The sequence below is a fragment of the Rhinatrema bivittatum genome, chromosome 11, assembly GCF_901001135.1.
Source record: "Rhinatrema bivittatum chromosome 11, aRhiBiv1.1, whole genome shotgun sequence".
Taxonomy (NCBI): domain Eukaryota; kingdom Metazoa; phylum Chordata; class Amphibia; order Gymnophiona; family Rhinatrematidae; genus Rhinatrema; species Rhinatrema bivittatum.
The window spans coordinates 90,614,910-90,742,679 of NC_042625.1; the positions used below are offsets into that span (position 1 = coordinate 90,614,910).

At 46.6% G+C, this 127,770-nt stretch overlaps 1 protein-coding gene across 1 annotated transcript; it reads left to right on the forward strand.

The window, feature by feature from the left end:
• Positions 1–41,899: 41,899 nt before the first annotated feature.
• Positions 41,900–95,943, forward strand: RUNX3 (RUNX family transcription factor 3). The gene is made up of 5 exons (XM_029571118.1): positions 41,900–42,968; positions 44,437–44,593; positions 52,971–53,075; positions 75,877–76,038; positions 95,380–95,943. Exons 1-5 carry the CDS (start codon positions 42,681–42,683, stop codon positions 95,892–95,894), a joined length of 1,227 nt encoding a protein of 408 aa, XP_029426978.1. The 5' UTR covers positions 41,900–42,680; the 3' UTR covers positions 95,895–95,943.
• Positions 95,944–127,770: the final 31,827 nt, after the last annotated feature.

A 127,770-nucleotide genomic window follows, 5' to 3' on the forward strand; every position in this document is an offset into this window, starting at 1 on the left:
TCTGACTGTTTGGCATTTCAAAGCAGGTATTTTCCTATCCTTAGAGGGCCTACATTCAAGTTTGTACCTGAGGTAACTGAGGGAAAAGTGACTTGCCTGAGGTCACAAGGAGTGGCAGTGGGATTTGAACGCTGGTTTCCACTGGCTCGTAGCCCCCTGCTCTAACCACTAGGCTGCTCCTCCGCTCCGTCTGTAGGGAGAGTATCCAGCTTCTTTATTGGCACTCGGAAGAGAACCGCACAGTAAGACGGTAACTTTCAAAGCGGTGCGCAGATTCATGGGTGCACGTGTTCCTCGGCCCGCACCCAGGGACATGGCCATTTCATGACCTATGCGTGTATGTGCACGCGTGTTATAAAATAGCCTGGCCTTGCGCACGTGTGCGCTCAAGTTGAAGTGGGCGTGCATGGCCTTTCCTTTCCTACTCCACCATTGTTCCCATTCTGTGGGTGAGAGGGTGACTGTGCTTCTGTCCATTAGCCTTCTGTGTCAGGAAAAAGCAGAGAGATAGGATGTGGTTGGAGCATGGAATGTGCTGAGTGCACATGGAAAGCGGGTGAGAGGGGATAGTGTAGTAGTGGGCAGGAGAGGAAGAGAGGTGGATATGCAGGAGGAGAAGGAGGCCTACTATAGTGCAGGGAGAGGTGGTAGGGCTACGGATCTAGGCACAGCAGTCAGGCCAGATGGGTAGAAGAGAGACCCTACATAGCCCAGGACAGGCCCACTAGAAAATAGCAAGAGGAACGCAGTACAGCAGACCAGGGAGACAACAAGAGACGGAAGAAATGTAAACAAGGCCGGGACGCCACAAAGAACAAGCCTCCTTTGATTGTGGAGAAGGAGCTAGGAGTGGAAGAAGGAAGGAGATGTTGGCAGAGGAGGAGTTAGACCACGAACTTCAGCAGCAAAGTCAAAACACAGCAACAAATGTGCAAGAAGAAAACGATTGTGTTCTGGAGCTGATTCTGGAGAACTACAGAGTGCTCTTTGGGAGAAATCCTTGACAGCAAAGGAGAATATTTGGAAAGAGGCCTGATGTTTCTGGACAGCTGATTAGCATTTGGTTGAGAAGGAAGAGCCATCAAGTCGAACAAAACCCAGCATGTGTAGAACTTGAAGGCACCCCCCATTTTTAACTGATCGCACAATGAAGCTAATGTAATGTGCTGCATCCAGTTTGTGACCTGATGGTTCTGCAGAGCTGTGTCGATGCAAATGAAACCTTGTGTTTTGTTACCAAATTTGCAAAGTTTTATTAAAACCAAAAAGCTGTGTATCACATGGGTTGGAGAAGCCTTGCTGATCGGGCCACATGGCCTCCTACTGATCTCCCCGTGTGATCAACGGTGCTCCTACCACAGATCAGAGAAAAGGAAGTTATTTGGGGAAAAGAAATTCAAATGTGTTCCAAAGTTAGCTGAACTCTGCTTTTTCTTTTCCATCATCTGACTTCATTTGAAAAGATATGCCTGAAGTAGTCTCTGCTTTTGACTCCTTGTAATTAAACACATCAAATGTGGTTCCCTTAGTTATATTGCATTAACTACCTACAGTACCTGAATGTAATCCACTTCCAAGCGCTGAAAAAAAAGTGCAAAAAGCGGAATATAAATCTTAAAAAAAACCCTCAGGGAACCTTAGGAGTCAGTGCTTGATACATTTGACTACTGGATGCCCTCTGACCTCCATATAAAGTGTGGACTATGTTATTTATTTATTTATTTATTTATTTATTTTTATTGAAAGGGATTTCCAACCCGCGCGTTACAAAGTATCACAATCCATAAAAGCACAAATAAAACCAATAATGATTCAGGGAGGGGGAAAAAACCCCGAGCCAGGTGGCAGTTGGCTTGTCTGTGTTGCAGTGACTCATTCTTTGAAAGCAAGGGCAAAAAAAAAACACAACAACTTTTTAAAGCTTTCTTGAAGGACTGGGTCTCCAGAAGTCCTGGACCATTGCTCACCATCATGGGCTGAGTGCGGTCTTTGGTGGTTCACAAGCCTCAGCCCAGTTTCATGTTTGTACAATAAGATACCTCATGGGATTCTTAGACAGTACGGTTTTTATTTCATTCATGGCTGTTGCAAAATGTAGATAATACCCAATTACAGCTTTAATTTCACACTAAAAAGATCCGATTGTCTAAATCAGAGACTGACATGAGGGGGAGCTGCCTGAAGCATAATCCAGGGAGAAGAGAAGAGACGGGAATGTGATGAGCGCAAGTGACCAGGCAATGTTCTAGTGAGCAGACAAGAGAGAAAGGTTGGGGCATCCGAAAACAATTATTATCTTCTTGGCTGATGAGAATTGTTACCCCCTTGGGAGTGAGAAGAGGAAGGTAAAGTCGCCGTTTGTCCCCAATTTCTCCTTGCAAGACATATTTGTGGAATACCCCCGGGGAATGCATCAGTCAGTGAGTTATATAATATCTGCATGCATCGGATTTTATTTTTTTCCTGAAATATCAATGACTGAGAGCGAAGTCACAGATCAGTAGTTTAGCCAGCCAACGCCTGGGCAATAAAACATGTACAGAGCTCCACTTGCCTTTTTATTTTCTCTCTCTTTTTTATGAATATGGAGTCTTTTTAATTTGGAAGGAATCTTCTGTGGTGATGGTTTTTATTGGATTAGATTCAAAAATGTGCCATGTTCCCCCTGAATGTGTTATTTTAATTACAATTTTTATGCTTATTTGGTGCCCTTCCAAAATATACAAAACTACGGTGACTGTAAGCGAGAAGCAACCTACATCTCACCTCATGCCATAGAAACGGTTCTTATACAAGCATGGGTGCAGTGCCACAGAATTTCTGATTGGGTCAGAGCAAATCACATGGCTGAAAGCATGCAACTTCAAGAAGGCAATACATTATATATTATTACTATGCAAAATCTGACAAAATGTCCAACATTTTCTGGTGTTTTCAGAACACAGTGATGTAGTAAATGACAGCAGATAAAGACCAATCACTTCATTCAGTCTGCCCAGTAATCTTTCTCTCTAGTTTGCAACCACTCTGGGTAGCTGAGCACCTGTTAAATTCCCCTGCTTAAACCAACTCAAGCTACCCCCCTAATCCTCAGTCCATATCTATTACCCAACCTCTAACCACTACTGCCCTGTCCAAGCTTGCTCATCAATGTGCAGGTTACCCCACAACCACACATCAAGGGAATATAGACTGACACTGAGCCCAAAATCAGTCCTCAGACTCAAAAATGCAATCTCCTCTGAATGTGCTTTCCCATTTTCAAATGATAATATACCACAGAGCATCAAAGGGTGTGTACATGTGTGTGTGTGTGCGTGAGTGAGTGTACGCGTGTGAGTGTTCTCGTTTGCACTTTGATGCTCTATGACTAGCATTTAATTACCAAATTCTCTTGAATTGGTTTAAATTTCTGGTTCTGTGTATGAATAGCATATGGAATACCCATCAATTTCCAGACCACATAATGGTCACTTGCAGTTAATTGTGCAAGAAGAGTTGGAATATTTAGAATATAAAAGACACACCCATGGAAAAAATGTGGAAATTAGACATGTTTATCATAAAGTACACAGAAGAGGACCTCTTTTGGGACAGTATTTAATGAAAGAAACTGGAAAAAAAAAGAATTAATTTAAAATATGCAAAAAAAAAACAAAAACAAAATCCCAACCCATCCTGGAGTAGAGCTCATAATGTAACCAGATTGTTGATGGCAAGCTGGTAAGAAGGCTTTCGTCGTAGGATACAGAGCTAAGGGCCTGATTTATGAAAGTTTTTCTTTCCTTCATTCTCTGTCTGTGGGGGGGGGGCCTGTAAGTGGGTTGTTTATGTAAAGGGGTTTTGTCTGTGAGTGCTCATTCAGTCTAATAATTTCCAAAAAGAAGAGAAAAAAACCTGATTCTTTGTAATCAGTTTGTCCTGCCCCAGAAAACTGCACTCAAATTATCAGGATAAGGTTCAGGATCCCTAGGAACAAGCCAGTCCAGAGCTCCTGGTGCAGTCCTGGAAACACGGAAGGCCAAAATCACAATGTACCATGGCCAACTGACATCACAATATGGAAAAAGAGGACTTGGAAAAATGATATGTTTTTTATACTGTGGTAGAAAGAGAGAGAGCTGAGCAAACTGAGACAAAATAGCTGAAAACAGGATCCTTTTTTTTTTTTACTTCTTGTGGCAACGAATCCAAAGAATTCTTCCTTCAATCCCACCTCTTTAATATAGCAATCATTATATTCTCTCAATATCCTGCATTCATTCATGATCTGGACAAGAGAGCAACATGTGAAGGGATCAAGTTTGCAAACGATCAAAAATGTTAGAAACATAGAAATACAGAAATATGATGGCAGAAAAAGACCATCATGGCCTGCCTAGTCTGCCTGTCTACACCAACTATTCATCTTTACAATCCCTACCACTCCCTCAGAGATCCTCTGGGGCGGATTTTCAGAGCCCTGCTCGCCTAAATCTGGGCGGATTTAGGCGAGCAGGGCCCTGCGCGCCGGTGCGCCTATGTTCAATAGGCCTACTGGCGCGCAGTAAGTCCCGGGGTTTTCCGAGGGGGGCGTGTTGGGGGCGTGTCGAGGGGGCGGGCCCGATCCGCGCGGCATTTTCGGGGCGGGCCGTAGCATTTCGGGGGCGGGCCCGGGGGCGTGGTTACAGCCCAGGGCGGGCCCGGGGGCATGGCCGCGCCCTCCGGACCCGCCCCCAGGTCGCTTCCCGGCGTGCTAGCGGCCCGCTGGCGCGCGGAGATTTACGTCTCCCTCCGGGAGGCGTAAATCCCCCGACAAAGGTAAGGGGAGGGGTTTAGACAGGGCCGGGCGGGTGGGTTAGGTAGGGGAAGGGAGGGGAAGGTGAGGGGAGGGCAAAAGAAAGTTCCCTCCGAGGCCGTTCCGATTTCGGAGCGGCCTCGGAGGGAACGGAGGTAGGCTGCGCGGCTCGGCGCGCGCCAGCTATACGGAATCGATAGCCTTGCTCGCGCCGATCCCGGATTTTAGCGGATACACGCGGCTACGCGCGTATCTGCTAAAATCCAGCGTACTTTTGTTTGCGCCTGATGCGCCAACAAAAGTACGCCAAATCGCGCTTTGAAAATCTACCCCTTAGTGCGTGTCCCACGTTTTCTTGAATTCTGATTCAATCCACCACTTCCAAGCTCAAAAATGAAATTTCTGATCTATTAGTAAAAATTTGTAACCTATCATTATTATCATCCATTGTACCTGAAGACTGGAGGGTGGCTAATGTAATCCCAATATTTAAAAAGGGCTCCAGGACAATCCGGGAAACTACAGACCAGTTAACCTGACTTCAGTGCCGGGAAAAATAGTGGAAAATGTTCTAAATATCAAAATCACAGAACATACAGAAAGACATGGTTTAATGGAACAAAGTCAGCATGGCTTTACCCAAGGCAAGTCTTGCCTCACAAATCTGCTTCACTTTTTTGAAGGAGTTAATAAACATGTGGATAAAGGTGAACCGGTAGATGTAGTGAATTTGGATTTTCAGAAGGTGTTTGACAAAGTTCCTCATGAGAGGCTTCTAGGAAAAGTAAAAAGTCATGGGATAGGTGGCGATGTCCTTTCGTGGATTACAAACTGGCTAAAAGACAGGAAACAGAGAGTAGGATTAAATGGACAATTTTTTCAGTGGAAGGGAGTGGGCAGTGGAGTGCCTCAGGGATCTGTATTGGGGACCTTACTTTTCAATATATTTATAAATTATCTGGAAAGAATTACGATGAGTGAGGTAATCAAATTTGCAGATGATACAAAATTATTCAGAGTAGTTAAATCATAAGCGGTTTGTGATAAATTGCAGGAAGACCTTGTGAGACTGGAAAATTGGGCATCTAAATGGCAGATGAAATTTAATGTGGACAAGTGCAAGGTGATGCATATAGGGAAAAATAACCCATGCTATAGTTACACAATGTTAGGTTCCATATTAGGTGCTAGTGCTACTACCCAAGAAAGAGATCTAGGCGTCATAGTGGATAACACACTGAAATCGTCGGCTCAGTGTGCTGCGGCAGTCAAAAAAGCAAACAGAATGTTGGGAATTATTAGAAAGGGAATGGCGAATAAAACGGAAAATGTCATAATGCCTCAGAATTGCTCCATGGTTAGCCCACACCTTGAATACTGTGTACAATTCTGGTCACCGCATCCAAAAAAAATATAGTTGCGATGGAGAAGTTACAGAGAAGGGTAATGATAAAGGGGATGGAACAGCTTCCCTATGAGGAAAGACTAAAGGGGTTAGGACTGTTCAGCTTGGAGAAGAGACGACTGAGGGGGGATATGATAGAGGAGTTTAAAATCATGAGAGGTCTAGAACAGGTAAATGTGAATCGGTTATTTACTCTTTCGGATAGTAGAAAGACTAGGGGACACTCCATGAAGTTAGCATGGGGCACATTTAAAACTAATCGGAGAAAAGTTCTTTTTTACTCAACGCACAATTAACTCTGGAATTTGTTGCCAGAGGATGTGGTTAGTGCAGTTAGTATAGCTGTGTTTAAAAAAGGATTGGATAAGTTCCTGGAGGAGAAGTCCATTACCTGCTATTAAGTTCACTTAGAGAATAGCCACTGCCATTAGCAATGGTTACATGGAATAGACTTAGTTTTTGGGTACTTGCCAGGTTCTTATGGCCTGGATTGGCCACTGTTGGAAACAGGATGCTGGGCTTGATGGACCCTTGGTCTGACCCAGTATGGCATGTTCTTATGTTCCACAGGGAAATTGTTCCATGCATCAACCAACCTTTCTGTAAATAAATATTTAATTAGATTACTCCTAGTCTACCCACTTTAATCCTCATTCCAGAGCCATCTGTATATTTATTTCTAGGAGGGATTTATCTCTATTATATCTCCCATTTTCCCTCTTTCATCCAGGCTAAACATGTTAGATCTTTAAGACCGTCCCTATATGTTTTATGATGAAAACTGCTGACCTTTTTAGTAGACGCACTCTGGATGATTCTGTCTGATTTATATCCTTTGAAGGTGTAGTCTCTAGAATTGTACACAGTACTCCAAATGAGCTCTCACCAGAGATTTATAAAGAGGCATTAACACATCCATTGTCCTGCTGTCTATTCCTTTCCCTATGCACCCAGACATCTTATTGGATATTGCCATCACTTTGTCTACCTGTTTGGCCACCTTAAGATCATTCGAAATGATTATCCCCAGATCCCACTCTTGTTTTGTGCACAGAACTTCACCCGTTATACTGTACAGCTCCTTGGGCCTTTGGAACTCAAATGCATGCCCCTGCATTGTTTATAATTTAAAGTTTAGCTGCCAAGTTCTAGGCCATTCCTCAAGCTTCACTAGACCCTTCCTCATGTTTTCCACACCTTCCTGATTGTCTACCCTATTGTAGACTTGGTATCATCCACAGAAAGGCACATCTTTCCTGATAGCCCTTCTGAAGTATCACTTATGAAAATGTTGAACAGAACCAGACCAAGGACTGATCCCTGTGGCACACCACTGGTAACTTCCCCTTTCCTCAGGATGATCTCCATTTATCACTACGGTTTATTGCCTCCCACTCAACCAGTTTCTAACCAGTCAGTCACTTTAGTGCCCATACTAAGGGCACAAAGTTTGTTCTTAAGTGGAACTGTGTCAAAGGGCTTGCTGAAATTCAAGTACACTAAATCTAGTGCTCTCCCCTGATCCAAGTCTCTGGTCACCCAGTCAAAGATTTTAATGATATTCATCTGTCAAGGCTTGCCTCTGGTAAAACCATGCTGCCTCAGATCCTGTAATCCATTAAATTCCAGAAACTGCACTATCCTCTGCATCAGCAGTAATTCCATTAATTAATAATGACAGATAAAGACTAAAATGACCAATCCGGTCTGCCCAGTTAAGATTTGTATACTTTGGGTAGAGGCGCTTGCATGCAAACCAATACCAGCTTCCTCTCCTTAAATCTTTTACTTGACCTCGCAACCCTTTTCCTGCCCAAAATCTATTACAGTGATGGCCACTATCACCTCTTCTGGTAGACCATTTGAGGTCTTGCCATCTTAAGCTGTGCTTCTTACAGAATCAATGCTTAAGCCAACACACAGGTCCTTTCCATGTTACAATTCAGTCTCTCCATGCTCATTGACGTTTGGGCCATTTATGGCTGTATCTGCTACTCCATGCAAGATTACCCCAGTTATCTGCAGAGATTATATTAGTGTTCAATGAGAACAAAGCCATGGTTGAGTTGATGACTTTATGAGTGGGTGTGAAGGTTCCATATTTGCTGTGCATTCTGCAGTGATGTAGTCTATTTTTCCAGCTAGGGATCTCAGGATTTGAGTCTGTAATCTTCTGGCTCCCAAGCAGGAACTCTACTGCTGAGTTAAAGGAGCAGTTCCCTTAGCTGAGCTGGTAGAAGAACCCTGTCTACTTCAGACAATTTGCTCATGTCCATCCTTTTATTACTCCATTCTGTCATATTTCAGAACACAGTAAAATGATTGACCATAACCTGATATAATTTTCATGATTTAATGACACAACAAATACATTATCAGCTATTACTAATGTCACTTGACCTTGGTCCAGTTATTTAATGGGCAGTTAAAGGTGTTGTCACTATTGGTCATAAGTAATGATTAACAATGTTTAACAATTAGAACACTGGGAGTTAACTTGCATAATTATAAGGATGTGGCATTTGATTTGAGCTGTTCATTGGATGACATGGAAAGTTGTTTAGAATTTTATTATATGATCATCACATTTGTAGCTTTTTGCATCAAACATGGTAGATATGGTCAAAACCAACGAAGGAGGGACTTGCTGACCATGGCTAGCTATGGTGTCATTTGTGATGTATCATCAACCATGCTCAACTACAGTCAAAAACATATCCAACCTTGGGAGGGTGGCGTGTTCTGGATAATAGTTAGAGATAAGTAATGTAATATCAGAAATGTTTGGATACCATTCTATTATAAGGGATTGTAGAGATTCCAGCCTGGAGATGAAGAAAGTTTTCCTCAGTAGGACACTAGGACAAGAGAAAGGGATATTGCTTGTTGGGCGAGAAGAACCAGATATACAAGAAAATACTAGTGGTGACATGTATCTGAGTCTCAAATTTATAATGACATTTAGGGACTTATGTAATAAGCATTTTTTCTATAGACATGAAATGGGAGAAGACCTTTAGTAGGTCAGTTCCATGACTAGCAAACAACTTGATAATTATTTTGGCTTCTTCTGCACTGAGATTTGTTGCAAGATACATGTGTATCTTGTAAATGATGTCGCAATAAAAATTCACATCAATAAAAACAAAAAGCACATCAACCAACAGTTAACACCCACAGCTAGCCACAGCAGCACAGAGATATAATTGGCTAGGATTTAAATGTGCTAATGTCACTCGTGCACCTCAATAGGTCATGGCAAGGTTACAACACCAATGGTAAGAGTCCAGATTCAGGAAATCTTAACAATGGCTATCAAGAAAGGTCTATGTGTGCCAGGTTTTGTTCTAATGTTTTGTTTTTGGTTTTTTTTAATCTATTGCCCTTAGGTTGTGCTGAGTGCATACTTTTTCAGTGCTGAAGAAACTGCAACCAGTTACCGTTACCAGCTACTGTTCCCTCAGAAGTAAATCTGTGTATCTTTAGGAAAAACAGAAGGTTGCAACTTCAGATCTGCTGCTAGTACCCTTTAGACACTGGCATATGATTCATATTTTCATTTAACACAAATTCCATGAAAGTCCTGTAAAACGCCACCCGAAGACACATATGGAAATAGTCTTAGTATTAGTAAAGGTCATAACAGGGGGCTGCTGCTTGTAATCCTAATGCTGCTAAAACGTATGGATACAGTCAAGTGATAGATGCAAGAGACCAGGCATTGAAAGAATTAAAACCACAAAATGCAAATTAGCTTCGACTTCAACCGACCAATTGGAAATCAACATTGGTTTGGGGCTGGTCTTGTCTAGAGCAATGGCAGGAATTAATTTAAAAGACAAATAAAGAGTTTGTGCAAACGATGCATAAGCTGAATGGGGCCCGTGAGTGAGACTCTTCCAGATTCCTTATAGGAAGAGGCAGTAGACCAGGAGGAACGTTGTCTCTACCTTTCTTTAATGGAGCACTAGAAGTTTTAGGTGCCTCTGGCCTGGATTTATCAAAATGCACTAAATACCGCATGTGATAGAAAAAGGAGCGTGTTTTATGGTAATAGGCAGTTTATCGCAATTTGCGCATGCGATAAGCCCTTAACGCATGCGAAAATGCCTTATAGCATTTTGATAAATGACCCCCATTGTTTGAAAACTCTTAGACACTGTAGTCATTTTTTGAATCTATCATGTTACAAAATCATTTGGTCCAAATTGGAAGCTCTCCTCCTTAATATTTCTTGTACAAAGACTATTTCAGATCCTTACCCGTATTCTTGAAAAAAAAAGAGGGGAGTAAGTATGTGGGAGCGATACACCATAATGATTACGTTCATGGAACTATTTAGAAACGACAATTTTGATTGAGTGAAAAATTGAAGGTTTCCTTTAAGAAGACATTACTTTAAAGCAGTTATCATTGCACTTATTGTGGTGAGAAGACCTGAAGCTATGAAAATGTCTATTATGACACAGATAAATTATGTACCCAAAGGTTAACTTTAAAAGTCCGGCCCGCGCATTAATTATGGGATGTGCAAATTTGTTGGATTTGCGCACACCGCGCGGATTTTAAAAGCTGCCGACATATGCATGTATCTCCTGAACGCTTTCAGACAGAGGTGGAGCAAGGATGGGGGCTGGGCGGGGCACGAACATGAGATGTGCACGTAAATATTTATGCGATCTGACCCCCTGCCATGTAACTTTAATGTATAAGTAATAAAATAAAGAAAACAAGGCAGATCTGAGGGGCTTTAAGGGCCGGGGCTATCTGGAGAGAGTGAACACTAGGGGGGTCTGGAAGAACCATCTCTTAACTGGGTGAACTGGGAATGAACTGGTAAAACTGGAAATGGTGTCCCCTTTTAAAATCTCCTGATGTATGCGGCATCTGCACGCAGTTGCTCACGCCCACTTAAAATCTGGTGCACAGGTGTGCGCAGCCAGGCTGTTTTATAACTCGTGCACAAATACGCACGCAAGTTCTACAATAGCTGCACCCCTGGGCACAGGCCGAGGATCGTGTGCCCGCTCGCCGGTTTGAAAGTTACCTTCTAAGGACTGAATATGTTGCAGCAACTAAAAAAAAACCCCGAATGAGGTATAGAATGTAGTGAAAACGGAATGTAAGACTGCGCCCTCGCCTTCCCCAGATCTGTAGCTGAAAGCGTCGTCTCTTCATGCTTTCTCTGATTGTTTGTTGAATAAAATAGGTTGTTGAACCTGGCAGCGGCATCCTCACAGACAAGTCAATGTTTTGTTCGCTAAGTGGAAATTGTGTAAACCAAGCGTTCTGGTGAATTCAATCAAAATATACAAACATACACAACAAAAGAAAGGAACAAAAAAAAATCCAAAGCACGGTTATGTTTCAATTTTGCTTTGGCATATTGTTTTAGAAAGGGAACCAATGAGTCAACCAGGGCTCCCTTGAACCAAACAATATACAACCATTAAAAAAATGAACCAGAAAAAAAAAAAAGAAGAAGCCACAAAGACAGTGCAGGCCCGTTGACATCATTGGTCAGGTGACTTTCATCTTCCAGTCAGCAGAAGACTGGAAGGAGCCTTTTTTCTGGGTTGGTGCTAGGGTTGAGTTAACACTCTTTCAGGCCTCCCTATACAACCACAGAACCACAAGCTACACACTGCAGTTTGCAGTGCCTGAACCACCAACGCACAAAACTTTGCTGCCTTTCTTAATACCAGCTGTGGGATTTGGGTCTTTCTTGGGGTAAGTGTCATTCATTCATTCTTGCTCGTTGCAGATGGGGCTGTCTTCAATTTTGTCTCCTTCTCTAAGATACTTTTTTTTTTTTTCCACTCTTATAATACAGCATTGCATATGCTTCGGTTGCAGGCTTGTGGCTCCGCATTCCTGTGGCAGCACAAACCCAAATTCTTGGTTACAGACAGGCACTCCGCTTCCTTTGGGATTTTGCTCTCTCTCTTTTTTTCCTGGGTTTTTGTGTGTGTGTTTCAGTAAAAGTTTTCTAAAGAGCAGAGAAACCACAAGGACTAAAAAGTATCTTTTCACAACAGGTCATGGCATCCAACAGCATGTTTGAGTTTACAACCTTCACGCAAACCTTCCTGCTTGGTGAGTACCAACCTTTTGTCTTCCGGGCAAGGAAAGCCGATAGTCAATGAGCAAAAAGAAGAGAAACTGCAGAATATTCTAGAAAGGTCACTGGCACATCTTCTATAGCTGAGCAGAAAGATAGAAGATAAGTAGATTGGATCCCATCTAAAGAGATGCACAGGAGCCAGGCTTATGACGCCTCTAACCTAGCAAGTGACATAGCTGTGGCTTCACACCAGGGTCCGATTAGAGGCAGTCAAGCAACTTTACTTCTCTTCATGTAGTGTTGACACACCAGACATAATACGAAGTAAGTTCTGACCACAAACATTAATCAGCTTATTACAAGCGGAGCTTTTTTGATTTTTTTTTTGGAGGGGGGGCAAAAGGGGAGGGCAATCATATATGAATTGCTCAGTCTTGGCTCTTTGAGCTGGGTATGGGGTATCCTCCCACAAAAAATAAGAGAAAAACAAAATAAGGTTCTAAATCTTAATCTAGCAGAGCCTGCAGCATCAAGGCATGGATGTTAGGAGTAACTGAGAATGCAGGCTTCCCTTTCCATTGTGTCTTACACATGAGCAAGATGTTTGTAAGAGACGGTTGATTTCTGGAAGTATTTCAAAATGTCAGACAGTTTTACTTTTCCAGGCTGCCTGCTATGGCTGTTGAAATGCCTTCTCTCTCCACTGCAGCAGCTGTAGTTTAGTATCAGTGTAATGGTGCTTAGAACAGTAAGTCACAAGTGCGTTTTGCCAAATGGTGCAGGGGTAGATTGAGGCATCACCGATTTAATTGGCAAAGCCAGTCCAAGATCCAGATGTTAACCAGACAAGAACCACCTGTGTTCACCCAATAACTTATTTGCATGGCTGAGACTCTGCGTATTGATGCATTTGGTTTGCAGGACACTAGCTGAGAGCCCAGGAAACCATCAGAATGCTCTGTTTGTGTAATCATGCAAATTGTATTTTTTGTATGCCAATTTCAGATCACCTGCGGTTTGCATATCGACTTATCTAATCTATGCCTGTTTGAGGCTGCAGAACATTGGTGGGGCATGATAAATGCATGGTCAACCAAACAAGAACCTTGAGAGGACATTTGGCCTAGTGGTTATAGCAATGAATTATGAGCCATAAGATATCCTTGTCCACAAACTCCAGCCTCCCTCTGCCAGTGACTCCCTGTGCAACCTTCGGGCAACTTGGCTTATCTCTCAGTGCCTCTGAAACCCAGTTGAGAACAAAGCATTTACCATAATCCAACTTTCTCAGTGAACAAAACACTCTCAGGCAACACAAGTTATTTTAAAGGCAAGCTCATTTTAAATAAAATCTATTCATCTATCCCACAGTAATTCTAAATGCAAAAACAGTAAAGAAAGACAAACACAATTCAACATAAAATAGTGACATGGAAAGAATGTAAACATATGTATGATCTTTATAAATGTTTCTTCATAACTGAATTTTGTGCTGAATGTGATTATACATTCCAGAAGTTATAATCTGCCTCTGAGGATCGTCCTAACCAGTGTGTAAAGGCATTAGTGAGGCCAAAAAACTAAATAATAATCAGTAACTTGCCAATCTCTTGACTCCCTTTTTGAAAAAGGTGGTAAAGTATTCTAAAATGTGTTTTGTGCATTCACTGAGGCTCATTAAAGGCAGATCTATGGCAAGGGGAGGAGGAAAGGGTAGAGAAAATATCTGGACATTTTTTCAGTCCTTATTCTTGCCTTACGATCCAGATGACTAAGTTTTGCAATTTCTCTGCACTCATTTTTTTAGCTCCTAATAAAAAGACAAAATGATCACACTTAGGAATCATTTGTTTTGTACCCATGGCAGCTCATACCCACAATTAGCAGGTTAATGTCATGATTACCACCTTAGATCTTAGATTTAACCTCTTAAAGACTACCTACGGTGTTTTCATCAACCTTTTTTTTTTTAATCTGTTTAAACGCTTAAATGCTGAACTTTGGTACCTGTGCAGCCCAAGGAAAAAAATCTATGTTTAATGTTTTTATACCAAGATTACAGCCGTGCAACGCTGTAAACCTATATAAAGGTTTTTGTAATTAACAGTATTCAGTGTCAGGGGGGCAGCTAATTAGTGATATGCATGTGAGAAGAGGCAAAATGGAGTGTTATAATATTTAATTGTATGCTACTGTCAGCTTTTTTATGTGTATGAAAGATTTTACCTGCTTTTATCCCCAGCTCAGTTATATATATGTAGTCCTTGTGGCACAGATAGAAGCTATGGTCTAAGTTTCCCGTGTGGTACAAATGACTCCTAACAGTGTCTTCTGTCACTGTTGATGTCCGCATGGCTGGCTTTGTACAGGTGACTGAAAAGGACCTGTCATCCCTGCATTTGTCAGTGTACGTTCAGGGACACAGGGACTTTTTCATCATCCTATAATGTGGATGAAGAACCCATGAGCCAGTTGCTTGATGACCTGGAGTAAGATCTTAGCGGCAAAAGGTTGTCTTCTTATCTTATCATCAGTGGGTTGGAGGGTGGGAACACAGGAAGGGGTGGGGGTGGGGTTTTATGCTTTATTTTTAGGTTTTAGAAGGCAAGTCTAGGGCAAGGCAATCATTTCCGGTGGATATTGTCACCTCAGCAGGATCAGATGGTCCCACATATTTTGCTACTTAGGAGGAAGGTAATCACAGTAGCTCCTGACTTTCTCGGGGAGGGGTAGTTTTGGGGACGGGGGGGGGCAGTTTTACCTATAGAGTAGGAGATATGACCCGCAAAATTTACATCACTGAAGATTTTCTGCTGTTTGAATCGATGAAAGGTACAAGAGGAGTTGATTTGAACAATGTACTCTCTACCTAGCTTGATACACTTGAAGCTAGGTAGAACGTGCTTTGTACAAATCAACTCTTTGTGTACCTTTCATGGATTCAAACTGCAGGAAATCTTCAGTGATGTCAACTTTGCTGTTCGTACCTCCCACTCTGTAGGTAAAACTGCCCCCCCAACCTCCCTTTCCCCCCAAACCCCACACCGAGTTAAAGTGCCCCCACTTACAGTGGTATAAATAGTACTCTCTCTCTAGTCCGATGCAATGGCAGGGAAATTAGACTAATTTTTATCGCGGGTGCTATTTCTGCCATAAATATAGCATTTTGTTTGGTCCCGAAACAACTAAAGTTGCTCTACAGCCACTACTGGTTGACCTTATCTTTCACCTTCGGCCTGTTATATTCCCTGAACTTCTCTGGGGGCTGCCAGCCACACCCGCCATACTGCCTGCAAGCTCATTTTCAAAGGGAAACTCCCCACTTAAAAACTTTGGAAGATTGCTCCCAAAATGAGAAAATGTAAATAATAAAAAAAATCTAAATAATTGAAAAGAATCTAGAGGTGGCCATGTTCCATCAAAATGCCTTGGAGAGGTTCCTCTTTAGGATGGTCATTTTGTAAATGTGCGTGGTCAGATAAACTCTGGGCGTACTTTTTATGTGCAGATTTTACCCTAAATTTCTGAATAAAAACAAAGCTATACCTCCTCTTTCTGAATAAAAACAAAGCTATACCTCCTCTTTGTAGCGCAAAACAAAGCTCTACCTCCTCTTTGTAGCGCAAAACTTGTGTGAGTTAACATTACGTGTCAACGTTTTAAAGTCAAAAACCATGTGCATAAGTTCCAGCTCTGCGCCCCCAGAATGCCTCCCCCCAGTTTGCATTAAAGTGCGTGAGGAACTGTGTGCGGCCTCAGCCCCGGGTTATTTTCTAAAAGTCTTTTACACGTGTAAATGACTGAAAATTCAGCCTATTGTGTTCTGATTCCCCATTTTTTAAAAAATTCTAAATCAGTAAATTGTAATTAAACCTGCTGTTTTTGTATTCAGATGATCTTGCTGTGCAGATTTCAATGTCTAAATTATTTGTGATCTGGCAAACAAGTTGGTATGCATATAATTGGGAAAAGTATGTAGTAACACAGTAGATGATGGGGGGAAAAAATTAATTGGCCCCTCCAGTCTACCCAGCTATGCCCATCAACACTGCAAGGATATATCAGTTTGTCATCATCTTCCTTATTGGTACTCAACCATCAGGTACAGGCAAGCATACAAGATCCTCCACTTAGTTTGCATCGAGCACCTCTTCCTTTCCATGTCTATCCACAAAACTTTGTAACAATCTAAATAGCTACTATTACCAGCATGGATCAATTAGTGCCACATCCACCACAGAATAAAAGAATGTAGAAATAAGGGCCAAGAAACAAGTTATAGATGCTTACGTTTTTTATTGAACTAAATGAATATTCATCGGTGACGAACGTTTGAGATCTAGGTTCCCTGTATCAGTGAGTGAAGAAACAGTGCAGCAGCTTTCAGAAGCTCGTCTTCATTGTTCATCATGAGATAATTAAAATCACCCCCAACAGGGCAAATTATGTGCAGATTCCCAAGTAGCAGGTGGGCAATGTTTCCAAAGTCAACGACTGGACTTACTATTTGGGTTTACGGGTCTTTAGCAGAAATTGCAAATTTTGCTTTCAGGAACTATTGCCTCTTTTGATGCAAGACAAAATCTTATATGGCCAGGTGTATTCAGCAGGATAGGCTTTAACCTGGCAAAGCTACCAACACTTGCAACTGTTTTGGAGGTCTTGTAGAGACAGGCAGAAGGTAATCTGGAGAAGGTTATTCTCGACGTAACTCTGATCATCTTTCAGTCGATGTTATAACTTTGCTGAAAGAAGATGTAGCCCTCCATGGGTAATTGTTTATCAGACACATTGTCAGTTTATGCCCATCGCTTCCAGCCTTGCACACCTGTGCTTTACAGTTTAGCATTGGGGCTTGGTAAACAGACAAAAGAGGTGGTTTTCTCCCTTTCTCGCCTTTGATGCACCCTGTACCGTGGCGACAGTGCACAAGCCAGCTGGGGTTCACGCAAAGCGCCAGTGATATCTCTTTATAACAAATAAGCAGGGAGCCCCACTGGGTATTTCTCTTATAAGGCGGGCTTGTTGTAGTGTAATGGCTGTAAAATGTACTTAGATGTCTTTTTTCCTAACTAAATATTTGTCCTCATTGAGTAAGGTGCCATTTAAAGAGGAACCACTCTTCCAGGGCTGTAACTTGTAAACTTGGTTTCTTTTTTTTTTTTTTTTTTTTAATCTCCGTTTTAATTCCTCCTTCCGCCTGTGGCCAGGCCTGACTGGCCGAACAGATGGGGAATCCAATCTCTGGTCCCTCGGTGCCACAAGGTTACCGTTAAGATACACCGTAAATGACCGGAGGAATGCATTTCCTGGAAAGTAAGCTAAGCAAGCTTTCAGACTATTTTATGGGGCAGATGGAGGGAAGCGTCACTTTTCCTCCACTTCCGTTGCAGCTTTTCCACTGCAGCTCAGCACCTTCATCCACTTGTGAAGTTTCCCAGGGGGGAGCGTATTAGAAAAAATGTACATGAAACCCAAAACATCCACGACTGTCTGTGAGAAACCAGCACTGAGCTGACATTTCATGACTTAGCAGACAGGTTAGTCATAGGAGCCTCTTTCACAATGACTCTTTTCTGGTCGCTGCGACCTGCCTACAATAAGAACCTGAACAGTTTAATAATGAATAAACATGAAACAACAAAATCCTGTGCTTGCCGAGCCCTGCTACAAGTGAAATCCTGGCTTTAGTTAACCTGTTCATGTCTCAGCTCCCCCCAGTCTAATTTCAATGACAAAAATAAAACATATTAAAAAAAAAAAACAACAAGAATGGCTACCCTTGGAGGCCTTCCCACAATGCATTGCCAATGCACGGTAAAGGAAGCCACTTATGGCTGCCTCTTCATTGAATGGAGGAAGATGTGGCCCATTGAGCAGTCAAGATGCTGAGCATCTGGCTAGGAGAAACTGGCTCAGCATAGAAGGGGAACAAGCTACCCTTCTGGCCCATAGCAAGCCCCAAATTCCTTTCTAATAGAAAGTTATTTGGCCAGTCAAGGCTTTGTGGCCCTGCAGGTCAGCACTGTCCATCTTTCTGGGGCATTATAGCCTGGCTGACTATTGTGTCAGCCAAGCTAAAGCATTTCTTTAAATTGCACAGGTTGTGGCTCCTTTTGTTGAAACACCACAAGAATTAATCAAAGAAAATGATGCATTTGTGCTTTCTACGGCAGGCAGACATCTTCTTCCGAAGTAGCATACTGTATGTGGGCTGTCCCAGTGCTGTGCACTGCTATGTGGATATAGGTTTGACTCCTGGCTAAGGTCTTCCACTGCCAAGGTTGGCCAAGGTTGGGGAGGCTGTGGAGGCAGCACTCACAGCCTCTGGAGGTGAGGGAGTCATAGTCATTGTGCAATTGCAACACCTAGTGGTCGGAGTCAGATCCCATGATTTCAGGGTTCAGTTACAGAATGCACTTAATGGAGTCACATACTGGCCATGAGCCAAGACTTTGGCTTGGACAGAACCATCATGTTATTTTATTTCAGTGGCTGTTTTTTTCTCTTTTGTTTGCTTATGCTAGTGTGGCTGGGAGCAGCTCCCTGCTATTACACCACACCACCATCCTTTGCCTGAAAATAAAAATGCATTCATAGGTCTATAAAAGGTGCTGTGTTCCACAATTTTGAACATACCCCATGCAAAACAGCTTTATGTATGCCACGCAGGTCAGATACTTTACAGACAGCAAATACCTACTGGGAAGGCTCCAGGAAAGGCAGCAAATGAGGCAAAGGAAGTGGTGGTCCTAACTGTTGAAAACTCTGCAAAAGTTCTTAGAATAGATTTCATCTGCAGGTCAAGTTGCTTTTTTATGTCGTAATTCACACGTACAGAGATGTACAAAGAACAGCAGACCCAGGACGCTGCATTCTTCAATCGTGCCAGAGCACTGAGAATGCCACCAAGTTACCCAGCTGCAAGTGAAGTAATGGTGAGACTGCTTTGATGGGCTCTTTCTAGATTTAGCAAAAAGCCATCACTCTGCAAATTGTTTGTAAAAAGAGGTATCTGATGGTCACAAACTGATCTGGTTTTCAGGAAAACCAGTTATGAAAATGAATCATTAACTAAAGCCACTGGCTGCCAATAAACTTCACCAATAATCACTGCTTATACCCTAAAAACCAGAAGAGCCGAGTTTGACACCTCTACCTAACAAAATCTTTGACCTGGAAGCCACCCTGGTACAAGGGGTCATTGATGTGGTTGCAGTTATTGAATCATAGGTCAGTCATAATCAGGACAGGGAAGCGAATGCACCAGGATAAACTCTTTTCAGAAAGGACAGGATTGGTAAATAAATAAAAAGCGGGGGAGTAGCTTTATATATGTTAGAGCGAAAGAGGCATTGAGATACCAAATGAGCAAGGAACAGCTAAGATGGGATCGGTTGTTGGGAAGATACCTATCAGGTCTTCCATCTATGTAGATGCAATCTACAGAAGAGGTAGATATAGACTTGATAAAAGGCATCCAAAGGATAGTATGCCAAGAAGAGGCGCTGTTAATATGGGACCTAAATCTACCAGATGGAGACTGGAGAGTGCCAACTTCAGAATCAACTAGAAGCATTAGGGTTGCGCTTTCATGTGAAACAATATTGGAAATGTCGTTTCATGTAGTTTTTAAAATGAAACGAAGGGAGAAAAATGAACTTTCATTTCTTTCATTTCTGTTATCATTAGCGCACACTATTAAGATGTAAACCGTGGATTAAAATAAAATGGTCAATGGAAGGAGCAAACCTCTTGCTTCCTCATCCGCAGGAGGTGCGCTGCCCTGTTTATCTTATTTCATTGCATTGTTTCTATTTGAAAACTTTTGTATGTTATTGAGAAAAAGGGGTTGAATGGGAAGAGGAGGGAAAGCCGTGGAATCTGCCAATCTCGTGTTGGCTTTTTATTTCTAATCTGAGATCCGGAGAATACGTAAAGGAGCTCTGGCTCTTTGGTTCAGAGATGAGAGTTGTTAATAGATTGTGCTTTGATAAAATGAGATAGTGAGAGAAAATTAATCACTGAATTTAGGTCACAGTCACTCTTTGGCAGTCAGTGCCATTGCTGACACAACAGGGGTACTAATCAACAGGACAGTTTCTCTGTGGTTAGCTTCAGTGTGTCATATGCTGTGACTGCCTGTGCATATCAGTGCACGCTGGCCAGTCCACTTAGTGTCTGCTGAGCAGAACCACCAAGCATAAGAACATAAGAACATGCCATACTGGGTCAGACCAAGGGTCCATCAAGCCAGCATCCTGTCTCCAACAGTGGCCAATCCAGGCCATAAGAACCTGGCAAGTACCCAAACACTAAGAAGATCCCATGCTACTGATGCTAGTAATATCAGTGGCTATTCCCTAAGTCAACTTGATTAATAGCAGTTAATTGACTTCTCCTCCAAGAACTTATCCAAACCTTTTTTAAACCCAGCTACACTAACTGCACTAACCACATCCTCTGGCAACAAATTCCAAAGCTTAGTTGCGTTAAGTGAAAAAGAATTTTCTCTGATTAGTTTTAAATGTGCTAAGCAGTAGGAAAGAGACAGACCACTAGTGCTATCAGAGTACCTGATGCGTTCTGTCTAGGACAGAATATGTGTTCATTCTGGCACGCTCAGTGACTGACGGAGCACGTCATGTCGTGTCTTGCATGACATTCATTCTTGGCTAGGAATGTCACTGCTGTAGCTGCTGTGTATCAGTGGGGTGCAGGAATATGTGTACTAGTTTGGGAGCTCACTTGTGGCAAGTGACACTAGTAGACCTGGTATTGACAAATGAAGACAGTATCACGAAGGTTATGATAGGGGACAGCCTGGGGTCCAGTGATCACTATACTGTAAATCAATGTAAACGTTGGCTCAGAAGCGAACTATCCTGGAAGAGAAGTCCTAGATTTCAGAAGGGCCGACTTTAAGAAAATAAATATTTACAGTAAGAAAGCTTTGTCAGGAATAAAGGATCTAAGAGATACAAGGAAGCTAGGGATAGCAATAAAACGGAGTAGGGGTGTGCGTCATTTTAAACTACAGGAAAACATCAGCAATATTTTTTGTTTTCTTTTGTGTTATTTTCTATATGAAATGGCACAGAAAACCCTAACAAAATATTTTTTCTATTGTTTCTATTGTTTTGCATATGCTGTTTTCAAAATGTGTTAAATATTGGGGGTGACTTTCAAAGTCATTTATGCGCATAAATGGTGCTTCTAAAATTAACCCATGCTGATGGTGTGTAAAAGTACACACAGAACCTGGTTTTGCATGCACTGAACAAGCATTCCAGGGGCAGAGCTGGAGCAGAGTCAGCACTTACATGCACACTTTTGATTTTTAAAAGTATGTGCATAAGTGCACACATGTAAATCAGGCCCTCCAAAGAGAAGGTGTAAGCTTAGGCATGTACTCAGTCAAATACCTGAGTATTTTCAAAGTGAACACACGCACCTAAGTTTGTTTTGAAAGTACTCAGCAAAGTCTGCATGTCCAGACTTTACCACTTTGTGGACTGTTTGAAAGTTATCGAATGTACTTTATTTACAAATGAGATCTTCAAAAATAGTGAATGTGAAAAAGGAGATGGCTGAAACGAATGGAAAACGAAAGAAAAAACATTTTCAATGCACACCACTAAAAAGGAACACAGAAATGACAACAAATCATTATGTAGTAAATATGGCCTTTTCGGATTTAGAAAAGCCTTCAACACTGTTCCACAGACAAGATGGGTGAGCAAGCTGGCCAGTCTGGGAGTTGGAAAAAAATTATAAATTGGGTGAACAGGACTCTGAGAGTGGTAGTCAGTGGACTCCATTCTGGAGAAGGGAAAGCAACCTGTGGGGTTCTGGTAAGATGAGTGCTAGGCCCAGTCCCCTTTATACGTGACACTACAGAAAGGTTAGAAGGGAAAGTGTTCCTGTTTGCAGATAGTATAAAACTTTTCAACAGAGTAGACATGCCAGAGAGAGTAAATAAGATTAAAGATGACTTTAAAAAAATTGGAAATGTGGTCAAAAGATATGCTCATGCATTTAGGATGCAAAACCTTAAAACCAAAATATGTCAATGGAGGTAAAGAACCAGCTGTCACTGAACAACAAAGAGACCTGAGGGAGTGGTCATCATTTCCAATGACCTCAAGGTCATTCTGACAATGCAGTTGTGACACTTAATAGTACACTTGGGCGCATAAGAGAGGCATCACTAGTAGAAAGAAGTGCATAATATTACCTCATAATGCAGCCCTGAATTTAAATAGAGGCAACATAGGAAATTGCCTTGGACACAAAGTTTTGAAGGGAAATATCAGGACTTAAGAGTAGGGATGGGCATTCAGTTTGAAACGAAATGAAAAACACAAAAGAACATAAGAACATAAGAAAATGCCATACTGGTCAGACCAAGGGTCCATCAAGCCCAGCATCCTGTTTCCAACAGTGGCCAATCCAGGCCATAAGAACCTGGCAAGTACCCAAAAACTAAGTCTATTCCATGTTACCGTTGCTAATGGCAGTGGCTATTCTCTAAGTGAACTTAATAGCAGGTAATGGACTTCTCCTCCAAGAACTTATCCAATCCTTTTTTAAACACCGCTATACTAACTGCACTAACCACGTCCTCTGGCAACAAATTCCAGAGTTTAATTGTGCGTTGAGTGAAAAAGAACTTTCTCTGATTAGTTTTAAATGTGCCACATGCTAACTTCATGGAGTGCCCCCTAGTCTTTCTATTATCCGAAAGAGTAAATAACCGATTCACATCTACCCGTTCTAGACCACAACGAAAAAGGCTGTTGTTTCATTTCATGTTCTTTCAAATGGAAAGAAAAAAATTGCAAACCAATAGCGCATACTATTTGCATTTAACATGCACAATTTGAAAACAATGCATACTAAAATGGAAAATGAAATGAAAAAATTAAAATGCAATAAAAAAAATGGAACCCCACCAAAAATGGAATGGAAAATATTCAGTCTGCACCCCCCTACCAACAAGAAGCCTGCTCCTGTTTGCATTAAGTGCCCTGCTCTCTAGTCCTAAATTTGACCTTGGCCTCTACAGATCTTTGGTGAGACTCCACCTTGAGAACTGTATTCAGTTCTGGAGACCACATCTACTAAAGGACATTGACAAAGTAATGGTGATTCAGAAGAAGGCTTAGCCTGCAACCCTACAATCTTGGGCCCTGAATCCGGCCACCAGGTGAAACCCTTTAACAATGACCTTCACTCCTTCCCTCCCAGGGGTCTGAATGCTGCCTGAGCAGCATCTCCCAGTCCCAACCAACCTGGGAAATGGAAGCCTTAGACCTGACTTGGGGCTGAAACCAGAAACTTTCTGCACTGCCATACAGACACCAAAAAAAATGCTCTTTTTTTTGACAAAATTGCTGGACGAGAAATGTTATAAAATTGGATCCTTAGTTGTAAGATTCAGAACAGCGGCAGAATTAAAGCCTGCATGGGATGGGACACAAGGGGACCTCAGTGGGGGAGGGAGAAGGATGAGCACAGATTGCAGCATAGTAGCCAGGAAGAAACAGGCCAATCAGGTGATCCTTTTGCACCAACATCATCAATGTTTCTAGGTAATTTTGAAGTCATATGAATGAAAGCCAACATCCCCTTCCCCAAGGCCTTGTTTGCTCTTATGACGTATAGTGCAATACATGTCAAAGTATAACGCTATAGGTCCCTAGGATATAACATTCACATTGTTGGAATTCTAAAAATGACACAGGGGTATTTCCTAGTCTTCTTTACTGGGGCTGTCTCCTCCCATCGGCGTCATTTCATCGCTTCCATCGTGATATTTGGTTGTGACAATATGCCACAAAAATCACATGCCAAGATGGCTTTTCTTTCACATGGGAGGGCCAGAGTTCCAGGTACAGGAGGTGCAGTTGTTTGTCTCTGTAATAATAACGTAGTAGTTGATGAGAGAATAAGACCAATTGATCCATTCAGTCTGCCCAGTCCACATCTGCTGTGACGCGCCACAGAGCGCACTGCAGTGGTTTCACTGAATAAGCAAGGGTGGCCCGTGGTGAACTGTGTCACAGCAAAGTCTTTTCAGCCACCTGTAATAAGATCCCTGAAATTAGGAGATGCTGAATTACTGTGGATTGATTCCTCCCCCTGGCTTCTGCTAGATTAACCTGCACCAGACGGCGTGCATTCAATTGCTTCACTCCTAAACGCTGACCCAAAACCCTGCTATCCGTATGCCAAGAGCCTTCCTACCTCTCCTTCAGAAAAAGAGCCAAGGACTGGTTATTCAGCCAGGTCGTTCTCTAGTTTCATCTCCAGAACTGTGACAAATTTCATTATAAAATCTGTAAAGAAAACTCTCTTTACGCCTTACTACCAGAACTTAATGATCTGTCCATAATATTACCCACTGTCAGTCTTTCTGACCCACATCTCTCTCCTGCACTCCTGATACAATTGCATTACATCTGTTTCGTTTAACCTGCCTCCTTATTCATTCTATCCCCCTAAATTACCTATTTAACGCCCTCCCCTCCATTATTCTAGCATCTCTTAAGTGCTACAATATATGCTATTGAAATATCAATAGGTTTGACACACGGGGATGGTAATTTTGAAACAGCCACACGGGCACACATGTACACACGTATTCCAGCTCACGCCAAAGGACGCGGCCATTTTATAACATACGTGCGTATATGCATGCATGGTATAAAACAGGCTGAACGCGCATACACGTGCGCACAATTTTATAGAGACACACGTGCGTGCCAATTCCGCCTCTGCTGCATCAGTGGAGGGAATTTTATAATGGATGGGCACTGACGCAATTACCAGTTTCCCCAGTTCATTCCCAGTTCATCCAGGTAATGGATAGGACTTCCTAACCCCCCTAGTTAAATAGCCCCCCTTTTACTCTGGTAGCCCCTGCTCTTGAAACCCCGCTGACTGGCCTGCCTTTTTATTTTATTACTCACACGCCATGCATGGCGGTAGTAAGGTTACGAGGCAGGGACCCCGGCGCGCACTTCTGCGTGTAGATACCTGCGTGCGCATTTCATGTTAAAGTCTTGGAACGCCCATGACCCATCCGTGCCCCACCCAGACTACGCCCTCGCTCCACCCCCTATTTTTCAGCTTCTTATTTGTGCGCGTACCGGGAGATACATGAATACTTGGGTGCCTTTGAAAGTCCACGCAGCGCGTGCCAGCCTGACTTCTGTGCGTATCTCCTGGCTTTGGTGAGCGCCGGGCTTTTAAAATTCACCTCAAGAGCATAAACGCAGCTAAGAGGGCTTTTGAAAATTGCCGCAATAGGACGTCACATTTCCATTTCCCTTTGAAAATCCTCCTGTTTGTGCATCGTTGCCGCTTCTGACCTAACCCCATCCCGGGAAATGCCTTAGCAGGGTGTGGGTTAGAGGAGAAGCATTGGGGAATGCCACGCATACCTTTGCCGTGCATACAGGTTGAACAATTTCCGAAAAAGCTCATTTCCATGGTTAAGACATTGCTTCCCCAAAGAAGTGGCTTTGACTGTTGCCTTCCCCATGCTTATACCTCAGACCCTAATGCCATGGTATTTACAGCCTGGCACTACAAATGCCTTCTGATACCTCCTCCTAGAGACACAGGCTCAAAAGTGAGCTTTTCCAAGTGCTGTTGGCAGCCTTCTGCCCACTTCTAAATGTCCATCCACCCAGTCCATGACTATTACGCTGGAGGTTGCGGAATATAAGATCTTAAATAAATAAAATAAACTATTAGCAGGATATAGAGCAGCAGTAAGAAAAGGCGTCTTCAGAGCTGAGCGACTGAGCCCATCAAAGCCTTTAAAAGATGCCGGCCGAGCCTGCTTTCCACAGCTAGGGCTACCAGATTTCCCTGTGCTAGCAATGCGCTGTGGTTTATTCATGACGGGGACACAGCAACAATAGTTCTGATTTCCCTTTGTGTCGTTTCCCATCTGAAATGACAAAAAAAAAAAAAAAAAAAGCTAAGAAAATTTCATTTCATATCATTTATGTTACTTTAGTTTGCCCACTGTTTGCAAAATTCACAAAAGTGCGTGCATTGTAAAACTGAAGAGGATGAAAAACATTATGTAGAATGAAAAACGAAGTAATATATGCACGAGATAAAATTAAAGAGAAAACAGATAAGGAAACAAAACCATTTATTTTTTTTTGGGCTTTGAAAAGCCCTAATTCCTGGGATGAGCCAGGTCAGCCCTGATAATGCTGCCCTGCTCTCCGTGTCGCATGCATGGATCTGGGGCCCTGAATGTCCCTATGAGAAGCAGAACTGCATCTGCATGCAGGCGCCGGGCGGGGAGGGGGGTGGAGGGGTTTAAAGCAGGACCGACTTGGGCCTGCCACAAGGAGCCCCATCTGCCAACGCTGTCCACGGACCCCCGGAACAGGGCCGCACGGCAAGTCCATTCTTCACAGGCTGGCGAACATTAAAAACTGCAGAGATTGCCTTACCCCTTTTAAATTCAAAACACATGCCCACGGATAATTTTAGGAACCCAACCCAGTTTTATAATCTCGCTGATTATAAGTTAGGAGCAAACCGCTCAGCTTGCATTCCTTAAATGTGGTGCCACAGTATTTAATTAGAAGAAAGTCTTAACAGCGCTAAAACAGGTCCTGGCAAAAAAACAGAAATGAGAGGGGAGACTCACTTCCAGTATGAAAAGAAAGCCCAGCTTGTAAGAGCCTTTCCATGCATTTTCTGCACACATCGCAGCGGGCTCTCTGTCTGAAACCTGCTTCAGGGAAGGCTTGCAAGTCCACTCTCAGGGGAATGAGTCTTTCAGAGCCTTCAGGGAGAGGAAGCTGAGGTGTAATACCCAAAGCCTGGCCAGTTGGACAAGGCGTAGACATTTTTGGACGTACAGGGCCCAAACCACAGAAACCCACTGCATTTTGACTTGAATTTGGAAATGATTCTTCCTGCTGCCTCGCATTTTTTTCTCTAAACTGCTGAGAGTGGTTGCCCTGTGGGAAGCCTGGAAGCCACTTATAATGTGTGGAGTAACTTTTGCTTCAGAGATAAAAGCTCGGGGGTGGGGGGGGGGGGGGGGGAAGGGCCGGATGAGACAATTGGGCACCAGCTCTACCAATGCCAAGTGGGCACGGAACCCATCGGAGGCAGGAGGCTGGGTTAGACGGACCATCAATCTGCCCAAGATGGCAGGGCTCGTGTTAGTTTCATCTGGTGGTTTCCGCCTGCTCAAGACAGAACCAGGCCTGGGATCTGGCACCTCCCAAACTCCCAGCTCCCTCCCTTCCCGGCGTGCTGTATTCCAGTCATTGCTCACGCCCGGGGCCCCTTCCAGGACAGTGACGGCAACGTCACCTGCTTCATTTTTCCCTGCTCTGCTCTACATTGCAGGGAAGGGTCAGGGTTATTATCAGTCTATGGAAGGAGCTACCTAAGGCTACAGGAGCTGTGATAGAGGCTTTAGGATGACAAAGCTGACGCCATGAAGTGAGTTAATGATGGTTCGGGAAAGAATTTTATATACAAGACCTACTTGGAGCTAAATAGAGAGGTACAAATTAGTGATCAGATTATTGCATTGAGTGTTGTGATTTCTCTGTGGATGCTCAATATGCAAATATGATTGATTGCCAGACTGGTGGCATTGCCGGGTATGGAGGGCCCCTCTCTCCTCTATTTCTGAAGTGGGCGCTTTACTGTGATCAGGGTCTTGTTTTGTTTGGTGGTTGGTTTGTTTGTTTTTCTTCATCAGAAAGGGTTCTTATCTGCCGGCCTGATCAGAGCAAGTTCCACTGTAGCCCTAGCCGACTGGGAGAGGTGCAAGATAATGGAGGCACCCCCCCCCCCCCCCCCCCCTGTGACCACAGGGGGCCTCTGCAGTCCAAAGAGGAAGGTGGGCACCCGAAAGACATCAAAAGAAGCAGAAATGGCAGCAGGGCTTGGTTTTGACAATAACATACATTCGGCTCTTCAAACCACACCGTGAAAGCCAAGTCCTCCATCCAGGTCGAGGGGAAGTGAGAGTGCATCGGATTTTCAGAGACTACAGGGAGGGACAGTAGGAGCGCCAGAGGGTGCTCAGGGACTCAGGGCTGGGTGCACGTTGACGGGCATTTTGTGTGGGCAGGTGCCACCTGTAAGGCGGGTCTCTTCCTGTTTCCGTCCGCTTAGTTCGCTGGTGCCGGTAAACCTGCTGGAAAGGCGAGTGGGTACCTGCAAGGGTTCTTAGTTTCTGGCACTTCCACAAATGCCGGAAAAGTAAGGGCCGGATTTTAAAAGCGTTTCTCGCGCTGAAAGGCCCATAATCGCGAGTATGTGGGCCGCAGGTGAGCGATGTGGATTTTAAAAAACTGCTAATTACATGCGTATACGCGCAATTCATGAGCTAAAAAAGAAAGGAGCTGGAAGGGGGCGGAGCATGAGTGGGGCGTGGGCCTCCCGGGGCAGAGCTCGCAGTTACCTGCGTAAACCTGTATTCTAAAACCGGAGGCCGCAGCGCGCAGTGGCTTCTTCGTCGCGTATATTTGCTGCTGCTCCTGATAGGATGTAAATCTGCAGAAATCATGTTTTAGGCCTAACACATCAGGGTGAGGGGTCTGGGTAATCTGAGGGGGTGGGGGGCATGCAGGCTGAAGAACCAGAAGGGTCTGGATGATCTCGAGATAGACTGGGCAAACTGGTGAACTCCTTGGTAAAACTGGGAATGTACTTTGTGCTTATCTGTGCACGTGGAAGCCGCCACTTCTCTCCAGCCTGATCGACTTTTTTTCTCTCTCTCTTTTACCTTCCACCCTTGCACCCTGTTCCCTAGGCTTCGTTCCCTCTTCCAGAGTGGGGCACACGAGTGTGAGTGGAGGCGGGCAGGAAGTGCTTTGCTCCTGCCTCCTTGCGTGGCCTATTGATCCTGTCCGTGTGAGCTGCGAAGCAATAGGGCCACGCACATAAACCACAATGCATGCATGTAAAAGGCCTTTTGGAAATTGTACCTGTAAAAGGACATGAAACGCCATTTCATGTGCACTTTTATGCTCACTACAAATAACAGCCCTGGATTTGTCAATAGGCAGCCACTGTGCCCCTGCCTAGGGCAGCAAACATTTTAGGAGCAGCAAAGTGGCTAAGATTTGCTGCCTTCCAGTTTTGCTGAATCTCAATCAGCAGAGAAGAGCCCCCTGCTGCCCTGTAACAGCCCCTTGCAGGAGGTGGGAGGAGGGGGAGTGAAAACACCAAAAGTGCCTAGGGGGGGGGGGAGGGTAACATCCTAAATCCATCCCATCTAGTAAGTGTGGTTTAGATGTAGATGGATGGCAGCAGGAAGAGGAACTTGGTTGGCGAAAGCGAGTGGCAGCGTCTGCCCTGCACGCGGGATCTGGGGGGGGGGGGGGGGGGGGCGGGGGGCACAGGCATGTGTGGGAAGGAGCAGGGGAACCCTGGCTGCCGGTTCATTTTCAGAAACTGCTGCGCTGACTGAGACCCAGACAGCGAAATCCAGACAGATGATACCGCGCCTGAGGAGGAAAAAAAGAGGAACTGGTTGACAGTGCAGCACGCAGGCCTCTGCGGCACTGCTTCTCGTGCTGGAGCAGGACCCCCACTCCCATTCATCCGGGCAGGTTCTCCTTTTCCGTCGGCTCCAGTAACCAGATCCCTTTCTCTCAATGGCATTTTCTTCTTCTTGTTGCTCTGTCCAGGCCGAAGGAAAGCCTGACGGGAGGAGAATGTTGGTTTGGGTTGGGTTTTTTTGCCATGTCCTCAGCAGCCCGCTCACAAAAGCAAGCGAAGCATCTCGTGTCTGCCCACAAAGTGTCTCCTGAGAAACGTCAGCAAAGGATCCGTGAAAGCGTGGTCCAGTGAGATGACAGCGTGCAGATGGGCCTGGCATTCCTTATCCGATGTCCCACAGGAGCCCCTCAGCAGAGGACCAGAGATTCGCTCACAAATGCTTGCCCTGCTCGGGCGGGTGTGTGTGTGCGATGCGGTCGCCTTCGCTTTTATTACTCTTGATTTTTGGATTTAGGCAGGTCAACCTTTACCTTGCTCTGCTTGGATCACCCCTCACAGCTCCTGAAAGCCCAAAGTCCCAGCCTATCGTGTGCCTGGAAATGCCACTGCCTTTATTTATTTATTTCTAAATTCCTATATCCACAAATAATGTTCAGTTCTCGACTCCCGCCAAAAAGCCACCTCTCCTGTCCTTGGAGACGTGTGCTGGCTTCCACATCTCTTAAAGCACAGCATAAAATGAACCAGGGAGAGTTTTATTTCTGGTACTGGATCCAAGCCTGGGATCTTGTGCCCTGAGCCTTCATGTGCAGCTGCCCTGGCAGGGAGGGGGCGCTGTTTCTCCAACCTTTCTCTCTCTCTTGCAGCAGCAGCAGCAGCCTTACCCCAGCCATTGGAGTAGCAGAAACCGGGGCTCTTCCTGTGGGACTCGGGTCTGGCCACTCGGTAGCCCTGCTGGGTGACCTTGAGATCTGCCTTCCCTCCCCTTCACTTTCTTTTGTTTTAGTGCAGCTAAAATGAAGCAAAGGAATTCTAATCCCCCAACTTTTACAGAACTCCAGTCCTGGGCTTGCTTCGCCCTCTTCAAGATGGCGCTGGCTTTGGAGCAGCCGGCGGTGCTGGCAGCGCCATTTTTGATGTATGGCACCAGCGGGGTAGGGGAGTTTGCCCCTGCCCCCTTTAGATCGGGTAAACGAGGTGGGGGAGTTTGAAGGAGGTGGAAGGTGGCTCTGTGAGGGTGGGGGAGTTTGAAGGAGGTGGAAGGTGGCTCTGTGAGGGTGGGGAGCATGATGCAACCCCAGGTCGGGGGGGATTTTGTAAAAGTTACACTCAAATGAAGCAAAATTGAAAAATAACAACATGAAAGGAACAAAAACATTTTAAAAATGAAGCAAAGTGATTTTTTTTTTTTTTTGCCTGCACAGCCCAAAAAGTGCCGACTTGCATGGGAGCAGCTGCAAACTACTCACTGAAAAGTGAACATACAATGGGTTAAAGCATGCAGGCTGTGAATAGCACATGTACCTTTAATCTGAAGTGGGGGCAGGGGGGAGAGGCACCCGCCCAGCTGAGAGGGAAATGCGCCCCCCCCCCCACCCTGCTTCTGGCACCACCAGCCTTTACCAGCATCCTTAGTGTTAACCGCTGTGACGGCTTGTAGCTTAACCACGGTATGGAAAAGCATTTAATTAAATAAATAAATAAATACATTTCCCGGAGCTCCTGGGGTGTCTGGGGCTGGGGCTGCTGTGCAGGGGAGGGAGTCAGTTATTGGGGTAACTAGTGGCTGGATTTAGGCCTCGGGGTTGCAGGGCTCTGGGTGGAGCCCTGGTGCATGACCCCCTCCGGCCGAGGACAGACACTGCAATGGCTCAGCTAAACATGTGGGGAGGGGCTATGAAGAGCCCCTAGTTAGTTGCGGTTGAAGGACCATGAGTGGTGGCAGATCCCAGCACTGACCTGAAGAGGAAACTGCCAGATTAAAAACGAATACTGGGCTATTTTCATTCCTCAATGTGGCCAGTACAAAAGTGGACCTAAATCCTCCTCCTGCCCCCCCCCGGGGTAACTTGTCAATGGTATAAGCAATTTCTGGCGGCGGACGCCTGAATAATGTTGAAACTCCCAGAAAAGGAAATGTCAAGATGACTGTTCTCTCGAGCAGGTTTTCATGCTTAGCGGCAGATAGGATCATCCCCCTGTGGTTTTCGGTTCCATCTCTAAAGCTGCATCCTCGCACGTCAGGGCAGCCTCGGCAGCGTCCGTCATGAAACAGGTGCCCAGGCGGGGAAAGGAAACGCGAGTGCGGCGGTTCCCTCCGCTCACACCCCCCACACCTGGTGGGCACAGGGAGGGAGAATCCCCAACTGCGAGCAGGCACCACCCTGAGGCCTCTGCTCACCCCCCCACACCTGGTGGGCACAGGGAGGGAGAATCCCCAACTGCGAACAGGCACCACCCTGAGGCCTCTGCTCATCCCCCCCCCCCCCCACCCCCCCCACACCTGGTGGGCACAGGGAGGGAGAATCCCCAACTGCGAGCAGGCACCACCCTGAGGCCTCTGCTCACCCCCCCCCCCCCCCACACCTGGTGGGCACAGGGAGGGAGAATCCCCAACTGCAAACAGGCACCACCCTGAGGCCTCTGCTCACTCCCCCCCCCCCCACACCTGGTGGGCACAGGGAGGGAGAATCCCCAACTGCGAACAGGCACCACCCTGAGGCCTCTGCTCACCCCCCCACCCCCCCCCCCCACACACCTGGTGGGCACAGGTACCACCCACATCATAGGCAGAGAATACAGAGCCTGACCCAGGAAAGGGGGGGGGGGAGATCGAGGGGCAGAAGATAGGTGGAGAGAAGGGAGGGAGGGAGAGGGAGGTCGCTGCTGGGTGGAGGGTGAGAGAGAGGAGAAAGAAAGAGAGCAGAATACTGGATGGAAAGAAAGAGGGGGCTTCTATTGGGTAGTGGGTTGGTGGAGAGGGTAGGAGGGAGAGGACCTAGGAATAAGCCATTGGGGGGGTGGGGTGAGGAATGGACCATGAGGAGGAGGAGGGAATATATACCCAGAAAGGTATAGAAATTCATCGTATATTGATTATCTGCTTATTTACTCACTTAAGACCCGATGTACTAAAGGTTTTTTTCTTATTTTGCGTCATGGGGAAAATTTGTAGAACATTAGGCCCCTACAATGTGTATGGGGCTGCCCTTATCTACTATTTACCATTTCTATAACCTGACTAAGCATAGGCAGAGCTGCACAGGTACATATAAGTCAGAGTCTGTGCTCCGTGGATCTTACCAGGGGGCCAGTATTGAGCAGGACCCTATCCTCTTAGGTGCCTATTCACAAATATCATTGATAGCCACATATGGTATGGAACTGGCCCCAGAGCCATCCCTATCAAAGGAGAGGAGGAAAGGGGACCCCTCCCCCATGCCCCCTACTCCTGGATCATCAGAAGGGAACCCCTCCCAGCTCAGAGGTGGATACCACTCATCTGGTGCAGGGGTCCTCTGTGAAATGTTTGCTTGGGGACCCACAATTTGAACTTGTGCCAATGAACTAAACGACTTATTTTGTATGGGTGCCGTGCACTAAAGTACTCTTACTAATATGATTCATGCCCTGCTAGGTACACGTGGTTTGCTTGGCCATAGCAGTAACAAAGAAAATGAATTTCCAAAATAAGTCCGGGATTGTGGTGAGTGCAAGAGGAGATCTGATCTTTCCGGCAATAAGGCTGTCCAGTCAGTGGTCAGCCAGCTCAGGCCATAGCCCTAAGGGTTAAAGCAAGCAGGAGCTTATGGTGCTATGCACTGACTGAGGCAGGTCCATTGGCATCGTCTCTGGAGGATGCCACAGGCAGGTGCAGAGAATATGGGTGAAAAGAAAACCACCAATAGCACATCAGCTTTGAATGGACGGCGACCATGCTTTACACATGCCGCGTCCTCAGCATCAGGTGATGGCCTAGGCCACCAAACGTGGGCGTGGCCACAGAGCAGCCGGGAAGGGCGGCAGCTTTGAAAAGACGGAGGAGATGAGAAGTGGCGCCCATGAGGCATGGAGCTGGAGGGTGTTTGGCACGTTAGCCCACTTGAGTGTGTAAAAAGAAAGATCCTCAAATGTTTAAAAACGACATGTTTGGTTCTTATTGTGAATATTAGTATTTGTGCACCGCTCAGGGCTGTGTATATGTGGCTTATATAAAATTTTAAACAACTACCTTTTTATTGGACAAACAATACAAGCCTTAGCTAGCTTTTGGGAGCAAGAAATGTAATAAGTTAGTCCAATAAAAAGATATCACATTATCCAATTTATTTCTGTAATATTTGTGTATTAGCTTTTTCCTAATTATTTGAATACTTTGCCAGTATTCTCATGCAAGATAAACCAAGTGCAGAGAAAATTAACTATTATTCTCATTATGGTTCTTATAATTTCTTTTGTTTTTTAAATCCCCACTGGGCATACAAAACAAACATATTGAAATCCTTTCCTAAAAGATTTTTCAAGTGTAAAGAGGGGTTTTTTTTGTGTGTGTTGTTTTTAAATAAATACATGTGGCTTTTATTGCAGGCAGGAATGAATAACAGCATTCCCGAGGTGACCACATTAAATAGGACTGTCATATTTCTAGGCATCGGGGCAAGCTGTCTTGTTTTGCAAAAAGGCTGAAACGAATCAAATGTGGTGAAGGTCTATCAGCCCTCAGAAACCCTCTGCATGGGGACTGGCTGACAGGATTCATACATCCGACTGATTCAGCAGCCTCGCCGCCTGCTGAGGCCAAACACTGCTCAGGACTGGTGCCGATTGGTCATAGGGAGGGCGTTTAACAATTGGGAACCGAAAAGAAAGAGGCTAGATTAGAAGGTAATGATGAGCATTCTGGGATCTGTAGTTCTCCTTTTTTAGGGCAATGCCAAAAAAAAAAAAAAGATAAAAACCAGATCTTTGCATCAGGGAGAATGGAGCACTTAAATATGCCAAGTTTAATCCTATTTAAATATCTGCAGGGAAGGCTCAAAATGTCCTCTGGTGACTTTCCATGCTTACAAAGGCAAACTCCTGATTCTGTACTTGTACGGCTATGATTTTGTGCTTTCGTGGGCTTTGCCTGCCTCCCTTAAGTGGACCTACATAAAATCTAGGTTTCACCGCAGCCCAGGTAACAACCGGGCAGGCTTTATGCAGGATGAAAGGTGGAGCAATCCACGCTTCAGTTTCCTCATAGAAGAAATTATTATTATTATTATTAATCGTTTGATAGCGCTATTAGTTCCTGCTTCTTGGAGCTTAAAATGTAATCAAGCCACAGACAAATGCAAGAGGCTTTGCGTTAGAAGAAAGGAAAGCAGGACTGGGACCTTCTGGTGCCCCAGTGGGGAAGGGGCGAAGGGGCTGCCTGGCTCGAAGCCTCTGCAGACGGAGTCCCGACCCCCACTGCCCTGGGAGAGCACTAAACCGGCTCCTGCTAGGCAGTCCCAGGGGGGCAGATCCAGGGGGTGAGACACAAGGGGGTTTACCCCAAAGGAACAACCAAGAGACAAAGGAGCGGGAGGGAGCCGGCCCCTGGCCGCCATGGAAGTGCGCGCGCGCGCACCGAACGTGCCCGGGGATTTTCCGGTCTGACGAGGCCTTCTCCTTCCTTCCTGCTGCGCTCAGCAGCCCCGGGATTGCGTGCCAAGCAGAGGCGCCCGGGACCGAGCCCTGCACCGCTCTCTTTGGGTTTTCCTGTCAACCTGCAGCTCTGCAGAGTGAGGCATCCGGTGGCCCAGTGACTTCCCCAGAGTGGCCAAACCACCAAACCCACCGCAAAGATCAAAGGAGGCCGCCGCGCTTCTCCGACTGCAGGAGACCCAGCCGCTGCTTTTGCCCCCGCTTTAACGCTCTCACGTCCTGCCGCTGCGGTATAGCCAAGCTGGGTTTTTTTTCCAGGGGCTTCTCCTGTCTTTCCCCACGCAAAGCTCTTGATTTTTTAAGTGGCAGGAATAACGCACAAGAGACTGCGCAAGCACAACGCGTCCCAGGGCGCTCCTTCTTTAAATATTCATTTTCTTCCATAATGCGACTTCTTAAAATGGTTAACAAAATGTAAGGCGGGGAAGAGAAAGCCAGACCAGACCTGAGATTTGCCTTTTTTTTTCTAAAGACAGCTCTCGTTTAACCTATTTCACCATCTTTGGGTGCTTGAAACACCGAACATGAAGGACGATTAGCGACGTCTCTTCATTTTGTATTTATGCAAATCTTACACCCCGGGAGTAAGTTTATGAGGGGAGGCTGGGAAGGTGAGGAGCGATTTATTTATAGCCGGTGACTGCCAGGGGAAAGTGAGACTCCGGATCTAGGAAGCGTCCGCAGAACTAATTCATATATTTCCAGACACCCAATCAGATTACCTTTCGCAGGTAGTAATTTGCTAATTATATCTTCCTCTCTCCACTTCACCCCGTGCAAATCCCAGCATTGTTCCTCCAGTTACAAGGAAGGACAAAACGGATGATGAAATGGTGTTGCCAGCCCCGGGTCCTGCTAGGTCCGGGCACGTGGCAGAGAATTGCGCGGGTAATTAGGATTATTGAATCCTTGCGCGGCTGCCAGCGCCGACTTAGATCCTCACCGCTGCTGGAATGTAAAACTCGCAGACGCCAAATCAAACCTGGGAGCTGGCAATATTTGTTCTTAAGATGATTTTCTCTCCATGTTTTAATTCTTTATAAATATATATATATATATATATATATATGAGTATATATATATATCAGAATATATATCAGAATATATAAGAATATCAGAATATATAAGAGTTTAGTTTTCAGCTCAGTCCTGTCACAAATAACGAAAGAGCGGCCACCTAGGCAAACAGGTTACATCCGAAAAAAATCCATCAGAAAAAAATAAACTCTCTCCAGCAAAGTCATACTGGGAAAGAAGCTGCACAAAACAGTTCCCCAAGTGATGGGGAAAAGCTGACCCCCCATCCCGGGTAAAGGCGCAGACTGATTGCGCCCCTTCCTTTCCGTTTCTGGTACCCTTTTTTGGTTTTGCGCGGGGGATGGCAAGCACAGATCAGATTCTCTCGGTCGTTTGTCTTAAAAATAAAGAGGCAGCCTGGCTCAAACGGGCTCCGCAGCCTCCAGCGTTTCCCGCGCTACCGACGGGCTCTTCCGCGCTCTGCAGGTCCCGCACCTTAGAGGAAAGCGGGGGTTTTACTTGTTCGCCCTCGGTAAAGGCTCTTTCGGTTTTACAAAACCAAAACCGCGGGCTTATTTGGCGACTGAACTGGAGTGCGGTCCCCGTGCTTTCATCTCACTTTCCCTACTGCCTGCAGGTCTCTCCCTGCTCTGTAACGGGATCCGCACGGTGCTGCAGGGAAATATAATCTGCTTTCGACTCCACGCCACCAATATTATCAGCAGACAGCACATCATCGAAAGCATGCGGGGAGAAGGCATCTTTATTTGCATCCCCTCTTTCTGATAAGGACCAGGGCGGCTTATAAATGTTGCATACTAAGTAACTATATTCTAATCAATGTAGTTATAAGGTAAAATAAGAATTCATTAACCGCGAAAAATGAACTTCACCGCTCCTTCAGTGCTGAGCGTGCAATGCGCACCTTTAATGCGGGGTGCGCTAAGTTTGAACGCTGATTTAAGAAAGCTTCGGCTATGAAGCTAATTGAATTGCTAGGAAATAGAAGCCCAGAGTCCTTATTTATTTAAATAATTTATATTCACCTGCGGTTCTGATCTCTATTTATATATCTAAATATAGAAACAAATCTCTGTGCTTTCATTATCCCTTCTATACCTTTACAGGAAAAAAAAAGAGAGTTTTAAAGCGCTGAATAGCTCTAAGGCCAAACGAATAGAGAGAAGGTGACAGGTTTCTGCCAGTTTGTCGCTTTCTTTTGCACAGTGTGGCTAAAAAACAAAAAAAACCCAACCCTATAGCAGGAAATTGGTAACAAGCCGCGGTATATTTAAATGACCTACTCGCCTTTAACACAAAATCTTATTCAGATTCAATCTCTCGCCCAAAGCAATATCTCTCGAGTTTTCCTTATGTGGGAGGGAGGAAGGAACCGAGCATTGAAAGATATAATTTCCTCCGAGCATGATTCCGTACTGTATGTAGGATCATTTATTTCAAGAGGGTAGACAGAGTATAATTTACATTTTTATTATTTAAAGGAGAAAGGGTCACATTTAGGGACGTGTTAGGAATGGCAAAGTTCATTTAGTGCAGTGGGAGCAATATTTTAGATACTTTGACCATTTTAAGGAAATCATTGCAGATTCCTCTTTTTTTCGTTCAAGTGATTTTCATTTAATGTCTGAGTTTTTAAAAGTTACCCTCCCCCACCACACACACAAAATATTGTGAATCAAACGCATTTGTGCTGCGACTTAACAGCTTTGCAGAAAGCGCGAAAGTATTTCTTCGGCCTAGCAAAGTTTCCACGGGGTCTACGCTATTCGGTTATTTGGATGTTGCTGCATTATTTAGTCGATCGTTTTGTTTTTAGCATTTTATGAGAACTGTGTAGGGAATTTTTTTTGTAAGCCGCTGTCAGCTCCCACACGGAACGTGCGGGAGGAAATAATTGTTTTTAAGCAAATAACTAATGCAATCGGAGTTCCGTGCAGCATCGTTCATGCAAAGAGAAGGGCTGAATGCAGTTTGAAAGAAAAGGGAAAACCTAGAGAATGGCTGGTTTTCGCTTTTTTTTTTATGCTCCTTATGGTTTCTGTTGGCTCTGGGAATAAAGCTTCGGCCGACCCGTCCCCTTCCTCCCGGGCACCTGCTTGCCCTGCGGTTTCTCCAGGCTCTGGGTCCAGAGGCCTCCAAAACGCACGCTTCCCCCCTTCAGAGAGCGACCCGGAAAGGTCCCATAGAGAGACAGCAGCGGTCTCCTCCCCACAGAGCCAGGGGGTCCCATAGAGAGACAGCAGCGGTCTCCTCCCCACAGAGCCAGGGGGTCCCATAGAGAGACAGCAGCGGTCTCCTCCCCACAGAGCCAGGGGGTCCCATAGAGAGACAGCAGCGGTCTCCTCCCCACAGAGCCTGCCATGTTTAGTTGGTTTGCAATCAGTCAAGCATTTACCGTACAACTGGGATTGTATAAAGCACTGAGCTTTGATAAGTAAATTGCCTGGCTTCATGCACCCAGCTGATGGAGAAGAGAGAACCACATAGGGAAACAATATTTATATCTCTAATATAGCAAATGCTGCCTATTTTCAATCAATTTTTTTTCCTAAGTTCTCTTCTTCTGTTTTAAGTTTTGGCAAGGGGAAATCTAGTGGAGCGGCTTTCACTTCGCTGCTTTATGCATGAAAAACCGAGCACGGTAGCAAGAGTTCAAGTTGTGTGTCCCTTAACCCTAAATGTAATTTGTTTTCCGGTTTAATGTATGTTCTACAACCGTATCAAATGTCTCTGGCTTTCTTCCGGAATTTCCAATTTTCTGGACAAATGAAACAATGTGGGGAAACGATATAAATCAGAACTGAGCCTTACAGCCAACACACAAAACACATCTGCAGCTTAATTTCAGGGAACTCTTGTGAGCCAGAGGAGCAGAAAGCGCCTCAGACAGCATGAGAGCCACAGATAAGGAGCATGATGCTCAGGGGAAAAAAGAAAAAGTCTGCTGTTTTTTATGGATTCGCTTTTCTCCTCAAATATATAGTCAGAAAAAAATATGATTTATTCACGTAGAATAGGAATCATAAGGCAGGCTAAAGTATATTTTTTAAATCAAGTAGGTATGAGCATTAACAAAGCACGAGTGCGATTCAGCATCACTTGACAATGCAACAGGTAAAAGTGCTAAGGCTTGTAAAACTGGCAATGTGGACAGTTCTGTTGCAGTGACCAGGGATTGCTGGGGGCCGAGTCGGGCTGCAGATCGACTGAGGCTGCCAGCTTCGGTCTCCTCCTGTGCTGGATGGACTCTTGGTCCCCTGGAATAAATCGGAAGTGCGCGGTAAAAGCGTGACTACAGCGACAACTAGCGGTCGGGCGCCGGGAGTGCAGGCGCTGCTGGGAGCACGGGGGAGAGCCCGGAAAAGTGCACGCGCGAAGCCCCGGGAAGGGACCAAGGTATTTCCTCCTCCTCCTTGCCAAACCTCTCCCTGTAAACCTGTGCAGTTGGTAGGTAGAAAACCCAGATGGGCATCCATCAGAGGGGACCCCCAGTACTGCTGCATGACACAAACCCACACATACTCGCTAAAAAAAATAATAATAATCTGGTGGAAAGGGTTTTTAAAAAATGGTATTACTTGCTTCCCCAGAAACATGCAGTACTAATTTTGAGCCTAGTCGAATTGTTTTTTTTGAGTTTGAATTGAATTGCAGTAAACAGAATTTGATTTATAAATCAATTGTAGCCCCTAACAGTGCTCTGTTAGAAAGACTAGAACGTATCTGTTTTCCATTCCTGAGCAGGTACTGAATGCAAATGGGAGCATCTTCCTACCGTCTTATCTCCCAAATGCATATCGAACTTCCTAATCCAACTGGACCATGGTGAGGCATAACCTCTCCCGAGAAAGTTTAGGTTCATATATGGTCAGCTATACCCTATATGTCGGTAATGTGCCCATCTACCCCAGGACAGAATACTGGGTCCTGGATGAAGAAACACTGCAGCCTGATAAAATACTGCAGGTCCTACATACCCCGTCCTGTGCTAGGGAGAGACGCTGACAGTTTGGGTCCATGTTTTGCGAGCGGGCTATGGATGGAGCACGCACGCGTTCAGGGGGCTGCAAGAGAGCAATATTTTGTGAACAATCAAATCCAGTCTAACCCAAAGCGACGTGAGGACAACAAAGCTTGTTAAAGGGTAACAATTCCTAGCGGTTTTTGTTTGGTTTTTTTTAAGAATAGTTCGTTCTGCACTTGTCTGGAATATATCGTATTATTGGCCGATTTATGCTTTTATTCGTTGCGCCTTTCACAGACCGGCCATCATGTTGCAGTGAGGGAAAAACAACCACACTTTAACAACGCAGCTCCTTAAAAGTAGGAGACAAGAGGATTGCACGTCAAATCCTACAAACAAAGTAAAAATAAAAAAAAGTGAGACTGTTTTTTAAATTATGCTTTGCACTGTCTTACAAAGGCACAGTAACGATCAGTAAACAAGCAAACAAATTTGAATAAATACTACTTCTAGAAGCAGAAATATCTCCATCCGCCACATGTGTTTCAGTTTTACATTAAAAAAAAAAAACGTCCAAGGATTGTGGCATTCAAGCTACTTTCATGCTTTGTATTTAACTCAGAACATTGTGGCTTTCGATAGCATCCGCTCCCCAACAACACGATTTCATCCGAAATATAGCTAATTTACATTTATTAGAAAGGTACAATAACCTGACTGCCAAACGTCTTCAAAGAGTAAAATAAAAACTCTTATATTTAAATCCGGTTATTTACAGCCCAGGTTCATTAATCGTTTTATCAGCTTCAGAAATGGAGTTGGCAGGTGTGTTTTCTTATTTGTATAAAATGAAAGGATTTCTTTCATTACAGGCCAGGAGTAATGACCGTAACAGAGATTTCTGGCTGAAACAAGGCTAGAGCCGGCAGATTTCAACCTGAAGCGCTAAGTAGCGGTGCCACTCCGGAAAACGCAGCCCCGCTAGCAATTGTTGACTACTAGTTGGCTTCTAGGGAGAGACAGAAATCGGCCGCATGGCTTGGTGTTGTGAAAAAGTCTTGGGTTACTGCAGAATTACAACTTAACTTATTAATTTGCTTTTTTTTCCCGACTATTCAGTCATAAATAATAGCAAAAAAAAAAAAAAAAAGGTGGAGTATTGCTTTCCTGCTTCCCGTTCTTTAACGCGTTAAAATGCTGTTGCTGCCGCCATAGCGCGCTCCCGGATCGCTAACTTCAGTCCGCAGTTATAGGCTCCTCTGGGCGCTGACGTCCGGCGGAGTCCCCCCAACTCCTCCCCCCCCCCCCCGCTCCTCCGGCAGGCTCCGCCCCCCCGCCTCATTTCTGTGCTCCTATTGGCCAGAGCGCCTGCCGGTCCTGCTGGCCCCGCCCAGCCCTTTGGCTGCCCCGGGTAAAATAGTCTATGACAGCTGCGGGCTGCGGCCAGTGCTGCTGCTGCTGTCAGAGCGCCCCAGAGGTTTCGGACGGGCACAAACGCTCTCCAGCTCCTTCTGGCATAAGAACAGCCAAAAGCCAAAACAAACAAACAAACCAACAAACAAAAAGTTTTCTGCAGCCACTGGATGAGAACAAGCGACCGAAAAAGGAGAACCTGGAGGGGGAATAAGAGCAGGAAGAGATGCCTGGACTTCGGTTCCCCGGGGTCACTTCGGAGGACCTTTGATCTTGGGGGGAAGGGGGGGGGGCCTGGATCTCTGCAGCTTTTCGTTTGAGGGATGAAGAGGCTGAATTGCAGAATAAAGGAGCGGTTGAGCCTGGCGTGTGAGAGAGTTTGCAGCGCCCCAGGAAGGAAGCCTTAAGATAGCGCCCGCGCTGTAACTTCTCCTTTTGCCTGGCCTGCTGAGCTCTGACAAGTATCTTTTCCTTACGAGTAGGAAGCGATCGGCGATAAAAGGAAGTCTGTGCTCTGCTTACGAAAGTAACTGCCAGAGGGGGGGACGGAGCTAAGGGAAGGAGAGCAAAATAGTAAGAAACATTAAAAAAAACAAACAAACAACCCAGCAGCCCCAAATCCAGTTCCCTGCTTGGTTTGCACCCTGAGACGAGTTAGGTGCGGGCACAGACAGACAGACAGCCGGGAAAATGTTGTAAAGGAGGAGCCGGGCTCCCTGCACCCCCCCCCCCCCCAGGACTCCAGGCTCCGGCGGGGTAATGGGCTTCGCGCCTCCCGCGGGAATCCGCCCCGCGTGCACCTGGGAGCCAGCCCCGATCCATGCGAGCCCCGCTTCCGGCCGTCTCTAACCCCGCTGTTGTGATGCGTATTCCCGTAGACCCGAGCACCAGCCGGCGCTTCACCCCTCCGTCCACCTCCTTCCCCTGCGGCAAGATGGGAGAGAACAGCGGGGCCGCCCCGGGCAGGGCTCGGGCCGAGGTGCGCTCCGTGGTCGACGTGCTGGCCGATCACGCCGGGGAGCTGGTCCGCACCGACAGCCCCAACTTCCTCTGCTCCGTGCTGCCTTCGCACTGGAGGTGCAACAAGACGCTGCCGGTGGCCTTCAAGGTAAGCGGGGAGGGGAGAGGGGGGGCAAGGCAGGGCTCCGCTCCCTGCCCAGTCTTCCGCAGTGAGGCTCCGCGGGGGTGGGGAGGGGCCCCGAGAAGTCTCCCAAAAGTCGGCTCCCTTTCTTTGGCGGGAGCGCAGCTTACCAAAATGTGCATAACTGGCTTTCTGTTTGGTGCAGTGGTAATTTAACTCTTGAAGAGAAAGCAGAACATGTGCGTGCTCAGTAAGAGGGGGGATTTAGAAAGCTGCCCCGTGTACATGAAACTCCCGAGAAAAGTTCATTTCTCTGCCAAGGTGAAAAGAGCTTTCTCTCATTCCGCGGCATGCACGGCCGACCGGTAATTACCGCGACTCAAGTTCCTGCGATGTCTCTTTACACGAGACATCCTCCCCAGCCCGGATGATTTCCAGAATGAGTGGGTATTAAAATCCAGAATAAAACTGATTGCGAAAGGAAAAAAAAAAGTTAGATTCAGCTTTTAGACCTTGCTTTCCGCTGGCCTGGCTGCGCAGGATTCAGGGTTCAAAAGCAAAAAAACCCAGACTTCATATTTCTAAAATAACTTTTAAAGAATTTGGGGAAAATAAGGGGAGATTATAAAGGATTTGTGGATGCACGCTACAGTAATATGCCCCGTACTTTATAGGAATTGGGGTTTTGTTTTTCTCACAAAGAAACGTAAAACCGATCGAGAAATCATTTTATGCTGCTTCTGCCAAACAGAAAAGACGCCTAAAAAAATGCAAACCTCCTTTTCTCCCACTAAGTCCACCTATGCCTGGTTTAGGGGACCCGTTTGATCTGAGAATAAAGGCGAGCTTCCTTGTTAATAATCCCATACAAAGTTTAGGGCCAGTGAAAGAGCGATTAAAAAGTATAAAAAAGGGAGGAGGGAAATAGCAGACGAGAACCGGCTGAGACTCTACTAAAAGGGGTCCAGGGTCCTTTGCATTAATACTTCTGTAAGTCACTTAGTTCCTTTGGTTTAATGGAATATTTCCGAATAGAAATCTGTTTATTCACCTGTACTGTCCGGGTACATAAAAGAAGGCGTTTCAATAGCTTCACATCACTCAGCCCCTCCGGTACATTTATTTTCTAACACTTTTGGGCTGTAGCTTGTATAGTTTGCTTAAATGCCTGGGATCCGATGCTGGAGAACATTTGGGGGACTTTGCCAGTTGATGCAAACCTGTTTTTTCCTGGCACTTTTCGGAATCTGCCTGGAGCTTTTAGGGTGCCTTGTCCAGAGGCACAAAACGTAGCAGGCGCTATCAGAGTTTTGCCCCCTCATCTTCACCGGTGAATGTTAAGGGTTGGTGCCTTCTTGTTCAAATCAACTGGAAGCGCTCAGCTGCAACTCTCTGTTCCTTTTCAAACTGGAAAAAAATATGCTTTTAGTCTAGCTGTATAATTATGTCTGTAATAGTTCTCCAAACTGATGTCTATACTCGCCTGATTTTCCAGGTTGTGGCGCTGGGTGATGTTCCTGATGGCACTGTTGTCACAGTAATGGCTGGGAACGATGAGAATTATTCGGCAGAGCTCAGGAACGCTTCCGCCGTCATGAAAAACCAAGTGGCCAGGTTCAACGACCTCCGGTTTGTTGGGCGAAGTGGAAGAGGTAGGTAACGGTTAAATGAAGATACGGTTGGTTATTCCAGCACTGCCCAAATGAATCGCAACACTATAACCTGTCTTTGTCCAAATGTAGTTAGATTTATCCCCCTGGATAGTATCATTAGAGGATCTGGCCAAGGTTCTGATGAGGGACAGCACAGCAGCACCCTCACGGATTTAGATCCATCGTGGTGGGAGCGGCTGGCTTCTTGGGCAGCAAGGCTGAGCCAGAGGCAGTGGAGGCAACCATCACAGTCCTGGGGGAGGAGGCCTGGGAGGAGATGGGGAGTCCAACTCGTTGCACGGAATCAGAGAACATGATGGCAGAATTTAAGGCCCGATAGGCTCGTCTAGTCTTCCCGGCCAAGATCAGGGTGCATGCTTGCCAAGTTCTGGGAGAAGTCATCGTTTGTGGCCCTGTGACTGAGGAGTGCAGCTGCGACAGGAGGAGGAATCAAAATGAGGAGAACCCAAGGAGCTCCCCAGATAGCTATGAAGGAAGTCTGGAGGCTTAGACAAGCAGGAGGAATCTGCTGGTTGAACAAATCTTGAATCAACAAGATCTCTCAAGAATCAAGAAGCGGCAAGGAATTGGATGATTTTAATGATTTATTGTCTTTGTTGTAATTTCCAAATGCATTATTTTTGCCAGCCCCTATTAACATACTTTGGACGCTTGTAGTTTTTAAACTGCATGTGACCTTTGACCCTTTTAGGAATCTAATTTTTAAGATCAGGTTTTCATAAAGTGGTTGATCTGCCTTTCTTAAAAAGCAGATGTGGATGGAGAATGAAGAAGAACCTGATGCCGCCCATCTTCTGACGATAAAAGAGTAAACATGAGCCCGAAAGGAAAGCAGTGGAGCAGCCGCTGACATTAGGCTGCCCTTTCCAGGCACTTCCAGTCAGAAACCTTTTTCAAATTCTATTTCTGTTTGGGTTTGCACACCATGTTCTTCCCCCAAAGGGAACCACAAAATAGGGAGGGCCTCAATTGGAAGTTTTCCACGGCTTTAAGATGGCTGCATGCCAACTTCCAATCATTTCCCCCGTGTTCTTCGGCTTTGTACCTTGGGGCTCCTGCTTTCATCTCATGACCCAACTTTGCAAGTCTTCTGGGACCCGAGCCATGCCACTGATGTGCAGCCATAAGCCAAACCTTAAAAAGGAAAGTGACTTCTTAAAATAATTTTATATCATCAGAAGCCGCCTTGTGTCCAAGCACAGCCAAAGGGAAAATAGGCAACTGATGATGCGAGCAAGGCTGTTGCTGCTGGACGAGAGCACAGTGTTAATATCTCCTCTCCTCTCCGCATCCCATCTACAATCTTTCATGCCACCTGAGCACCAGGTACGTGCTGCTAGGTCAATCTACCCCAGAGCTGGCAGTAGGGTTTCCAATGCATGGTTAATATTTACAGTAAATTGAGATTCACCCTATGAGTCTTGACCATACCACCCTGTTCTTCAACAGTTACAGTGGCTCCCCATTCTACAAAGAATACGTTTACGAGTCTCGATTTGACTTGTCATGCTTTGTGTAGGCGTCTCCCAAAGTTTTTTTCCCCCAAAGCCTTGTTCTTCCTTATAATCCTAGCAGAGCTTTACGCTTATCACAGCAGGCATCACTGGTGGCCCCTCCACCCTTTATTACAGCAAACCTGACTGCACCACGTTTAGCTTTCAAGCCCTCTATTTTTAAGCACAATTATCTTTAGGAAAGCTTTGAAGAACCAACCCGTCAGCAGCTGGATGTTTAACAGAATCTGGCTCTTAATTCCTATTATTTTGAGCCTCTTTCTGTATGCAGGGTCTAGGTCTGAGGCTATGGTTGGCAGGAGAATTCAGCTATATTTTATTTGTTTGTTCTATTTGTGAACTTTTTGGATTATGTATGTTTCTGAAATGTAAACCGTTTGGTTATGCTCTCTGAGTGGTATATCAAATGCAATAAATAATAATTCTAATCTGACTAGGTCCTAGAATAAAAAGTATTTGAATGGTTTATACTAGATATTTACATTTAAAGCACCACAGTCGATAACATATATATATATATATATATATATATATATATATATATATATATATATATACATACTGTGGGGTCGATTTTCAAACCCGTTCACGTGCGTCCATGTGCGCACAGTTCCCGGCGCGCACACATGGATGCAGCTATTTTATAACATGCGCAAGTCGGCACACACATGTTATAAAATATGATTTCCCCACGCACATGCATGCTGGATTTTAATATCTGCACACGCATGTGTGGGCGGGTGACCAGTCATGTGTGCAGGGGGGGGGGATTTTAGAAAAATACATATGGTGAGGCGATCGGCACATTCCTAGTTCCCTCCCAGTCCGCTCCAATTAAGGAGCAGACTGGGAAGGAATTTCCCTGTACCCCTACCTTTTCCCCTCTCCTCTCCTCCCCGACCCCTAACCCCTAGCTACCTACCCTAGAATTTTTTGGTTTTTAACCTATCCCCCTCCTCTGCGTGCGTGCTTCCCCGGGACAGGGCCTAATAGCTGCTGGCCCCCTCCCTGCCCAGCTGGCCCCCTGGCCCCCCCTTTTGAAAATGCGCTCGGAGGACACAGGTCCCAGCCTGCGTGAAATCCCCGGAGTTTACGCGTGCGGGCCATTGAAAATTTGGGCTTGTGTGTATACACTCTCTCTCTCTCTCTTTCTTTCTCTCTCTCATTCCTTTGTTTCTCTCCGTTGGATACAAATTCAAGATTCATTACTTCCTTCACAAAAACGGGAATATAAAAGTAGTTGTCACACTCTTTCCAAGAGAGATGTTATCTTGTTTCCAGCCTTATGAGTGATTTTTTTCCTTTCTTTGGTGTAGCGAGAGGTGGTGTGGTGGCAGTGGTCACGGGCTGGAAAATAAGGGAGAATTAAAACAAAAACTTTCAATCAACTTAGCTTTACATTTTAACCCTGTTGTAGATAACCCTGTAGTGATGCTTTTTTGAAGTACCCTTAGTTTTTGGAAAACAAAAAAATTCTGGTTTCAGATTCAGAATCATCATCTTTCAAAACACCCCCTGATCTTCAGTTTCATTCAAAACAGCTGAAAACATTTTGGGAAACATTGGGGGCTCATTTTCTCACCCTTTGAAATTAAACATGTTAAGGGTTTTGGACTTTTCTTAACAGTTTAAACATTTTGTCTATTACTACTGTGCAAAGCTTTAACTTATGACCTGATCTAGAAGTTGGTTAGAACATACACACACACACACACACACACACACACACAAACAAACATAAATCCATACATATATACACAATGGCACTAGTTCAATAGAAATAAACCAAGCTGGCTTTACATTTGGTCCATATTAGAGATGAATATTTTTATTTTCCCATAGAAGATCTTGTATTTTTAAATATTGTCTGCTATTTTTATTGTTCCACAATCCAGATTCGTCCAGGCCGACTTCTCACTCTGTTGCCAACATTAATTAAAAACAGCAATGGAAGGGCTTATTTGCATGTAATAAGTGTTTACTTGTTACTTTTTATGAAACACGAATAGCTTACATTCTTTCAAACATTTCCTTTTTCCTGTTGGCTGCCTTTCCAAGTTGCAGATTTCTTGAAAATGCTCCTGCTTAACTCGATACAGGTTGATGAATGGAAAATGTTTTCTTTTATGAATTAAGCTTTTATTTCTGTACTCAATTATCCTGTTAGGGATCTTTTTTCATCCTCCTTACACGAATTTCCAAAACGAATGCAACCTAATCTTATGCCAGCTCTTGAACTGATTATTGACTTCTCTTTAGTTTATTCCAATGTTCATGTCCTGAAATAACAGTTTTGCCCCTTTAAAGCACTGAGTGTTCTTGTATTTAATAAGAACCTTTTAAGCATTTATTAGTAAAATCAGACACATGCACTTATTTAAAACTGAACATCTTATTCATATTGCTTATTGAAACCCATTTTCTGTATACACATGCATACATAAATACTTCATTATGCATCACTGACTCTACGTACATATATGCAGTGATAGCATTGACTCTCTTAAAAATAAGCACCGATGGAAAGGAGTAGGACAATTATTCAAATCTCATTCCTTGCTGAGACCAACAGTCATTTCACCAATAAGTGACAATTAGATGAGGCAGGCAGCTGTCCTGTGGAAACTGGATGGTGTCTGGTGTCTGCCTCCTCATATCACAGAACCTGCGAAACAGGCAAGGTCATACTCTGAAGACCAGCAGGAAAAGGATCATCCCACTCTCTGACAAAGTCCCAGAGATTTTATAACATATCATTTTAGGTAGGCTTTTATAATTTGAATACAATTTGGGGAACTGGTCCAGAGAAAAGCAGCTAAAATGGTGTGGGGTCTGCACCGGAAGACTTATTAAAGGAGACTGAAGGACCCTAATATGTAAACTCTGGAAAAGAGTTCTAAAATTTATTTATCTGTTACATGTTATTGTATTTTTACCTCATTTAAGTAGTTAATTTAAGAAGTTAATTTATAGATAAAATTTATTTATCTGTTACATGTTATTGTATTTTTACCTCATTTAAGTAGTTAATTTCAATTCCAATTTTTACTTTATTTTTATATTGTATTTATTGTGTACACTTCAGGGAAATCTAACCAAGTTAAAAATTTAACCAGACTTAGTTCATCTTTATCTAAAACCATCCAGTTTGTCCCTAACCCAGAGAAGTTACCTTATGAAGTTTCCTTGAATCGTTACTATTCATTATGTTATGTAAAGCTTTGTTTAATATGTTTCTTGTAAAGCCAGGGGCACTGTTTCCCGTCCCGCGGCATTATTGTTGTTACCTGTAAACCGGACTGATTTGTTTCCCAACAAGAATTTCGGTATATAAAAATCCTAAATAAATAAATAAATAAATAAAATACCCACAAGGATTTAATGATGCACAAGATTCGCATCTTTTCCGGTAGAAAGAAAGCTGTAGAACCCAGGGGTCATAATATGAAAATCCGAAGGGGCAGACTCAGGAATATTGTCAGGAAATATTTCTTCATGGAAAGGGTGACACCCACAGGGCCTGCCCTCCCAGAAGAGGTGACGATGACGGGAACAGTAATGCAATTCAAAAGGGTGTGGGAAAGACAGAGGATCCTTAATGGCTGGAAATGGGGTAACCTGTGTTAACTGGGGTCCTGCACCCGCTTCATTCACTAAGTTACTATGACAGAGTCTATCTCTCCTGGGGCCCAGAGTTCAAGTCCGCTTACACTGGGCATTCATAGCCACAGGTAGGTTTACAGGCAGAGGCCAGCTAGAGGGAACGAGATGAACTGTACACTCGATGCTGCTCGGTTTTAAGTACCATGCTGTAATCATTAATACCATCCCTGTGTTCTTTCGCTCTCCCTTCTTTCCTTCCTCCCTGACAACATTCACACTCCTCCCCGACAACCCCCCTGTCAACCCTCACTTTATATCTTCTCCTGATACCATTGTCCTCTAGCTGTGTATCCCTCCTCCCCCAGGTACCCTTTCCCTAGTACCCCAGCCCTGGTTTCCTTCTCCCAGTCTCTTTTTCCCTGCTTAACTTGTTTTATCCCTTGTTTCTATTAATTTTATTTATTCTATAAATAATTTTATTTATTCTAATTATTTATTGTATATATTGTATATATTGTATATAGGTTATATGCTACAAATTTATATTCACATGTACTTGTATTCAACTATTACAAAGTTTTTTATTTCAATTGTTTAATTAATTGTTATATTGTTACACTGTAAAATAGGGCAGATCTCGCCCTATTCAACCTGTTACCTGGAAACCGATGTGATATCTCGATCGAATGTCGGTATACAAAAGAAATAAATAATAATAATAATAATAATTTTGCTCATGTTTTACCCATGTTATACCCTTGTTATTACCTGCTCAAGGTATCCCTCCCTGATCATTTCCCATTTTATTGGCCATGTTTTTTCTTACCCCTTGTTCGATGTATTTCCCCCATGTTAGATGTAAACCGATGTGATATGACTTGTCATGAACGTCGGTAGAGAAAAGAATTAAATAAAAATAAATATTATAACCCTGTAAGTCACCAGAGAGCCATCAGCCAATCGGATTGCTGGATTTCATTTTGTGCATTAATTTTTATAAGAACATAAGAAATTGCCATACTGGGTCAGACCAAGGGTCCATCAAGCCCAGCATCCTGGTTCCAACAGTGGCCAATCCAGGCTACAAGTACCTAGCAAGTACCTAAACATTAAGTAGATTCCATGCTACTGATGCCAGTAATAGCAGTGGCTATTCCCTAAAAGGAAGATTTTAAAAGCCTTGCGTACACAAAAACAGCCACGTATGTGTGACAGTGGGCTGCACAGGAGCTAGGCAAATTATTAAATTAGCCAGGAAGGGCGCACGTACCTCAGTGTATGTGCGCTGAGAAAAAGGGGCAAGGCATTCCAGGCACTGACACACCTACCTCCAAATGTTCCTCAGCTGGCATGCGTACATCACACACACCACTTTCTGTAGCTCCCTGTTAGGCACAGGAGCCCGGTGAACATCAGGGAGAGAGAGAGAGAGCGCGCGAGAGAGAGCCTCCACAGAACCTAGTGTCAGGATAATAATAAGGAGGTAAGGAATGGAGAAGGACACTTTTGGGAGCATTTGATTGCTAAAAAAAAAAAAAGGGGGATTATTCCTGGTCCCACTCCTCTCTTCACATTTTGAATTAGGGATATAAAATATTAAATGGTTAAATGATTAACCAGTAAAAAAAAACTTACGAGTTTGTTCATTTAACCATTTCATATTAGCTGCTAGGACAGGTGGGAGGGAGTCTGGCCACTGCTGACCTTGGTGCTTCCTCTCGGCTGGTTGTGCAGCCCCCACCATGGCCAACCCTATGTTGGGGCAGGTTGGGTTGCTACTGGCCAGCTTGGGGAGTACTTGACTATTCCCCTTAGCATTTAAATTGTCAGCCATTTAAATTTCAGTAAATGAAAGGATTAGCTTTTGAAACGATATTTACATCCTTATTTTGAATATTGTAATGGACGCTAGGTAGGTCCTCCTATTGTTGTGGAGAGGAAGAGGTGTGGGCCTGTAGTCAGGGAGCAGTTTCAATTTCTACCGACTCTTTGAAGGCCCCTGGGAAAGCTGCTTTAGTTGCCTATCCCTCAGGGTGCCCAGCTGCCATCGGGGATTACTTGACACAGGGCGCCTTCTTCTCTCACCTTTTTAAAAGGTTTTATGCAATTCAAATCCAAGAACCAGGTACAATTATTATCATAACAATAATTAGCACAATTGCTTCATTAAAAAAGCTGCTTTATAGGTCTCATAATGTTAGAAAATGTAGGAGATCCCGCTTCTAAATGGCATGGCTATCTCACTAGGAGCCATTGCCAACGATGTGTAAACTACAAACCCTCAGGGGGAATGTACTGCAAGAAAAACAGGAGAGGCTGAATTGGAATAGGTGCAAAATCAATCAACCCATCAGATGTATGGGATTGCTGGCATCCATGCCAACATATACATGCAATCCACACGTAGCACCATATGAATATCAAGATGGCAAAGCATCCGTCTAACCATCTGCTTGTAAGATCTCCAGTCTGAGGAATACAAATAGTGACAAACCCCACTCATTGTCTGGGTATTCCCCTCTGGCAGGGGTTTGGTGGCACGCTGTCATTCATTGCTCTTTTTCCTGACCTGTTGCCACGTTTTCTAACCATGCAGGAGAATTATGGGCACTCTGTACAAATCTTTGGCTCATCTGTGATCCTATTACACATACATCTCAGAACAGTTAAACATGCCCCCTTTTCACCTAGGTTTGGAAACAGGCTCTAGATTTGCCAACTGGATCTAGATTTTCAGGACAAACTGATCCATTGCCTGCATGGACTTGTATTCTTGCTTTTCTTAGGGAAATCAGTAGTAACATCAGAACTACATGTCCATGCATCTAGTGGGATAAAACCAGCACTGGGTCAACCTGTCTCTAGTTTGGAGCTGTTGGCAACCCAGTTTGGGAGGCCATGAGAGATGCCTTTGTAGTGTCATGGGGAAGATGTCAAATAATGACCTTACTAAATTTATTTTTAAAATGTGCTGTTCTGTGGACCCTCACTGTGTCCCAAAATCATTTGCAAGAGATTATAGATGGCTTACAGTGTGGAGGGAATTTTTTTTTTTCATACTGTAGATACTAATTGATTAGGTAGATAGCAATGATAGTTTTACTCTCCAAGGGAAAAAAATGGAATGAAAACTGCTGGAAGTTAAACGCAGTTAAGTCTGATTCTTTCCTTATTTTATCTGCATTTTGACAAATAAAGAAGGAAATAATTCTCCCATTCTCATTTTTTTTTCTTTTCAGGAAAGAGCTTCACTTTGACAATCACGGTTTTTACAAATCCCACGCAGGTTGCCACGTATCACAGGGCCATTAAAGTAACGGTGGATGGACCCCGCGAGCCAAGGAGTAAGTTTAACCCTGTAATTTCCAGTTAATAGCTAAATGCATTCCATGTGTTGTGTGCCGCAAAGATCACCGTTAAAGCATAATGTGTGCGTGTGCGTGTGTGTGTGTGTGTGTGTGCAGAAAGAGCTGAGGCAAGGCGCTCACGATTTAGCAGTGAATGCAAGGATCTGTCTCTACAAACGGGTCTCATTTACCACACTATAATAATAACATTTACATTGTAACAATATAAGCAGAAAGCTTTTAAAGCAGGACTGTCCTCGTGATAGGGCATGCAGCTGTGGCTGGAATGATTATAGCACTGCTGGTAAAGTTTTGTAATTCATAAAAACGTTACTGCATGTGGAAGATGCTGTTTCAGCCACCTACCCTCTTTCATCCTGTTTTAGTCAATTTGTGCATTATAATTTGGGCAGTAAATGTAATTAAAAGAAAAGTAAATTTGTTTAAAGACTGCAGCTAGCCCCCCTCTCCCTCTCTCAGATTGTTGCTTTCAGGGACCTGGTGGGCACTGGACGTCTTTGGCTGGGTGCACCAGAGGTGGGTACTCGGCTCATAAGCGGGGAGCCGGTAATATAGGCCAATGTTGATCTTCAAAGGCTTTCAGGCTAAGGGAAGAAAGAGGACCGGTGGGTCAGAGCCGTTTAACTTTGGTGAAAGAAACCCATCAGATGTTACGTGACAGGTTAGGAGCGCGTCAGCATGTGAAAGAGAAACGTGGAGGCAGCTTATGAATGAAGGCGAGGCCTAACTACATTTTAGGAGTATGGGAAAGAGACAGAGCGCCAGGGTTCAGTGTACAAAAGTGAATCTTCTTTGAGCTGTCTGGATCACAGAAGTGTATTTCAGGAGCTATTTATGTAGAATCTTGGCTATTGAAAAAATAAAAACAGAAAATCATCTTTGTGCAGACTTGTCGGAGGGAAAAGGGGGTCCCGGTCGCTAGAGAACTTTCTCTGGGCCACGATCGTGCAGAATTCCTGAGCTCTGTAAATGACGATGTTCAGCCTGTGGCATTTGTTTCTCGGGCTGTAAAATGAGACCTCTTTGGGCCGTCCCCAGGATGTTCCCTTCTCTCCGGTACCTGCTGCAAACCATTGGGGGTCACCTCCAGATTTTGCCTAACAGCTGAGGGCGGATTTGGGATTCTTCCGCTGCTCGGCACTTTGGGTGCTTCCACCGCCTCACCTCCCACCTCCTGTAAGCAGGACAGCAGAGGGCTGTTCTGTGCTGAATGAGAGGCAGCACTAGCCCGCTGCCTCTGAATGTTTGCCGCCCCAGGCACGGGCAGAATGGGTGCCCACTGACAAATCCAAGCCTGACAACAGGAGCCCGTTCGTCGCTGAGGCTGGGTAGACTGCTGCACCCTAAATCAGGATTCTCTTTCCTGCCTTCCTCCCTGAAGGATCAAAGCAACATTTCTTCTCTGCTTTAGCTCTTCTTTACAGCTTCCAAGGATTTTTGGTCTCGTGGAATGGCAGACAAATAGTCATTGGCAGTTCTGCTTACCCAGGGAGAGCCCCTTGGATTAAATGTTTTAATGCAAAATAAATCTATAAGGAAGTAATGAGAAGAATATTTGGAGTTTAATCAGCCTTACTGTAGTTCTCCTGCAGCACCGCGGGTCTCATTTACCACAGGCGTGCTAGAGATGCACACTAGTTTTGCACAACTGAGCACCACCACAATCAGCCGTCCTGTGTTTTGTTAATTTCCCCTCATCTGTCACACATAATCTATGGTAGATAGCTAGACTTTTTTACCATTGCAGCTTTCATCGTCCTGATCCTCTTAATGAGTATTAGAAATGCATGATCGGCCTATTGTGGAAGACAGAGACCCAGTCCTTGCAGTGGCGACACCTAGTGGTGACACTCAGGGCGCACAAGCACTGGTTTCTGAAGGGAGTCGCGGTCTGCGCCCCTGGCAGAGGATGGCCACCGGGTTTACCAGAGTTGCCAAAGGGAAGCAATTTAAGAGGGAGGTTGTCAGCTCACGGCATTGCACGTCCCCATCCCCCATTTTATCTTTCCAGTAGAATACCTAATGAGGCTAGAGGAGAAGGGCTGGTCTTTAGGGGGTATGAGGGGTATCAGAGGCACTAGGGAGGCCCTGGGAGGCAGTGACAGAGGCCTGGGGGTCAGTCTAAGTGGCGGTGTACCTTCAGATCAATAGGCTGCAGGGAGAAGCAGGAGCAGTGGCAGAGAAGATGCCCTCAGCTCCTCCACCAGCAAGAGTTTGCTTTCTGCTGCAGGAGTGCAGGAGTGGGAGTCTCCCAGCCAACAGGGGAAACTTGGCAGGTAGATCTGAATGACTGGGTTAGACAGGAGAGAGAAGAGGGTTAATGTGTGTGTGTGTGGGGCGGGGGGAGGGGAGACGGGAATCTCCAGGTACTTGCAAAAGAAATCTTAGGGCACTATGTAAAAGGAACAGAAGGAAGCTGCCCCGAGAAACATCCCCCAACCCCCTGCTCCCTAAAATCAAATTAAATAAAAGATCTGTTGTAGAATAAATACCCCACACATTATTCTCAAGCTGACATTCAAAGTTTTAGGTCTGCATTATGGGTAGCACTTTCAGTGCAAACTGTTGACATTTCTCTGCGCACAGGAAGTAATAAAATAGTTGAGTTTCCTGTGTAGTTCCTTAGCAGTTCTGCATTTCAAGACAGACTTGCAACAATTGTAGCCTCGTTACAGAGCTTTGAATAGTACAGCAGTGCCCAGCATAATAACCCACAGGAAGGCAACACTATACAATAAAAATAAATACTGATCAAAAATATAAGTGTGCATTTCATGCAACAGGCAATTCAGTTTCATTTATATATAAAAAAAAAAAAGAGTAAACCTCACAGAAAAAAATGGAAGCAGATACCTCTGTCTTATGTTGTAAATAAAATTTAAAAAAAAAAAAAGCTTAGGTGTGCATAATGAGATAAAAGTAATTGTCTTGATCTTCAATGGAGTTTTCTGGGATAACTGGGAACTGACTTGATTGTTCCTTTAAAAGTGACCGAACAGTGTCGCCATCTCACCCCAGGACAGTGGAACAGGCTGATTCCCTCCCCACTGCATTCTCTGAGCCGTAGCTCTGATTTTCCCCATAGATTGCCTAGAGAAAATCTGAACTACAGATCCCTGCATGCAGTGGGGCAAAAGCAGGACTGGATCAGCCTGTTCCATTGACCCGGGGTGAGGTGGCAACCCTAGATACAAGTACCCCACCAACACAATTCAAAAGCTAAAGTGGCCTCTGGCCAGTTAAAAAACGCCCCAGGTCACCTCTTGGGTTACTGAAAATGTTTTCGAGAAGCTGAGTGGCTGCAATATCATCCTACAGTGGTTGGCCATGCAGTTGGACATGAGAGCCGCCCCGTGCCTGCTAATATCTATTGGAGAGTGAGAGCTGAAACCAAGCTGGGGGGAAGTTGTGCTTAGACCAGAGACCAAACACGTTTTTTTCCTTCTGAGACAGATGGGAGGGTTGTCATCTGCAGCTGAACAAAAATACAAGTCCCACCCAGAACTAAGAGAGCCCACCTTCCGGGCTGCATGTGTGCACCTGCCCGTAGATATGCAAACCCCCCCCCTGTCGGAGGAGTCCTCATGTCCCTCTGACAAGTCCTGAAGTCCTGGCATGGCTAGGATACCAAACACAAAAGTTAGTAGGGTCGGACACAGACAAAACTAAATGTAGCAGTCATTTTACATGCAAACATTTAAAACTCAAAGTTAGCCCTCAAATGAACTCGTGCAGCCCTCAGAAAGCAAAAACCGCGCTATGTTTGTGGCCATGATTCTCTCTGCACACTTCCTGCGAGCCAGCCGGAGCCTTTCTGTTCTCCTCAGGCTGCTAAAGAGATATTTGGGCCGCAGCTCGTGGCCTGATGTGGCTGGGTCCCATGGAGATTTACTGCAGTGGCGTCCATTTTCTGTTTTGCACACCTCAGACCTGTGCGGGGAACACGGGGCTGTGAGCCTTCAGCCTGAGCATGCTGCAGAGCCAAACTCGTGCCTTGCCAGTCACAGGAGGGTGAAGTGTAGTGCAGAGTTTCAGAAGCCACGGTGGCCCTAGAGAAAGCTGGAGGCTTCTGTACGCTCCTCGCCCTCTGTCACTGCAGCAATCTAGAAAGATTTTATTCTGTAGGGCCCTCTCTTCTTTGGATGATACTTTTTACTGGAAACAGCAAAGAGTGCAGTGAGTCAGTGGGGAAAGCACAAAGTCAGCTGCTTCGCAATGCCAAGCGTGTAATTTGCACTCCTAGCTGAAGGTGCCCGCCCGGCAACGTGGAACGGGAATGGAGGAGTCTTATCGAGGGGGGTGGGGGTGTTTCAAGCTGCACAGTCGGGCTTGAATAACTCTTTTAAAAAGCCTCTACCTCGGTATATGGTGGGATCTTGCTAGCTTCAGAACCCGCAGCCCGTTAGCAATGCTTTACAGTTACACGGAAATCCTGATCAGTTTTTTCCCCTCGAGATACAATGATAGTGGGCAAACAGGCGTGTGCTGCAGTTCTGAGAAATTCAGAAAACAAGAAGCTGATATTTTGTCATCTGTGAAAGTAACGGGGGTGGAGCAGAGGGTGCGAGTGCCTTCTCTCACGCTGAGGGTGCCAGAATGTGGTTTTAAAATCTAGCTTACTCCATGTGAAAAGTTTTAAATGCCCTTTAGTCTGTTAGCTGAGGCGCGGTGACCGATTTGTCAGGTTATACCTGAAGCTGGGTCGTGCCATGCGTGCAGCGCATGACCTCCCCCCTGTATAGAAGGGGATGGCTTAGGCACCACTGCGGTACTTTCCAGGCTTGGTGCCCACACTCGGGATTGTGCTTGAATGCGTTAGCGGCTTGATGGAGGGAGCCCTGTGGCCGCGTCCCCCACCCTGACCGGTTGACGTAGTGGACACAAAACAGAAAGCAACTGTTGTAGTCACATGTAAGACACAGAAACCTGATGGCAGATAAGGACAGTAAGGCCCATCCCAGCCTGCCCTGGTTTCCCCGTCGCGTCTTCATAACCGTGTTTGTCCCATGCATCCTCGAATTGCATTAGTGTGCACAGAATCTAAAGAGCAAGCATTTCTCTGTAATTATATGATTGTAGATATGGAAAGAAAGGTTGACAGAGGCAAACAATACATTTTTGGAGAGCTTTCGGGAGCTCATACTACTTTCCTTAGATCAGAATAAAATATATGTGTGTGTATAAATCGTTCCATGCATTTTCTCTATCATGTTAAACGTTATCTGTAAACCGATACGATGTGCAATAATAAAAATAATAATAATATAACGGTACAGCATAGGTAATCAGTGTTTTGGCAAGGTGTTGGGAGCATACTGCCATCTTTTGCATGAGATTTTAAACTGAAGTCATATCTGCAATGTGTGGACCTTAGGGAGCCTGTGTCCAGGGCACAAACTAAGGATTGGGCCCAACCAGCACCGCATACCCTGACATTCGGCCTCGGTGACCTCACTCAGCTTCATGAGGGGGAGGGGGGAACGGACCCATCCTTAATCTGGCCCTGCCCAGGGCACTTTTCAGCAGGGTAAGTAGGATCTAACTCAAATCACTCAGCCTAGCCTGCCGACCTCCCTCTCGGGAAAAATAATTTAATCCGCACAGAAAGAAAGTTCCCCCAATCTGTTGCTTTATTTAAATGAGCTACGCGATGCTTGGAAGCACCACACAAAATAAATGCATCCAAATAATAATTCTAATGAACAAGCCCACCGTTAGCACTAAGCACAGAGAGCCCCCGGGGTCATTCGTCTGAGCTCCAGCAGAAGGAGGAACGTAAGTGACTTCACCTGCCAGGGCTGAGGGAAAGGTCGCTGACCCTCAGAAGCACCAGGCTGCCTGGTGCCCTTACGGGGCACTCATAATACAGTGCTGGACGCCGTGTGTGCAGGACCAGATCCCCCAGCCCGGATTTAGGAAAGGCAGCATCCCACTGCGTTTTCAGAAGACAAAACATTCACCTTATAGAAAGAAAGGTAAGGAGATGCTTCGCTTGCTCTAATAGTTATAAACTTTCTAAGGAGTGGGGGGGGGGGGATTTTACTCTCTCCCCCCTTTTTAATTTTTTTAAAGAAATCAAGGGTTTGAAGGATTTGTTTGGCATTTTGGCAACACTACTCTTGGCCGTCCCCCAACTGTTTGGCAAATAGCTTGTCCGGTTGTAACTTGGGGACGTCAGCAAACTTCTTCTGCTCTACCAAGAAAAAAGATAGGACTGTGATGAGGGGAAACTCACAGAGCAGCAGTTCTAATCCCCGCTGCCCACCCCTCAGCTCACCCTACTGCACATCGGATGATCAGTATTTATATAGCATTATCACCATCAGTTGGATACTGCACACCAGGTGTGTACACAGCACTGTACACACCTGGCGCAGGTAAGGTCCACAGGGATTTCTGCAGATAAAGTAGGGCCTTACCCACAGTACTGGCCCTTTAGAAGTCCGCATGACTGACTTGCAGGCCCGGCGGAAGCATTAGGTGGGGTAGGCGGTGGCCTAGGGCACTGGGAGTGGGCAGGGTGGCAGAGGAGCCGGCAAGAGCGGTGGCTTTGAGAGGACGCGAGAGATCAGGTGACGATGTGACATCACCACTGCCTAGGGCAGCTGGACACCCTTGCACCGGCACTGCTGGTATGCACGTGAAATTGTGTACACGCACATGGTGCACGAGGAGTTTTGTGTGCAGAGCGGAAAGGTGTCCCGGGGGTGGAGTCCTGCAGGGTTGGGACTTATGCAGACTTTTTTTGATTTTAAAAACTATGCATGTAACTTCTCCTGGCATAACTATCTGCGCCGGGTGTAATTGTGTGCATGGCATTTTGGCAGGATAATTTTCAAAGCAGACTTGTGCATGGAAGTCCACTTTGAAAACTGGTTTAACTTGTGTGGACGTTTGCCAGCTAACGTATGTGCAATGTTACAAGATTACCCCCCATAATGGACATGTAGCACTCCATGCTTACGCTCAACAGCTGCCATCCTAATCCAGACCATGCACCTCAGATATGGACCCATTTCTGTTCTTATAGCACTATGATTATACAGCTGAAGTCTAGTTGGAATATAAAAACATAAGCCTTGCCATACTGGGTCAGACCGAGGGTCCATCAAGCCCAGCATCCTGTTTCCAACAGGGGCCAATCCAGGTCAAAAGTACCTGCAAGATCTCAATTATTGTTTTGGCCCTGTAGTTTTCTCAATATTTTCAGCTTTAATTGGAGCCAGGAGTGGGATCTGCTGCCTGAACCTTCATTCACAGGTATCCGAGGCGTATGACCCCATATTTTTATATTCTCCACCCTCACTTAGGATGGCCATTGTGGTGATGGTCCTTAGCCAGGGGACAGACAACAAGGAGAAGGAACAGAGAAGGGCGCCCAAAATGATAAAGGGGATGGAACAGCTCCCCTAGGAGGAAAGACTAAAGAGGTTAGGACTTTTCAGCTTGGAGAAGAGACGGCTGAGGGGGGATATGATAGAGGTGTTTTAAAATCATGAGAGGTCTAGAACAGGTAGATGTGAATCGGTTATTTACTCTTTCAGATAATAGAAAGACTAGGGGGCACTCCATGAAGTTAGCATGTGGCACATTTAAAACTAATCGGAGAAAGTTCTTTTTCACTCAACGCACAATTAAACTCTGGAATTTGTTGCCAGAGGATGTGGTTAGTGCAGTTAGTGTAGCTGTGTTTAAAAAAGGATTGGATAAGTTCTTGGAGAAGAAGTCCATTACCTGCTATTAATTAAGTTGACGAGGATAATAACCACTGCTATTACTAGCAACGGTAACATGGAATAGACTTAGTTTTTGGGTAATTGCCAGGTTCTTATGGCCTGGATTGACCACTGTTGGAAACAGGATGATGGGCTTGATGGACCCCTGGTCTGACCCAGTATGGCATGTTCTTATGTTCTAAGGCTCCCTTCTCAGTAAGTAACTGTGGTCCCTAAGTCCAGCCACTACTTGTTGCCATTGTATGATGACTATGACTCTGTTTTCCCCTCTTCCTCCCAACTATGGGCTGTGCACGCTATCTCAACAGCATTCCCAGCCTGGCTGGAGAATGGACTCTTGTCCCGGAAGCTGAACCCAGTTCCTTCTGCATAGCAGCGTGCGGTGCTTTCACTGGGTCAGCTCCTAAAATGTTACTCCTAGAGCAGAAATCACCTTCCTGCTGCTTTTATTCTGCAAAATTTAGAAGCTATGTAGAAATCTTACAAGAGTAAAATCTTCACCAGACAGAGCATAATATCCCCCCGAGATAGCTCAAATATCAGTGTTGCAGCAGGAGAAAAGGAGTTATCAGACATTTATCCACTGATGTTGCTCAGGACATTTGCAGAAGAAAGCTCTGGGAATCTACATGCAAATTAAAAAAAAAAAATCTTGCAATACATGAAAACAGCAGGGAAACTTGGCTTTCTGATTTAGTAGAAAATTGCATAGACTTATTTCAGAGAAATAGTTAAGTGTACAGACAACTCATATTGTAGCGTAGTTGGTTTCTTTCTGCACAGTAGGGAAAGGTCACCGGCACCTTGTAATGCAATGTAACATGCTGCCAGACCACGAGGCGGGCCGGAGAGCAATATCCCCAGCCCTCAAACATACAGGGGCCTGTCCATAGCGCCATCCATCTCACATTTGCTTGATGCAGTCCATAGAGCAGAATGGAAGCTGTTTTACTTTCCTAAATCAATGTGGCAGAGTTTGATGGCTATGAGAGCTGCCTGCCTCAGGGGACATCCTCGCCTGGGGAGGTGATGATGTCGCAACGATTGCCAGAGAAGGAGGATTAAGTCCCCTGCTTAGGAAAAAAAACTTGTTGGTGAACCTGTTCGGAAGGACAAGTTAAAACACACCCAGCAGACACAGAAAATCTGCTTAAAAGCCGCCCCAGCGTTCGGCAGCACTGATAAGGCAGGCAGGGAACGTGACACCAGGGGCTTTTTTTTCCCCCCACCCACCCCTCTCCTCTTCAGATGTTTGTTTTCGAACTCTTTTAAAGTAATTCTTCTTCCCTTGATGTCACATAACATTGCACTGCACACGGGTGACCATGGGGTCTGTGCAGTGCCAGGCGTCGTCGGTGGCATCGGCACCAGTATGGACCAGTTGGTTTCTTTGTCGACCTGGTGTGACTCCCAGTGGAGCAAAAGGATTGGCGAGGAATCTGGAACTGACAGAAGTCCGTCTCCTACCTTTCGCACCGGGTATGGGTATCCTGCCCCGTAGCCAGTACAGAGCAGGCTAAGTGATGCTGTGCAGGGCCGTCCTAAGGGAGCCAGGCTGGTGGGCACCAGTCAGTCGCACACAGCAGCTTCTCTGTGGCCACATCTTTGGAGGAGCGGTTCAGCTTCCCCTTGGACTGACCGAGTCTTCAGGGCACCATTGAGCCCTGCAGTGGTGCTGGTGCTGTGTACGGGTCGGGTACTGACACAAGGAATATTAGTTCAGACCATGATTGGCAAATAGGATTTGAATCTAGAAACATAGAACAGAGTGGCGGTCAGATAAAGGTCGAAAGGCCTATCACGTCTACCCCTCTTCCCTTTCTGTTTGCAATACTGCAGGTCCTATTGGATCCTGGACCTTGCACTTCCTGCCCCTCACCCTAGTGTGCATTATTTATTTATTTGATATATATTCCGCCTCTCGCGCTCTTTGTGCTTGCCCCAGGATTTCTTGCATTCGTTTATCATTTTTGACAAAATCCAAGAAAAGTTCATTTTGCGAGCTGCCGGCCTGCGCTGCGAGCTACCTTATGGCTGAAATTACAATCACATGGAAAACGAACTGCTGCTACCTGCCTAGTTTTGCTTTCAAACTTGTGAAATGCAGTTTAGCCTAAACAAGCACACAACCCACCTCTCCGTTCTGTATGGGGTTTGTTTTCCTTTTCAGCCACTGGCACACAATGAGGAAAAACCCTCTCATGAAAAGAAGTCGCGTTGTTTACTGGCTGGGAAAGGCCCTGCATAGTGGGAGCCAGATCCAGGCAGCCCCCTGCTACATTTTGGTTATCTGTGAGTGAGGCAGTGCCTCTCATTAGCAGCGGTCAGATGCATGCCTACTGCTGATGATGCGATGAACCTTTTCCACTTGCCTTAGGGCCTGAATCTCATAAGCATTTACACACTTAAAAATTGGTTGTGTAAATGCAATTTACGCGTGTAAATGGGCTTTTGAAAATTGCTGCAATATATGCCCTTGGATTGTCCATAGGTTTTACTCATGTTAACACACACAGTAACACAGTAACGACAGCGGAAAAGGACCAAATGCTCCATCCAGTCTGCCCAGCAAGCTTCTTATGGTAGTAAGTGCCGCTCCGTACAGGTTACCCCCAAGCCTTATGTTACGTACACTTAACGCAGATAAATGGCTTTTGAAAATTGCTACAGTTGTATGTTATATTTACTTGCGTAACTCCTTTGAAAATTCACCTGTTTCTGCGATCTTGCCTCCGTGCACCACACGGATATTTTTGGGAAGCGTGAGAGCCGTACCCAAGAATACTCCGTGCTTATCCCAGGTTTTCTTGAATTATGGAGCAGGCAAAAAGAAATCCCAGTAACAGAATTCGAGAAGATGTGGGATAAGCAGAGAGAAATAAGGAAAGGAATGGTCTGTGGCATTGCATCAAGGAAGAAACTGGGCAGACCAGACGGACCCAACTGGGTCCTTATCGGCTCCCAGATTCTCTGTTTCTGACTACAGAATTTGTAACCAGGGCCACTCGGGAATTGTGAAAAACGTTTGTATAATTTGTAGGGGCGGTTGTGAGTATATTAAATCAGCATGGGGGTTTCACCAGCAGGAGGCACGGGACACTGGTGATTAACTACCAGAAGCCCAGCAAGGATCCTCAATAAAAAAAAAATATATATATCTCACACCAAAATAAGGATACGTACGGCTGCTGACTTAAAGTATCCAGGCAAAGCCTAGCCTGGGCTCGAGAAATACAAAACAATCAGAGGGGGGGGGAGATCAAAATTCTTTATGAGAAATTAAAGAGCATTAGTGAGGTTTGTGGACCAGTGGGGCTGGTTTAGGTTAAGATAATCTGCACCAGGCCTGACTTCAGATGCTCCGGCGGGGACTCTGAGTGTGCCAGGCAATGTCTGTGCCGCTGCCCTGCCACCTGGATCTCCGCCAGGCTGCTTCCTGCCTCAAAATACGGAGATTCGCTTTTATCCCTTTACAAGCCGCCAATTGATGACAGCTCACCACAGGGCTAACCTCTCCCCCCACCCAAAAATATGTGTGGATAGATAGATAGATAGATATCATTATAAAATCATCCGCTTTACATCTTTCATGTATTTCTTTTTAGTTGTTAAATTAAAATGTAAATCTTCCGACAGAGCCCACAAAGCTGAAGGGCATCGCGCCTCTTTGCCCCGTGCTTTTGCACTCTGCGGAGACAGTAGCGGCAGTGTTTCCAGAGGGAAGGAGAAAGCCAAGGCAGAGCCTTGGCGTGACTGATTCCAGCTCCGGATGGCGTAAGCAGAGCTGGCTTCAAACATGTGAACAGCAACTTATCTGTGGCAGGACTTTGTTAGGCAGCAGAAGAGATGGCTCCTTTCTCAGGAGTTTTTTGGGTTGATTTTTTTTTTTTAGCTGTTGCCTTGGGTCTTTTATTTATTTATTTATTTATTTTTTAAACCCCTCTGAACTTCTGGGGTTAACTTTCAAAGAGATCTGAAAGGAAACAACACTTAAAATGTTTCTGGCTCACATCAATTACATATACCATCTGATTTCGTGCCTCAGTCTGCTGTGCAAATGTGCTTACAGGGCTGATAATATGCACCAGCAGAAAGGGGGCCAATTCTCATCCCTCCCCACCCTCTAATAAGACTTCTTTTCCAGCACCAGTGAATGTACAATAGTGAAAAGTATTCCGGTGCAAAGAATGTGCCTCCTCCTTGTCAGCCACGCCCCCTGCTGCCAGCCCTTTACCCTGCAGGGCGAGAGGGCAATTTTGAAAGGGACTTCCCTCCCCCATAGGAAGCTGAAATGCTTTTTGAAACTTGCCCCTCCCCTCCTGCCCTGCTGGGTAAAGGGGCGGGACTGACCAGGAGCCGGCAGGGATGCCACTTTGAAATCCTCCTGCGCACTTCACCGCGCGGACTTTGCATCTACAAAACATCCACGGGTAGTAAAAGTGCCACCAACCCCGTCATTTTCAAAGGGAAGGTTTCTGGTCCATGGGTACTGGCCTGCAAGCCCTGCAAAAAAACTGTAAAATATTACCCGTGCTACACTGGCCATTCTCTGCCTATCTGGCCTCCCATGCAGCCTCTGCTCCAGCTTTGAATGGCAAATATTTTTATCTGCTGGCCTGCTTGCATAGCTATTCTCCTCTCTCTCCTTTCCAACTGCAACATGGGTGACTTGACCCCTGTTTGCATATATATAAGCTCCTCAGTGAGGGACATTCTTTTAACTCAATCTTTCTCAACCAGCCTGCCTTGGAAAAGTCACCACTGCCTGACGCTCAGAAGCAGGTCAGCACCTCCTCTCTGCTCCTAGCCTCTGGCAGCAAAGGGACCCCAGTTCCTTTCCGAGAACCTGTGCAATCACTGCCTGCCTCTCCTTCCCAGCCACGGTGTGAGCCCCAGAGGGTGGTGCAGGGGCACGCTTTGTGCAACCCCCACATTGCACGTAAAAGGTCCTCATTTTTCCCCTCCGGAGCCCCCTCCTTGGAGTTCTTCCTTCCTCTGTCCTGTCCCCAGGCCGAGTGAGATGGGGAGAGGGTGGCACAGAGCACAGGATCTGACTCGCTCTCAGGCCAATGCAATATAGTGCGCTGGGCTGAATGCAAGGCTTTACGCCAAATAAGAGGATCAGTGCGTCCAAAACGTGCGTCCAAACCAGCGCTTAGCTAATCGCGCTCATCGCATGTAAATTCGTGTTATTAGCTCTTACCCCCGATGTAAAAAAAAAAAGCTGCGCAACCACGGCACCCATTTTAACGCTGCAAATGTAATGCCTGCCCCGGAGTTAGCGTTAAAGCAAGCGGTGTTCAAGGGCTGACGAAATAAACAAAAAAATCCTGGTATCGCTAGGATACGAATAGGAGGAACCACAGACAGCAGAATTATGTCCCACTCAAGGGCTTAACCGAAAAACCAAAATCCTGCTGTCTGTGGTTCCTCATAGGGGGGGAACCACAGAAAGCAGCAACCCCAAGGTCTGGCCCAATCGGAGCCCCTGCCGGCAGTGAATACATTAATATCAAGTGTCAGTTATTCACTCCTTCAGCTTCCTGCCGATTGGTCCATTCGCTGTCACATGTCAGTGAAAGGACCAATCCCCTTTCAGAAGGCTGTCACAGACACATCAGGTAGAGGAGACAGTGAGCAGCATGCGTCACACGCGTCACACGTGTACAGTGGCCATGGCAGTGTTTCCTGACTTGTCAAGCCGCAGGCACACCTGCATTAACAGAAATGCAGTGTGGCACGCCAGCCGCCACGGAGAAGGCAGGATGGACTCACTGGGCCAACAGAAAAGCTGGAGAAGCACTGAAAACGCCACCAATCTCTCTTCCAAATTAAAAAAAAAAAAAAAAAGGGCGCGCGGGGAGGGAAACACATGAACCTGTCACAATGGAGCAGCTCCCACGGGGGCAGATTTTAAAACCTGCGCGCGGGCCCAGATTTGTTCACGCAACCCGGCGCGAACCAATCTGTGCCCGATTTTTATAACACGCGCGCGCAGCCGCGTCCACGGTATAAAATCCAGGGTCGGCGCGGGCGAGGGGGTGCACAATTGTGCAACGTGCGGGCGCCGAGCCGCGCGGCCTGCCTCCGTTCCCCCGCACCTTCCCCTCCCTTCCCCTACCTAACCCGCCCCCCAGCCCTAACTAGAACCCCCCACCCCCCTTATCTTTGTTGAAGAAGTTACACGTGCCGGCCCGTGATCCCGGGCACGGCGGCAAACGGTCGGCCCCTGCTCGCTGCGGGTAAAGCTCCGCACGTACGGGCCCTGCGCACGTACGTTTGCTCGCGTATGAAGCGGACAGGTTTTCTGAAAGCCCGGTCCCGTGGCTAAAGCAGCGTTTTACCAGCAGAAATGGTGTGGGGGTTAAGCCAGAAGAGGACTGGTTCCGTGGTTTCAGGAATTCGGTCGCCTGCTGGCACCGATGCCGCTCCGCAATATCCAGAACTGGGTTTATAGGCCGGGAATCCATGAAAAGAACTGAATTGCCTGCCGGGTGGAAGCGTGCGCCCTTGGGGCTGTTAACTGTGATCTTAACGAGTCACACAGGTATGAAGCCCTCGGCTCTACATCTTGACATACAGAATTCACGTGCGCCCCATTAAGCCTGAATGGATGCCCCGCATATGTGAATTTGTAGGTGTGGGGACCCTGGATAAAACTGTTTGCGGTGTAGGCGGATGGATGCACAGCAAGCGGCCTCCCATGGTGATACCAAGGATGCGGCTCCCGCGTTAGGGATTTTATCTTTCTGGAAACAGAAGCCCCATTTCATTCATGTGTTGTTTTTTGTATTATTATTATTATTATTCTGAATAAATTCCCTTCCTGCCCCGTTCGGAGGACAGCACGTGCCTGTGCCCGACCTTAGTGGTGCTGGGAAGGGCTTGGAGCTACGGAGCCATTCATCTGAAACCAAGTCATGCGTTAGACTAAAATGAGATCATAGACGGGGCAGGGGGGGGAAAAAAAAAGAAAAAAATATCCCTGCTGGGGCAGTCGCATATCCACCGCATGAGATTCCCTTCTCAAGGACTCTGTGGGACCCTTACTCACTTCCCAAGGGCTCAGCCTTGTTCGGGTTCCCGAGTCCTGCAGTGCTCTGCCCAGCCCCCTGCATAGGAAGGAAAGAGGGACAATGCCTGTGTGAGCGAGAGAGGAAGGGACTTTTGGCACTCGTGCAGGTCGGAAGAACCCCCACCCCCCACAGCAAGACCCCAGGTGCCTGCCCAGCCCCTTCGCCCCAAACGCCACCCCGTGCATTAACACCTTTTGGATATATTTTGGAAAGGACAGAATCAGGAAGGAGAATCTGGTTTCCTTTGCTGCTGGGCAAGTTTTCCGTACAGAGTTGAATAGGGAGGATAAGAAATGAAGAACATGCAAAAGAAAAAAAAAAAAAAAGAAAAAGCCCAACCAATGAAAAAAACCATTCTCTGATGTTCTGTCCGTTTCAACAAGCACAGTACAAAGAAGAGAGGCCATTTCATCTCTGGGATTCTCTAATGTAGAAAAGATGTCTTTGAAGCAGCTCTCCAAGGTCTTCGGTTTCACTGCGGCAGACAGGATTTCACTGTCCCAAGACGCTGCCCCCAAACTCCTAACATGGTTTTTATTATTGACGAGAGCACGGGGCGCCTCTCGCTTGTTCTGCATGGGAGCTGGGTCAGAGCTGAAAATGTATTGATTCAGTCCCTGGAATGAGGGTGGACGGATGGCGACAATTAAACTAGATTTTCTTATTAAGGTAAGAGGCAGGCGGCAGTGCTAGGTTTGTCCGAATGATATACGTTTTCCATGAACAAATCATGTATTTGCTTTTTTTTTTTTTTTGGTGCTGTGACAACTAAATTCATACCTGAAATATTGCTCATATCGGGAAGCCTAGTACTCATTTGTAGCACCCCCGGTCAATGCTGCTCTTTCTCCCCTCCAAATATAAATTCTGCTTACCTATTGTTAGGTATGACGGCGAGGCCAGACAACCTAGCGAGGCATCCACAGGTTCCCGTTAGCTCATCTAGTACTTAATACAAGATGGGACTCATTGGTAGAACAAGGGACGCAACTGGATTGTTCTTAAACTCTCTTCCTGGCACAACAGCAGATCTGTCCTGTGCTTATCCTTCACTCCAGTTGCAGGCCTTGCTCCTGCTTCGGGTCTGAACCAGTGCTCCGGTCCCAGAGCTTTCTCTAGATCTACCTTTTGGAAGCCACTCCCCACTGAGGTGAGGGGCTCGGCTTGCCTTCCAGGCCTCATAGGGGTTAACCTATGACTTCACCCATACCTAAGAGATTGTTCCAAGTGCGTCTGGCCCTGTTGGGCTTATGAAGGAATTGGTCCCAATTATACAGTCTATGGCTCTATCCGGACCCGACTCCATCATTTATAACAGGTGGACTCTCTGCCCCTGCAAGGGACACCCAGAGCAGGCCACCACTGAGTGACCCTCCCGTCCTGCTCCAGAGTCCTCGTTGCTACGCCTGGGAAATCAAAAGGCGTTCGGGGTTATTTTCAACTATTCTCACCTGCTGCTCCAGTAACAACTCTGAATTTATGGAATGGACTCATCAATAAGGGGTCCTCACTTGGGTCAAACCAGTAGCAGGTTTCGTAAATAAAGATCAGGACCAGCCACAGCCTCCGTCTTATACTTTTTCCCATTATTGAATCAGAAGCAAGTTTAAAAAGGTTTCAGGTTGGTAACATGGCATGACCTAGCAAAAAAAAAACAAAACCCAAAAATCAAATCAGTGCTGGGCCATAGCCTTGTAGCACAGAGTAAGCTTCCCTTGGCTAATCCAGAGCATGAGAGAAGGCCCCCTCGGGTCACACCCTTTCTGGAAAGGAATAAGCTTCTCTTCAATAACCTGCAACAATTCATTTTTGGAAAACTAGACGGGGTGCGGCCGGCCAATCGAATCTGATGAACCTAGAATAGGGGTAAGGGACACTGGCAGACCCGCACAGCCGATTTTTGCCAGGGGGCAAGTTCCATGATCAGTCATAAATATAATCTGCAAATCAGAGCCCGGTCAGTATTGTTCCAAGAAATCAGTACCCCCAGGGGGTAGATCTCTCCTTCTGCAATAACGAACCTGTTGCTGGGGCAAGAAGGAGGCCAAGGGGCTTTAGATCTCCGTTTAAATCTCATCCAAGAAAAGTCAGCCTTCCCTTGCATGCACATCCTCATCTCCTCCCACCCTGCAAGTACCGAAGTGAACTTGTGGAAGCAAAGCTGACAATGTCCTGCTCTGGAGAATATTTGGGGCTGACTTGTACGAGAGATAAATGCACCTGGAGAGGGTCCGAGACCAATAAAAGCAAAGCTTGTTGGTGACTGGGATGGAGTTGAGGGGAGTTGGAGGGGATGAGAGGGGTCTGGCAGTCTCCCCCTGCCAAGGAATACCCGGGCCGCTGTGCTTCAAGCTCTCATCCCGGACTTGCCCTTCTGTGGGAACGTCGAGGATGATTCCGGTTACCGACGCACACCAGGAGGGCGAGTTTGAAGGGTCGGGCAGAAAACCGAACCCCCGATGACATGGAATCGGGTCGATAATGGCGACATTGCAGGTAAAGCAAACAGCGCTCACTTATTCCAGAGCAAAGCGTTTCAGAGAGAGACCAACGTTTGGAGCTGGCTGGAAGGCCCTGCTACCTAACACCTTATCTGGTGCAACAAGCCACAGCCTGGAAATCCTCCCCCTCATCTTCTTGCAGAAAGGCTGAGCTGCTGTCAGTGTGTGCAGGCTTCGGGTACTTTAATGGCTCGGAGACGTGGCTCGCTCTGAAGCTCTCGTGTCGTGTCCGTGTCATGAGGCACTTAAGGGAGTCGGTGCCCTGGGGGAGTGCAGAGCGGAAGAAAGCTTTTCTCCATTTTCTGTCTCCAGTGGGAAGGCCGCTTGGTTTTTTGCAGAGAATGGGTCTGAGGTCCCATATTTTCTATTGTTTTGTGGGCAGTGACAGACCTTCCCGTTTGCGAGGAGAGCTCAACCCTCTGCAGATCTTTGGTGTCCAAGAATCCCTCATGGAGCGCCAGAAATGCGCGGTGCTGAGCTGCACTTTACCTTTGTGTAAGAGAAGATGGTGAGAGCTCTCTGGATGCAGCCTTTGGAGTGGGTCCATCTCAAGCGAAGGCGAGCGGGGACTGCAGGGCTGCAGCATCTACAGGAGATCTTGTATTAGCAAGCGAAAGAGCCTAAGCGATTCTGGCAAAGGAGGCTGCAGGGACATCTGGAAGCTACAGTGTTCTGCATTTGCTGGAGTTTGCCTATTTTTTTTGAGACACTGTAGTTACTGTGAAGAGGATTTTGTTATTTCCCCCGTTGGGTCTTGCAGCATTTTTCTGCCCCCATTGGAGAATCCTGATTTGGAGTTGCAGCCAATTTTCTGAAAGTGGGGGAAGGGGGTTGCACACTGGAGGGAGGAGAGGGAAGATTATTGCTAAATACTGCTGAAGAAGGTCCAAAATCTGTGATAAGACCCAGAGAGTCCTGTGCCATCCTGATGTAAGGCCTTGAACCATTGGGCTATTGGGTTGAGAGGTTGGGTGTCTTTAACGTTTATTATTTATTTATGTAGAAAAGTCATGTCCCATTCTATCTTCAGTTCTAGGTGGATGAACTGAGCAATCCCGTCTGGTTTGCAAGGAGTCTGAGGCAACCCCATCCCTGAGGAACTGGGTTGGCCCATAGAGCTTACAAAATGGATCTCTGGGCAGAACACCTTGTTCCCAGCAATCTGAGGGCCATTGAGCCACGTAGGCTTGGAGTGGAGGAGAAGCCTAGCGGTTAGAGCAGCAGGCTGCAAACCAAGGACGCTAGGGTTCAAATCTCACTGTAAACGTGGGCAAGTCACTCCATCCTCCATTGCCTTGCGTACAAATTTAGAGCTTTACTTACTAAAGGTTTTCTCCCATTCTGTGTCTATGGGGAAAATGCTGAGTACCAGGGAAGCACCCATGGTACCTGAATGTAATTCGCTTTAAAGTGGCTGACCAGTCACAAAAGGTGAAGTACATTTTTTTCATAGGACTACCCAATGGGAGATCAGTGAAGTCTTGTTATTTGAAGTAAGTTGTATGGTTGCTGACGTGAAGGAGTTGATTCTTTGGAGATTCTGATCTTGGATTAGACCTGCGTGATTAATATGAACTGAACTTACCTATATCTGGAATTGAAGCTCTTGTGTAAAGTCCACTGAAGTCATTAGACTTGCATTGCATTGAAACCTGCTACATAAGAAGTGCCATGCTGGGTCAGACCGAGGTCCATGGAGCCCAGCGTCCAAACCAGGTCGCAAGTTCCTGGCAGATCCCAGAAAGTTATCCCAGTAATCCCTGTTAATCCCAGGACATTACTGTTAAGGTGCCATGTGAGAAAAAAAGCCAAGCTTGAACTTCTAAAAGCCTGTGGCTTGCCTTAGCAGATGCTCAGAACCTGACCCGTCTTCATTGGACTGGTTGCACCAGTGATCATGACATCACGACAGGCGTTGCTGTTGACTGAGCACACTGAGCTGTGATCACATGCATGCGTACATATCCACTATTCATGCATGTGCAGGAGACAAACTTATTCAACAATTCTAACTACCCTGGGGTTTCACGGTGTCCAAAATATCACGCCAGATTTCAGGTTACCTTACCTATATACGTTGGGCTTTTGGTATACCCAATAGAGATGTGCAGGCCAAAAGTTTTTGTTTGCTATTTTTCATTTCAGCTTTTGTATTTCCTTTGGGTTTCGGGTCATTTAAATGTTTGGTTTGGTTTGGTTCGTTTGCTGAATAAAAATAAACTACAGGACAGTAACTTTGAAATGGCGCATACGTGTGCCATTTTATAACATGCACACACGTACACGCGTGTGTAATAAAATAGCCTAGATGTGTATATGTGCGCACACCCAGCAGCGTAAGCCGGCATATGGACGCACAAGTGACCGTCTTTTATAACAGACACGCATCCAGCTGGAGACCAGTTTCACCAGTTCTTCCACCAGTTCATCCAGGGTTCTCCCCCAAGTTGCCCCAGACCCCACAAACCTCTGTATATATTTTTTTAAGCTTACACCTCCTCCAGAGCAGAAGTAAAGTTACGCGGCACTGGATCTGCACAAGCGTCCAGGCGCACAGGGACTTGCATGCACGCCCCAAAATGCATAGGCCCCACCCACATCACACCCCTTCTTTGCCCGGCATGAGAAGTACATGCAGTGGCACTTGTGCGCGCATCTGGGCGCCTTCTAACATCAGGTGGACACTCACAAGAGCCACATGCGTGCCATCTCCCAATGTTGGCATGCGCCCGGGTTTTAAAATTCACCTTTAAATTTAAAAAACAACCCCGGCCTAAACAAAGAAACAAAAAGAAACAGCATCTCCCCCCCCCCCCCCCCCCAGGCACCTCACTTACCCCTTCCATGAGGGCCCCTAATGTAGAAAGGGGGCAGGCACAGTGCCCAGACGCTCCTGACTGCCAACCTGGAGACTAGCACCTTTGCTTTAAGAAATGTCCTCTTCCCCTCCCTCCCTCCCTCCTTCAAAATGGTAATAAATATCCTTGCCTCTCTCCATCACTCCCTGTAACTGTCAAAAGAGGTTCACAGCAAGGGGATTCCTGCTGACGCCCACAAAGGGATTCCCCTGCTGCAAAACTCTTTTGACAGATACAGAGGAAAGCAATGGGGCCAGCACTGAATCAGGCCAGTTTTGGGTTGGTACCATAAAGCAAAGGCGCTGCCCTCAGGTCCAGCTGATGCCATTTTAAACCAAGGAGTAGGCAGGGCAGAAGCAACTAGAGATCGCGTCTGCCCCTTTGTTCATCAGAGGTGCCCACAGAAGGATTAAGCGAGATGTGGGGGGTGGGGGCGTTTCTTTCTGAATATTCTTTTATTAGCAAAGAGGGCCTGCTATTTGCCAAAAATGAATGAGCCAAATACATTTCGGATTTTTTCAGATGGGTCAGTGTTTTTGGCTTGGTGGAAACAAACCCAACCGAAAATTGGCTCATTCGTTGTGTTTTACCACATCCCTAATACCTAACACATTAACCCTCCACCCTGAAAAGGATTCTCCCGTGGGGTAGCACTAAAAACTGTTTGTTGTGCATCTCGTGTCTCGCTACAATCTCGGGTCACATTCGTGTTGCTCTCGTCAGCCACGCCTGCTCGTTGGGGCAGAAATCAGTGCATCACTTTGTAGAGGAGAGTGCAGGTCCTGCTGAAGCATGGTGAAAGGTGAAAGGTGAAAGGTGAGAGCTCCACCTGGATGGGGTCCATCTTCCCAGCCCTCCGAAAAAGGGGCAGCTGCTTAGCTCTAATTCTCAGACTAACATTAGAAAGCCATTACAAGAAACCGGATTTGCAAATGATTATGTGAACAGTATTCCCCTGTTTCTGGCTCAGGCTCCCTCTCCCCTCCCCTCCCCTACCAGTGAGAAGATCCAGGGGTCAATGAGGGAGCGCCTGAAATCAAGCAGCTACTAGTGACCTCCCCAGCCTCTGGGGAGCAAACATCTAAGTTCCCATTTTCTCATGTGCAAACCAAATGTTTCACGGCAGCAACATCAATGTTTGCTGCTGCTTTCATGTGGCGTGACTTTTCTAATTTGGGGTGGTGTTTTCAATTAATTCCAATGCACCAGCAGCTTTGAAATTATGGATGTTTTTCAATGTTTTTTTTTTGGGGGGGGGGGTCAGAGGGCGAGGTTGCCAGTCTTCATCATATACCATGTGGGTCGGCCCCAGGCAGAACTTCTCAGTGGCTCAAGAGAAACTGCCCCTCCCCCCCCCTGCAGCAAACTCAATCAGAAATGAGAGCGAAGAGCAAAACTTTCTGCCTTTTTCAAAACCCGGTCAATAAATTATATGGTTGGCATTTCGTGCACTTAAGAGAAGCAGATTTTTAAAAGGAGCCTTTTCATCTTGCACACTCTTTTTTGCAAGATTTTCAGCACAGGTGAAAGAGTGAATGACCTGTTATAAAATACCCAGCCCCCCGCAGCCTGAATGCATGTAAACGTATCTGCAGTGAGCGGAGGCATTCCTGGGCCTCAGCTTGGGAAACGTGCAGGTTTGCATTTTCAAAGCTCTGCAGGCACATTTTCCTGCATAATGACTGCACACCTGGGTGCGCAGGTAGTTTTGGTGGGGTCATTTTTTAAAGTGAAAATATGTGAATACCTTCTCTTTCAAAACTGATGTAACTCATGCATGGATTTTATGTGGGGGTTGTTACAAACGAACCCTCACAGTGCTACAGCGAAAGGTTTCTGCAGGTGTAACAGGTGGTGAATTCTTGTGAAATTATTCAGGAAAAGAGAAATCCTCTTTTTGTTTATTCTTTAAAAAAAACAAACAACCCATCTTCCACATCCGGAGGACACCAGGACTGGTCTGAGTCTGGAAACATTTTAATATATTTTCTCACCTCTCTGGTTGTCAATTTAAACCACTATAATATTTATTTCATTTTGTGGTCATTTTAAAACTGAAACGAGAGTAAAAAACACCCTAAAACTTTTCATTTTCTTTTTCCTGGGTAAAGAGCACTGAAAGGTTTTTGCATGCGTTAAAACCATTTTAGTGTTGTCTAAACAGGATAGCGTGTGCTGAATCTTTTAGTGCATGGCTAAAACCACTTAAGTGTGAATTAAGAAGGAAAACACAGAATGAAACTACTCCCTCCCCCCCCCCCCAAAAAAACCCCAGAAATGAAACAAAATTATATATCCCTGTGGTTGAATGCACAGAAGTGTACAGAACGCACATCTGTAATCTCAAGGACAGAGATGCCCATACTTACTAACTGTAGGTAATGCCATGCTGATTTGGCAGTCAGAGGCTTCTTGCCACCTGCTGGCACCAGATTCCCTTTGGGTCCATGGTGCTACTGGTCATGTATACATTGTATACATTTTCAGAAGTACAGTAGATATTTATTGCCCTAACTTTACTTTCCTCGGCAAGCAGGAATTTCTTTGAGAAAGAAAAAAAATAAATTCCTTCCCCTCCACTTTTATTTATTTTTCTTCTATTGTAGGGCACCGGCAAAAACTCGAAGACCCCAAGTCATTCCCCGATCGTTTCAGCGAGTTGGAACGGCTGCGCCAGTCTATTCGAGTCACCCCGAACACCTCCAACCCTCGGGCCTCCCTCGGCACCCCCGGCCACTTCAGCTCTCAGGCTCAGACGCAGATACAAGGTAGGTGCCCAGGGAGAGTCAGCACAGTGCACCAAACGCCCAGCGCGCCTAATGAAGGGAACACAGCTCCTGTCAGCCCTTCCAGAACAGGGGAGGGAAATGTTTGCTTTCTTCTGCTGAACAAAGGCAAATCAGCGCATGCCTAGAAATCACATTTTATTTTTTTTATTTTGGTAGCTGCTGATCAACTTTTCTTAAGTTGAATTAACGTCAGAATAGGGACGTGCATTCTTTCTTTGGGGTCTTGGATTCTTGCTTAATTGAAGTCCAGGGAACTTCAAGAGTCAAGATAGCCAGCACGCTGCCGCTAGCGCAGGTGGGCTTCTCGCTCCCAAAGTTCTGCCGGATCCCTTACAGAGTCCTCCCCCCTCCCCAAACTAACACCAAATGCCCAACTCGTGAATGCACGAATGGTAATGAGCAGGGAACCTAGGCATGGAGCTGCCCTGTGAGGATTACGGATCTCCCTCGGAATTCCTGCTTCTGGGATGGGGGGGAGGGAGAAGGGGTGCAGGTGTCCCCTCAAAACTTGCAAGCCCCGCACAGGTCTTGCGCACTCGAGGCTGGCGGACCTGCATTCTCTCTCCCGCCTGCCGACGCACACTTTTTCCTTTCTAAGACATTGGGCTAAACAAATTCCTCACAAGATTTTGATCTGCGGGGCCATAAGAGGTTTGGTGTAACCTGTCTAAAGGTGAAGCCTGCAGAGCACGTGCAGCTGGCACTCGGCACAAGGCACGAAGTCATTTTACTAAAGTGGCAGGGACATCTTCCCCTCCCCCCTTCTTTTCTGCAGAAGATTTAGCAAACCTAAAAAAAAACCATTTGCTAATGTTAGGGTGGGGTGGGTGAGACTGCACCACATGTGTTTCCTGAGAGGACTGGGAGATGATCGCCTTATTCACTACAAGAGGACCTGGCTCAGCGTGACTTTGCGTATTAAGACAACATTTTACATTGTGAGTGCAAGGTGATGCATAGAAGGAAATATAACCCTGGCTGCAGTTACACGATGTTAGGTTCCACATTAGGAGCGCACCTTGAATACTGTGTACAATTCTGGTCACCGTATCTCAAAAAGGAGATAGCTGCACTGGAGAAAGTGCAGAGAAGGTCGAGCAAAATGATAAAGGGAATGGAACAGCTCCCCTATGAGGAAAGGCTGAAGAGGTTAGGGCTGTTCAGCTTGGAGAAGAGAGACTGAGGGGGGATATGATACAGCTCTACAAAATCATGAAAGGACTTGAACAGGTTAATGTAAATTGGTTATTTACTCTTTCAGATAATAGAAGGACCAGGGGGCATTCCATTAAGTTAGCAAATAGCTCATTTAAAACTAATCAGAGAAAATTCTTTTTCATTCAAGGTACAATTAAGCTCTGGAATTCATTGCCAGAGGATGTGGTTAGGGCAGTTAGCATAGCTGGGTTTAAAAAAGGTTTGGATAAGTTTCTTCTGGAGAAGTCCATAAACTGCTATTGATCACTAGGGATTAGCCACTGCTTGTTGCCGGCATTAGTAGCACATGGGATCTATCCAATGTCTGGGTACTTGCCAGGTACTTGTGACTTGGAGTGGCCATGGTTGGAGACAGGATGCTGGGCTTGATGGACCCTTGGTCTGACCCAGCATGGCATATTTATGTTCTTAAGTTCTTCATAATACAGTTAGATTTTGTAGTTTTAGAAGAGTAAAAAATAAAAAAAACTCCTTAATTTTAACTGATAAAAGTTGATTATTCATTGCTGTGCGTAGTTTTGAAATGTTCACTAAATAGAAGGTAGAGCTTTCCTTAAGAGGACCTATTTCGTGTCCCAGTACCTGACTACTGGTTACCAGTTAGCACCATTATTGCACCAGTATACCTATATACTATATAAAGGATCAGCCCACCCCAAAGGCTTTTCAGCTACAGCAGAAGACTATTGCTCTACTGTGCTTGCCCCTTCCCCTGCTTGACCACCTTCACTCGCAGCTCGTGGTGGGGTTGTCAGGGTCCCCATTCCTGGGTGTGGATTGGTTTTCTCCGACAGATTTTTACCTGCACCGGTAACATTTGTTGGTAAATAGTATAAGGGTTTCATGTTGCTCTGCCGTTTCATTTTGGATTTATAATGTTTCTGAGTTTTTCCCCCCCCCGTGTATATCCTTTTGCTCACTTCCTTTTGATTTAGCGAGTGCCGTGTTTTGACAACGTGTGCTTTTCTTTTAGCATCTGCTAAAACAGTTTGGCATAACGACATCAAACGGAACTTTGTTCAGATGGGAAGTGACACAAAACAAAAGAGCTAATGTTGTTTGCTTTCACGTCATTTTAAAAGGACAGCCTGTCCCTTGTAAAATAAAAAAATAAAAAAAAGTTACTGGACCCTTAAGCAGCCGGGGGGAGAAGCAGATTTGGTCAGTAACACTGCCAGAATGAACCCTACAGGGAGAATGGCTTCCAAAAGAAGACCTCGCGTGAGGTGGTGCCAAGGCCCACACTGAGCACGCCGCCCGGGTGCAGCAGTCGGGCCCCTTCCGAGAAACGGCAGCACAGCCCGAGGACGAGGCGAGCACGAAGGCACCGGAGCCTGAAGGAGGCAGCTGCAAGCTCTCATTCCTGCTCCAGAAAGAGGTCCCCAAGAGAATTTTCAACATTTTCTTTTATTTTTTTTTACCTCTCCTCATCTGCACTGCAAGGAACGCCTCAGCAGACAGCAAGTGAACATGGCACCGAGAGGCCCGCGGGCGCGCGTGAGCCAGGAGTCTGCGTTTCCGTGGGCTTTACCACAGGCTTTTATATCTCCCGCCCCAGACAGGCGCACAGAAATGCAAAAAGAAATCTAGGAAACAGCAACCTGGGCTTCCATGTTTCATTCTCTCTCTCTGTAGTCCACCGAGGGGAATTTTGGGGGGGGCTATTTTTGATCTGGCAGTTCCCTCCTGCTTCTAGCTCAGGTGGATCTTCATGTGCAGTTTTCCCAGGGGAAAATTCTCTATCTCAGTCTCGGAGTCGGCTCAGCCGCCGTGGTGGCAGCCTTCAGCCCACGGGTCTCGGCTCCTTCCAGAACCCAGCAAACATGGGCCCTCAGTCTGACCACTAGGTGTCACCCTTGCGCAAGGACTGGGACTCTCTACCTGCTGGTGACTGGGAATGCCTTCCCCATCCCCTTCCCAGCCCCGGCTGACACGGGGAGCAGGCACTAAAGAGTTATGGGTGACCCTGATCCTTGGGTTGAGCCACAATTTGAGCTTTAAGGAGACGGTAATCAAAAATACCCAGGTTGGTGCAAAACTCGGTTCGCACCGATTGCTTTGATTATTGCCTAACGAAAAATTACCTGCACAGATTTGTGCCAACTTTTATCTGCTGGTAAATTTTTGGAATAAAACCGCAGCTGTTGTTCCTTTCTCCACCCTCTCTCTCCCCCCCCCCCCCCAGGAATGCCTTCCTAGGATGCAGATGAAACGTGCGTGCATTTTTTTAGAAATGTGTGTGCTTTTCCCCGCGTACAGGGTGGGGAATAATCGAAGAGCCCAAATCATTGTCCCACCTGCCGCTCTGCCTTTGATTATCCTCATCCTTATAATTCAGACTTTGGTTGTGCTGTAAATAGCATAAATGCACCTATTTTTGGTTTTTTGTTTGCGGGTTATCAGCCTCTTGCTAGACAAAGTGCAAGAAATGGGATTAAGCAAGGCGGCGAGCTGTGGTTTGGGAGAGGCCCACACCCGCCAGGTTTTACGGAGCAGCTACATGGACCCAACTGCAGGGATGATCTTAATTAGCAAATCTTTGAACAATTAAGAGGCGCAGCGCGGTTAAGAAGCGAGCATTAAAGTGTCAGACATTGTCCAGGATCCAAGCCCTATAATTCTGCTGCTTTACAGAGATTTCTCTAGGGTCTGATTCATCTCCTCTTATAAACAGGACTCAAACCGGCTCTGTTTTTGTTTGCTTTTCTAATACCTACCTGGAAAATTCCTTTAAGGCAAGGCTGAAAAAAATTGGACTCCCTTAATTTGTTTGGAATAATTTTTAGAGTTAGATGATTTTGTCTATTTAATAGCTGAGTGATTTTTTTTTTTTTCTAATTATAGGCTTTTTAAATTTATTTTCAGGAACAGAATATTATTCTAAGGGAGGGAGATTCTGACTAGGGATTTACTAGTGGGAAAGGCTCTTTCAGTCTCCCCCTTCGGTTATTTGTCCTTCCTGTAAAGTCCGTCCATCCTCCCATTCAGACCTTGACGCAGATAGAAAGTGACACGACTGGGACCCTAGTGCTTCCGCGAGACGCATTCCAGAAGCTGTTAACGCACGTAGGCCCACTCTGAGGGCAAATTTAACAGCCCTTTCCAGGAAACGGGGAGTTACAAGCCCTGAAGTAATGGGCGCAGGCGCACTCGCCGTGGGCAGAGCTGTTCCCAGGAGTGGGGCTGCGCAGGGGTTTGCATGTGCGCGGGTATTTTTTTTAATTTTTCCCAGAAAACCAAAATCTGCACACGCAGGTGTAATTGTGTGCCGGTGGTTTGGGCAGGATGATGGATGCCTACTTTCCCTTTCATTAATCATTAGTGTAAAAGTAACCGCAGACGTGGGCAGAGACAAAACAAAATTACCCCCTCTATGCACAGACATTTTTTCCTGGGTTAATTTAAAGAAAGCCCCACTTTTAAGTAGGTCTTTCAGAACCATTGCGGACAAAGATTTTTCAGTATTTCATTCTGGAATCTTTTAATTTCAAAGGTTGCTCCTCTGACAGGAAAAGTCTTCTCCCCATTCATGTGTCAGCGTTCAAAGACAGGGAGGGAGGGGACTGAGGACACCAGTGAGGTCTGTCATCTTGCTTTCTGCAGGCTCCATTTCCCCCCTCCCGAAAAAACATTCCAGGAGCTAGAAGTTGGAAAACCCAGAACCGTCTGAGGCTGTCCCTGGAATTGCTTGAAAGTTGGGGGTTCTTTTATCCTGTTTCTTTCCAGATTAAAAAAAAAAAAAATAATAATAATAATAATAAAAAGATAAAACTTTCGCCTTTATTTATCCAGGTAACTCGGAGCCTCGCCCCTTATCTATATAACCATAGGAGCAGATCAGTGATGTTATTCAGGCATTGTTCACGGTTTTTTAGTTCATTAGACAGAGCCAGATTCTTCTCAGGAAGGAGAGAAGTCTGCAAAGTTTCTTTAACACGTTCTCCTTATAATTATGGTGCATTTGGGTTGTGACCCTCCCTGTGCGCTGAAGAAAATATTTGCACGGTGTGCTTGGCAGTAAATGGAGGGGTTTGCAGTTTTAAAATAAGGACTGTAAATGCAGCGATTAAAACAGGCTCTCATTATAATGCACTTAAATTGGCCTTTATCGCTGGTCGTGCACAGACACGACGACAATCCTGGAAGTCGTTTTCAGTCTGCTGCCAAGGTTCCCATCCTTCTTTTCCCAGATCCTCGCCCGCAGGGTTTCGGCTCTTAGCTGAAATAGTTGAACGTATTCCAGAAAGTCTGACGAGAGAAAAGTGAGAGCAGTTCCCTTCAGATGGGAGGCAGTGGGGGGAGAGAAGGAAGACGCGTGGATTGGCAGATCCCTGCTTTTGAAGTCAGGATCAACGATGAAGTATATTTGTTTTAAAAGGAGGCTTTTTTTCCCTTGGAAAAAAAAAAAATAAGAAAGTGAATGGCTTTTTTTTCTGTTAATTTAATAAAGCAAAGGTAGGCAGACTGGACGGACTAAAATGTCCTGATCTGCCAACAATCTTGTTACTGCTAGTTAAGAACATAAGAACATGCCATACTGGGTCAGACCAAGGGTCCATCAAGCCCAGCATCCTGTTTCCAACAGTGGCCAATCCAGGCCATAAGAACCTGGCAAGTACCCAAAAACTAAGTCTATTCCATGTTACCGTTGCTAGTAATAGCGGTGGTTATTATCTAAGTCAGCTTAATTAATAGCAGGTAATGGACTTCTCCTCCAAGAACTTATCCAATCCTTTTTTAAACACAGCTATACTAACTGCACTAACCACATCCTCTGGCAACAAATTCCAGAGTTTAATTGTGCGTTGAGTAAAAAAGAACTTTCTCCGATTAGTTTTAAATGTGCCCCATGCTAACTTCATGGAGTGCCCCCTAGTCTTTCTATTATACGAAAGAGTAAATAACCGATTCACATCTACCCGTTCTAGACCTCTCATGATTTTAAACACCTCTGTCATATCCCCCCTCAGCCGTCTCTTCTCCAAGCTGAAAAGTCCTAACCTCTTTAGTCTTTCCTCATAGGGGAGCTGTTCCATTCCCCTTATCATTTTGGTAGCCCTTCTCTGTACCTTCTCCATCGCAATTATATCTTTTTTGAGATGCGGCGACCAGAATTGTACACAGTTGATGCCGTCCAGCATGCAAGAATGGGAGCGAGTGCAGAAATGTCTGAGGGGGCAGAAGGGTCCAGCTAGTAGGGATCATACAGCCTTGGCTCTCCTACTCAAGCGATCTCCACCCATCATGTGTAGTCCAGCTATGTCATTCCTCATGGCTCTACAGTTCCAAACAGCGCAGGGAATCCAGTTCCTAAGAACATACTCCTCTACGACTTATGGGAGGTGCAAGATTCCTACACAAAAGTGTTGCGTTCAGCAGTCCATGGGCCTGTCCCGCAGACCGCCGCTCTTACCTCCAGCCCCGATCTCTGATAATGGGGAAGGCCCCATAAGAATGAGCGGAAGGCCGCTCTATCTAGCCTATCCTCCAACGCTGGCGCGCATCGCCGGCTCTAGGCACGCGCGTCTCAGCCTAAGACTTAAAAGGAGCCCGGCAGGAAAGCCTTCATGGCCCCTGCTGATGACCTTACCGAGATTGTTCTATATAAGGGCAGTTCTCCTGCACCTAGACACCTCCGCAACAGGTCCACTACTGTAGTACAGCAAGTTGCCTCAATGTGTTCCTGGCGTTCGTCTCTTCAGTCTCTGGTCTTCATTTTTCAGTTCATGGTCTTCGTCTTCATCCTGTGGTCAGTCTTCAGTTCTTTGTCAGCCCCTTGTCTTGTGGTCAGTCTTACTTCTTCAGTGTCTTCTGTGTCATCGCCTGCCCCCCTGTGCTGTTCCTCCGCTCCCTGCCTGCCTATCGTCCCGCCTTCCCTCAGATGGACCTCTGGTTATGACTTTGGCCTGCTTGACACTCAACTCCGCTTGAACTCCGCCTGCCACTGACCACTGCCTGACTCACAACTATGCCTGAACTCCGCTTACCACTGACCATTACCCGACTCACGGCCACGTCTGAACACAGCCTGCCCCGACCACCGCCTGCCTCTGACTACACCTGAACACCCCGCCTGCCCTGGGACCTGGCCTGTGACCCGACAATCTCCACAGACATCCAGGTCATCAGCAGAGGGTCCTGCCTAAAACCTGCCAGGCCCGGCATGCGAGGGTTCAGCCTAAAGTGAACGAGGGCTGGTTTAGGTGAAGCTGCAGTTGGGCCTCTGCCACAGCCGGCTCCGCCAGCCAAAGGTGGAGACCTGCAGGGCTCCTTCCTGACGGCTGCGCCAACTCCACCTCAGTCCAAGGCCCCTCACCCGCAACAAAAAGGTCTCACTGCAGATGCCCATGAGAGCAAATGGGCGAGAGGACACAAGTTCTGTGCGTCAGTGAAGGGACCATCCCATGAAGGAATGTCCCCTCCGAGCTGTCTCTCCCATAGTCGCCTTTGGGAAGATCTTGGGAGTGTCCGTAAAATCCTAAAAAAAAAAAAAAGAATTGGCTGGCTCAGTAAGAGACGCATGACATAAAGATCATCCAGGACTGAGGTCCAAAGGATTAAAGCTGGATCGGTGGTGTGCGCAGCAGTGCGAGGGGATGCAGGCAAGGCTGGAGTTTGGGGGAGAAATTAATCCGGTCGTCTGGATTTTTGTTAAGGTGGCATCCGTCCAGTACCGGCGTCACACCTGGCGCTGGTCCATACAGAGGGTCTCCGTCTCCCACGCGGCTCTGCATGGTCTCGAATTTATCTCTGCCTTGCATGATGTGACACGGGAGGTTTTAACCAGATGAGAGACCCAGGAGCAGAGATCTCCAGGGTTAAATCCCTGCTGCTAGTGCTAAACGCAGGCTTTGCAAGGCTTTTGTTGTTTCATGCAAATATTAATCTCAACCTCAAATAACTCTCCGGTGTACACGTGGTTTTCACAGTGGATTACCAAATATTTCTGCAAACTAGCAGAGTCAGGACAATCGCTGTTTAAAGGGTCGTCCAGAAATGCCAACTGTTGACATCTCTCCTTTCTTTCCTTCTTTTTTTGGAACAATGGTAAAATTAGCATCAGCAGCGGGCCAGAAAGTTTTCCCTGCCGTGTGCTTCAAACTGATAATGAAACCACTAACCCGAAGGCTGGTTTACAGACGCTGCCAAGCACCAGACAGGGCACAGCGTGGCGAGCCCTATCAGGGTTCCTGCAGCTCCATCCCTTCTTTGATCAGAGAGCAGCAGACGCGCAGACTTTGCTCCGGGGTAACTCTTAAACCGGCGCGGGGGGGCGCGCACGCGTGCGAGTTCGTCGACCCGCGCCCAGGAACGCGGCCATTTCATAACGCAGCCTGATTGCACGCACGTGTGCGCACGTTTAAGTGGGCACGGGCTTGTGCGCGCCAAGGCCTCTGCTACCGGGTTAGTAGGGGGGGGAGGGGGGATTTTAAAAGACGCGCACACCGATGTCATTGCCGGTTTCCCCAGTTTGTTCCCAGTTTGTTCCCAGTTGGCCCAGGAACGGGACAGGATTTCCAAAACGCCCTAGTTTTATTAGCCTCCCTTCTCCCCTGTTAGCTCCAGACTTTGAAATCCCCACTGATCTTATTTTTTTTTTTGTTTTATAAGTTACACGACGTCCGGAGCAGAAGTAAAGTTATGCGGAGGGGGACCCAGGCACCAGCCAGCGCGCGTAAGGATTTACGCCCGCCCAGACCCTGCTTCGCCCCTTTTTTCTGAACTTTTCGTTGGTGCACACAGCAGCAAGTACTCGCTCCTCCAAGCAGCTTTTAAAATCGGCTCGGCACGCGCCGGCCGGTCATATTCCCGCATCCCCTAATTTCGGCGACGTTGGGCTTTTGAAATTCACCTTTAAATTTGCATGTGGCCCCCTCTGCTAGGGCTTGCTGTAAAGGGGGCCACCCTCAGTAGCAGGACTTAGTCTCAGCAGATCCTGGCCCCGATAGGTCTCCGTGGCCGAAGGTATAAATGATGCAAGCATCACTTTCCGGGCGGGTGCGCTCGGATTCTGAATATCTGTCCTGCTGATAGCCAGGAGTACAGGGCTCCAAAATAAAAACAAAACAAAACTGTACTGTTCTGATGGCTCAGTAGAAAAGATTTGGGTCTCAGCACTTTCTGCTTCTTCTTCTTCCATCACCACAGCCATCAAAATCCAAAAGTCATCCTGGGCAAGCCAGCGCTTGTCCCTGGGAGTGATACAAGAAACATGTTCTTATTTTCTTAACAGGGTACTTGCGACTCGGAGAAAGGATGCTGAGCTCAGTGGACTGTGATCCACCCAGCATGGCATATCTTATGCTCTTTTGTTCTTATCTGTCCCTGAATTCCTCCCCAGGGGTCTCCTTTCTTCCCGTGTGGAACATAATCCTGCCCGGGGTCTCCAAATGGGTTAAGCTTTGGAGCAAACCAGGCCAGGAATGGACCTCACCTGTATGCCAGGATGTGTTGGAGAAGACCTCGGGCTCTCAGAGTCACTGCTAATGCCCTCTGTACCAGGGACAGGCAAGGTATCAAGGTGCGCTTGGAAGCTTCTTTTTAATCAGGCCTGGAACTAGTTCTGCTCCTTTCTGCATCTTCTCTCGCCATGCGCTCCACAGAACAGTCGCTCGGCACTGCCGCTTCTCTGAGCAACGCTGCTTTTCTCCTTTCCTACAACGTCTGCTTTTCTTGCATCGAGCTTTTCATCGGAGGGAATAGGAATGTTTTATATTCCATTTTCATAACTTTATGACCTTCGCAGATTACATCGCAATGACATCCTTAAAGCCTGGTCAGCTCAGGGTACTTCTTTTGGCATGAGTAAAGCTTTCTAAAATTGCCTTCATCGGGGCTTAGCCGCGCCACCACATCTGGGCTGGGTGACTTGGCAGGGCTCTTCTGGCATGGACTGCCCAAGAATCTCTATGGAGCAACAACAGAACTTACAGCGTTCACAGCAATAACCCAGATCCTTATTAATACTCACTTAAAACAGGAGCAACCAAAGTCTACCAAAAAAAACCCAATTTGGGTTTCTGATTAGGTGTCAGATCAGAAATGCTCCAGTTTATTTAGATTTGTAAGGGCAGGAGCCTGCAGGCACCACTGTCTCCACAGAAGATAAGATACTAAATGCTTAACTTCAGTAACGTTACTGAAAAACGGGTGCGTACATAAGGGGGGAGCACAGCGCTGTTAGCCAGAGACAGAAAAATAGCCGCACTGCTATCCGTCTTATTATGTGCGGCCACCAAAACTACTGAAATTAAACCTAAAGACCTCACTTGCCGGGAAGCCGAACCAGCCAGCAATTCCATCCACTCAAGTATAACTATTTGATCCTCCCTCTCTTTCTTTTTCTGCCAAGCAAATACATTTTTAAAAGCACGTACCCCCAGATTTTGAAAGGGAACTTAGGTGCGTATGTTTGCTTTGAAAATCCTTGGCAGAGTCCGCATGCACCACGATGCCAGGGAGTAATAAAATCCACCCTCCTTCAAAATAGAACCTTACTAGGAAAAATATGGAGGGGATATAATGTGCACCTCTGGTCTTCAGTGGTTTAATGTCTCGTGCAAAATATGCTGCCTCCAGCATTGTACAATGCTGCGCCGGGGGGGCGGGGAGAAGAGGCAGGCTTGGTCCTAAACCAGAGGGCTCAAGCTGTGCCCCTGAGCCACAGGACTGGTCTCTTCACTTGCATCCCTGCCCCGAGGATTGATCCTCAGGGATTCATTAGGGATCCCAGGAGCTGTCCCAGTGTTCCCAGCGACTCAGGAGCTCCAAGGAGGACCCCAGAGGAAACTTTCTACCATTTCTAGAATCCTTAAACTAGGACCTCTAGTCCTGTACCTTCTGCTCAGCATCCACGTGAGTGCAGTCTCTTGCAACTGTGGAAAGCTTACATTCAGTTACCCCATACTGCAGCGGTAGCAGCCTAGGCGAAGGTTTTTGTTTGATTTATGTGGTGCAGTAACCTGGCCTGAATTTAAGAACAGAGCACCAGATAGAAACTGGCCTCGGACACAAGCCAGGGAGGGTAACTTTCAAGGCGATGCACGGGCGCGCAGGTACTCGCGTTCGTCGGCCTGTGCCCAGGAGCACGGCTGTTGTATAACATGCCCGCGTATATGTGTGCACGGTGTAAAATAACCTGGCCGAGCGCAAGTATCTACAGGCAAATTTCTGGTTTGAGTATCGAAATGCCCATGTACTGCCCCTTTCTGAGAAGCTCCGAGGTGGGCACGCAGCGGCGTATCCTGGCGGCTTTTAAAATCCACTTGGTGCACATGAGCCCAACATATTCACACATCCCCTAATTAATGCGCGCATCGGGCTTTTAAAATTCAACTTTAAGCCTAACAACTGCGCAGGAGCTGAAGTTTCACGAAGAGACCAAAATTCATGACCTTTAGGACTATGGAGGGCAGTCTGGTTTATCTGATCCAGACCAAAATGACATGAAAGGCGTCCTGCATTTACAATACCTGATCCAGACCAAGATATCGCGAAAGGCGTCCCGCATTTACAGTATCTGATCCACACCAAGATATCATGAAAGACGTCCCACATTTACAGTACCTGATCAGACCAAGATGTCATGAAAGGCGTCCCGCATTTACAGTACCTGATCGACACCAAGATGTCATGAAAGGCGTCCCACATTTACAATACCTGATCCAGACCAAGATATCATGAAAGGCGTCCCACATTTACAGTATCTGATCCACACCAGGATATCATGAAAGGCGTCCTGCATTTACAGTACCTGATCCACATCAAGATATCATGAAAGGCGTCCCACATTTACAGTATCTGATCCACACCAAGATATCATGAAAGGCATCCTGCATTTACAGTACCTGATCCACACCAAGATATCATGAAAGATGTCCTACATTTACAGTATCTGATCCAGACCAAGATATCATGAAAGGCGTCCCACATTTACAGTACCTGATCCAGACCAAGATATCATGAAAGACATTCCACATTTACAGTACCTGATCCACACCAAGATATCATGAAAGATGTCCTACATTTACAGTATCTGATCCAGACCAAGATATCATGAAAGGCGTCCCACATTTACAGTACCTGATCCAGACCAAGATATCATGAAAGACATCCCACATTTACAGTATCTGATCCAGACCAAGATATCATGAAAGGCGTCCCACATTTACAGTATCTGATCCATAGCAAGATATCATGAAAGACATCCTACATTTACAGAATCGGATCCACACCAAGATATCATGAAAGGCGTCCCACATTTACAGTACCTGATCCAGACCAAGATATCATGAAAAGTGTCCCACATCTACAGTACCTGATCCACACCAAAATATCATGAAAGGTGTCCCACATTTACAGTACCTGATCCACAGCAAGATATCATGAAAGGCGTCCTACATTTACAGTACCTGATCCAGACCAAGATATCATGAAAGACATCCCACATTTACAGTATCTGATCCAGACCAAGATATCATGAAAGGCGTCCCACATTTACAGTATCTGATCCATAGCAAGATATCATGAAAGACATCCTACATTTACAGAATCGGATCCACACCAAGATATCATGAAAGGCGTCCCACATTTACAGTATCTGATCCATAGCAAGATATCATGAAAGACATCCTACATTTACAGAATCGGATCCACACCAAGATATCATGAAAGGCGTCCCACATTTACAGTACCTGATCCAGACCAAGATATCATGAAAAGTGTCCCACATCTACAGTACCTGATCCACACCAAAATATCATGAAAGGTGTCCCACATTTACAGTACCTGATCCACAGCAAGATATCATGAAAGGCGTCCTGCATTTACAGTACCTGATCCAGACCAAGATATCATGAAAGGCGTCCCACATTTTACAGAACCTGATCCAGACCAAGATGTTATGAAAAGCGTCTCACATCTACAGAACCTGATCCACACCAAGATATCATGAAAGGCGTCCCACATTTACAGTACGTGATCCAGACCAAGATATCATGAAAGGCGTCCCGTATTTACAGCATCTGATCCAGATCATCATATCATGAAAGGCGTCCCTTATTTATAGTATTTGAAATGGCAGCTCCACTGCTTACCCTGGAGGAACTGCTTTTATTAATATTCTACAGTCCTCCTCAGGCCTACATCATTATCTTTCTACCATCAACTTGACAAAAGGCTTTAGAATGTCAAGTGCTGGCAGGATAATATAAGCCCGGCTGAGGCAGGGCTGCGGCTCTAGCTCCCACTTGCTTTATCTGGAAGAGGGCTGTGCCTCCTCCAAGTCGATCTAAAACCAGATGATGCCAATGGAGCCTTCAAGAAGCGTAAATTGTATTTGCACACTGAAATATTTAGTTAAACTTTGATTACTCTCCCGAGCCTTCCAGCCCAGGGATTGCTACAGAACGGCTCTCCTCCTCCGGGAGAGCTCGCAAACCCCGGAGGCCATTACACTACCCAGTCAGGGCCCTGACCACTCAATGACTTTCACTTCCTACGCATTCCACACTTCCCCAGTCTCCTGTCCCTAACACTGACGTTTCCGTTGATGGATCAGGTCAAGTTCTGAGTACTTTGGGAGCAGCTTCCACCTTACAATGGTTAAATTCTTATATCTAAATGGGCTTATTCAGTTAGTGCAGCAGCTGGTGCGATTCTGAGAGAAGAAAATAAACATTTCCTTTGAATATTTTGATTGGCAACCAGATGACCGCGACGCTGGGCTCGCATCGCCAGGGTAGGAAAGCGCTATGTGGACGGCACCATGAAACGAAATCTGAGTGCAGTAAAAGGTTCACATGGAAAGAGTGGCAGGGGGTTATTTCCATCAGCTAATAAAACACTGTGTGTATAGAAATGTATATGTGTGGATATAACGTGTGTGTGTGTGTGTGTATATCTGACAAAATGGACTTTTTCAGTCGAAAATTTAGGTCTCAATAAATCTGTTAGTTTATAAGGTGCCAGCAGCCTCTCTCTCTCTCGAAGTTGATTTTGTACTGACGAGGCTTTTCCAACCAATAGGAAATACCCTGGATTACCGACCGACCTTATGCCTTTCTCCTCACTCACATCAAAGTGTCATTGTGATAACCGATGAGCAGGGGTGCCAGATGACTCCAGATCAACAAAAAGCTGTGAGCCAGTCTGGGTTTTGCCCCATTGGGTGTAGAAACTTGTAGCTCTAAAGTCCCGTAAAAAGCCGCATACAAGTCCCTACATACAAAGGGACTACACCAAAGCTGTCAAGCTTGCGACCTTAGTAATGATGCTACGCCGTGTGCGTCCTCCCCTATGTCTGGTGTCACTTTGGGAGTGTTTTGTCCTTATGGTGCCACTCTTGGCTCCATTTTCCCTTAGCTTTTCTATGGCTTTTGACTGCTATCGAGTTTCCAAAAATGACCTATTTGGAGGTCTGGGGCTTCACTAGCAGAAGACGAGAGCTTCTCTTGCTGGGAACGAGTGTGCTAGTGCACGCCATGCGTGTGTATTTCAGTACAGCAGTGACGTGTTCTGCTTGCTGGGCTATCCAGAGGTCTCCAGAGACTTGAAGGGACTCTGAAGTTATGTTTCCTCGTTTCTTGCATGACTGTAGGCTCTGCAGAGAATGAACTCATTTTACACCCACGAGAATCAAATACTTCAAAGCAGGAACTGGCAGCCATAGAGTCTGGGTGCCCCTCTTCATGGAAGAACGTCACGCTGGTCAATGGCAGTCACTGAGTTACTGCTGTGCAAACATAAGCCTGCTTGTAAGCATTGCGGCAGACCTGGCATGCAGCTCACAGCACGACAGAGACTTTACCTACCCTCTGCCCCCAGACAGCAGGTCGGTTATGCGGTATCCCAAGAAAGCAGACTGGGACAAGGCAGAGACTAGCATTACATGAATATGCACTTCAGCTCTTTTTCGTAAGAGATTCTCCCATGAGCCATATACTGCATGTATTTAGGGTTGGGGTTTTTATGGTTTTTTTTAATGTGGTGGCTGAAAATATGGGATTAGAACCAGATGCTGTCTTATTTGAGAGAGCAGCTCTACTTCTAACTCACTGGGTCAAGCAGAATAAGCTCCAGTTCCTTATTATCAACTGCGCTTCCTCTTCTTCACCACCAAAGGGGTTGGTTTCTCTTCCTCTTTCACGTCTAAGTGTCCGGAAATGCAACCCAGCTAGGACTGCACCCGACAGCCCTGGTCTTTCGACGGCACGTCTATTCATCAGCGCCTCCTACTGGCCACTCCTGGTTCCACAGCTGCACGACTTTTCTTTTTCCATCAGGGGATGCTCCTGACAGCTTTTAATGCAGTGCAGCATTTATGTCAGTTTATTAAACCGTCATTAACTAGGATTTTTTTTCCCTGTAACTTACATCCTAAATTGGGGAAACAGATCCCTTTACTAGTGGAGAAACCTTTTAATTCAGTATAGAGACCTATCCCGTGCAGGCATATGTTCTTAGATCAAACTTCCACATGTCAATACCCCAGCTCAGCCAAGCTGTATGTGTGCTCCAGATCATTATTGAAATAAATATAGGGTTTTCCTTTGCCACACCCAATAATAATACATGTATGGCTTAATTAATAGAAGTCTATAAGTCACCTTCATTTCTGCAAGTTTGGAAGATCCTATAGAAGGAAATGTTTCTGGGGTTTGTGCCTTTGATCAATTGTAGGGAACTGTTTAGACTCATACTGGAGTTCTTTAGGCAGGTGTAACATGGCTGGGATTAACACATTATTTATTTCACAGCACTCTACAAAGTGCTGTTTCCAGACACCACCCACAGTTCTGAGGTTCCTGCCCCAGAGAGCGGAGAGCCCAAGATCTGAAGGAAGGAATCAGTCTTGGGCACCACATCAGATAGCAAATGACCTGCAAGGCTGTACATAGCAGCAGCCAAAGATACCCAGGATAGAAGGACATAAGAGGTCCCACTTTATCCCCAGACTGAAGCTGCTCTGCAGTGGGAGTTTTGGAAAAATGGGCCTGATCATCTCCATCCCCATCCTCTTCTTCCTCCCCCTTTCCACTCATCCCACATCATGACACTCGAAGAAGGGGGTAAGCGTGTGTGCCCCTGGGGGCTTAGAGGGGATCGTGGAGGAGATGAGATTTTGCATCTTCATTTTTTTTTTTTATTACTTTCCTCACATGCCAGTCAACCGGGGGACGACGACACGAACTGTGTTTTGTTTTCCTTTTCGTTTCGTTTTTAAATGACATGGAACACCAGTGTTTCGCTGAGGTTTTCTTTTCATTTTAAAAACAAATGCTCGTCTGTAATCATTGCAGCTTTACTGTGTGCACATGGCAAAGCTTGGGCTGGTTTGTAGCCCCAGCGGAAGCGCCTGAGCTGTGCCCGCTGCTGCCTGCCGGTTCTCTGCTGGCCCTCATCATTCTGCCGTCACTCTGCAGGCGCAGAGAGAAGTGGCGTGGGGTCCTTTCTCTCTTTCTGTTTCCTGGCGTCTCCATCGCTGTTAAGTCGGCAGTGTGCGGAGGAGCCCACGCAGGCAAAGACCTCTGAACTTTGTCCAGTTTTCTTGCGTACAAATATGTGATGTGTGTGTGTTTGCTCGTGTTCTGTCCGTGCGTGCACACACCCAGCAGTGTTCGTGCATTGGAGCAGGTCAGGGTGTCCAGTTCTTATTTGGCTTATTCTTATTTAGATCCAATGAAGGTGTCAGGACCTGCAAGGAATCCTCGGACATGCGCTGTGTGTATTTACAAGGAATCCTCGGACATGCGCTGTGTGTATTTACAAGGAATCCTCGGACATGCGCTGTGTGTATTTACAAGGAATCCTCGGACATGCGCTGTGTGTATTTACTCACCCACGTGGCTGCGAATTAGTGACTGCACGGGATCTTTCCGTCTAGCATCTGTGCTTTTTATTTATCTGTTACCGGTCTGCAGTAAACATTTCCCTTCCTGTTTATACTCGGAAGCAGAATCAGACTCCCGTTAGTAAGGAACCCATCTTTGCTATTTGCATAGACTGGGACTCTGTTCCTGTTCAGGTTTTTTTTTGTCCCGCAGTTTTACCTCTGCTTCTTTGGGTTCTCAGTGCAAACTGTTGTCCTTGGCTGCCCTGAGTGAGCCTTTGCTGGGTTCCCCCCCCTTATTTTCATATCCCCCCCTCCCGGCTCAGCCTTCAGCCATGGGGAGTAAACCACAGCCCCCTCTGGAGCCCGCCAAGGTGGCTGCAGACTAATGGCTGAGGCATAGGCGCAGTTTGGGAGGGAACCTGGGGAGGGGCAGTGCCCCAGGGGCCCCAGACCCTCTGTCTGTTGAGGAGGAGATGCTCCGATGCTCAGTTCTGCAGATCAGGTGCAGGGTTTCCTCTCTCACAGCAGGGGAATGGGATCGGGGGCAGCTTCTTCTAAAAGGTTTCGTTTTCGTTACAAAAACAAGACCCTGACTCTGAAACTTCTAGAAGGAAAGCTTTTCCTCGGGGGGGGGATCACATGAACGACAACGACTTGTGCAAAAAGGATTTTTGGCGACCTTTGCCTGCGTCTGCCCTGCCTCTCTCACACCCCTTTGGAATATTTTGTTTTCAGGAAATAAAAATCCTTGCGCATAAGATGCGCTGTTTCGGAATTGTGCAGGGAGTCGGGCTGACTTTACCCCACCCTTAAAGGTGCTCCAGTTTCAGATGTTAACCTTCGTCTTTATTTTACTGGAGGAAGAGAGCAGAAGGACGAGGACTTTGTCAATGACTGCAGCTGCGGCCTCCGTGCCTTTTCCCAGCTCTGCCTGTGCGCACAGCTCTCTGGGTCGGGGACTCAAAAGGGATGATGATATGCAGGCAATTTCCAGCTTCCCCGAGGATTTTCCCTTTGAAAATTAGAATTTTACCCGCACTGATTTCAAAAGCCTTTTCACGTGGGCACAGCTGCCCTCAGGGAGGGTAAATTTATACCCCTGTCTGTTCAGGTGAGCAGCACGCATACCTTTTATGGGCCTGATTTTAAAAAGCATGTACTCGAGTAAATGGCTTTTGAAAATTGCTAGGACAGTATGTTACATTAACACGGGTGACTCCTTTGAAAATGACCCCCTTAGTACAGACTTTACTCCCAAATTTTCAAAGCAAATTTCTGTGCGTAAGTTTCCTTTGAAAATTAGCAGGTAATGGACCCAGTATGTGCACAGATTAATTTGCATATTTATTAAAGTGGAAAGTATGCACACATGTTCCAATGTTGCCTGCCTCCCCCCACTCCCAGAATGCCTCTCCCTAGTCCCTTAAAAGCGCACATGTAACTCTTACTCACCTAGAGCCCCAGGCTTAGCACAGCCATTTGCACACATAAGGCCCAGTTTTATGTGTGCAAATGGATTTGAAAATTCAGCCCTGTATGAGCCCAGGGAGGTTAAGTGAATTGTGCAGGGTGAGTCAGTGAGATCTGTGCCATACTTGACAGATTTCACAGCTCCGAGATCTAATGGGAACATTATACATCTAACTCTTAGGCCGATGTAACAAGGTGCTCTCGGTTGTGTGCACGTTAATGCATGGCTGGGCACACATTTCCCTGCTTTAAAAGGGAACTTAACGCATAAAAGGAATATGCACACAACTTAAGTGGCCTCCATGCAAATCCCATACTATTCAAGGCATTGGCTATTACTCCCCAGTGCATGGAGGTGCCCTGGCTTAACTCGGGTATTCTTAGCGCTGGAAATGTAACTCCTGGTCAGGGGTGGAGTAACGTTTCTGGGGCCGGACCTGCAGTTGGTGGTGCAGGTGTCCTACACTTGGGATTTCTGTGCATCTAACATGATTTGTGTGCGCTAAGCATGGGATTGCTGTGCATTAGTGCACCATTCGCTCAGTGCACGGGGAGCTGGGTCTTTTTCTAGCGCGTGAGTTAAGGACCTGGGTGCTGACGTTGAGGGCACATTACTGTCTTATAATGATAGCGGGGCCGCCGTTCTTGTAGACTTCTGTAAGGCTAAGGTTGTGTTGAAAAGCTCCAGCTTTGATCTGTGGGATTTTGAACTTTTATATTAACGCTGCATTTTGACTTTAGGATCCTCCTCCTACCTACAGTCACTGAGTCTCTCTCTCTCTCTCTCTTTATTTCACCAGGCACCTCCGATTTGAGTCCATTTTCCGACCCTCGCCCGTTTGATCGCTCCTTCTCCACCCTTCCCAGCCTCACCGAGACCAGGTTTTCCGACCCTCGCATGCACTACCCCGGTGCCATGTCCGCCGCCTTCCCGTACTCCGCCTCCCCGTCCACCACGGGGATCGGGGGCATCAGCATGGCAGGCATGCCCACCACCGCCACCCGGTTCCATCACACCTACCTCCCCCCTCCCTACCCGGGATCCAGCCAGAACCAGAGCGGACCCTTCCAGACCAACCCGTCCCCTTACCACTTGTACTACGGCGCTTCCTCCGGCTCTTACCAGTTCTCCATGGTGGCGGGGGGAGAGCGCTCGCCCACCAGGATGCTGCCCTCCTCCTGCACGAGCGCAGCCATGAACCCCAGCCTGCTCAGTCAGAACGACGGGGTGGATGCCGACGGCAGCCACAGCAACTCCCCCACCTCCCTGACGAGCACGGGAAGAATGGACGAGTCCGTCTGGCGGCCATACTGAAAACTAAAAAAAAAAAAAAAAAGCAACGCTGAACGGCACGGAAGAAGGCTCTCGAGGCTCTAGCTGAAAAATAATCTCCCCCGCCACCCTTATTCACAGTGAGATGCAGAAGCCATGCTTAGCACACGGGCAACGCAGCAAAACGTAGACGTTCAGGACCCCCCCCCAGGGCATTTTGAGATAAGCAGAAGACATAATATCCCAGTGCTGGGAGTCGGACGTGAACTGTGCGGAAAAGCAAATCGCTCTGCCGCCTCGAATTTCAGTCGCTCTTCGGCGTGTTTTTCCTGCTGAACACCTGCATCGAAATTCCTGGACCTGGGAAAAGCTGTTTGCCGTTGTACAAACGCGATCATCTCACCCTGGACCGAGTGTCGCTCCCTCCCTTCCTTCCTTTTGAAGCTGCAGTTATCCAAAGAATTCAGTATTACTGTATGTCCTATCCTGACCATCCATCCCTTCCCCCTAAAATAAAATAAAAAGGCCCTTCGGTCTTGGACGACCAAAGAACTGCCTGCTCCAATAGAATCTCACGTGGGTCTTTCTTGTTTACAGAATTGAGTTGGGCTGGCAGTGGAAGGCAGCGGACGACGGGAAGGTGGGATGGGGAAGGGTGGCTGAGAGGCCGTAGGGTCTGTTGGGTGCCCTCATCCCCCACAGCATGACGGTCTGTTTACATGCGATGTATTTTTTCAAGAGAAACATGGTTTGATCTTGATGATAATTTTTGTGGAGTTTTCTTCTTCTAAAGAAGACAGTTTTAAAATATATATATATATATTTGTGCCTGGGATGATGAATTTGAGGCAATGTGCGAGGAATGTGCACTTAGACAGCTTGTGCTGAGTTTTAACTTTTGAACTGAATCTGTTTTCCTTTCCCTTCGTTTCAGGTTGGGGTTTGTTTGTTTGGTTTGGTTTTTTTTTGGGGGGGGGGGGGTGTTGAGTAACGCTCCATCCCCAGTATTTTGTTTCAGTGGTATTTCAGGTCTGGGGAGATATTGGTATTATTGAAAGAGTTTAAAGGTCCCTCCCGTTTTGTCTCTCCCAGCATATGAAGGAGTTAAAATGGGTCCCCACTGGACTGGTTCTTACCAGAACCCCACATGAGCACAAGGACTGGGGCTGTAAAAGTGAAGCCTAGGAAGGAGACATTTTTCTTAAAGCGGGCATATCTGTAATAGTAACAATGTACACACCTCTTATTCTGAAGTGAAAAGGACGAAAATAGAAGAGAGAGCTAGGAATAAGATCTAAAAGTAAAAGCAACAGGAGCACATTCCCCCACACACACCCCCCCCCCCCCCCAATACCCAGGCAAGATGATTTTCAAAGGACGCCAGAGCGCTGCAGTAACCTGTCCTGGGTGGATGCCGTAGATCCTGCCGCACCTCTCTGGACTGCCGTGCACCCCTCTCTCAGCCTGTAAGGATGGCCAGAGATAACGTGCGGTAGGGTTTGGTGCACAAACCTGCTTCCCATTCATTTCAAGCCAGGAGGAAAAGACAAACTGAGTGCACGTCACACCCTCTGGGGCCTGAGGAAATGTTTTTCCTACGCCGGCCTGCCCGTTCTGAACGAAACGACCAATCAAAATTTGGGTTTGCACTATAAATTTTGCTTATTTTGTTACGCACAATTTTCTGTAAAGCTTTGTCCGCCTGATGTGATATTTAACTGTAAAGTCTTGTATTATTTTGTCTTGTTATACCAATGTTTCTTGAACATATTGAAGGATCCACTGTTAATATTTGTTACGTTTGCGTGTGCAGGAGAAAACGGTCAAGGAGTTTATTTAAAATAATAATAATAATTCAAGGTCGAAGACGATCCTGGGAAACTGTTAGGTTATCGGAGTTTCTCGTAGATCACAATCCAGGGCGACGTGACAGGGGGGGTGGGCGGGCACCCAGTCTGACTGGGCTGCTCAGAGTTTGTGTCACGGGCCTGTGACAGCTGGAACCACTGGATAATTTATGTAAGAGGATTGGGATAGGACTGAAGCCCTCACCGGGTGACAACTTTGGTTCTGTTCAGCAGAAACTAATCCTCCCCCCACCCCCCCCCCCCCCCCCATGGTCCTGGTCCTAGCCTGAACCCCCAGTGACTTGATAACGTTTCTTCAAAGTTTGATGAGGTTTTTGTTTTGGTGGACGATAGAAAATGTTCGCCTTTCCTCCCAGCAAAGGTCAGAGTGAAGCTGGACCGATGCACATCAATGAGCTGCCTTGACAGCCTCCTGTGAGGTCAGTGATCCTTCTTGGGAGCTGCCAAGCAGTTTGACATCAGAGACGGTGACAGAGATTATCCTCCGCCTTCCCGCCTTCCCACCTGTAACCGAGCCTGTCTCACGCTGCACCTCCCCCCCATGTTACTGACCACGGAAAGGATAGAAAAATGGCAGAAAGAGAAGATCAGATAGAAATTCATCACCTCTCAGCCAGCTGTGACGTCATTGCCTTTTGTGAGGCCCTTTAACTAATCTAAAAATGTTTCCGGTGAAATTGGAAGACGCTGTTTCATTGATTGATGCTGGCAGCCCAGCGGAGGACGAAGTCTTAGAGGAGCGAGCTCTCTGTCACCGAGGGGAAGGAAAAGCCAGCTGGCCTGGGGTACCGAGCCGGATCCTCCCGTCCCGGATCTATAAAGCAGCCCATGACAGGGCCCGTGGACTACCATGCATTACTGCCTTGTGTCTGTAGCATTTCTGATTCCTAATCATGGCCTATCCTGTGAACACCAAGTGTTTGGAAACCACGAGTTCTGCTTTTCTAATTATGAAATATCGATGTTCCTGTTAAATATTGCCTGATAATAAGTGTCAAGACATTTAAAAAAAAAAACCAAAAAAAAATACCATAAGAGCGTTGATGCAATCATTGACTTTCCAAGCTGAATAATAAAATATATTATTACAAGTCCAAAGGGCTGGGTCCTGTTGAAGACGGTGACAAAGTTAAAGGCCAGAAGTGCTCAGCATTTTTTTGTATCATTTTTTCCCATAGACAAAAAAAAAACGGGGAAAACTTATTTAACACATGGGCCTGAAATGTGGCATAATTCAGTTGGAAATCTTTATCCTGTTTTACACTTTTAGCTTTTACAGAGGAGAGAGCTTGTGAATTCTGTTCTTCCAGGTTGTGCATAGAATAATAATAATAATAATACAAAACATGTTTTGCAGCTGTATAGGAGTGCGAGCTTACCCCCCATTTTGTAACCTCCCTTGTGCTTTTCATCCACTTCAGTCATCCTTGATCGGACAGCAGGGCACAGCTCCCTCCGAAGCCGGTATCTGCACACCTGTGCCTAGCCAGTAGGTGTTGCTGTTGAGTGCTGGCTGGGGGTCCCTGCGTGAGCTGAGTGCTACCCCTGGTGGCTGAAGGACAGGAGCAAGGCTCGGCCCCCCTGACCAGGACATTGACACTGCAGGGAAAAATCGTCCCAAAATTGCCCACCTGAAATCTGGGATCCACACTCTAACCTCAGCGCACCTGTAGGGTTTAACGGGGGGGGGGGGGGGGGGGGGGGGGGGAGGACAGCACAGGGCAGCAAAACAGGTAACACTGGCCCTGCCCATCCCCCAGAACAGGTCTGACCAACAAGATATGCAACCTAGTCGAATGCAGCTCCTGCATAGTCATTGTGGACATCCTGAAAACCTATCCATTTGGGGTCCCAGAGGACTAGAGCACAGATCCCCCTCCCCACCTTCAGCCCTCCCTCCAACTTAGTGGGAACAGCTCACCGGATCTTCTCCGTATACGATTGTTTAGCTTAAAATGCCCCGTTCTGTGAGATTTTTGCCAAGGGGGCTTAAAGGGTAAGGAACCCGCAATGTACAGGGCCAGAAGAAAGCGCGTGGGGCAAGACAGAGCAGGATGGGTCTCCGGGCGGGTCGGAGATCCTCTAACTGAAGCTCACGTTTAGTGAAGTCCCAGCGACTAAACAGGGGCAGAGGAGGCCGACTCAGTTTAAAATAAGAGATGTGTGGGGGGGAAAGGTGAGAAGCGGCTTCTAAAGCTGATGCATAAAGCAGAGGAGACCAACCTCACATTCAAACCAAAACCCAGGCAAGGAAAAAGGCAAATAAGAGAAGTGAAATAGAAAGTAACATTGAATTGGCAGGCAGAAAACCAAGAGGAATGTGAAGCAAGACGGGTGGGAAGTGCAGCCCGATGCTTCCCAGGAGACGAGCGCTCCTAGGTGGTCCAGGCTGCCAGGCGTAGGACCCGGCTGCGGTTTGGGGGATGCTGCGGAGGCAGCGCTCATGGCTCCTGGGGAGGGGGGGGGAGGGGAGGCCCAGAGGCCAGACTTAAGGGTCCCAATTGCTGCAGTTTTCGGCCCTTGGTTCCTGGTTGGGGAGCGGAATATAAAAATAAGGGAGAAGGTCCCCTGGGTGATTGGAAGTGGTGCCCTGGAGCGGCCGGTTCAGATTGAAGCAGAAACCCAAAAAATGAGGAAGGGGGAAACTGCCAGGCAGGGCCGGTGCAAGCACATTTTCTGCCCTAGGTGAACCTTTGATCATTTGCCCCCATCCTACCCCCCCCCTCCCCCTTAATTACGTGAGGCAGTGGGCCTGGTACAGCACCCCCTCTGCATCTCACATGGGCAGGATTTTGCCACCCACAAAATCCTGGCGCTCTAGGTGATCACCTAGTTCACCTAATGGAAGCACCGGCCCTGCTGCCAGGACAAAATATAAAGAGCGACCTCAGGGTTGCCTTGTGAGGCCGATAATGGGATTTCCCCTCCCGTGCTGCTTTAAACTAAAACATCATTACCACTCCACTGCCTGATTTCTGCACCAAGAGCACAGAAAGGGAATGGGTGAATAAAACGGAAAAATGTCATAATGCCTCTGTATCGCTCCATGGTGAGACCGCACCTTGAATACTTGTGTACAATTCTGGTCGCCGCATCTCAAAAAGATATAATTGCGATGGAGAAGGTACAGAGAAGGGCAACCAAAATGATAAAGGGGATGGAACAGCTCCCCTATGAGGAAAGGCTGAAGAGGTTAGTGACTTTTCAGCTTGGAGAAGAGACGACTGAGGGGGGATATGATAGAGGTGTTTAAAATCATGAGAGATCTAGAACGGGTAGATGTGAACGGTTATTTACTCTTTTGGATAATAGAAAGTCTAGGGGGGCCACTCCATGAAGTTAGCATGGGGCACATTTAAAACTAATCGGAGAAAGTTCTTTTTAAACCTCAACGCACAATTAAACTCTGGAATTTGTTGCCAGAGGATGTGGTTAGTGCAGTTAGTGTAGCTGGGTTTAAAAAAGGATTGGATAAGTTCTTGGAGGAGAAGTCCATTACCTGCTATTAAGTTCACTTAGAGAATAGCCACTGCCATTTAGCAATGGTTACATGGAATAGACTTAGTTTTTGGGTACTTGCCAGGTTCTTATGGCCTGGATTGGCCACTGTTGGAAACAGGATGCTGCGCTTGATGGACCCTTGGTCTGACCCAGTGTAGCATGCTCTTATGTTCTTACCTTCCTGCTTGCATTAAACAGTTGGGTGGAGGTCGGGACAGGGCACAGTAAATCCAATATTTAGGTATTGGGAGTCAAACAGATTCCGAGCAAGGAAGACTGGATGTAGTCTCATGTCTTTGGCAGTCAACAACAACTTCTAGGCGATGAGGTGCTGGCTGCTTCGTCCACAATAAACCTTGGTCACTTTGCTTTCTAATTTATTTATTTACAGTTACCAAGTTTGTTTGAAATGAAGGATGATTTTTTTTTTTAATATGTCACAAATCTGTGTGTTTTGGTTGAGTGATCCTGTGTCCAGTTTGCCGCATTCTGTGGCTCGGTCTGCAGGTAATTTGAGTTTGAAATGCATCCCTTTTGGAGTTTCGATGCAGCTCCAACCAGCGTCACTCTGGGGGTCGGTGGGAAGAAGGACCTGGTGTTCATGTACTCAGTGATGTCATCAGCAGGCGACAGCGAGCTTCAGCTGTAGACTGGGGCTTGCATGGGAATGGTCTATTACTGTCTTAAAACAAGGATGAGGTATAGAGAAGCACAGGAAAAACAAGATATAGACTTCTCCTTGGAAAAAAGAAAAAGAAAGAAGGTCTCAGACTTCCGGGTTAATCTAATAGCACACGTGGAGTATTTTGGCCACCAGGCCAGCATCACTTCCCACACTCACCTCTTTATTCTGTTCTTCAGCACACAGAAAGCTGGATTGTGAACTGTAATAATACTTGGGATGTTTGTTTTTTTTAGAGACTCGGTGGTCATGCAAGGATGTGGTATATAATTCTGAAGAGCAAGAATAGAATTTGTAAAAAAAAAATGTAGATGGAATATTTATTCTTAAATAATTTGATTAAATTGAATGACAGCTGTTCAGAGAAAGCGATCCCTCCGCAGCTCTCTAGACCACCATTGTAAGCAATCCAACGTGATCGTAACTCCCGTTCTACTCATGAAACACGAAGTTCCCAAACCCCAGTCTGGAGGCGCCTGCACCCAATAGGTCTGAAATCTGCAGAGCACCCTGGCTTTTGTGCCAGACGTACGCAGCTACAGCCCAGGCACGATCACAGGTGAGACCTGCTGGAAGGCCAGGAGGACCTGAGCTGAAAGCTAACTCTCACATGACATGGGGAGTGGTGGCCGGCTCCTTTCAGAACATCCACAACCTACGCGGATATATTCGCTTTTGGGTGATTTTTAATCCGCAAAAAGATAGAGAAAATGGATTCCTTAGACCTAAGGAAGGGGGTATAACTCCGTAGGTTCCAAATTCTATCAAGAAACTCTGTCTATAGGTGTAGCGTACCATAACGTGCTGTCACTGGAATTGCTGCTTTACTATTGTCCTAATATCTTATTTGTCGTCTTTCTTTGCACTGCTCCTTGACTGTAAATACCGATGAGATAGATTTGCATTCATTAGAGGAAGTGTGTATAAATATATATATCTCATGCATATTCATTGTGATATACTGGAAACCCCCAGTGGCCAACTGGGCCCAAGGACTGGGGTTGACATCCACCCTCAGGGTATTTTTGCAGGCTCTGTAACGGTGGTTTGAGGAGGGCTTACGCAGCGCTAACAGACTGGCTCAGAAATATTTCGTTTGCTTTTTCTTTTAACTCCTTTTCCTTACTGTTTCTGCATTTAGCGAGTGCTGAGTTGTTTTAGCATGTGCTCTGAAATCGTTTAACATGTACTGAAAATGTTTAGCACTCGTTAAATCATTTTGGCGTGTGCCGAAATGCAGAAAAGCAATGAAAGTTTGTTGGGGATTTTTGTGTCACTTGGGATTGGCCATGACAGGAAACAAAGCAGGAAATGGTGGTGGTGTTTTAAGCGAAGGCACAGTCTTAATATTTCAATTAACAGCTGACTTGGTTAACCGTCAAGGAAACCTTTTCTGCCAGACAAACTCTGCTACTGATCTGTTCAGTGGACGTGAGGTGACTCCCATAGACGTCTCGGCGAGGTTAAGAACAATTTCCCTCCCAGCACGCTAGAGTGCAGACCCCTGCAGGAAATACAGCCCCTGCACGCTACTCATCCCCCCTACAGCAGAAGGGGAGATCCACCCTGGGGGGCGTTTTCTCGGGCCCGGGAGACCCTTCACAGACTCATCTTCGCGTCCGCCTTGCCTCCGGTTCCCTGTGACACTCACAGAAACAGTAAGGATAGAGATGAGGACTCACAGCGTCCATGGTCCCGGCCCAACCCACAGACCTAAAAGTGACGGAAAGGACGTGTGCCTTGGCACGACCCACGATTGTGCCGCCACCGTTAGCTCTCAGCAGGGCTGCTGCAAGAGAATTTGGCGCCCTAGGCAAACCTCTGGTCCTGCACCCTCTTCCCCCCATTTTAGCTCCAGCAGAGTGAGCTCCCTCCTACCGGCGGCAGTGGATCCAGGACGGTGCGTCCCTTTTTTTGGCAGTGCTAGCTTCGGGCCTTCTGCTGCACCCAAAACTTTGGCCCTCCAGGCAACCGCCCTGCTTGCATAAAGGAATCAGCGGCCCTGGCTCTCAGCTTTAAAAAGCACAGTCAAGGACGCCGGGGGGGCCAGGATTCTCATCAACCCCCGAGTCTCGGCTTCCATTACAGGCATGAGAAGAATAGGTGGCTTCTGTTTTGAAAAGCCGAGCTGAGCTTGGCTAGAGATAACAACATATATGTTATCTTTTGCATATATTACGTTAAAAATGACTGTAACACGTCTGGAACAGAGATAGCGAAATCCTACGCCAGATTACGAAGAAGTCAGACTGAATCCAGGCCTAAAGCTGCTACCGCCAACCAGAACTCTGCTGTCCGAGATGGGGACCTTACCAAACCTTACTGAGCCTTTCGTCGCCTCCTCTCCAGCACGATGGTTATTATTTCAGCAGTGTTCCCCTCTTCTCCCCGACACCACCTGCCTCTTATCGTCATGGATGACAAGATAACCCCAGTAATGTTGCATTTGTACGTAAACAAAAAGAAATCGTCAAAGGGAAAAAATAAACAAGTCGGATTTTATTCCATTTCACCCAGAGGGAGGTCCTGCCCTGCTGCCCTCTGGCACCTGGCGTGAGGGAGGAAATACTCGTGGAGAGAGTACGACTATGGTCAAGACGCATTCCAAGGCTTGAGGTAGCTGGATTGCTTCCTCAAGGGTGGACAGCGCACAGGAGCGACGCAATGTATCCTTGAGACCTATTATCCCACAGCACCAATCGGTGCAAATTCAGTCACCTCAATAAAGCTTGTTGTGATGTAAAAAATAACTTTTTTCTGCAAGCAGCCCCTGCTAGTGGATGCGATTATTTAGAATAATACATCAACGCTGGTATTGTGGGAACTGAACTGACGCGATAAAATAAAAGGTCCGCGTCCTAGTGGAAGGGTGGCTACGCGTCCGTGCATGCAGTGAGGAAGACGCCCAGGGCTGACTCTGCTGCCTAACAGGTCACCGCAGTCTAGGCCCCTTGTTCTGGAACCGCCGTTCTAGATCCCAAATCCCTTACTCTCCTTTCTTTCTTTGGAACTGTCCTGGAAGTAGATTTTACCCCATCGGTTGCGTGTGACCCTGCTTAAACCCCCCCCTGGACAGGACGGACCGGAGAGAGAACGTGTCCCTAGTTAAGCGTCGCCTTCAGCGGCCTCAGTGCCAGAATTCTGGGAGGAAAGGGAGAGGGGGCTGGAAAGTTTAGAGGAAAGGAGGAAGAGCAGCAGAAAAGAAAGAAAGAATGAGGAGAGGCTTTCCCTCCTCTGGCGAGCTGGCTGCAGATCATTTCCCCGGCACTATTTCCTCTTTTGAGCCTCTGTAAATTCCACCAGGGTTCTGGCCTGCGTCCAGGTAGAAAACCTTCTGAGGAGCTGGGAGTGGGGATTTCTTTTTTTCTCTCTAAGCAAGCTAGAAGAACCCTTGGGCCTTCAAAAGGTTTTATCTTTCAAAAATAAGCTTTTTCTAGCTTAAAGCCTTAGCTAGAGCACTTACAGATGAGACAAGCGTGTGGAACTGATTTCAGAGCAGGCTAAGCCCATAAAGATCTCCAGAATGGCCTACGTCCTGAGTAGCAAGGTACAATGCGGCCTTAAAACCGAACCACTGCTAAATCAATTCTGTGTTCCCTCAGAGCTCATAATCCAGCATTCAACATATGAACCATGTACTACGGTCAAAGGCTGCCAGTTGCGCCACTTTTTAACGTACAGCAAGGATGTCACAGTGTAGTACAAAAATGGAAATATATAGTTGTACAAAATTGAGTGACATCTGATTCTTTAAATGTAAAATGGGGTGGAGGAATGGCTTAGTGGGTAGAACAGGGGCGGGGGGAGAACCTGGGCCGCACCACGTGACCTTGGGCAGCTCACTTCACCCTCCAGTACCTCAGGTACAAGCTTAGATTGTGAACTCTCTGGGAGCAGGGAGATACCTGAATATAATCCACTTTGAAGCGTCTGCCCGCCCACCAGGAGTGAAATAAAATAAAAATATACGACCAAAATGTAAAAATCTTTGCTCCGCTAATTCCTGGGATAAGTCAAATCTCCACCTTTCGCTTCTGGCTCCATGAAAGCTTTTCCTTGTGGCCTAAAATCAAGATACAAAATTCCCCAAAGTCCGGTTCTTACTACAATATTTTGTGCACCGTGCACTGCCTCTCATGGCTGCCGGTGAGTCTCGGATATTTATTATACCTGACATTCACAGCTTTACGTGGTCCTGTGCATGATGCACAGAGTTCCTAACTATTTAGTTATGTTCTGCATTTTAAGGACACTTCAAAGCTGGTTACATCCAGATACACCAGGTAGTGCCCTGCCACCAGAAGGCTTACAATCAGGGAGGGTGACTTGCAAACAAATGCCCGTGCAGGCATATACATGTTTATAGGGCTGCAAGTACACAAGTATTTTATAACCTGCACATACGATACATGCATGCTTTCATAAATACACAATACATGCGCTTGGTGTAGGCTTACGTGTGAACGCATGCAACGCATTGAAATGCACGTACTTTTCCTACCTGTTTCAAACATTCGTGGACGTACATTTTGCTTGCAGAAGTAAAGCAGGCCTTACCTAAGTCCCGATTTATGCGCGTAGATTGGGCAGTGTTAAAACATGTGCTCATAAAGGAAATTAACCAGTTTATGAGTTAGTCCACCAGTTCACCCAGTCCTGCTCCAGGTCATCAAGACCTTCCTGGTTCTTCAGCCTGAGCTCCCCCCTGCCCCTTGAGTACTACACAATGAACACGTGCCAGATAATTTGCAGGAGTAAAAATCCGAAAGTTGGCTAATGTAAACATGGAAGTGCCTATTAAAATGGCAACTTCTGAGGTGGATTTTAAGATTCGTGCACAGGCGAGCACATGGACACGGTGATTTTATAACAGGCGCACGTCAACGCACCCGCGTTATAAAATCTGCTACCCACGCGAACATGCGTGCACGAGTTTATATCGGGGCGTATATGTGTGCACGAGTGCCCAGTGGCAAACGTAAGTGGAGGAGGGGGGATTTTACAACCTGCGTGTGGCGATGCAATTGGCCTTATTCCCTGTTCCCTCCCAGTCTGCCCCAGTAAAGGAATGGACTGGGAGGGAACTTCCTAAAACCCCTACCTAACCTGCCTCCCTTTTCCCCTACTAACCCCGACCCCTAAAACCCTGCTGACTACCCTAGATTTTTTTGTTTTTCTACTTACCCGTACTCCGGAGCAGCAGCAGGATGTGCAGGCTGGCTGCCACCGGCCTCCTGCTATCTTCGGGCGTCGGGCCGTACTGCCCGCCGAACTTCCTGTCGGGGGGGGGGGAGCGGAAGCGCATCGCACAACGTCCGCTTCCTCCCTTCCCCCCCCCCAAGCAGGAAGATCGGCGGGCAGTACGGCCCGACGCCTGAAGATAGCAGGAGGCCGTGGCAGCAGGAGAGGCAGCTGATCTTCCTGCTTTGGGGGAGAAAGCGGAAGCTGTGCGCAGCGCTTCCGCTCCCCCAAACAGGAAGTTCGGCGGGCCGTTTGGTCCGAAGATAGCAGGAGAACGGGTGGCAGCAGGAGAGGCAGCTGATCTTCCTGCATTGGGGGGGAGGAAGCGGAAGCTGCGCGCGGCGCTTCCGCCCCCCCCCCCCCGAACAGGAAGACCGGTTGGCCATACGGCCGCAGCAGCGCTTCCCCACGTGTGCCGTGATGGCGCGCGAGGCGTGGGTTCTCTTGTTCGCTGTCGCGGGGATGGGATCCCGCGACAGCCTTGCAGTTCCGGTGCTAGTTGGGTGGGCCTGGGTCTAAGTTGGGTGGGCACCTGCCCACCCAGGCCCACCCGTGGCTACGCCACTGTTCTGTGCATACCAGGAGATACGCGCGGCACAGCCACGCACGTATCTCCTAGATTTCATGTACGCAGGGCATTTAAAGTTAGTCTTTATGTGCATAAGTGCTGGCCCTGCCTTCTTTACGTGTGTATATGTGCACATGAAAGTGACAATACGGAGTACATGAGTACAGGCTACTTACGCACGTATATGCTCATTTTTAGGGATGTGCACTTATCACATCTGTGTTTTGGTGAGTGTGCCGACTTTCTAGTACACATGGGGAAACGGGTATTTTGCGTATAACTCGTTATTAAAAATACACACATGATATCCATTTTTTTGGCTTGTACTCGAAAGTTGGAGGGATACACGCGTACTCGCCGAAATGGATGTGACAAATGGACATCCCTACTAATTTTTATGCATGTAAAGTTTTATGCGTGGGTCTACCTGATGCAATAGAGCTACAATATCCCACCCTGGGCACCCCTCCCCCCAGTTTAAGCACATAGAGGTTAAGTTACTTCCTCCAGGTCACATGCTGAGTACAATACATCAGAGAGGCGCCCGTTCCGCGGCGTGTCAAAAAAAAACACATGGAATTTTGAGCTATGACTCCAGTCCATTACCGTGTGCTAATTTCTGACCCCTGATGGAGAAGAAGTTGAAACACTGCAGCATCGAGTGATATAAGAGACAGCGCTTCATTTGCAGGTTCCTATGGATTTAAAGAGCTATTTTACAAGCTCGTGGAGATTTAAGATAAGTTTCAGTGCATTTACTGTATTCACTTTACCTCTTTGTAAAAGAAATTTTTGTTTGCAACAAAAAAAATAAAAAATACACAGACCTGGGATTCTTGTGAGTTTGTGTTAATCTTGGGCCAATGATTATAAAATACCCTGGCACTGGTTTTATTCATAAGACAAAGGACACCGCATTCAGTGGAGCACTCTAAGTGCCCTATTGCATGAGGTCCGTTTGAGTAAAGTATTTGCATACAGAAAATATTTGCACAGCATTGCTACTGTTGGTGAAATCTTGATTTTGTTGCTTCACTGAACAAAACTTAGCACCAAACTAGGACATTGTGCTAATCTGTTTGTACAAAATAGATCTAGATCTGTGAATGAGGTCCATAATAGTAAAAAAAATAAATAAAAATAAAATTGTCAAAACAGCAGAGCAGGACTGGATCTGAGAAATAGTGGTTACATTTCTTAAGTATGTCTGTCTGTCTGTCTCAGTTGTATCCCCCTGGATATCCTTGCAAAAGAAACCCCCATAGGAATGAGAAATTTGGTTTTCATTAAAACGAGCTTTTCTGTCGTTTTCAATGGCTCTTTGATTCTCACGCATAGTGGAATGTTTTCAGAACATTTTAAAACCTTTCTATCCTCTATCTGCAGAAACTATTCCGAGATTTCTCCTCCCTCCCCCCCCCCCCCCCCCCCTTTAACTTTCCAGTTTAGGTGTAGCAAAATAAACAGACGCTGAGTGTGTGGAGTCTGAGACGGAACAGAGTCACTCTCTCTCTCTTTGCCCTGAGGTTTTATTGAAAACAGGAGCGGCTTCCCCTGCGAAGTGCGATCTGAGCTTGGCACCGGTGGGAAAATGCGCAATGTGGTAGCCGAGCAAGGAATGGAGGGGATCCAGAGCAAGAAGCACAGAAGGTAAAGAATCATGGGATGGACGTTCACTTCATCTAAGTTGCTTCCATTCGTCCTCTAAAAAGGAGCAATCCCGTCCTCCTACCGTCGCTGTCCACTAAATATTCGGTTTACATGTTTCCCCCCCCCCAAAGTATTCTTAAGGTCCCTAACATCCCAATTACTGTGGTGAGAAACGGTTTCTGCAAAATGGGAACCCGAACTCTAAAGCAGTTGCTCCCCACAGTGACCAGGTCAGTCACACATTGAGTTTCCAGACCCCTGAACGTGATACTCAGGCTCCGCTGAGCAGCCGCCAATGTGGGATTTGCTTTTGGGGATTCAGCCTTGCAGAGAGAACCTGTACTGAGCATCTGAATGGCTGGCGGATGCCTGACAGCTCTCCTATACCCAGGGAAATCAATTTTCTTATTAAGAACATAAGAACATGCCAACAGAGGCCAATCCAGGCCATAAGAACTTGGCAAGTACTCAAAAACTAAGTCTGTTCCATGTTACCATTGCTAATGGCAGTGGCTATTCTCTAAGTGAACTTAATAGCAGGTAATGGACTTCTCCTCCAAGAACTTATCCAATCCTTTTTTAAACACAGCTATACTAACTGCACTAACCACATCCTCTGGCAACAAATTCCAGAGTTTAATTGTGCGTTGAGTGAAAAAGAACTTTCTCCGATTAGTTTTAAATGTGCCCCATGCTAACTTCATGGAGTGTCCCCTAGTCTTTCTATTATCCGAAAGAGTAAATAACCAATTCACATCTACCCGTTCTAGACCTCTCATGATTTTAAACACCTCTATCATATCCCCCCTCAGCCGTCTCTTCTCCAAGCTGAAAAGTCCTAACCTCTTTAGTCTTTCCTCATAGGGGAGCTGTTCCATTCCTCTTATCATTTTGGTAGCCCTTTTCTTTACCTTCTCCATCGCAATTATATCTTTTTTGAGATGCGGCGACCAGAACTGTGCACAGTACTCAAGGTGCGGTCTCACCATGGAACGATACAGAGGCATTAAGACATTTTCCGTTTTATTCACCATTCCCTTTCTAATAATTCCCAACATTCTGTTTGCTTCTTTGACTGCCGCAGCACACTGAGCCGACGATTTCAATGTGTTATCCACTATGACACCTAGATCTCTTTCTTGGGTGGTAGTAACTAATATGGAACCTAACATTGTGTAACTATAGCATGGGTTATTTTTCCCTATATGCATCACCTTGCACTTATCCACATTAAATTTCATCTGCCATTTTGATGCCCAATTTTCCAGTCTCACAAGGTCTTCCTGCAATTTATCACAATCTGCTTGTGATTTAACTACTCTGAACAATTTTGTATCATCTGCAAATTTGATTACCTCACTCGTCGTATTTCTTTCCAGATCATTTATAAATATATTGAAAAGTAAGTGTCCCAGTACAGATCCCTGAGGCACTCCACTGCTCACTCCCTTCCACTGAGAAAATTGTCCATTTAATCCTACTCTCAGTGCTGTTTCATTCCTGTAATCCTGAATGAATTGAAGTAAAGAGTAGTCCTCTAAACATAGACATTTTATTCACATAAAATTGAAAAAAAAAAAAAAAAGAGAGAGAGCCTGTCATATATGCACAGGGTAAATGATTGATACTAACAGCTTGGTCTGCAGTATGCAATACAGCCCAACGGCTCTGATATCCCATATTTCCTTCAAGTAGCAGACAAAAGTTTCCGTAGATGTGGTGCCCAAATATACATTAGGTCTTCATGTTTTTCTAAGTAGTTTGTTCTTCTAGGGAGACCTGAGGGTGGGGTCCACTTATTTTTTTGTAATAATGATAAAAACCAAGAAAGGGATTTGGACGTCACAGGGCAGTCAGATCAGATAGTAATAGGATTCTGCCATAGCCAAGGTCCTCCTGGATCATCAGCTTTGCCATTTCTACTCTGTCACTAAGGAGCCTATGTGAATGCACTGCATTGTACCATCATCAGCCCCTCTCTGCTGAGAGGCTGTTACATATATCCAGCACCCACCCTTCCATAAACCTCCTCTCTACCAAGGTACACATATTTAGGTCCTTAAAGCCTCACCCACTAGAGCTTATGGTAGCCCGGGAAACATTTTGGATTCCTTTCTATGGTCTCACAAACCCATGACTTTCACAGCCAGCCTCTGTCCTGTGCAGATAGGTCGGGTCAACTTGAACCAGAGCTAGTTTTGTCTGCTAGTTACTCTCCTCACTGCTATGGTCACTTTGAGTCAATAGACCCTCATCATCCCCGGCTGGCTCTCCTTTTGCTGCCCCCGACTCGAACGTATGTCAAGCATGCTCGTGCCTGAGAAGGTCTTCCTTGGAATGGAAGTTTTAAGACCAAAGGGGCAAGTCTCACAATGGAAGTTACTTAAAAGAAAACACCTCCAGCAAAAAGCCAGGAAGGGATATGCATTCCACAAGTAATTTGGGTTGAGTTGGCAGGTTTAGATGCCAGAAAGAGGGGGAAACAAAGATGCAGTTTTGAGTCACCCCATTAGTAAGGTTCTTGCTGGTCTACTACTCACCCTGCCCCGTGGTGTGCCCGGGTGTCGGGCCACATTCCCTCCCACGCTTATCAGGAAGGGTTTTGCAATGACCGTGTCCATCCCTGACCTGCCAACATCCCACTCGCTGCTAATTTCCATCCCTGCAGTATGAAAAACATAGCAAGAATAGCAAGGGGTTCAGTTCAGGACGGCGTCTGAATTATAACCACATGTCGGGCTGGCAGTCAAGAACTGCATCTCTCGCTCACGCACGCTGGGGCCTCGCTCGCTCTGAAGATTTTGCCACAGGCGCAAGCGTGAGATCAATACTTTTCTCAATGATGGGGCTCTTGGTGTTCAAAAAAATCATTTAAACAAAAACCAGTCTAAACTGCCCAGCGTTGCTCAGGTTGTCTGGTCCATAATAGCTATAAATTTTAAAATCAAACAAAAATGAAAATGATAAATATTTTTTTATTTTGTTAAGTAATTAACAGCAAGCATATATAAACTTAGGGAACCTCTCCATAAACTACAATGACTGCATATTAGACGTCTTTCGTTGCCCAACTCTAGAGAGTGCAAAATAGCCATTGTTAAAGAAGATTAAAAAGCACTGGTAACCAGATCTTGTAAAAACTACCCAACTTAGGAGAAAGAAATTTCTTATTTTAAGACAACTTGTAATAGATAAGGGTGGTCAGTTTTTATTAAAATATCCCTGCAAATGTGTGATAAATTTGAACAAACATAAATATCAATTCACCGACCCTGAACAACTCAGAGTACTTCTAGGGGTAGATAAACAGGCATAAGCAGATAGAAGTTGGAGAATAATTCAACTTACTTTTTCTTTGTTTATTATATAATTGCAATAAGATTTCTCTATAGTTGATAAACTTTCTCTTTTTACTTTAAAGAATACAGAAAGTGAAATTTATTTAGTAGAGTTTATTTGTAATGATTATATAAATTTTCTGGTTCTGTAATTGCAATATTGCAAGTGGATACTTGTATAATATGGGAAATGGATAAATAAAGAATTTAAAAAAAAAAAAAAAAGCACTGGTTCCAGTACAGATCCCCGGGGCACTGTACTATTTGCTGTCCTCCATTGAGAGAACTGATCAGTTAGTCTTACTCTCTGGCTCCTGTCTTTTAACCCGTTCACAACAATGTTGGAGACAGGGGTGGGCCACAGTGGCTTAATATCCGACTTAATATCATATCATAGCGATATTAAGTCGGAGGCCCCAAAATTTAAAAAAAATTAAAAATTAAAATTTTAAAGCGGTCAGCAGCCCGCGGGTCAGAAGATGGACGCTCAATTATGCCAGCGTCCATTTTCCGAATCCATGGCTGTCAGCGGGTTTGAGAACCGCCGCCGGTACAATTGAGCGTCGGCTGTCAAACCCGCTGACATCCGCCGCTCCTGTCAAAAAGGAGGCGCTAGGGACGCGCTAGTGTCCCCTAGCGCCTCCTTTTACCGCGGGCCCTCATTTGCATACTCGGTCGCGCGCCCAGGAGAGTGGCCTGGGCGCGCGTTGGGAGAGCGGGCGCTCGCCTCGGAGCGCCCGCTCTCCTGCGAATGTTACTGTATCGGCCCCATAGTAAGTAGTTTCCTGGCTGGATTCCCTTGGGTGAAATTTGCCCCAATCAGAGCAGCGTTCCTGCCTGTGGTGATGGGGGGGGGGGGGGGGGGAACCGAATTTTCAAAACCGCAGGTTAACGCCTGGCTCCGGGCCCTGAGGGGAAAGTAGGTGCCAGGCCTGGGTTTTGTAGCTTCTCTTTTTCAAAGCATCCTGGCGGCTTGCTGCTATGCAAAGGCCAGCAAGGAGGGTCGAAAAACCAACACAGCCCCCACTGCTTTCTGTGATCCTGGGGCAGGTGCTCGCCAGCACTTCCACGCACCCGCGCACAGCACACGGGTTCGCTCCAAAACTCCACTGGGGCACGCTTAATCTGAAATAGCCCACCCGGGGGGGCGAGGCTGCCTCCTTGGGTAGGACTCATTCCTCTTGGATGAAGGAGGAACCCGCTCTCCCCGTCTCCGTCCAGCACGCACCCCCCCTACCCCCACCGGCTCCGGGGTGAATGCTCAGTGGCTCCTGCAGCAGAGACGGTGTTAGAAAAGCCAGTCCCACGTTTGCCACGGGGAAGGAGAAACAAAACCAGGTTCGGCTCAGTCTGACTCCCACCCCCCCCATGACCTAGTGCCATTTGCCTCTCTCTAAGGATTTTGGAAGTAAAAAAAAAAAAAACAAAAACCCAAACACACGAAAGTAAAGGGAAGCATATTTTCTGGCTGTTTAATTTTAGAGGCTGCAGATAATTAATAAGGATTACAAAGGGAAGGTCATCAGTCCCCCACTTCCTTTTATATCCCTAGTTACAGGCCTGGAGAAATTACATCCTCTTGAAAGTCCTCCCGGCAGCGTTCAGATTTACACTCCTCTAATTCTAACACCGTCAAGCTGCGCTGCTTACCAGGGCCATACTGTACTAATTATAACCTGTGCTTGTTGACTTACTAGGCTGTTAATTGTTTTGGTCCAATTTAGCTCTCAAAACTGTTAACATCTGTGTCCTGGGGTTTGGTGCTGAATTTGACCACAGCAGGTATTTAAAGTCACAGTCCCTGAAGACGCATGCTGCTTACCTCTCTCTCTCTGCCTGTGCATGCACCTCACTCAGCAGTGTGTCCTGTGCAACACAACACAGACTATGTCACTACACCCTTCATTCATTCCATTATCTCAAAAATAAAATTAGTGTAAGGTAGAAATAATACTTTTATTAGGATAAGGAATGTTTAAAGATGCCAGTATTCAGGACAACAAAGGTTCCTTCTACAGGTATTAAAGAGAGTAGCAAATAAATATTTTCCTGTGCAATTTAAATGACTCGACATGGATCTGGAATCAGACTGGTTCATGCAATGCATAGAAACATAGCAAATGATGGAAGATCAGGCCCGTTCAGTCTGCTGCGCTGTCTTCCTCTCTGCTTCACCACCACTTCGGGTAGCTGAGTAGATAAATTCTCACACTTAAACCAACACCCGCTTCCCCACCGCGTGTTTTACCCAATCTCTCAACCCTGTGCCTACTACTGCCCTCGCATTGTGCCTACTACTGCCCTCGCATTGTGCATTTGTTACATCCGCTTCAGCGGTTCCCACATCCCTCACAGATTTTATAATACAAGTGAAAAAAACGGATAATATGAATGTATTTTTTAATAAAGAGTTATGCGCATACGGTCTATTTTTACTCATATACTATAAAGTCCGCAAGGTATGCGAGTACCACCAAAACGAATGTAACGAATGCACGTCCCTAATGTTTACATTCTACACCAGTGCTGGCCCCCATCAACTCTGCCGGTTGGTTGGTTTAGAATTTGCTGCCTTTGGTTCTTCCAAGTCTCAAACTTAATCCAGCACCCGGACTCACTCCCAGGGTCTCGCCACCAAGTTTTGTAATAATCCAGAAAATTACCAAACACTAGGGAAGCTGTTGTCCGAACCTCCGGTCACCCCACGCTTGTTGATGGTTGCTTTGTACCATGGCCACGCCAAGTAGATTTCCTCCAGACTTTTAGAAGCCCGCTGTCGCCTGGACCACCACTTTCTGTGTTCTGGCTTGTGGCCACCCCTTCTTTGGCCCTCTATAGTTTCATAAGACTAAGCAAACACTCAAAAACTCCTCCCTCATTTTTTTCTACCTGTTGCTCCTTCCATGTGCCCTTAGCACTGGGCTCTGTGTCTGTCCCATGCATGTTTACAGTATGTCAGGCTCCAGGCACTCTACTGCCTCCCCTGCCTGTCTCCACTGAGTGCAGCCGCACTGATTTTCAGATCAGGCCACTGGAAACATAAGTGCTTAAAACCTTTTGAACAATTCTGTTTCCTAGCCATTCCCACCCAGATAAACTGAAGTAAACTGGGAAGGGGCACTACTATGCTGACCTGCATCAGAGCCCTGGTCAGGTGTTATGCAGATACCTGTAAAGCATGAATACAGCATGGATAATGAAGAGCACAGCCTCCATGCAGGCATCACCCTGATTCATGTGCAGCATGAATACAGCATGGATAACTGAAAAACACAGCCCCCATGCAGGCGTCACCCTGATACATGTGCAGCAAGAATACGGCATGGATAACTGAAAAACACAGCCCCCATGCAGGCGTCACCATGATACATGTGCAGCACGAATACAGCATGGATAACTGAAAAACACAGCCCCCATGCAGGCGTCACCCTGATACCTGTGCAGCACGAATACAGCATGGATAATGAAGAGCACAGCCTCCATGCAGGCATCACCCTGATTCATGTGCAGCATGAATACAGCATGGATAACTGAAAAACACAGCCCCCATGCAGGCGTCACCCTGATACCTGTGCAGCACGAATACAGCATGGATAACTGAAAAGCACAGCCCCCATGGTGGCATCATCCTCATACCTGTGCAGCATGAATACAGCATGGATAACTGAAAAGCACAGCCCCCATGCAGGCCTCACCCTGATACATATGCAGCAAGAATACAGCACAGATAACTGAAAAACACAGCCCCCATGCAGGCGTCGCCCTGATACATGTGCAGCATGAATACAGCATGGATAACCGAAAAGCACAGCCCCCATGCAGGTGTCGCCCTAATACATGTAAAGCACGAATACAGCACGGATAACTGAAGTGAGGACTCAGAGGAAGGGCTTTAACAAGAAATAGGATGAGCAGTACAGAAATATGAAAAACCTCGAACATGGCAAATTATAGCTTCCAGAGTGTGCCGTTTCTTTGTGTGAGAAAAATCAAAGTGTGCTCACATTTTTTGAGGGAACGGAGTGGGTGCAGCCCTTGGTAATTAACAATAAACTGCCAGTGATAATAAACATTTCTTCTTGGACTAAATAATGTCTCGTTTTTGTGCTTAGAAAATTTCTTGCAAGGTTTAGGATAATTCCTCTTGCCCTCTATCCTTGGGAAAGTTTCTCTTTTTAAACAAGTAATCCTACCCTCTATTCAGAGGGGAATTCAAACTGCAAACAGATGATTGTAATTTTATTTTTTTTAAATCTGTGCTGGTAGTGGGTCCTGATTGGAAAAGAAAAAAAAAAAAAAGAGACTTTGCAGGATTTGGGGTTTTCTCTCTTTTTTCTTTTATCCAAAATAATAGCAATCTGTGTTTATACATTGGATGTGACATGTTCTGATGCCTCATGGTTTCGGGGAAAGAGTGAGATTATAGCGCCAAGCAAAACATTCAGGGCGCGGTATCAGACCTCCAGCAGCCTCGCACCGCGGCCGCCATCATTGCTTCTCTTCTGCTATCCCGCAGCCTCCAGGAGGCTGAGCTGGGGGGGGGGGGGGGGGGCTGCCGCAGGAAACGCTGCCGTCGATCCCATTAGAGGGCGCTCTTCTCACTCGGCTGGTGCTGACGCGGTGCCCGGTATGGCGTCAGCCGAAGGGCGGGGGAGAAGCACTCTTCCTTCCAAGCCGATGCCCCAGGATGGCCGCAAGAGACACCGCCGGTTTTCTCCTGGAAGAGTGCGGCAAACTCCGTGCAGAAGCAGTGCCCGGTTACTCTGCACCTGCCACTCTGAGCGGGAGCGGGACGCGCGCTTTTGCAAAGGTCACATGATAGGCGGGGCCGCTTTACTCTCCCGAGCCAACCCCGCCCTTTTCTCCTGCAACTAAAACAATGCGCGCTGCGGACACCCACGGGCACGTTCAGGCTGATCCGATAAAGACGCACGGAAGAAAAAAACCCAAAAACCACGGGTGCTCAGTGGTGCTCGCCCGCTTTCCTAACGCTCGCCCAGACACCTCTCCTGGGCACGATAAGAATATTTAAAGGAGGGGTTCACGCTACCACGGAGGCGCCAGGGACAAACGTGCGCCCCCTAGCGCCTCCGTGGCAGCGGGCGCCCAGGAGAGGGTGGCTGCCAGCGGGTTAGGAAAACGCACGCTCAGTTTTACGAGCGTCCATTTTCCTAAGCTATGCACAGCCTTGGGTTAAACTGAGCGTCCGGTTTCCTAACCTGACCGCTGGCACAGGGGTTTTTTGTTTTTTTAAACCTTTCGGTTCCTCCGACTCGATATCACCAGACCAGACTAAGGCGGAGGATGTACGGAAAAGCAGTATTTTCCGATTTTCTTTACACTTCTTTGGGCTGCTCAGAAATCAGCAGCTGCTCTGGCCAGGCTTTCGTTTGCACGTGATGAGCGCTATTAGTTTCGGGGGGTTGGACGCACGTTTTGGATGCGCTAATCCCCCTTCTGGTATAAGGGGGCTGTGGACGCGCTTCCAAAAGCCCCGGTCTGACCGCGGGGGGGGGGGGGGGGGGGGGGGGTGCGCCCGGCTGAGTGCGCCGTGTTGGATCGGACCTGTCTGAGCCCTGCCAGCGAGGACGATCCCGACACCTTAACCCGTTTCAACCTGCCTGGCCGGCTCTGAAAAATTTGCCTTTGGCGCTGCCTGTTCGGAAGCCACGGACTCCTGAAAGAACTTAAATCTTAACTTGCAAAATCCCCAGGAACACAGACGCAGGCGGAAAGGGAGCCGGGGGTCCTCCAGACCCCAATTCCTTCAGTTAAAATATAAAGTGAGGGCTCCCTGAGTGAATCCGCAGGTCCCAGGAGGAGCCCGGAGCGAAGCCTCTGTATTCATAAAGGGCGGGAGGGGGTAATCCTGGCAGAATCAACCCCCAAACCCCTCTGCTGCCGTTCCAGCCCCTTTGCATTTTAATGCCCTTTCACCTCCTCTTTATTTTATTTCACCCAAGCTATAAAACGATGCCTTTTCTGAATGTCAATAAGAGGAAGGTTTAAAACACAAATATTTTTGTTTCTCATTAATCGTCCTGCTGCCTGGTAGCCCCAGCAAAAACCCCAGAAGCCTGGCAGGAGCCCAGAGAATTATCCACACCCTCAGAGGGAGATTTCTCTGCATTTAAAGCATTAAAAAAAGGTATAAAAGGGGGTTTCTTCCAGGCAGAGAAGTGTTTTCCATTAGAGCGTAAGCTGGTTTCAATCTCCCCAGATATTGTTTAATTCCCCCGCTACTTTCCTGGTCAGGCGGAGAGAGGCTGCAGCCAATAGCCCCCAGTGACCTCTGCAGACAGACAGACAGACCACCCCCCACCCCTCCCCGCACGACGGCGAGGAGGTGCTGTGACCAGACCAGGGCCAGGGCGTGGGCCACAGTCACCCCCCCGGCTCACAGTAAACATTTCAGGGGCAATTTGCAGAAGCCCCCGGGTCACTTTGTCTCTCTCTTGGCGAACCCTGCGGATACCAACGTTACCTGCGGCCTTTGCACCTGCTTTCCCTGCAAGCAGCCTCCCAGCCAAGCTTTCCAAATAATGCCTGGGGCTGCCGAGCGCCACACAAACTACCCCTCCCTGCACAATATTGGGGCTTCTCAAGCCCCCACAGAACTGGCAGCAGAGGGTTGGGCAATCTTCAGCACTCAGGACTGCCCACTTACTGTTCTTTGTGGGGGGGGGGGGGGGAGTTATATATCTAATGCCCCAAGCAGCTTCATTATCAGTGAGAACAGCCACGAGGGCCGGAGAACCCCCGGGGGCCACCTCCTAGGGGCCACCTTTGATTGCCTCCCCCCCCCCCTCCTGTCTGTGATGTCATACATGATGTCTCTCTCAAACTGCATAAACCAATCAGATCTGTCTGTGATGTCACACATGATGTCTCTCAAACTGCATAAACCAATCAGATCTGTCTGTGATGTCACACATGATGTCTCTCTCAAACTGCATAAACCAATCAGATCTGTCTGTGATGTCATACATGATGTCTCACACTGCATAAACCAGAGGTCTGTGATGTCACACATGATGTGTGACATCACAGACAAGAGCATTTACTTAAAGTCCCATACCTGTCCTTACTTTTTAGAACTTAGGTTCAATCGTGTCTAACCGATCGAAGTTCCCCGTAACCTCTATAATGTACTCCCTGTGCTGATTATCATGTTTTTCCCTTTTTCGATATTCCCTATATTCCACTCGTTATGCTTGTTCAACTACAGTTCTACTCTAGTACAATTTTGTTAATTATGTTCTTATTGTTGGCTGTACAAGGTTTAGTTAAATTATGTTCTTATTGTTTGATGTAATTTCCAACTGTTGGTTCACTGTAAACCGAACCGATATGTACTTGTAAATGATCTTCGGTATAGAAAAGTATTTAAATAAATAAATAATGTCTCTCTCAGACTGCATAAACCAATCAGATGTCTGTGATGTCACACATGATGTCTCTCTCAAACTGCATAAACCAATCAGATGTCTGTGATGTCACACATGATGTCTCTCTCACACTGCATAAACCAATCAGATCTGTCTGTGATGTCATACATGATGTCTCTCTCACACTGCATAAACCAATCAGATGTCTGTGATGTCACACATGATGTCTCTCACACTGCATAAACCAATCAGATCTGTCTGTGATGTCATACATGATGTCTCTCACACTGCATAAACCAATCAGATCTGTCTGTGATGTCATACATGATGTCTCTCACACTGCATAAACCAATCAGATGTCTGTGATGTCACACATGATGTCTCTCTCAAACTGCATAAACCAATCAGATCTGTCTGTGATGTCATACATGATGTCTCTCTCACACTGCATAAACCAATCAGATCTGGCTCCGTGCTAGCAGATTTATGATGCTGCTATGAACATGGCTGTCCCGGGGCCAGATTTAAGAATTCGGCACCAGTAGGCAGAGTGGGCCTGTTGTCTAAAAGCAAACAGAGGCAGGATCTTCCTTGGCCTGGATAATTGGCATCTTCCAAACATCACCCCAGGCAGGTGCCTAGGTCTAAATCTGAGCATGGCCTTCCCCAGGGAAGGAGTCGAGGGGATCCCAGCATGAAGAAATGGAAATACGGGGTTTGTTTGTTTTTTAATTGACGCAGGGAGAGCGCTGCTGCTCCTCCTGTGCACTTTTCTGGGACACCGCGCTACCCAATCCCCCCAGCATCCAGCTTTCTGTGAAACCTGGCCAGCCACACTAGGAGCCCTCACAGAGCTCACGCAGATCTTTAGAGCTTTGCTGAATTAATTCGCATTATACGTATAGACAACAATGTCAAGCTTCATTCCTTTTTTGTAGAAAAGTGGGCGGTGGTGGTGATTTTGCTATTTTCAATATTAAGAGAGGATCTTTTTTTGTAATTGAAGGAAAGAAATGCATTTACATGGGGGTGGGGCTTGGGATAGAAGAGCAGGATTTAAGAGTCCAGGCCTCTGGACTGTGGTTGCCGTGTTAGTGCAGCAAGCTTTCTGCGCTGCTCAGCGCCCCTCTCACCATCCTCTTAGTCCAATAAAAGGTTATCAGCTACAGCTTTGTTTGTTGACCTTTTATTTCTACATAATTTTATATTAAGAGCAGCTCTGCAGTATTGGGCCAGTGTTTTGCTTTGTAATAATGACTTGAAAATAATTATTTAATGTTAGAGGGAATGCAACTGTTGCTAGCCTAATCTCCTACAGGGAAATCATGTCTGTCTGTCTGTCCTCCAGGGGTGTCCCCACCTAATGACTTCTGGATCATTCACCCACTTTCACTCAAATGTGTGCCACAGATAGTAGAGGCCCTGTGATAATGCTGTAGGGAAATGGGGCAGTGCAGGTGAAATCTCAGGTAAGTCACGGTCAGGCCGATACAGTACAGTGCGCTCCGACGGAGTGCACTGTTAACCTGCCATTGGACGCGCGTTTTCCCTTACCCCTTATTCAGTAAGGGGCGGAAAACGCGCGTCCAACCCACCGAACCTAATAGCGCCCTCAACATGCAAATGCATGTTGGGGGCCATCCACATGCAAATGCATGTGGATGGCCCTATTAGTTATTCCCGCGTGATACAGTAAGTAAAAATGTGCCGCCAAGCCACACATTTTACTTTCAGAAATTAGCGCCTAACCAAAGGTAGGCGCTAATTTCTTCCAGCACCGGGAAAATGCACAGAAAAGCAGTAAAAACTGCTTTTCTGTGCACCCTCCGACTTAATATCATGGCGATATTAAGTCGGAGGTCCCAAAGAGTAAAAAAAGTTTAAAAAAAAAAAGAAAAAAAATTTGAAGTCGGCCGGCGGCTGTTGGGTCAAAAACCGGATGCTCAATTTTGCCGGCGTCCGGTTTCTGAGCCTGTGGCTGTCAGCAGGCTCGAGAACAGACGCCGGCAAAATTGAGCATCGGCTGTCAAACCCGCTGACAGCCGCCGCTCCAGGCCAAAAGGAGGTGCTAGGGACGCACTAGTGTCCCTAGCGCCTCCTTTTCCACATTTCTACCACCGGGCCTCATTTGAATACTGAATCGCGCGCACAGGCTCTCCCGCGGACTTTACTGAATCGGCCTGTGTGAGACCAGCAAGCATTTTTAAAGGTGCCTTGCCACCCTATGCAAATAGCACAGCAGTAAGCTAAGCATCATGAAGTGGTAATACAGATCCTTTGTTTGCTTCTGAGTTTGTCCTTGGTCAAAATAATGCTTTAAAGATGTTGACACAATAGCAGGGAGATGAGTCAAGGGCGTTGCCGAGCATCTGAAAAATAGAGGGCAGCACCGAGGGCTGAATATCAGACTTGGAGGGCCAACTCATTCTTTCTTGTGCATCGAGTCTGGGGTTTAGTTGATTTTAAGGTACATTTTTTTTTCAAAGACACTTTTTTTTTTTCTAAGTGCGAAATATTAGCAACTGTGTTGATCCTTGCATAAACTGGAACTGTTGTGGGTTGCCATAAAACGTTTATTGTCTCCAGTTGAGACTCATCCATTAGCTATTACAGTGCACAAAGTTTCAAGACCGTGCAGGTCCCATGTCACATCTGAGAAAAGGATCCTTTAATGAATCTGAAAAGTTATCCTTCAATGAACTGCCAAAAAAAAAAAAAGTGCATTTTATGCTTAAAACTTCTCTGAGTTAAGAGCATAATAGGAACAAAATTACTCTCATGGAAATTGTTTTGCATTAAACCCTAAATAGCTTCTTTAATTTCTTTCAGCCAAGGGGATTAGCAATGCTTTGGTGTCTACAGCCCCTTGTAATGATTGGGCTCTGGAGCCCCCTAATCTCATGTTGGCATCGTGACACATCAAAGCCAGGCTGCTCCCAGCAGAGTGCTGGGGAGGTACAGACAGGTAACAGGAGACCGACCCGCAGCTTCAAAAAGGTGCTCCGTGAGAAACCCCGAACGGGCAATTAGATGCATCAGAATGGTTTAAGTTTGTAAGCCGACAATGCGACCGCTCCAACTTGTCACAACTCAGTCAAAGGAGGAACTAACCGAGTCCCCCGTGTGGAGTGCGCTTTCTCTTGCAAAGAGAGAAAGATGACATGACCTGACGCCGTTTTATTAAATGGGAAAAAAGAGGCTGGCACCCAATCCTCATGTTTTTCTCAGCGCCGTAAATATTCCGACTACAGATCGGTTCTTGGACTGGGAGAGAAAGACATTCTGTCTTGTGTGTAGCTTTTAAAAAGAAAATTGCAATAGTCACAGGGGAGGGCCGAGACCACAACAAACAAAATCTTATGGGGAGCTGGAAGTCCCTTAGCCAGCACTGGGGGAGTTGGAAGGCCCTTCAGTATTTCTTTAGAGTCTGGAGGGATCCCGGGAGGATCGGCCGAGCACAAGTGTGGGTCAGGGCAGGAGCCCTAAACTTATCCCACTTGCAGCTTTCCCTGTAATAAGTTTTGCCAGGAAAGGACTGGAATGGGATGAAAGGCGCGAGCCCTACAACGAACGGCAGAGGAAAGCTTGAGAATTTAAACCCATCTTGTGCCTGATCATGACGGAAATAGCCTTCCTGCACGGGGGTCACCCCTTCCCTCTGTTTCAGATCTGGTCCAGGAGCACTACATTTGTCTTTGCTGAAAATGTGATTTCTAGCAGAGGCCGGGCGAGGCACTGGGAGCGTTACTTTAGGTTCAGAGGGTCCTGGCGCACCCCTCCAAGGAGGGGCCTTTCTACCTAAATTATAAAAGTGACTTCATGGGCCACAAGAGGGGCTGCAGAAGGGAAGCTGGGAGAGGCAGAAGTGTTGGTTCTCTGTCCGTCTTGGTTGGAAGACCCGATTCCAGGTTTTACCAGATGGATGGTTGGCCGGCGCCTAAGGAGTGAGCCAGCCACAGTACCCAAGGAAGGCGCCTTTCCCCCGTCATGGGTCAAAGGAGGTTCCAGGATGCTGGAAGGACTCGAGCATTTGGAAGGACGGGAACCCGTCAAGCGGTCGATGTGGGATTAGGGAATCCAACACCGAGCCTAAAGCTCCAGCTCATGGAGGAAAGTGAACCCAGAGCAGGGGCCACCAGGGACAAGCACCTGTATGGCAACCGTGGCCCTTACTTTCTAGTGACCACACCATGTCCATTTCATCTACTGCAAAGACTGGCTGCAAAGTTTTCTTCAGTTAAAAAGGCTAATTTTTGAACCCCTAGTATGAAGAGATATTGTAGGGATTGAAAGGGTGCGATATTCTTTAATGGGAGATTAATCCAGAATTTGAGTTGATATGGAAATGTTTTTGGAAGTATTGCAACGTGCCCATGACGATGTGAAGCAAACTTGGTTATATTGTGATTTTGCATAGCTTGCTTTTGTTATCCTGGGCCCTACCTCTCATCCCATATGATTGGTGCTGGTGGTGCTGCCTATAGTTAAATAAAAAGTAAAAAAAACAAAACTCAACTATTTATGAACCTGCAGTTCTCTGTCATCTTGGGCTGTGTCCATTAATTTCACCAGCTTGGGCCCCGAAGGGGAAAAAAATCCTTCCTTCCCTGCAAGGATCTCGCACCTTGGTTGTGGAGTGACACAGGGCCGGAGCCCTGGTAGCGTGGGTGCCTCGAGGGGGAGTAATATACACATGGGGCAAACATCTCCAGAAGTGGTTTTGTCATTGTTAAAATCACTTTTCTCCTAAAGCTTGAAGGTCTCAGCCTGGCTATGCTCACTGTGCTCGGTTTTCATATTCCCCAGTAGGTATTTATTTACTTATTTGTGGCTGCCAGATGTGCGTTTCACGCCTCTGCCAGGTCCAGCTTACTGAACAGTATCTTCAAATCATGCTGAGCAGTTTTCTGGGCAGATGTAAAGCTACGATGGCAAGAGCAGTAGGGTAAGGAGCTCAGAAGAAACATTTAAGCACATAAAGGAGGGTGGATGCATGGAATGGCCAAGCAGAGTCAAAGTATTAAGAGAATTCAAGAGGGCATGGGATGGCACAGAGGATACCAAGTAAGCGAAGGGAAAGCTGACGAGCGACTTGGGTCTGTGGTGCTGCACCAGGAGGCAAAGTGAGCAGACCGGACAGGCCTAATGGTCTGGATCTGGCATTAGAGACCATGAAATAGGAACATGGAAATGTTGAGAGAGACTTTGCCCCTTTATTCCATAAAGGTGGTAAGTACAGCATAAATATTCCAGGGTAAGACCACCATCCCAGCAACCAAATCCAGCCCACCCCTCCAAGGGCAACAAGCACAGGGGCACATTCAGGGGCAGATTGGCCTATCGGAGGGATCGGGCATCCTCCGATGGGCCGGTCCCGCTAGTCACGTGGTCTGCCGAGCACGGCCGTGACAGAGCTGCACTCGGCAGACCACGTGATATCACCTGGGCCGGCCTGGGCGGCAAATCCCCGGGCCGGTCTTCATCGGGAATCCTCCGCTGGGCACATTCCAGGGTAAGACCAGCATCCCAGCAACAAAATCCACCCCTCCAAGGGCAACAAGCACAGGGGCACATTCCAGGGTAAAAGCACCACCCCAGGAACCTAATCCACCCCTCCAAGGGCAACAAGCACAGGGGCACATTCCAGGGTAAAAGCATCACCCCAGGAACCTAATCCACCCCTCCAAGGGCAACAAGCACAGGGGCACATCTGCAAAGAGGGAAAAGATGCAAAGCTGGTTCAAATGCAGCCAAGACCCAAGCATCTCTCCCACCTTTTGCTTATTTATATTCTGCTTTTCAGACACTTCACAGCGGATTACATTCTGGTGCTGTGGGTATTTCCCTGTCGCCACAGGGTTTGCAATCTCTGTTTGTACCCCCGGCAATGGAGGGAGAAGCGACTTGCCGAAGGTCCCAAGGAGCAGCAGCGGGATTTGAACCCTGGTTCTCAGCTCCTGCTCTAACCCCTGGGAGAGCTGCAATGCTCCCTCGCCAGGAATTTGCGGGACAGAGTTCCACTTGCCAGGCTGGATCTGGAGGACGACGGTTCCTCCGCAGCAGCAGAAACCATCCAAAGACGTCGTTGGGCAGCGTGAAACAGAAAGGGGCACTTATTAAGCTCCTGTTTGGAACTGCTCCAGCCACGGCTTCCTGGAGTCAGACCACCAACGCTATCACTCCCATTGGCTTCCAGGTGGCCTGGCTATGCACAACGACAAGTGGAAGTGGGGTACCTAGGTGCCCTGTGACAGTTACTCTGCCAGTGGCCCTGCCACCTCCGTGGATCCGACCAGGATACCCTCCGTGCAGGCACCTCTGGGGTTGACTTGTCGGGAAGCTTTTCCAGCCCCTGGACTTCCTAAGTTTTCAGAGAGGTAAGGAGGTGAGGAACAGTCTCATTAAATGTTGGACAAACTAGGGAGATAAATTGACACAGAATCAGCGCTAGAGAGGATCTCAACTTGCATCCAAGGAATGCAAGGAATCTAGCACTGAGCTCGGTAGCCTCAGTGCTAGACTCCTCCCCTACCCAAACTCCCAGCCTATCTTATTGCTCTCAGACTAGGGCTCAGGTATGCTTTTTACTGGAAAGCTAGGGTTTTGCATCTAACGATGCTCAGGGGCTGCAGTCTTCACCTGCTCCAGGCCCTCATTTACCTCTCACTGCCCTGGGCTTCCAGACCCATCCACCCTCACCCACACCAGAATACGCAGCAATATCTAGGCAAGGTGACTGCTTTAATTCAGCTTCCCAGCTAGACTCAGCCCGATTTCTTTGAGAACTTGGCTTCGTGCAGCACAGGATGAGCCATGGAACCTCAATCCACAGTGGCAGCGACGTGGACGTGCGCATGGAACCTGAATCCGCAGTGGCAGCGACGTGGACGTGCGCATGGAACCTGAATCGGCAGTGGCAGCAACAGCGACGTGGCGATGCGCATGGAACCTGATTCAGCAGCGGCAGCGACATGGACGTGGCGATGCGCATGGAACCTGAATCGGCAGCGGCAGCGACGTGGACGTGCACATGGAACCTGAATCGGCAGCGACGTGGCGATGCGCATGGAACCTGAATGCGCAGTGGCAGCGACGTGGCGATGCGCATGGATCCTGAATCCACAGTGGCAGCGACGTGGAGATACGCGTGGAACCTGAATCCGCAGTGGCAGCGACGTGGACGTGCACATGGAACCTGAATCGGCAGTGGCAGCGACGTGGCGATGCGCATGGAACCTGAATGCGCAGTGGCAGCGACGTGGCGATGCGCATGGATCCTGAATCCACAGTGGCAGCTACGTGAAGATGCGCATGGTTTAGCCGCAGGGAGTGGGGCTGAGTCAGTGGGTACTTGCCAGGTTCCTATGACCTGGATTGGCCTCTGTTGGAAACAGGATGCTGGGCTTGATGGACCCTTGGTCTGACCCAGTATGGCATTTTCTTATGTTCTTATGTTCTTATGTAGTGGTTACAGTGGGCACCACCTGCATAGCCAGGAATAGCTTTTCAGTGGTCGATTTTGTACTAAATAATCCCCGATGCTGGTTATGGCAGAAAAGCTTCTTTGCCTTTCCCAAAAACAAGACACCTGTGCGTGATAGTGAAAATATAATTTTTATTTTAAACAAAAGCTACTAGCAGTATAACGGACTTATATCCCTTCCTTAAAGAATGAAGGAGAG

Bases quoted from the DNA above. Each gene is read 5' to 3' on its own strand.
- RUNX3 (XM_029571118.1), top strand. From the start codon at position 42,681: ATGCGAGCCCCGCTTCCGGCCGTCTCTAACCCCGCTGTTGTGATGCGT. The intron at 44,594-52,970 runs GTAGGTAACGGT...TTTTCTTTTCAG, and splicing joins TGTTGGGCGAAGTGGAAGAG to GAAAGAGCTTCACTTTGACA. The intron at 76,039-95,379 runs GTAGGTGCCCAG...TTATTTCACCAG, and splicing joins GGCTCAGACGCAGATACAAG to GCACCTCCGATTTGAGTCCA.